This window comes from Lepus europaeus, chromosome 12 (genome assembly GCF_033115175.1).
Source record: "Lepus europaeus isolate LE1 chromosome 12, mLepTim1.pri, whole genome shotgun sequence".
Lineage (NCBI taxonomy): Eukaryota > Metazoa > Chordata > Mammalia > Lagomorpha > Leporidae > Lepus > Lepus europaeus.
The window spans coordinates 34756572-34895903 of NC_084838.1; the positions used below are offsets into that span (position 1 = coordinate 34756572).

At 45.8% G+C, this 139332-nt stretch overlaps 1 protein-coding gene and 1 pseudogene across 2 annotated transcripts; one reads left to right on the plus strand and one right to left on the minus strand.

Annotated features, from left to right (window-relative positions):
• Positions 1-37329: 37329 nt before the first annotated feature.
• On the minus strand, positions 37330-114626 carry TGFBR1 (transforming growth factor beta receptor 1). 2 transcript variants are annotated; one of them, XM_062207889.1, is made up of 9 exons: positions 114516-114626; positions 81477-81722; positions 77677-77919; positions 70169-70399; positions 62406-62573; positions 49142-49298; positions 45602-45726; positions 44494-44624; positions 37330-41679 (listed from the first exon to the last, which is right to left on the minus strand). In XM_062207889.1, exons 1-9 carry the CDS (start codon positions 114601-114603, stop codon positions 41554-41556), a joined length of 1515 nt encoding a protein of 504 aa, XP_062063873.1. In that variant the 5' UTR covers positions 114604-114626; the 3' UTR covers positions 37330-41553. The 2 variants fall into 2 exon arrangements, with proteins under 2 accessions (XP_062063873.1, XP_062063874.1); XM_062207890.1 differs by having other exon boundaries at positions 77677-77907; positions 114516-114625.
• Positions 98739-99281, plus strand: LOC133771222 (large ribosomal subunit protein uL22-like; annotated as a pseudogene).
• Positions 114627-139332: the final 24706 nt, after the last annotated feature.

Consider the following 139332-nt stretch of genomic DNA (forward strand, 5'->3'; position numbering starts at 1 on the left):
ATGGCTCCTAAGGCCTGGATCCAGATCCTCATCCCACTAATCTGCCATTGGGAGGGAGGGGGGGACCTATTCTCATTCTGTGTCCTGCGGGGTCACAGGAAAGAGGAGCGAGCACAGGGATTACTAGAAAGTCAGAGGAGGGAGAAGCGGCCTCTTCCCAGGGTCTCTGAGATGGCTTCGGAGAGGAGATGGTTCTCGGGCAGCTTTAGGACAGCAGTGAGTACCAACCGGCTCAACAAGGAAGGGCATCCTGGGCAGAAGCTGCCAGCTCTGTGCAGGGCCCAGAAGCAAGAGAGCACGCAGGGGTCCCAGCGGCTGTGGGGTGTGGAATGAACCAGGGGACCGCAGCATTGAGGCACGGAGCACTGTCTCAGCTGTTTGTAGTTTATTTATTTATTTATTTGAAAGAGATACAGAGAAAGGGGAAAGAAGAGAAAGATCCACCCGCTGGTTCATCATTCACTCCCCCAAACGGCCACAACAGCTGGGACTGGGCCAGGCCAAAGCCAGGAGCCTGGTGCTCCATACAGCTGGGACTCTAACTGGTGTGCTCGTGGGACGCCAGCATGGCGGGCAGTAGCTTAGCCTGCTGCACCACAACCCTAGCCACAGTCAGGGTCCTGCAGGTTGGGCTGTGTCCCGGAAGTGCTGGGTAGCCTGGTGGTGGGTTCTGGACCCAGGAAGAGACAAACAGGGGTCCTCTCACCCCCAAGTGGAGCTCTTTGCTGGAGGACCCAGCCAGGAGAGGCTTCGAATGCTGACACAGCGCCCCCTGCCCCCAGGGCCTCACCTCAAGGGCCAGGGAAGAAGGGTTGAGGGGGCCTTGTCCGGGATGCTAAAAATAGGAGCTGCACCCTTTCTCATGACCTACTTACAAGCCGTGGGCGGCCTCGGAGCTGCGCTGTGAGTTCCCAGCCCCTGGTTTGTTTATTTTAGCTGATGAGTGGGAATGCGTGAACAGCCTACCCACGGAGGGTCAGAAAATACCAGCCTCCAAACCTTGCCAACCTCCCCCGACCCCAGATCACGTCCAGAGTCCTCGTCATGGGCAGTTTGTCTACAGGTCAGCCCTAGACCTGGCATTTACCCGTGCTCACGGACAAAACCCTGATATTCATGGCGACTCGCTCTGATTCTTAGTTACGGTCCTTAACCATGCTGTGTCCCGGGGGCTCCTTGCCCTGTCATATGAAGATGATGTTTCAAGATTTATATGTCCCCCAAGAAGCAAGCAGATCATAAAAGCTAATGTAGTCCGTGGTCAGGAATGATAATTTCATGAAAGGTGAGGGGCTATCGCACGGCGGAGCCTCATGACGTTGGTGCAGGTTAATATCCTACTTCCCTTTGAATATTTGTCTGGTTCCTGTGCGTGGCTTGCTCTGTGTCCCCAGGAGGGGCTGTGGGAGGGTTCCGAGGACAAAGCTGTTGGCTGCTCTCCAAGTTAGGGGGAGAGGACTGTGGCTAGAGGCATAGGGCAAGAAGCTGTCAGAGGCAGGAAAAAAAAAAAATCATGGCTGCTGGCCCCGAGGGGATAGACTCCTGGAGACAACAGCAGAACCCAGGGCGGATGCTGGGGGCAGGGGGCGGGCAGTCCCAAGGGTGTCCATCCCCAGAGACCTGACCAAGATGAGGCAGAGGCACAAAGAGAGTCCAAGTACGAAGAAGTTGCAGAGGGGACTTGGAAGAAAGGCTTGCACTACAAGGAAGCTACCAGAATAGAGCAGAATTCAATTTAACCGATGTCCTCTGAGTATCTCCGCTTCAGTCCTGGGCTTGAACTGTGCCCACTCTGGGAGCACAGGTGGAGAGTCCTGCGGCAGGTGTCTTCCAGGGAACCTGGAACCTGGAAGCTCCAAGTTCTGTCCCATGGGAGTCAGAACATTTATCAATGTGATAAGGTGGCATTGTCCCCTGATTGGGGCAGCCTTTGAAAACAGGGCACAAATTCCTGCGCCTTCCCTTCCTAACTAGGTGGTCTTGGACCTGGGCCATTTCTCAGTGCTGCACTTCTGTCTCTGTAAAATGTGGGAAATAATAAGACACACTCTCTTCAGATGGTGATGGGGACGCAGCCGTAGAGAGTGGGCACAGCCCGCAGACAAGAGCCTGGCACAGTTGGAGCTCAACACACGTGGGTCTTGGTTGCTATTCTAAGTGGTAATCGCCCAAGGGCATCAATGGCCAAGCTTTCTCCAAAGGCAACAAGGAGCCACCAATAGCTATAAGCAACAGAGCAAGGGGCTCCATCCTCATCTTAGAAAAGAGCCTGCGTGGGCAGTGCTGTCGTCACAGCCAGGAACAGGGACGCCGGCCACAAGCAGAGGAAGCCTTGTTTGCAACCAGGGAGCGCTGGGCGCTTGAGAATCCGAGAGCAGGGAGGTGGTAGGGATGAAGACCCTAGAGGGCACAGGAGGGAAGTAGTTACAGCCCCAAGTACTGGAACAAGTAGGAGGGAGCAAGAACGAGCTGTAACGCACAGTCTCCCCCAGACGGGCTGCTCCTAGAACTCCACATGCCAGAGGGGAGAGGACAGAGAAGAATCACGGATGAACACTTACACGCGGCTGCATACATATGTACCTTTTTAAAGAAAGGGACTCTGGATCCCTGGTAGTGTCTTGAATTAACGTCATCCCTGGAGCTGTAGATCTGAAAGACGATTCTGTTTGTTCATCCACCCATCCAGTGATCTTAGCCACCCAGCCACCCAGCCACCCAGCCACCCATGCATCCATTCTCCCCACATCTGTCATGGCCGGACCATAGAGGGAACTCAGTAAACATTTGTGGAGCAAACAAAGGAATGAATGAGTGCCCAAAAAAGGAAAGATTTGAAGAACGTGAAATTTAGCTTAAAACTCTTAATGGTAATGCTGTATAACAAAACAGTTTTGATTTCATTTATCTCAATGAATAATTCAGAGGATATATAAAAATAAATCCTATATTTTTGATCCTGTTCAAATCACATCAATAAATCTTGCAGACAAGACACAGGCTCCAGGCATTTTCTTCGTTAGTGGCTGCAGTGTATATGGGTAGAACTTCTGTGGGCAATTTGAACAGGCCCCAATTTTGTACTCTCAGACTTCTGTAAAAATACTCCGTACTCAAGAAGCCAGTAGGTGGCTGCCTCTGAATTGGGGAGCGAAGTGGGAAATACGCTGGCTTTCTTGTACTCGATTTTGTATCCACATTGCCTATATATATATATATATATATATATTATTTTTTTTGGACAGGCAGGGTGGACAGTGAGAGAGAGAGAGAGAGAGAGGTCTTCCTTTTTCCGTTGGTTCACCTCTCAATGGCCGCTGTGGCCAGCGCGCCGCACTGATCCAAAGCCAGGAGCCAGGTGCTTCCTCCTGGTCTCCCATGGGGTGCAGGGCCCAAGGACTTGGGCCATCCTCCACTGCACTCCTGGGCCACAGCAGAGAGCTGGACTGGAAGAAGAGCGACTGGGACAGAATCTGGTGCCCAGACTGGGACTAGAACCCGGTGTGCCGGCGCCGCAGGAGGATTAGCCTATTGAGCCGCGGCGCCGGCCCACATTGCCTATATTTTTTAAGATTTTATTTATTATTTACTTGAGAGGTAGTTACAGAGAAAGGGAAAGACAGAGAGAATGGTCCCCAAATGGCCACAACACCCAGAGCTGGGCTGATCCAAAGCCAGGAGCTTTCTCTGGGTCTCCCACGTGGGCGCAGGGGCCCAAGCTCTTGCGCCATCTTCCACTGCTTTCCCAGGCCATAGGAGAGAGCTGGATCAGAAGTGGAGCAGCCAGGACTCGAACCGGCGCCCATATAGGATGCTGGTATTGCAGGCAGTGGCTTAGCTTACAACATCAGCCCCCACATTACCTATTTAAAAAAAAAAACCCGCAGAATTTAATTTCAAAAGTCAAACATAGAGAAGGATTTAGGATGACAAAACAAAGTTCCTTTGCTCATTCTACATCCGGGTCCCACTCCCCAGTAGTGACCACTTGTAGTGATTTTGCTTTTTGTTCTCTGGTTGTTCTTTCAAATAATACTTAGCTAGTTCTTGGACCAACAGTTTTCTGTAGTACTTACTGATTTTCTGTTCTAACAGTTGAAGACTTAGCTCTTTCTCCTCTTTTTTTTTTTTTTTAAATTAGAGAGAGGGAAAGGGAGAGAGAGAGAGAGAGAGAGACTCGAGCATGGGCATCCATCTGCTGGTTCACTCCTCAGATGCCCACAATGGCTGGGGGCAAACGCAGGGTGAAGCTGGGAGCCAAGCCAGGAACTCCATCCTGGTCTCCCACGGGTGGCAGGGATCAAGGACCCATCACTGCCGCCTCCCAGGGTCTGCCTGGGCAAGAAGCTGGAGTCAGGAGCCGGCGCCAGGCAGGGAGGGCAGGGGGCACAGGTAGTCCAGGCTGGGACTCAGGATTCCTAACCTCCAGGCTAGACGCCACCAGCCCCGCCCCTTTAACGCGAGCCAGGATACCGCAGCGATGCACCGCCCCGGACTCAGTGGCTCCTCCCAGGAAGGGCTGCTCTCTCATTCTACTGCAGGTCCAGGGCAGGCAGGCAGAGGCAGCCTGCACACGCTGTGATGGCTCAGACCAAGGCTCGCGGGACGGCCGGCACCGCACCCAGAGGGCAGAGAGACCATGCTGGCCCCGAAACGGTTGCACCGAGGGTGCGCCCCACCACCCTAGCTCCCAGTGCAGGGACCAGAACCGATCCGGGCCCCTGTGGCCACCGAGGGGTCAGGAAGCGTCCAGGACGGAGGAGGAGGAGGCGCAATCACCCATGAGCACCCATGACTGCACAGCTGCCTGGGCACCGGACTTGGAATCCTTAAACTCGGACTTGCTGCTGGCTCAGGTGCGGGCCCTGTGTGCGGGCTCTGCACTCTGTCGGAGGGGACTGCTGCGGACGTCCCTCTCAGTTGTCCTCCGGCCCTGCCTCCTGACGCCCACGTGGCGTGACCCCCGCAGCGCCGGGCTGCGAGGGGGCGCCTGTCTCCCTGCATCCCTGCTGGCCAGCGCCGCCATGGGTCTGCCGTGGGCTCCGCCTGCACTCCCAAAGCTTCAGTGTGCTGTGTCCTTGCACTGAGTTAATTAACGGAGGTGTGGGGAGGTGGAACGGGAGGACATGGGTGGCACGAAGGATCGCTGTCCCCGGGGCCAACGCGGAGCCGGCACAGCCTCAGCCTCCCCAGCCCATACGAGGGGTGGAGATCACAGGACGGAGGGCCGGGCTTCAGAGACGGGCCCGGGGGCCAGCGCCAGGAGGGCAGCCAGATGCCTGGCCCTGGTGCCAGCCGGCGTTAGCCCATCGCCTAACTGGATTAACTGTTCTGTTATTTTCCCTTGGGGACACAGTGGGGGCAGGGCCTTGAGTGCATGCATGGCAATGGTCCCCAACCCTGCTCAGCTAGGACGCTATCAAATTCAGAAGCAGCCGAAGAGCCGCACGGTTTGTTTTTCTTAAGTGGAATCGGAACCAGAAATGTCAGCAGCAGGGTGGGCTGTGTGTGTGTTGATCGGGGCGGCATTCAAGGGACACCATGAGCAGAGGTCACCCGGTCCAACCCGCCCATCGCACAGATGAGAACGACAAGGCCTCAAGAATGGAGAGAATGTCCCCACCATCTCCCTCCCTGCCACTGCCTCCCAGATCCAACCAGCTCAGAGAACTGGAAGGCCGAGAGCCCCCCGGGGAGGCAGAGCTGGGAGGGCACAGACTGCTCCTTGCATTTGCCCATCACACAGAGACAGTGAGATGCAATGTGGACCTCACAATGAGCTGGTGAGCCGGGGCTGGAGCCAGGGCCAAGCCGTCACCTTGTGAGCCACGAGCAACCCTCTCCCAGCGGCTCTGCCTCACTCAGGGATGGGGACGCTGCTGTGTGCCACCGAATGGCCACCTTCCACGACAGGGGCCGGCCCCACCCCTCTGCCCACAACAGGCAGGATACCAGCAACACCTGGAGACGAAGAGTCAGGACCAGAATCCTCATGGCAATTCAGGAGCTCATTTACTTCCTCTGTGGCATTTAAACCTCACGGCCACCTGTGGTGCACTAAGCAACACTCCACAGTATCCCATTTTACGGCCAGAGCGGGGGTCTGAACCCAGGTCTCTGTCCCAGAGCCACTGTCCTTGCACTTGCACGCGACTGCTGCCTGGGATGGGAACATGCCACTCGCAAGACGTGGAGAAGCTCTGGCCAGGAGCTGCTTCCTGGGGCCCGTGGGGAACTCCTCTCACTCCTTCCCTGGCCGCCCAGCCGCTCCACGGAGCGGTTGCCCTGGCGACATCCCATGTGTGGACGACCACTGCCCTCTTGTGGCCACTGGACAGAGTGCTCTGTGGGCCGGCAGAACAAAGGCTGCCGGCCTCCCTCCTGCCTGGCTGGCATAGCAAGGGGTGGTCGTGGGGGTTTTCACTCTGGGGTCCCTGGCCTTGGTTAACGAGATGCACACCAGCCCCGGGGACAGCTGTTGAGTGCCTGACGGAGGGGCTGAGTCCAAAGGAATGGGGTGAACGAGTGAGTGCAGTTGCCCAGGCAGGAGTTCTCTGAGAAGTCACCGGACACCAGCGCTGCTCCTGCACACGGGCCCAGCCCGGCGGGGGTGGGTGGTGGGCGTGTGCACCTTTGGATAAGAGGGGGCGTCCCTCGCCCAAGACCCATGCTCCTCTGGGGCAGGGGACTCTGCGGGCGCCATGCCCACAGGATGGGGCTGCAGAGAGCTCTGGGTGCCGTGGAGGGAACTGAGCACTGATGTCCCCCACCCTGGTTTCCTCCCTCACTTTCCCAGCCTGCACTTCTCCACGGGTGCTCAGCAGGTCTCCCGCAGGGCAAGAAGGGGTAGGAAAGACTCAGCAAACAAACCAACAACCACCCTCGTGGGAGACCTGGAAAAAGCTCCTGGCTCCTGGCTTCCTCCTGGCCCAACACTAGCCATCGCGGCCATTGGGGAGTGAACCAGTGGATGGAAGACCCCTCTCTCTGTCTCGCCCTCTCTAACTTTGCATTTCAAACAAATAAATAAATAAATATTTAAAGAAAGGGTAAAAAAAAAAAAAAAGCCAACAGCAGGACCTGTAGTTGACTCTAGGGAGTGGTCTTGGCGCCTCTGCTTTCTCATCCACCCAGTGGGAGCAAAGAATGGCTGGAGTTAGCAAAGACTGAAGGAGATGGAAGCCAGCTAGCACCCCGGGCTGGCTCCTCTTCACCCCTGGGTTCTTGGCACTGAATGCTCTCTGGGGCCCAAGCCCGGCACACAGGCGCAAGGACTGGGTGTGGCATCTCGTTCTGACCCTCCAGCTCCGGCTGTTTGTACACTTTACATGCTTTTCTGGGTTTCAGGCAGCTCCCCTAGACCAGGGAGAGGCCCACAGGGCTCCTTGCAGGGGACTGTGATGGGGAAGTGAGTGAACACACATCAGGAGGTGACATGGGGACCTGGCACTCACACCCCCGTGCTCTCCCTGGAAGCCACTTGTCCCAGGCTGACTCAGACTGGAAGGTGCACTTGTTAGTGCACACTTTTGATACCAGCTTGCATTGTGTCTTTTTGTTTAAGATTTATTTACTTATTTGAAAGGCAGAGTTACAGAGAGGGACAGACAGAGAAGGAGAGAGAACACGAGAAAGATCTTCCATTTGCTGATTCTCTCCCCAAATGCCCACAATGGCTCTGGGGTAGGGGTGGGGCTGATCAGAAGCCAGGAACCTTGAACTCCATCTGGGTCTTATACAAGGGGGCAGAGCCCCAAGCCCTTGGGCCATCCTCTGCTGCTTTCCCAGGTGCATTAGCAGGGAGCTGGATTGGAAGTGGAGCAGCTGGGACTTGGAACCAGTGCTCATGTGGGATCCCAGCACTGTCATCGCAGGCAGGGGTTTAACTCTTTATGGCACAATGCCAGCCCCATGTAGTATCTTTTTTTGTGTGTTTAAAGATATATATTTATTTATTTAAAAGTCAGAGTTACACAGAGAAGGAGAGGCAGAGAGAGAGAGAGAGAGAGAGAGAGAGGTCTTCCATTTGCTGGTTCACTCCCCAGATGGCCACAATGGCCAGAGCTGTGCTGATCCGAAGCCAGGAGCCAGGAGCTTCTTCCAGGTCTCCCATGCGGGTGCAGGGACCCAAGGACTTGGGCCATCTTCTACTGCTTTCCCAGGCCATAGCAGAGAGCTGGATCAGAAGTGGTGCAGCTGGGACTCGAACTGGCACCCACATGGGATGCCGGCCCTGCAGGTGGCGGTTTTAACCACTACGCCACAGCACCAGCCCCTGTAGTATCTTAAAGACATTTGTAGTTGTAGTGTTTCTAAAATGATCTAATTAATTGATAGTTTTTTTTTTTCTATGTAGATTTGCTCTGTCCCTAGGAAGGCGGTACCCGGTACTGGGCACGTTGGGCAGATCTCCCACAGAGCAGAGGCTGGTGGCAGTCAGGGGGCTGCACACGTACCGAGACCCTGAAGGCCTTCGTGCCCAACCAGGGCCATTTAATATTCTCATTAATGCTTGAAGGATGGAGCGGAGGCTCAGCTAATGAGATTTCTGGAGGAGACGAAGCTGGAAGGGCTCTCGGCCACTTTGGAGGACAGGATTAAAATGCAATCCAAGCTTGACAAATTGCGGGTATGGACCTAAATCAATAAAGGGAGCAGCAATAAAGATGAATGCCAGCTGCTCTGTCCAGAGCTGAGAGAATCACCCAGGTACCAAACGGCGGTGCGAAGAAGGAGTGTGGGGCAGGCCGGGAGGAGGGAGCTGGATGGACACGGGACATGTGGCAGTATCGGAAGGTGGAGGCGCCGTTCTGTCACCTCATGGTTCTCGCGCTTCAGTGAGTACAAGGACAGTACAGAGAGCTTAGAGAAAACGAAGATCCCCAGGCCATGGTGGTTCTGGAATGGGGCTAAAGGAGCCAGTGCAGGCGGTCTGTGGGCAGGACTCTAGAAAGTAGAGTGAGGAAGGGGCCTCTGACCAGAGCATCTTCCCAAATGCTGACCTGGATCCCCGCTTATCCCATGGCATTCTCTGTACAACGGGAGTCCCAGGAGCTGGGATCGTGCAGCACCTGCCTCTTGTGACATCAGCAGCCCATATCAGAGCACAGGTTCAAGTCCCGGCTGCTCCGCTTCTGATCCAGCTCCCTGCTAATGCGCCTAGGAAGGTAGTGGAAGGCGGCCCATGTGTTTGGGCCCCTGCCAGCCACATGGACACCCAGATACGGTTCTGGGCTCCTGGCTTTGTCCTGGACCAGCCCTGGTTTCTGCTGCTGTTTAGGGAGTGAACCAGTGGATGAAAGATCCCTGTTTGTCTCTCCCTCCCTCTCTGTAACTCTGCCTGTTAAAGAAACATGCTTCAGAAAGTGCTGCTCCTGCTCAGACCATTCCCTGTCAGAAGCACCAGGGTTTCTTGGTCTTGTTCCGGCACTTTCCTGCCCTAAAACCTACGGGGACTGGAACTGGAGCCCACAGCAGGTGTGGCTCCACCTCCTCAGCACTGCCAAGAGGGCCCTGACCATGGCTTTGAGCCTTGGACATTTATTGCCCATCCACAGTGCCCCACGTGCCCGACTGGGGCGCCTTTTCCTTTGTCCACCGTCTTCCTGAGCTGTGCACAGAGCCACTGCTTCCCCGGCCCCACGGTCTCCCCTCCCTTGGTGACAGAACCTCTGCACTGTGGGAGGCGGCCGTGGGCTCCACTATCAAAGATCATTTCCCAGCCTCCTCTGCAGGCAGGGGTGGTTATTCAGGTGTCTACACAAGACACTGGGGACTTCCGGGGAATTCCTTCCGGGGGCTGTTACATTGGGAAGACATGCTTTTTGGCCCTTCCCCAATTCCTTCTTCTCTTTCCTACCTGGGACACAGATACGTAGGGCAACAGCATTGGCAGCCATCTTGGGCCAGGAGGTGAACTTACAGATGGAAGCCACTCACGAAGAATGGCAGAGCCGACAGTGTCGTGAAGCCACGGAGCGCTCCTGCACTGCCCGGGAGAGAGAAACAAAGACCTCTTGTCTGTTCCAGCCACTGTGTGTCAGGTCTTGGTTGCCCCCACATGGACACAGTTTCATCACATAGAATAGAGCAGCCAGCAAGCCTTGTTGTCTTTTCCCACAAACCTCAGACCCTGGGCTCCCATCCAGAGCCTGTCCCTAAGAGCTTTGGGGCCAGGTTGTGCATGTACATGTGTGCATGTATGTGTGTGGGTGAGTGTGTGCACATTTGAATATGTGTGTGCATGTTTGTGTGTGAGCATTTGCCCTTTGCTCTCTGGGGCCCGGCAGCCGTGCCTGTGTCTCTGGCTTCCCCTCCCTTTTCTCCTTCACTGGAATTAACTACACAGTGGAGTGAATTTTCAAGAGGCTGACATCCTTCATGAACGGCCCTTTTCTGGAACCTTCTGTCCTCCATTGTCGTGTGCTGTGTCACCGCCTTTTGTCCCAGGAGCCCTGAGTGTCATCGCGGGGCAGCTCCCAACAAGAGGGCAGTGACACTGTCCTGGGACTTCCTGTGCTGTCCCTCAGGTGACTTTATGAGAAGGAAACAAAAATCACGCAGTTGCAAAGAAAACTCAAAGATGCGCAGCCTCGAGGGTGGGGATACACAGGGCTGCCCTCCTCTGGTGGGGCAGAGGGCAGGGGGTCCTGCTGCAGCCGCCTGCCACCCCCGGCCGCTGGTCCAGCACACCCCACCCCAGCATGTGTCTGGACCAAGCAGGTCCGCATTGGTCATTCAGGTGCCCACCAGGGAGGCGCACGGGAGTTCCCTTCCGCTCCTCCTGACCTGACATCCAAGGCAGAGCAAGGCCTCGGCACTCCGCCGATCCTCTTCGCCTGGGAAGTCCGTTTGCAAGGGGCTTTCTCCAAGTTCAGACTGTTGCATTTTCCAAGAAATCTCCATGGGCACTCTCCTGTGAGTGACTTTTCTGCATAGAGTGGTTGCCCTTATCCATGGCCTCACTTTCCGTGGCTTTAGTTACTCAAAGTAAGCCATAACTCTAAAAAAAATTTTCAATAGAAAGTTCCAGAAATAAACAGCCCATAAGCTTCCAGTGGCATGCCATCCTGCCTAGTGTCCTGCCCCGACCATGATCCGCTCCCAGCGCATCCACGCTGTATACCTTACCCTCCCACGCATAGCTGTCTGTCTGGGTTGTCAGGTCAGTCCTCACGATTTGACTGTGCTCGTGTACAAATAGCATTCACTTGCTTCGCTAATTGTCTCGAGCCGCAGGAGTGGCTATGCTGGCTGCTGGCTGCTGGCTGCTGGCCGCCGGCAACGCAGATGTGCCAAAGAGCAGTGCTGCCTTTTGGGGACAAGTGGACAGGCCACAATGTAATAAGAACAAAAGCTCGCTAAGATCTTAGCATAGCAAGGTCTCCTGTGACAGCGAGAGATCCAGCCTATCCACATACCCTTTACTGCAGTACCATCCTTATCATTGTTTTGCTTCATGCCTAGGGTCGTTGTGAATCCCGTGCTGTGCCTAACCCTTACCCCAGGAATGCATGTGTCATACACGCTGGCTGGGGCGCCGCTGGGGGCCGCAGATACCCTCTGGGGGGTCTGTAATGTGTCCGCTGGAGATAGGAGGGATCCGCCACACCCACCAACTCTCCCTCTTGGGCTCAGAAAGCAGACCGCGGCCAGGTCAGAGCGAACTAAGAGGGAATGACCGGGAATCCCGTCTTCTCCCAGTCAGCGCTGGTCTAGACAGAGCTCCTTACTGAAAGATATGCTGACACAGAACAAAACAAAGCCTCGCCACGGGCCCTGTACAAACCCTGTAACACACGCAGGAGGAATCAGGAGGTTTCCAATGAGAGCCTGCCCTTAAAATGCAATCACTTCGGGAATTAAAAGAAAATGTGGAAACAGAGGGGGGGCATGTCCTTAAGTGGCTATCACAACGGGTGCGTTCTGTTAAATAAGGGTGACAAGAGTAAGAAACTAAAAGGAAAATGACTTCAAGATAAAATGCCTGGGAAGCAGTACGCACAAAAAGTCACTGCAGAAAATCAATTCATTGAGGAAGATAATAAACGGACAAAACGTTTCCAGAAAGAAGATCAAGGAGTAAAAACGATGGGAGCCATGACAGAGATCCTTGAACTATGAGTAAAAGCTGCTCCCCAGGGAAAAGCAGACTAGGTTTGCAGGAGGACCAAAAGTATCATGGGAGAAAAATTCCCGGATCTGAAACGTACCTCGGATTCTGACTTGGCCACCACTGTATGCGTCTGAAAGGGAGAAGGAATATAAAGAGAGCTCAGGAAGGCGGGAAAGCACCACGGGCCTGACCCTGCCGCTCCCAGCTCAGGGCCTCCTCTGCCTTGCACTGTCTGGGCAGTGTGCACAAGTCCCCTTTTCCAGGTCTCAGTTTTCCCTCTGTGAAATGGGAGACCATCTGTGTCTTAGTCTAGATTTCCTGACGTGCAGGCCCTGAGGCAAGGCCCAGCACAGGGAGTTTATCTGGAAGGTGATTTCAGGCAGCAAAGCCAGGAAGCGAGGAAGGCAAGAAAAGAATGTGCCCTCCAAGGGGCGGGGCTATCCCGTATGGGTGCCAGTTCAAGTTCCAGCTGCTCTACTTCCCATCCAGCGCCCTGTTGATGCACCTGGGAAAGCAGCCCTCTGAGAAACTGAAACCCCCCTGGGCCCTCCCACGGGGACGCCGGGCAGCTGTGACATTTCTCCACGGACTCCTGTCCCTGTCTCCCCACCACTCCCACTTCCCACTTCCAGTGCCAGAAAAACAGCTCTGGGCACAGAAGCCAGCGATGCAGGCCCTGGGAGCCCGAAGCAGCCAGCAGGCAGGGACTGCCCTCCAGGAGGCGCTCCAAGCCTCCGCGTCACACACACACACACACACACACACACCCGCTGGCCGGCCACACGGCCCTGTGCCGTGCCTGAAAGCTGGGAGGCGCTGTGTGCCCCTCTCCGTGCAAAGGGAGGACCATGTCTGAACCTGATGCTGCACTGGCACAGTCACTGTCGCCTCCAGCTGTCCCAGGAGCAGAGCTCAGAGCCACGACGCAGAGTTCAGCTCAGGCCAGGCAGCCGGAGCCTCGCTGCCCCTTCCCCAAGCCACGTGAATAATGAGCACCCGTCCCCTTTGCTCTGACCCCCACCACTAGACCCCCTGTTGCATGGACGATGTGTGTTCTTCCCGGCACTGGCGCTCTCCACCTCACCAAGCAGCTCTCCCCCCTCACACTTAGGACTGGATCCACGTCCCAGCCCCGCCCCATTGTAACACCCTGCACGTGAACACATGGGGACGCTCCTACCCTGGGTAGGGGTCTAGCATAGTACTCACCATCTATCAGGAAAAACGACATCTTTTAATCAGATGATACACATTAGTCCTACCCCACGTATTTCCCTGGTTGCCTTGGCTTCCAGGGAGCTTAACAACTCATTTTATGCTTAAGGTTCCAGTAGCTGTCTTACCCCAGGCTTCTGATCTAAGTATGTTTCCTCTCTGCCAGCTTCACTCCCTTCTTCTATTTTGGTCCCAATTTCTGTGCTTTCTTTCTTATCTTCCTTACACGTGTGTTTGTTACACAGAAGAGCCACGGGGAGGAGCCACCTGTTGTGCCTGCTATATCCGCCAGTGAATGAATGGAACCAATGAATGAATACGCAACAAATTAAATACTTAGGAGCACGTGCAAACTGCATGGCTTCCATAGGAAAGATGTCCAAGTTCAAGGTGAACGCTTCAAGAATAAACAAGACTCTTACTCCTTGATCCTCAACGTAAGACCCCTCCCTCCCGTGGCTCCCAGACAGTACCTCACCCCCTGAAGGTTCAGCTGCTCCCTCGGAGAGCAGAGGCCAGAGTTTCCACAATGTCCCTGCGTTCTGTCAATCAACTCACTGGGCTGCTCATCGGGCGCCTGATGCATCTTCTGCTTCCTGTGGCCAAATAAACCAGCCGGGGCTCGATTCGCCAACCGACTGCATGGCTCAGGGAACAAGCCCTCAAATCTGATTACAGGAAAATCCATTACTTGAAGTCCTCCCGCAGGGCTCAGAGCTCATGAAAGCACCCTCCGGAGGCCGGCTTAGGGGAGCTGAGGCCGGTGGAGCTGCAGATGCACAGCTGGGCAATAATTAACCTGAACTAATTAGGGTGGGCCCTGGTCCGTCTTTCAAAGCAAGGCTCCCTCCTGACCACTGGTTCTCAGAGCCAGAACTTTTCGCTCAGACACAAAAGGAACCTTCTGCAGATTTCCACTTAACAGAGCAGGACAACCCCGAGGCTCCAGGGCTGGGAGCCTGCCTGCCCTGGGGGCACATTTGAGGTCCCCATAGGGCTGCTGGGCAAGAGCCTGCTCACAGAAGCTCAGGATTTTAAAACAAAGGGCCGCAAATGTCAACACAGAGAGACAGCATTAAAAGGGTTTTGTATATTTCATCACATACATTCCCATAAACTTTCTGAAGAACCCTCAGATGCACGGATTTGAAATGTTTCTGCACCAAAATCAGTATTTATAAATAAATAATATTCAATTATTTCAAATAAATAAATAAATCAGATTTATTTATTTATTTATTTGAAAGGCAGTGTTGTAGAGAGGAAGAGAGAGAGAGAGACATTTCATCCATTGGTTCACTCCCCAGATGGCTGCAACAGCTAGATCTGGGCCGATCCGAAGCCAGGAGCCAGGAGCTTCTTCCAGATCTCCCACATGGGTGCAGGGGCCCAAAGCCTTCAGTCATCTTCCACTGCTTTCCCAGGCCATAGCAGAGAGCTGGATGGGAAGTGGAGCAGCCAGGACTCGAACTGGAGCCCATATGGGATGCCGGCACTGCAGGCGGCGGCTTTTACTACGTCACAACTGCCCATCGGCATAACTTTTCATTCCACTGTTTATGGAGTTTGTGAAGTTTCCTGGCGCATCTGCCGGCTGTATTCTTTTGGGTTGGATGTGTTCGTTTGTTGTTAAGAGAGTCATGTTGCCCTGCGTTTGCACAGAGAGACAGATTATTCTGGTAATGGGGTTAGTACATCAGTGGCTCCAGGGACCTAAGTGGGCACCCTCAAGTATACATTTTAATTAATATTTTAAAAGCTATCACTAAGAAAAAAGAAGACAAACGAATATGCTAAAAGAAAAAAAAGTAAGTTATAAGGAGAGAGCATTTCTTACAGAAACAATAGCCAATAAATATGATCGACATGTTTTTCTAATCTTCAACTTCACTTGGATAGTTTTCCAAAAAAAATCAGAGAAAGAACTTTTCATTTTGTGAAACTGACAAAATATTTTGTGGTTGGTTGTTTTTGTTCCAGTTCTTGTATTGTTGTTGTTCGGGTTTTTATTTGTGGCAAAGCTTATGCTCCTAAGGATGGTGAAATCCAGTGCTCCTATACGCTGTTGTTCGGAATATAAAGTGATAAATCACTTAACTTTCGGAAGGTAATTTGGTAATATGTGATAAAAATCGTTAAATATGCATATCCTTTAAACTGTTATGTTACGAACTTTATCCCTAGTGCAGTGGTTTTCAAGTGGGGCCATTCCGCCAGCCAGGGGACATTTGGCAATGCAGACACAGTGTCCCGGTGTCACTGTGTTAGGGGGAGGGGGCCGGTGGGCAGAGGCCAGGGTTGCTACCACACATCGCCCAAGGCCCAGGAGAGCCCCTTAGAACCAGAACCAGGAGTGCACAGACGGTGTCAGTGCTGAGAAACGCTGCCTTTGGGGGCTCCCGTGGGCACGCAAGGATGCATGGTCCAAGGAGTCAAGCTTTTAAAATCTAGAAAGAGTGCGTATCTGTAGGGGACTGGCTAATACATCGCAGGTCCTGCATACGCCAGAGCAGCCTGGAGTCATGAGCCTCGAGCCGGCCTGTGGTAGTCGGCAGGGGCCACACCCACCCTTTAGTACCAACTGAAACCGCGGGGTGCTTAGAACCATATATTTTGGAGGGGGGATCACCTTTCCTGTGCGCGAATGCAGTATCTGAGGGGACTTCCCGAGGGTCAGAGAAGGGCTGCTGTCATGGTGCAGGGACTTAAGCACCAGTCTGTGTCCTGGCTGCTCCACTTCCGATCCAGCTCTCTGCTGTGGCCTGGGAAAGCAGTAGAAGATGGCCAAGTCCTTGGGCCCCTGCACCTGCGAGGGAGACCCAGAAGACGCTCCTGGCTTCGGATTGGCACAACTCTGGCCTTTGCAGCCATCTGGGGAGTAAACCAGCGGATGGAAGACCTCTCTCTCTCTCTCTCTCTCTCTCTCTCTGTGTCTCTCTGTCTCTCTCAATCTGCCTCTGCCTCTGTAACTCTGCTTTCCAAATAAATAAACAAAATCTTAAAAAAAGTTCATGGACGAATGTATTATGAAAAATATGGATGATTTCAAATTTTTTACATGAAGATAAATTTCTATTTTAACTGTATTTTCCATGGAACTCTTGAGACATCCTCATGAGTATAGAAAAAAATCCAAAGCTTTTTTTTAAAAAAAAAAAAAAAGATTTATTTATTTATTTGAGAGGAAGAGTTACAGAGAGAGAGAGAGAGAAAGAGATATCTTCCATCCTTTGTTCCACTCCCTAAATGGCCATAGTGGCTGGAGCTGTGCCAATCCGAAGCTAGGAGCTTGGAGCTTCATCCAGGTCTCCCTTGTGCGTGAAGGGGCCCTAAGACTTGGGCCATCTTCCACTGCTTTCTCAGGCCATAGCAGAGAGCTGGAGCAGCCAGGACTGGAACCGGTGCCCATATAAGATGCTGGCACTGCAGGCAGAGGCTTAACCTACTACTCCACAGCGCCAGGCCCAAAATTCAAGCTTTAAACCATCGAATCACATATTTAACAGTGGTTGTCTCTCGGTGGAAGCACTATGGGTAATTTTAATTGTTTAAAATTATTTAAATAAAATTATTAAATAAAACTATTTCATCACCAGTGCTTTCTAACGGAGACCTTTGAAGGCAGCGTACAGGACCAAGGACGCTGGAATCAGACCCTGACCGTCCTGGCTGGGGCCTTCACAGCCACTTGAACAACTGAAGACCTGGCAACTGGGCACATGGAGACAACCAAACTCCAGAACCCAAAGTATTTGGAGGGGTGGCCGACACAGTGGAAACCCAGCCGGAGCCTGAAGAAGGGAGAGGTCGTGGGGCACCCGTGAGCGTGATGCTGGGAGAGGAGTGGCAGCCTTGCGGGACAAAACTGGAAGCCCCTGTTCACAGCAGCGCCCCTGATGGGGGCCGTGGGCTAGCCCGAGGAAGTCCTCTGCCCTCATTTGGTTCTGAGAAGCAGAGGGGGTGCAGGAAGCGAGGCTCACCCACACTCGCCGTGTTCGCAGGATGCAGAGGAGAAGCGAGAATTTGCGTGGCAAAAACACGCACCAGTCCCTGCAGAAAACAATAAACACCGGGTTCTCATCTCCATTGGCATGGGGGCCAGCAAGGCTAAGAGAACTGCACGCTACCTTGCTTCGCTTTTGAAACCCCTTGTGCTGGGGACAGGGTGGGGAAACAGCTGATCAGCCTCCTAGCTTTGCAGGAGCCAGGCGTTATCGCACAAACCACGAAGGTGACGTTGACGTAGGCCTGCGACCCCCCTTCCCCGTCCAGGCTCGTGCCCCTCTTCTCAGCGGAGGCATACGAAGGTGCACAGGTGAGAACAGGATTTACTTAAAAAGTGAGAGAGTGAACACACATCCACGCCTGAGTGTGGGCTGCCCCACATGGGGAATACCTGTCCTGAGAGGGTCAGAGGGCTGGAGAGAGAGAGAGAGAGAGAGGAGAGAGAGAGAGAGAGAGAGAGAGAGAGAGAGAGAGAGAGAGAGAGAGAAGCCTGAGTGGCACCCCCATCTAGGGTCGGGGCAAAAAGAGGGCTCCTCGGTTCTCAGCCTCTTTCAGGAGGTAGGGGCGGTCCTTAGCATACGTCCTGCTCTCTGGGATTTCATGGCACCTCCCCATGGAGTTTATTTGTTGCTTTAAAGATTCATTTATTTGTTTGAAAGGCAGTTACAGAGAGGCAGAGGCAGAGAGAGGTCTTCTATCCTCTGGTTCACTCTCCAGATGGCCGCAATGGCCGGAACTGCGCCGATTCGAAGCCAGGAGCCAGGAGCTTCTTCCAAGTCTCCCATGAGGGTGCAGAGGCCCAAGGACTTGGGCCATCCTCCACTGCTTTCCCAGGCCATAGCAGGGAGCTGGATCGGAAGTGGAGCAGCTGGGACTGGAACCAGCGTCCATATGGGATGCTGGCACTGCAGGTGGCGGCTTTACCCACTGTGCCACAGCGCCAGCCCCTGCCCGTGGAGTTTAATACTTGTATAGTCATTGGTCTCCTCCTTCCTGATCCCAGATGAGACATAGAGGAATGCTGGGAAGCTGGGCATTTTAGGCTGACAGGGCTGCAAGGATTCCAGCTCACCTAGGCCTAACTAGCTGCCCGCCTATTCACATCATATCAAGGTGGTGAATAAGAGGTGGGGTTTTGGAGTGAGGTAAACCAGGCTGTTACTCTACTCCTCCAGTTCATCCCTCAGAAACTCTGCTCATGGGCACAGAGGGGGAATACAGGGGTCTTCAAGTTCATGGAGAATGTACATTATAAAAAAAAGATACACAAATATCAACTTTTTGACACCAAAATGAAACTTACCTTTTAAGTCCATTTTCCCATGACTCTTTTGAAGCACTAGCATATAATAGCAGAGTTGGTCGGGGGCTGACAAAAGATCACACGTATCAGACACTTAGCGCAGACACAGCTGATGTTTCCTAGATGTTTGCAACGTTATTATCAATGCCACTGACATTATTGAGAGCAGCAGCACGGTAATAGCAGCGGTAACTATGGTAGTGTTAGTACAGCGAAGGAGAAGTAGAAGCTAAGAACCTACAGGGGGGGACAGGGTGGAGAGAGGCCCTGTTTAGATGGAGAAATGATGGATTTTCCAGAACCGGCAGAAATCTCGGGATGACCCAGATTCCTCCAGGGCGTGGCAAGGATGCTCCAGCCCAAGCCAGCTGGTTCTTGACGGGCCAGGGGGCCAGGAGACTCCTGCAGACCTCTGAACTCTACTGTGAAGCAGAGCACCCCTCCCCCGCCCGCCATCAGCAGGTGCAGCCGCCTGGCGGGCAGGAGCTAATGAAATGTTTGCTGGGGAGATTAGCTTGTCAGTGCAGCCGGGATAGATGGCTATTGATCCTCAGCACATCTGTCTTCCCTGTCCCCTCCAAGGCGAGCCATGAGAACAAGGCTTTCTGACCCAGAACTCAGCAGGGGGCTCACACATCTACACAGGAAAAGATCTTTCAGATGTAAGAAAGTTCTGGAGCTCGTGGCCTGGTCACCGTGGTCTCTGAGTAGCAGGAAGCCACCTGTGCTGCCTTGAATCTTTCAGCTGTGGGATCATGGGAAGATCATGGGAAATGTCAGACATGAGTTCAGACCCTGTCTTCGTTGTTTAATGAGCTTGGACTCAGTGAGACTCAATTTTTCTCATATGTAAGATGGCCCCCATAATGCATAGCTCATGGAAGTGTTTCAAGACTTAAATTAGGAAATGGATAGCAAAGATTTAAGAACCACTAATGTTGAGGGGAGTGTCTTGTTTTTAAACATGAGGAAATGGGGCCCTGTGTTTGACACAGCAGGTTAAGCTGCCGGTCGTGGCTTCGGCATCCCTTACTGGGACACCAGTCCCTGCTCCGGCAGCTTCACTTCCAATCCAGCTTCCGAAAAGGCACCTGAGAAGGAGCAGATGATGGCTCAGGTACCTGGGCCCCTGCCCCCTCTGTGGGAGACTGGATGGAGTTCCTGCTTCCTGGCTGCAGCCTGGCCAAGCTCTGGCTGTTGAGGCCATGTACTGGGGAGTGAACCAGTGGATGGAGGATCTCTCTTTCTCTGTCTCTCCCTCTATCTCAGTCGATCTGTGTTTCAAATGAATAAATCTTTTTTAAAAAAATGAGAAAATTGGAGGCGGTGTTTGGTGCAGTGGTTAAGTCACCCCCAATATCAGGGTGCCTGAGTTCAAGTCCTCGCTCCGCTTCCAGCCCAGCTTCCCGCTAAGGCACATCCTGCGAGGTGGCAGGTGACGGCTCAGGGACTTGGGTCTCTGTCACACATGGAGGAGACTCAGATGGAATTCCAGGCTCCTGACTTTGGCCTGGCCCAGCCCCAGCTATTGCTGGTATTTGGGGAGGGAACCTGAGGATGGGAGATCTTCCCCCACCCCACCCCCATTTGCCTGTGTCATTCTGCCTTTTAAATACAGAAAAAGTAAACATAGAAAAATGCAAAGAGGCGAGAGAGAGAGAGAGAACCAAGGCAGAGACCAGAGCCCCTGTACTAGTGCAAGTGCTTTCCCACTGCTCACTGTTGGTGATCCATGGGAGGGCGGCGAGCACCCTGTTCTAAAGACCTTGGCCTTTGCTCTAAGGGCACTGCTCTGTCACTAATTTAATACAAAGATATTTCCAGAAGCTTACAGGAGAATGGAATTAAAAGCTAAGTTTATTTGGGTGCAAAATATTTTGAAACTTTTTTCACAACATGAATTTTTCTGTGAACTTTTGGAAAATCCCTCTTAAGAGTTTAGCAAGGGGTGGGGTGCTGTGGTGCAGTGGGTTAAAGCCCTGGTCTGCAATGTTGGCATCCAATATGGATGCTGGTTCAAGTCCAGGCTGCTCCACCTCCAAGCCAGCTCCCTGCTGATGCACCTGTAGAAGCATGGCCCAGTATGGCAGTGGAAGATAGCCCAAGTGCTTGGGCCCTGGCACCCACATGGGAGATCCGGAAGAAGCTCCTGGCTCCTGGCTTCAGATCAGCTCTGACCATTGCAGCCATTTGGGGAGTAAACTGGAGGATGAAAGATCTCTCTCTCTCTCTCTCTCCCTCTCTCTCTCTCTCTGACTCTTTCAAATAAATAAAATAAATCTTTTTTAAAAAAGGGTTTAGCAGGATCACTCTGCCCAGAAGGTAAGACCAGGCTGTGTCCCAGCTAAGGTGACATCTGTGGGAACAGTCTCATTGTGGGTGGAAGTATGAAGGAACTTCAAAACGTTTGTAGCAAATGGAGTCAAAAGAAATTTTTAGTGCAAAAATTTGGAAATCTATGCAAACAAGGGGTCTTCAGGAAGTTTGTGGAAAATGCATACTGTGGGGCAAAAAAACCTACATATACATTTCCATTCCTTTCTGCACCCAAGTGAGCTTACCTTTGAATTCCATTTCCCACAAACCTTTCCCCGCATATAGGACTTGTAGCCCATTGACTGACTGGCCATGGGAGGTGGGTGGGGATGACTCCCGCGGCCACTGCCGTGGGAAGCCCTGGTGTGGCGGCAGCCCCAGGGGAGGAGAATGCGCTCGCTGTGGACATGATGGTGTGGGATGCTTGGAGATGAGCCGTCTGGCATGTGGGTGGGCCTGAGTCCAGTGTTCAGGGGTCAGATCTGGGCCTCCTAGAGAGATCCAGGCGTCCCTGCGGTCATGGTCGTCACCGCCGAAGTCGCAGAGTGGAAGAGGCTGCCCGCGGAGGAGGAATGCCGCTGAGAAAAGAGGGGCCTGGCACAGAAAGTCTCCGGGATGAGACGGAAAGCGAAGCTTCTGAAACCAAGCGTGGCGCCAGGAAATCCGAGACAGGAGCTCCCGACTGCGGGAGTGCGTGAGCCATCCACAGGACATTCTACAGAAAGGAAGGTGCTAAAAAAAAGAGAGAGACAGACAGATTTGCTAACAAGCAGGTGATTTTTGAACTCTTGGGGCAGCTGAGTAGCTACTGTGATTGGGAGTGGGTGGGAGATGAGACCGCAAAGCCAGTAACGTCCATGTGCGGAATCGCACGCTGACGTGGAGGGGGTGGGGGAGAGGAAAGTGGGGCTGTTTTAGGCTGGGAGTCCCTGGCGAGGGTTTCAGTGCTGTGCAGAGGACCTGGGACAGAGAGCAGAGAGAAAAGGGGCGAGGACCCCAAAAGGGCCTGAGTGTCAGAGCCAGATCGGGACTCAGGCCACCTCTTTACACGTTATGGGGTGCAGACAGGGCAGGCTGGGCACCAGAGGGAGCAGGAGCTGAACAGCCCCACCCCCCACCCCCCACCACCCCCCCCCCCCCCGCGCGCATCTTGATTTTGGCAGGGAGGGGTTGAAGTGGTCCGATGAGACCTTCGGGCAAGGCTTGACACAGTTCCTGCTCCGGGGCACACAGGAGCTCCCGAGCAGTTGGCGGGAGGCCCAGCTGTGCACAGGAAATGAGGAGCTGGATTCAAGTGATGCCAAGGTTTACCGGGGCAGGACTTGGGGCCGATGGCAGCTAGGGGTGATGACTGGCCTGAGGGATGCGGGTGCCACTGAACCCAGCTGCACACACAGGAGGTGGACGGGAGCCTGCCCGGAAGTCTACTGGAGGCCACCTGCTATTGCCTGGCCCTGGGACCCTGCCTTTTTCCCAGCCTCAGTTTCCCCATCGAGACCATGAGAAGGGTGTCTCCAGGAGTCCCTAAGGCCTCATGGGCAGACATTCCCTAATGTGTGTTCTTCACAACCAAGTGCCACTTGTGAGTGTGTTTGTACTGTTGGAGCTGCTGGCAGGAGTGCAGGAGTGTGTGTGTGTGTATGTGTGTATGTATGTGTGTGTGTATGTGTATGTGTGTGTGTGTGTGCAAAAGTGAGCTTGGAAACTGCACATTTGGCTGAACAGGCTGTGAAGGGAAACGGGAAACTGGCTCCCTGTTCATTAATGGCTGCTTTTGAGGTTATTAAGTTAGGCTGGGGAGGTGTGTGGCCTTTCTTTCTACTGCCCTTCCAATTAACAGGCACTTTGCTTGGTAAATGTTAATTTAGAGTAATTGGGCGTGCAAGGGAGGGGAGTGGGGGGGAGGACAATGCTCTTGCCACCGTAGGTTAATTGCTGGTAAGTGTTGTTCCTGCAGCCCTGGTCCCCATGATTAATGGCCTTGGAGTACTGGCTGAAACCCCAGAGGTCAGCAGGGGCTGCGCAGGTTTAACCCCTCAGTGACCAGGACCAGGAGAGGAAAATCCCCGTGGCTCCTTATTGGCTTCATGAGCAAGAGCCGCTGGGATGTGTTATTCACCTGTGATTCAGGCTAACGGAACCATCTCCCACCGGGATGTTAGGGAAGTGACATCCAGAATAGCGACTGGCTCCAGCACAGTGGCGGAGCAGGGAAAGCCACCGCCTGCAGTGCCAGCATCCCATATGGGTGCCGGTTCGAGTCCTGGCTGCTCTACTTCCCATCCAGCTCCCTGCTAATGTGCTTAGGAAAGCAGCAGAAGATGGCCCTTTCCTGGGCCTGGACCCAGGCCCTTGCACCCTTGTGAGAGACCTGGATGAATCTCCTGACTCCTGGCTTTGGATCAGCCCAGCTCTGGCCGTTGCAGCCATTTGGGGAGTGAACCAGGAGATGGAAGATCTCTTTTCTCTGTCTCTGCTCTCTCTCTCTCTAACTCTGCCTTTCAAATTAACTAATTTAAAAAAAGAATGATTGAAACTATGACTACCCTGTGTATCAGTGCTCTGTTACTATTGCTAAGCACCCAAGAGGAGCCACCCAGGAAGGCAGAAGTGTCTTGAGCTCATGGTTTTGAAGGCTCACAGTCCAAGCCTGGGCAGCCCCCCTGGGTTAGGTGTCTGCTGAGGCTGGTAGATGGCGAGCCAGGAAGCACACCCTCTCACAAGACCCGCCTTCTGAGGGCACGCCTCCACTGACACAAAGACCTCCCACTGGGCCCGCCTCCCAGATACCCCATCCAATCTCCACCCACATTAACACTGATCCGTTAACAAGTAACATGAGACTTTGGGGTTTAAAGGTCTGCATGAGCAGGGGCAGCCAAATTCTGTTCAATCCGTAACACTCTGAGATTATCGTCTGGGAAATAAAAACAATTTACCAGAACCTTCCAACACCCCCACTAAGCCTCCGCTCTCAGCCCCTTAAAGCACAGTCAACAGGTGAGGGTCACTTTGACGGGTCAGCTCGGCTGGGCCACACACCCCAGGTATTCAGATGCTAGGAAGGGATTTTGAGGATGGCGTTGAATTCCTTGTGAGTAAGGGAGATTGTCCTAGGTAAACTGGGTGCACCTGCTCCAACCATTGGAAAGGCCCTGCGAGCTGAGGCCGCCCAGACAAAGAAGAAATTCTGCCTGTGGACTGTGGCTCCCGGCCCGTCCTGGAGGCACAACCTGACTTTTCTGAGGAACAGCCCCACGGCTTCCGGGATTCCGATGCACCTGATCGGCCTCCATGATCGCTGAACTCAGTCCCTGGGATGCGGGCCCCACAGGCAGAGGCTTAGCCTATGATGCCACAGCGCTGGCCCCAATACATTTATCTCTCAGAAAACATTCACTTTCATTTTATTTGAAAGGGAGAGAGACAGAGACAGACATCCACTGATTCACTCCCTAAATGCCTACAATAGCTGGGGCTGGGCCCAGGCCACGTCAGAAGTCCAGGATCCAATCCAAGTCTCCCACATGAGTAGCTGGGACCCAACTACTCGAGCCACCACTGCAGCCTCCCAGGGTGTCGGCAGGAAGGTAAACTTGGAAGTGGAGCACAGACTCACATCCAGGCCCTCGGATATGACATGGGAGCATCCTGAGTGGTGTCAACTGCCGCACCAAATGCCTGCTTTTGAACTGGACAAGACGCAGACAAAGGAAAGGAGTTAGGAAGACTGGGGAGAGGCGCATTTGCCAGCGCTGTGATGGCCAGGGCTGCCCAGCTAGCAGCCTTCAACCGACTTACCCTGCAGCCCTGACACTGGTCCCCCTTCACCCAGCACACTCTTTTCCCTTTCCCCACCAACTCATGTGCACCCCAGGACTCTCTCTCTTTTGTAAAAGGGTTGTTCAGGGAAGATCCTGTCCGATCTTTCTCTCGCAAGAGCAGTTCAGGTCCTGGGTCCAGTGTGGCCTTGCCTCCAAACAGTAGCTCTTTGGGGGCCGGTGCTGTGGCTTACTAGGCTAAGCCTCTGCCTGTGGACCTGGCATTCCATATGGGCACAAGTTCTAGTCCCAGCTGCTCCACTCCCTATCCAGCCCTTTGCTTATGGTCTGGGAAAGCAGTGGAAGATGATCCAAGTGCTTGGGCCCCTGCACCTGTGTGGGAAACCCAAAAGAAACTCCTGGCTCCTGGCTTTAGATCGGGCCAGCTCTTGCCATTGTGGCCATTTGGGGAGTGAACCTGTGGAAGGAAGACCGCTCTCTCTGTTCCTCCCTCTCTTTGTCTGTAACTCTGCCTCTCAAATAAAAATAAATGAAATCTTTTTTTAAAAATTTTATTTATTTATTTGACAGGTAGAGTTATAGACAGTGAGAGAGAGAGAGACAGAGAGAAAGGTCTTCCCTCCGTTGATTCACCCCTCAAATGGCTGCTACAGCCAGCGTGCTGCACCAATCCGAAGCCAGGAGCCAGGTTCTTCTTCTGGGTCTCCCGTGCGGGTACAGGGGCCCAAGCACTTGGGCCATCCTCCGCTGCCTTCCTGGGCCACAGCAGAGAGCTGGACTGGAAGAGGAGCAGCTGGGACAAGAACCCAGCGCCCATATGGGATGCCAGTGCCGCAGGTGGAGGATTAGCCTAGTGAGCCACGGCGCCAGCATAAATGAAATCTTAAAAAAAAAAAAAAAAAGCTTTTTGGGGCCGGCATTGTGGCTGTAGCAGGTTAAGCTGCTACTTGCAATACCTGTATCAGAGCCTCTGTCTCTACCTCTCTCCTCTCTGTAACTCTTTCAAATAAATAAAATGAATCTTTTAAAAAAAAGTGAGACCCCAAAATACAAGGTTTAAACAAGACAGAACTTCATTTCTGTGTCACACATTTGGGCAAGAATAATGTTGCTCTGCCATCTACCCCTGCTGCCCTCCTCTGCCCGAGTGAGGCCGGCTCCCTGTCCATCTGCAATCCAGCCAGCAGCAAAGGGGGAGTGGAAGACGGGAGGTGCGGCCTCGCCCTGTGGGGGTCCCAAGCGGTGTTTTACCCACCACCCACCGCGCCAAACACGCACCCTGAGGTTTCATTTCTAAAGGAAGAATAGGTTTAAAAGGACAACTCTAAGTCTACCTGGGGTGGGACGAAGAGACATTTTCACTTCATATATCCTTTTTGTATCCTTCGAGCCACGTGAATTGAGAAAACATTCAAGTGTGGAAATAAATTAGGTTGGAAGTTACAGACTGAGCACACGCCTCCAGCCTCCTCCATCCCGTGGACCCACTAGCAGTTGAAAAATAATTTAATTATACCAGTGTCAGAAAACAGGACACGGCACCAACACATCAGAAAGTCCGAGAAAACCCTGGAAGCAAGAACGTAGTTGGGATCAAATGGGCTGAGAAAGATCCTGGAGAACCAGGACCTGGGGAGCCCCCAGGGAGCTCCAAACTCAGAGCCGGGGACCAGAAAGCACAGACGGGCCACAGGGCACCGTCAGGAAAAGTGAGCAGAGGCCAGCACCCAGAGTGGCTGGACAGCTGGGGCGCCAGCTGTGCTCCCTCCCCACGCTCAACCCCTGAGGAGCACATCGCGGTAGACATGTTGTCCGCTGGCTTCCCAGGACCCAAGAATTATTCTCCTGAAAGATGCGGGTGGTCTGTGCAGGAAGGGTACTCACACTTACCAGTTGGAACTCAAGAGAGAAGCGGCACAGGGTTTAGTCTACGCAGATGTCCACAGCAGACCTCCACGGTGGCGAGGTGCAAATTCCTCTGCCCGAGCAGAGGCACGGGTAGGACTCCAGCCAATCACTGAAGCCTTTCCCTACACTGGAAGCGCGGCCACCCCAGGCTGCTGCTTCAACCCGGAGAGAAGCCTGCTGACCACATGGCCCTTCCAGGATGCTGGGGCCAGCCCCACCCTCCGTGGGAGGAGCCCCTTGGAAACAGGCCATCCCCAGCATCCATAGTCATCTCCTGCAGTATAGTCTAAGTATACATGATGAAGGCGGTGAACAGCCAGGAGTCACCATAGCTTTGAGGAAAACCAATGCCATGAAAGATGAATAAACAAAATGAGTCAAAACAAACCATTCTGGGAACAAAAAACAAGATGCGATAGAGAATGCTAAAGGAGAAAACTCATTAGTATCTTGGGAGAGATTTGAGAGAATGTGAAACATCTGAAGTGAGACAGCTGCCATGAACAGGGAGTCATTGGAGAAGACGTAGTTTCTAGAATGTTTCAATGATGGTCAAAATTTGAAATACCCAGCAAACAGAAGGAATAATGCAACGGCGAAGACTAATACATCACCAGTTATCTCAGTCAATGAAATCTCCTGGAATATAGACAAAAGCAGCCAAAAATGAAAGAAAAAAAAAAAGGCTAGGGACAAAAGAAAGATCTGGGAGATCAACAACCATTGACTCAGTTGGAGTTTCAGAAGTTGAGAAAGAAGGGGGAAAACAGAGTCAAGTAGAACACTTTCCTAGGCTGGGGAGAACATCAGTCTTCAGGCTGACAGCCAATGAGGAGCAAGCAGGAGGGAGGGAAGCGAGATCCACCCTGTGGCAGAAAGGGCAGGCCTCCAGGGACAATGAGAAAAGCATTACAGCTTCCAGAGAAAACCAAAACAGGTCATCTACAAAGGAATGAGAATCTCACACACCAGACTTCCCGACAGAAATGCTTTAACATGCCTTTAACACTCCAGTAGCGGAAGTGGGTATTTAGCTTAAGGGTTAGGACCCCTGCATCCCTTATCTGAGTACCTGTGTTCAATTCCTGGCTCCAGCTTCCTGCCTGTGCTGACCCTGGGAGGCAACAGGTGATGGTTCAAGTCATTGGGTTTCTGCCACCCACATGGAAGACCTGGGTTGTGGTCCAGGCAATGCTTTGGTAGTCGGCATTTGGAGAATGAACCAGTGGATGGGAACTCTCCCTCTTTCCCCCTCTCTCTGTCTCTCTGAGACTTTGTCATTGCTCTCAAATATATAAAATGTTTAAATGTATTTCAAAAATAAAATAAAATAAAATTCCACTGAAATTTTGAGCCTAAATTAAACTCCTGGTCAAATCAGCAATCAGCAGTGGAGAATTAGCATATTATTAGCCATGCAAAGAAGTTTATCCTATGTGCACTCAAATTTTAAAATTGCTCAGGGAAGAACTTGAGCAAAACAAAAGGAATATAAGAATGAGAGCTTTAAAAATGAGACTGAAGACCGGCGCCGTGGCTCACTAGGCTAATCCTCCGCCTTGTGGTGCCAGCAACCCGGGTTCTAGTCCTGGTCGGGGTGCCGGATTCTGTCCCGGTTGCCCCCCTTCCAGGCCAGCTCTCTGCTGTGACCCGGGAGTGCAGTGGAGGATGGCCCAAGTGCTTGGGCCCTGCACCCCATGGGAGACCAGGAGAAGCACCTGGCTCCTGCCTTCGGATCAGCGCGGTGCGCCGGCCGCAGCGTGCCTGCCACGGCAGCCATTGGAGGGTGAACCAATGGCAAAGGAAGACCTTTCTCTCTGTCTCTCTCTCTCATTGTCCAATCTGCCTGTCAAAAAAAAAGAGAGACTGAAATAAACAAATAAAAAACAATTATGGTTGAGTGAAAGTAAAACAAGAATGAAATTAAAAGACAAAACTTTGAATCTTGATAACTGTGTGGCTGGGGTTAAATATGTGGCATGTTCTTTCCCTATAGATCTGATCACACTTTGTCCCACAGCAATCGCTATTTACATAACTACAATATGGTGAATGGTATTTTTATTGGGTTTGAAATTATGCAGAAGTTCAAGCCTGGAGGACTTGACTATAGTTCCAGAACAGGAGGTGAATGTTGTAAACCGCGTGTGTGGGAAGAATGAAGACTGCGTGGACGACGTGGGAAACACACTACGTAACGTTACAAGCTAATGTGGTGGCACACGTGGGTTTCAAAAGCGCATGGGAAATGGGATTTTCCATTCATATATACATTGCTGTGTATCTGGGGAGTGAACCAGTGATGGAAGATTCTCTGTCTCTCCTTCTCTCTGGAATTCTGCTTTTCAAATAAATAAATCTTTATATGCTCTATATTTATATGCATTTATATGCATAGCTGAACACTTAGGAAAGTCTCATTCACTTTTTACTTTCTACACTTGTGTAGCTGCCAAAGATTCACAAGCGTGTAAAACTCACCTCATTAAAGTTTTAAATGATAGAATATTAGTTTGGGGGCCGGCACCGCGGCTCACTAGGCTAATCCTCTGCCTGTGGCGCCGGCACACCGGGTTCTAGTCCAAATTCTGTCCCGGTTGCCCCTCTTCCAGGCCAGCTCTCTGTTGTGGCCCAGGAGTGCAGTGGAGGATGGCCCAAGTGCTTGGGCCCTGCACCCCATGGGAGACCAGGAGAGGCACCTGGCTCTTGCGTAGCTCTGGCCGTGGTGGCCATTTAGGGGGTGAACCAATGGAAAAAGGAAGACTTTCTCTCTGTCTCTCTCTCTCTCTCACTGTCTAACTCTGCCTGTCCAAAAAAAAAAAGAATATTAGTTTGAAAATGGACGTAATTTTTAGCTTGCCTAGGGGACTCACTGCTTTTCATAAGACTTGCAGCAAAACAGTTCAACCGAGTAAAAAGAGCTACGTTGTGTGGTATCCTCAATCTCCAGCTAGACAGATTGCTCAGTATTCCAAATAACACGCCCATAGACCAAAACCCAACGAAAGATCCACACTGCCACCTACTGGCGATTTGCAGAAGGCCAGGTCGAGCCGAGAGGCTCCTTGGTTTTTTAAACACTACCTATTGAGACATGAAGATTCCAAATCTGAGTTAGCTTCCCCAGGAGCTAGCAGACCGCTAGGGAAAAAAAAAAAAAAAGAAATCCGGGCCCCACCGCAGAAGCTTGGGAAAACACAGGCAACAGTTTAAGAAACAGCTTGTTCATCCTACTCCAGAGTCCAGCCGAGGGGACGTGGGTTCTAAATTTCTGACACAGCGGTGCTAGGGCGAAGGCGTGGTGTGTGGGATCCTAGCAGGCAAACAGGAAGGAGTAACAGTGCGATACATTTTGCTCTGCTAGAAAGACTTTTTAGATAAGTCTTTCCTTCCAAACTATCACGACATTCTGTACAAAGAGAATGCACCCCGGTCACTGGACATGCTTAAGCAGACACGGGTGACCCTCTACCCTCGACATAACAGAAAGGGTGTCGGCATTTCTGAAGGAAGTTAGACCACAGGGCCCTGCGCACGTGCTGGACAAATACCTGCTGTGCCTACTACGTCAGGCACTGGACCACACCCCTTGTGCCCTGAGCCACAGATTCCATCACACTGGCTTTTGGAATGGCTCAAACATAGCCAAGGCAGCTAAAAGTCCAAGAGGGATCCGGTGGCTCCTGTGTCTGTGAGCCACCCTGCCAAACCCAGGTGCAGCTGGCACGCACTGAATTTCCCTTTCACATCACTTCCTGTTTAGGACACATACCTTAAAAACTCAGGCCCAGCAACCTCATGAACCAATTTTTTGCTCTTTTTTTTCTTTTTAAATTATTTATTTATTTGAAAGGCAAAATTATAGAAGGGTAGAGGCAAGGGTGGGGTGTCTTCCATCTGCTGGTTCACTCCCCACATGGCTGAAATGCTGGAGCTGGGCCAGTCTGAAGCCAGGAGCCAGGAGCTTCTTCCAGGTCTCCCATGTGGGTGCAGGGGCTCAAAGACTTGGGCCATCTTCTACTGCTTTCCCAGGCCACAGCAGAGAGCTGGATTGGAAGTATAGCAGCCGGGACTCGAACTGGAGCCCATAAGGGATGCCGGTACTGCAGGCAATGGCTTCACCTGCTACACCACAGCGCCGGGCCCTAGAATCACAAAATATTAGAGCTGCAAAGGCTTCCGGAATGGTCTGGTTCACTAAGCTCAAGAGCTCGGCTGAGGTCTAGAATGCTATAAAGAAGAATTCTGGTTGTTTAATTTAGGAGGATAATACAAGAAAAGAAATATAAAGAGGCGAGTAATAGGTAGAAGATTTGTGATACAGGCAATGCTTGATAAATTTTTACTGAGAATATAAAAATATAACTTCAAATTGCTTAAACCAAAATGTCCCAAGCTTCAGTCTTACTCCAAGGTGCTGGGTGAGCCCAGTGATGGAGAGCCCATTTTCAAAAATACCATCATGTATGAAAAACAACACACACTAATACTGATGGAAGTAGCTGATGGGATATATAAGCAGGATAGCCATCAGGAGGCCAGAGATTGGAGCGGCAGCAAGGACGGACGGAAACACCCACGACGGGGTCCCTCTACGGTCACCAAAAGCAGTGGCGGGAGACAGGGCAGCCGGGGTCAGGATCGCCTTTATAAGAAGCTCGCAGGCTCTGCGTTCAGGAAGCCTCAACGTGAAGGGCTCTGCTTCCATGCAGTGAACCTTTGGGCAGATCAGCTCGTAGTCAGTTAGGAAACCTTCATTCAACAAGCTCCACCTGGGGCACCCTGTAAGCCAAGGCCCGGACGAGGCAAGAGGGTCACAAAACATGAAGCAGACATGACGCCTGTTCTTTGGGTGGGCAGATCGAGTTGCAAGAGCAGACCTTCAAACTATGCAAGGACACGACATTGACACAAGGTCTTGGAGGGAAGCATGCATGCGATATGATGTGACATCAGCAGTGGAGTGCGATGGGGGAGTCTTTCGGAGAAGCCCCACTGAGATATGTCATCCACAGAGCACCCAGAACATGCCAGACTCCCTGCACCCAAGGGTGCAGCAGAGTTAGCATCCAGGTAATCACAGGACCCATGTCACTGATTCTTAGGTGCTTGGAAAGGGAAAGGTGTGTGTGTGTGTGCACTAACAGTTCCTATGGGATATAAAATTGGAATGCAATGCGGTAAGATGTTGCACAATGCTATTGGGAAATAACCCAGAGGATGAATGATCTGCCAAGAGGCAGGATGAAGAACAATGGTGGAAGAAATCCTTAGAGCCGATTCTTGGGGCTGACTGAAGCTCACAGAGCATGCGAGAGGGGAACGTTTGGCTGCCGTGGAGTGTGGAAGCTGAGGGCCTGCACGGAGCAGCCGAGCAGGGTGCCTGGGGAACAGGAAGAGACTGAAGTGTATCAGTACACCCAGACTTTTGTCACACCCCATTGTCCTCTGCTTTGCTCCCATTTGAAACCCCCAAAGAAAATCCTTTACCATCCATTGTCTGGTCTGCTGACCCAACAGACGTTGTCCCAAGCCTTTGTATGTTTCTCCAAAACCGTTAAATTTTCTCTCTCAAAATCATTTACTGAGGGCAGGAGGGGAGAGAGGGTGTTGAGGCGCAGCGGGTTAAGCCACCTCTGGGGATGCCTGCATCCCATACAGGAGTGCTGGTTCTTGTCGCAGCTTTTGGCTTCCAATCCAGGTCCTGTAAATATGCACCACGGGTTCAGTTCTGGGCTTCTGACTTTGTCCTGGCCCAGCTCTGGCTGGCCTGGACATTGTGGGAGTGAACCACTGCACAGAAAATTGATTCTCGGCTGGCGCCGCGGCTCACTAGGCTGATCCTCCGCCTGCGGCACCGGCACCCTCGGTTCTAGTCCCGCTTGCCCCTCTTCCAGGCCAGCTCTCTGCTGTGGCCCGGGAGTGCAGTGCAGGATGGCCCAAGTGCTTGGGCCCTGCACCCGCATGGGAGACCAGGAGGAAGCACCTGGCTCCTGGCTTCGGATCAGTGCAGCGCACTGGCCGTAGAGGCCATTTTGGGGAGTGAACCAACGGAAGGAAGACCTTTTTCTCTCTCTCTCTAACTCTGCCTGTCAAAAAGAAAAAGAAAAAAAAAGAAAAGAAAATCAATTCTCTTTCAAATAAATACACAGAGAATTCTTTAAATAACTTACTATTCCCCTCCTCACCACTAGAAAGGAGGCATCTAAGTAAGCTTCTGATCACGGGAGGCCACTGAGTCACCCCACTGTCATTGCTTCTGTATGTGCATCACATTTGTCTTTTTTCTCCATTCAATCTCTTTGTTGTATTATTCCAGCAGACCTCCCATTGCCCCTACAATGGTTTTGAGGTTCAGCCATGTTGCAACATGGTCCAGTAGTCTGTAAACCATGGTATAAGTGCACCACTCTAAAAACAATCAATTCAACAATCGATGCACAGATTGCTTTAATTTTTGGCTATCAGAAATAATGGTGTTATGAAAATTCATATCCAAATCTTTGTATGAAAGTATATTTTTATTTTTCTTAGATTAGGGTTGCCAAATTTAGCAAATCAAATACCGGATACTCAAATTTAATTAACAGATAATAATTTTTTTAGTATAAATATGTTGGGATATGTTGGGACATACTTGCACTAAAAAGTTATTTGTTATCTGACATTCAAATTTAGCCAGGCAATCCAGTAACTATTGTTTGCCTAGAAATGGAGTTGCTGGATCATAAAATGGGCTTATATTTAATTTTTTAAAGATTTATTTTTTTGAAAGTCAGAGAGAGAGAAAGGGCAATCACTCCCTCACAGCCACAACAGCCGGGGCTGGGCCAGGCCGAAGGCAGGAGCCAGAAGCTTGAGCTGGCTTTCTCACATGGGTGCAGGGACCCAAATACTTGGGCCATCTTCCAGTGCTTTCCCAGGCACAGCAGTGGGAGCTAGATCAGAAGTAGAGCAGCCAAGACTTGAACAAGTGCCCATATGGGATTCTGGCATCACAGGTAGTGGCTCTACCCACCACGCCACAACGCTGACCCCTCTATTTAACTTTTTAAGAAAGGGCCAATTTGTTTTCCAAAGGAATTATACTATTTAGTATTCCAGCAATGCGTGAGGATGCATTTTTTGTTTACCCTCATGAACATTTATTTTATTTGCTTGAAAGGCAGAAAGAAGAGAGAGTGAGAGAGAGAGGGAGAGAGAGATCTGATCTGCTGGTTCACTCCACCAAATGTCCATGACAGCCAAGATTGGGCCAGGCTGGGCCAGGAGCCAGGAACTCCATCCGGGTCTCCCACAGGGTGGCAGAGGCCCACGTGCTTGAGCCAACACCTGCTGCCTCCCAGGATGCACGTTAGCAAGCAGCTGGATCAAAGCACAAGTGGGTGGGACTCGATCCTAAGTACTCTAGTATGGGACATGGACATCTGAAGTGGTGGCTTAACTCTACTGTACCACAATGTCCACCCTAGTCTGGGTTTGAGTACAGTTAATTCTAGTGGATGTGGTTTCCCATCACAGTTTTAACTTCAATAGTCTTAAGGCATTATTTTCACTAGGCATTCACGTATCTTCTTGGGGAAATGTCTATCAAATTTTTTAACCATTTTTTAACTATTGGATTGTCTTCCCATCTCTTTCCCCATCAAATTAATTCATTTGGTCATATATGTAAAGATTTCTGGACTCTGGTTCCACTGCTCTGTGTGCCCATCCTTATGCCAATAACAGGGCTGATTACTATGACTTCACAGAAATTTTAAAACTGGGTAGGGTAATTTCTCCCAATTTTGTTCTTTTTCAAAACTATTTTGACTATTTTAGATACTTTGAATTTCCATATAATTTTTAGGTTCAGTTTGCCAATACAGTAATGTTCTGCTGGAATACTAATGGAGACTGAGCTGGATCTTTGGGGAGAACTGCCATCATAGCAGTGTTGAATCCCCCAATCCACGGACATGGAAGGTGTCTGCATTCATTTAGATCCTCTTTCACGTCAATGATAATTTTTAGTTTTTCAGGGAAAATATATTCTTGTATTATCTTTGATGTCATTCTGAGTGGAGTTTTTAGTTTTTAAGATTTTGTTCACTGAACCAGTATCACTTCATTTTTTCTTTTCAGTATTAATATTGTATCTTCCAACCTTGCTTAATTTATATTCTTTTTTTAAAGGACTTCTTAGAATCTTACAGGGTCACACTATTTGTGAGACAGTCTTACTTTTTTCCAATTGAAATGGGTGGGAGAGGGCTAGAAAGAATCTCTCCCATGTTACAAAGAAATGGTGAGCGTGGACATCCCTGATTTGCCCTGGATTTAAGAGAAAGAGATTCTTCCAGCAGCACGTCATCTGGGGGCCTTCCTCCCTTCTTCCCTCCCTCCCTTCCTTTCTTCTCTTCTATTTAGATGTTTTTATTTACTTCAAAGTTACAGAGAGAGAGTCTCCATCTGCTTTTCACTCCCTAGATGGCCACAACAGCCAGGGCTGGGCCAGGCAGAAGCCAGGAGCCAGGAGCTTCATCCAGGTTTCCCATGTGGGTGCAGGAGCCCAAGTACTGGGCCATCTGCTGCTGCTTTCTCAGGAGCGTTAGTAGGGAGCTCAACTGGAAGTGGAGCAACTGGGACTTGGGTGGGTGCCCACGTGGGATGGTGCCACAGCACTGCAGGTTTTTCAGATGCCCTTCATTAGGTTGAGAAATTGATTTCTATCCCCAGTTTGATTCCATCATGAATGAGCACTGAATTGTCCAGTGCTTCTATTTAGTTGATCATATGGGTCTCACTGTTCCTTCTGTTAATATGTATGATGTATTACCTGAATTTTGGATGTTAACAGGACTTGTAACCCCAGGGCACACTGCATTTGGTCCCAGTGTATAAATCTTGGCCTTTGTTGCTGCATTCCATTTGCTAAGAGTCTGTTTTAAGGATTTTTGCATCTACAAAGGGTCTTCAAAGGAGTCCATAGAAAATGCATATTATGAAGAATCTATGTATAAAGATTTTGAAAATATCTTACACCAAAATAATTTTTAATTCCATTTTCACACATCCTGCTTTTGTAGCATCATGTACTTTAAATAGCTTCCTATACTTATCTAAAACTATAAATTTCCCTCTCAGCACTGCTTTAACTGCACGTTGTAATTTGTCAACGCTGTGCCTTCACTTGCATGTAGTTTTCTAATTTCCCTGTGATATCTGTAATACATAGGTTATTTCCAAATATTTGGGGATTTGCAAAATTTCTCTGTTGACTTCTATTTGATTTCAACATGATTGGAGAACATACTTTGATTTCAATCTTTTTAAATTCATAGAGATTTGTTTTACGGCATAGCAGATGGTCTTCCTTGGAGAACGTTCCATGTGCTCTTGAAAAGAATGTGTGTACGGCTGCTGGTGCTCTATAAATGTCAGGACAAGTTGGCTGATAGCATTAGGTCTTTTCTATGCTTGGTGATTCCTGTCAAGTTGTTCTATCGGTGATTCAGAATGGGCTATCAAACTCTCCAAATATTATTTGTCAATTTCTGTTTTTACTCGTATTTTCGTCATGTATTTTAGAGCTGTTAAGTGCGTACACTTCCAGTTGCTACAGCCCCCAGATACACAGGCCCTTTTATCATGTGCAATGTCCTTCTCAATTCCTGGTAGTAGTTCTTGTCTCAAAGCCCACTTTTATATTAACATAACCACTCCAGCTGTCTTATGGCTACTGTTTGCCTGGTATACACTCTGCCATACTCTCACACTATTTGTGTCTTTGAATCTGAAGCGTGCCTCTGCCAAAACCAGAGTTGATTCTTGCTTTTTCATTCATCCTAACAAGTTCTATCTTTTGATTCAAGCGTTTAGTCCATTGAGATTTAATGAAATCGGTATGGTGTACTTGTGACTGCCATTTTGCTATTTGGTCTCCAAGTATCTCATATTTTTTTCCTTTTCTGTCCCTCTCCTCCTCCCATTTAAGTGTACCAATATAATTTCTGTTATTTTTGCGTGGTGGTTTATCAGTTTCAGTAAGAGCTACAACATGCATCCCCATCTATCACAAGAAGAAAAATGTGATTCCTGTTGCTGCAATATAGTTCCATTTCCTACCTCTCCTTTGTGATAGGATATACACTGTATCTATGTTATCAACCCAACAACAGGGTGTTACAATGATTGCTTTATACAACCCATGCCACTTTAAAAAACAGAAACCATACAATTATTACTATCATGGTAGGAAAGTGTAACTCCTCATCCTCTGGCCATTTCAATGAACATTTATCTTAGTACTGCAGTGACAGAACTTAGCAAAATCGAGGTTTCAAAATAGGGAGATTGTCCTAGATCATCCAGAAGGGCCCAGGGTAATCACATGAGCCCTAAAGACAGAATGATCAGAGATGTGGGAGAAGAACACAGGAGAGCAGAGGTGAGGCAGAAGTGGAGATCAGAGATGAAATGTGAGACGCACGCAACCTGTTGTCGCTGGCTTTCATCATGGAGGAGCCAAAGAATGTGAACGGTTTTTAGACACAGGGAATGAGCCCGTATCGACCATCAACAAGGAAACAGAGACCTCAGTCCTACAACCACAGGGAACTGAGTTCTCACAGCTGGAAATGAGCTTGGAAGCCGGTTTTTCCATAGCTTCCAGAGAAGAACACAGCCACTAGCAATCGGGGAAAAAAGTAATTTATTTGCATTGCTTGCATTTTTCTACTGTAGTGTTAGGACTCAACATACGCATCACTCTTCTATTTCCTATTTACAGTTCGTTTGGAAATTTGCTACAAATACAATATACAATTTTTAAAAACTTATGGGGAAATGTAGTTTATGTTTTCTCTCCTCTTTACAGCTTCTCAAAATCATTCAATTAAGTGAAAACTTATATGGACATTTTCTGTACATATCTGAAAGGGTAGAGATTACACTGATACAGCCAAAAAGAATTTTGCACAAATACAATAAAATACAGAAAACAAAGAACAGATTATGTCATTTGGGGGTACAATTATAAACTATACAGTACCATTTGAGTAATTTAACAACATAATACCCATAACTTTATAGAAATAAAACTGCAAACCTGGAGAATGCTCTGACAAATATTAAACATTATATACACAATGAGGTAAATGTACCTTGGTCTCTTAAGAGGTAATTTAAGTTTAAAGCAATTGACATTTTGAAGCATCTCCTTGACGTATAAAGAAATATCAAATACCCCATTCCATTGGCACAATGTGAACAAGGGATATCAAAACATGGTTCATGATATTCAATTCACAAATATTGTCTAAAAATAAAAACAAACTCACTGAAGTTCTTTTGAAGTTTTAAGAAACAGGCTGAATGTTATTAGCCATATTTTAAAAAGTTTGCATTTGCAAGTAAGATTGCATAACGGGGTTGAGAAGTTTCCTGTATTGACAATCCTCATGATGGCCTAGACGTCCAGCATTCCTAGAGAGGGCCCGTGGGACTCCCGCATTCCAAAGCAGACACAAGGAGATGCAGGACACATCCAGAGCTATTCTTCAGGATCTCAAGATACGCAAATTGGCATTTTCTGCTGAGCTGTAACAAACACATTATCTGGAATCTCCACCTCTCGGAGCTAGAACATTGACATGATCAAGAAACGAAAAAAGTGGACTTACAGTCATCCCTTCAGTGCAAGGACAAACATAAGCCTTCGACAGGACATGTCTGGTGGGATGCTGGTTCTGCTGTTATTTTTTAAGTAGCACTTTAGTGTCTTGTTTTACAAAACTGTCTACGTCTGACAGTTGGCAGACAGAGGGGAAAAAAAGAATTTGTGCATGGACTTCAATAAGAACTGAACTCAAGTTCTTGATGGCCATGGCACTGCACTCTGACTCAAGGCACTTCTTGAGCACTGTCGTTACAGCAGAATCCAGGCCTTCACCTTGTCCTACAAGGAACACAAAGGGCCAGCGCTTTTGGCACAACTCCCACTGCCACAGCCACCACCATATACCATGCCACTCCTCGTCCATGGCTAAAGTCAAAGCCGAACAACAGCAGGAGCACCCCAACCCTCATCTACTCAATCTCAAAACTTGGAGGCCCTTCCCTTGCCACATCCAGCAGCTCAGGAACACTGAAGTACGTCTGACAATTTCAATCAACCATTGTAATCCAGGTCTCTGAAGCAGCGAGCTCTCCAGTCAAAAGGCAGGGGAGGGTGGCACTGGCCTCTGACAGAGACCAGCAGGAAGGCAAGCAGACTGGGAGAAACAGAGCTCACGCTTTGAAGGAAGAACTCGAGAAGCCAATGCCCCACTGACCTGATCGTTCTGGGACACCGACAGAGTCAATGTGGACAGGTTATTTGTGAAGCTGGATCTTAGAAGGAGAGCATCTTAGGATAGGCAATGAAAACAAAGATTTGTGTTTCTACATGACAAAACCATTATTCTAGTCAAATGTAGCTACAGCTACGGCCACAGCAATCATCCATCTCATCTTTTCATTTTCCGTGTTAGCCAAATGGGGTTTATCCAACCATCCCAGCCAAAAAAAAAAAAAAAAAAAAGAATTAGCTGCAATAATCTGTAAACTCATTTTAGAACTAAATTCCAACTTAAAAAAAATTCCCTGATTCATCAAAAGTACATTTTATCCACTTAAGCAAAAATAGTATCCTGTAACTCAATCTTTGATTTAATAAAGAATACCTTCAGCAAAAGCTGATTACTGTCTATGAAAGTAAGAAATCACGCAATAAACTTTAATCAGATAACTTTTGGTATGTTCTTAAAATGATATATAAAAATAGTTTTACTGATAAAATGCATTGGTCCCCTGGATTTCATAAAGCAGATCTGGCAGGCTTAGAAATGGCCAAAGAAAAAAAAGTACCTGATTACAAAACTAGAGATTATTAAACAAGTAATAGAACATAATTAGAAAAACAAATCTCCCAAACTTACTCATTTGTCTCAACAAAATGGTAGCTGCAGGAAAAAAACCTCAAATTTGTAGTCGAAATATTAACCTCTAAGCACATTTTTCCCATGTTTTTAAACACATTAAATTGACACTAAATTCCTATGTGATATGTCACTCATTCTAAAATTACTTTGGCTTTAAGATCCAATAGTCTTTTAAATTCATTGTAAGAGATAAGACATTATTGGAACACAACTTATTCAGCACAAATGGCCACCCTCTCTTCAGACCAAACCTGTCGGGTTATTCTGCCCCTTCCGTGGGGACTGACAGCACTAGAGAGTCAGTCTGGCCTCACAGCTGTCATAGCTTCTCTCTCCTTCAGAATAAGATCACAGTGATAAAAAGGACTAGGAAAACTGTAAAAGCCCTGCAAAAACTTCACAGCACTGGGAGTAAAATCCAGTTATTAGAAACTAGTTTCAACTTGACGTGAGAAGACCATGACAAGTCTGCTTTAACCATATAATCTGACCAAAACTAGTTGTAAATGGAGACTCTAAATTCAGAATGTTCTTTAGCTAACACCTCTCCCCAGTCTCAGGGTGCACTGAATTCATGACATAACCATGTGAGTTACAAAGCTGCAGAATCTACACACAGAAGGAAAGACCGAATGAAAGCTGCCTTCCTCGAAGTTTACTGAGACCTCAGAACTACACTACCTTGAACCTCAGTCACAGAGAAACCCCCCAAACATTACTCCTACAAAACAAGCGTGACTCTCACGCACCCTGCTGCCTAGTCACATTAACTACCTTTGCCTTCCTAATAAAAGGCCTATTATTTAGCATTGACCATACCCTAATTTTAAATGTAATCCATTTCTTAAAAAAATAACACTGTCTTTGATCAGATAAAGAAAAATGGCTTACAGAATACCACACAACTTTTCACAAGCAGCTAGACAAACTTTCCCTTTTAGAAAAATTAGTCTGTACGCTACACACTTTAAGTTATTAAAGTACTATATGCATCTAGAGTGCCACTTGAATTTCTTAAAGTATATTTAGACAACACACTTAAAATGCAAATGCACAATATGAGAATATTCAACCACAACCATGATAGCAATTTGCTAATTTACTGCCACTTCATTCCTTTAGTGGTTTAAGCACATTTTTGTAGGAGAAAGGCATTTCCAAAATGAATACCAAATGACTTACCACAAAAATAATTTCAGAAACAAACAGAAAAGGTTTGGGTCACCTAGATAAGTAAACTTTTTGAATCTGAATACTCCAGGTTCCAACACATGTAAGGAGTTCTACTCATTTCCATTAGAAAGACACAGAAGTGGCACTTACTGGTATAGTACAATCCCAGTGTGAAGGCATGTAATGTTCTGAAAGTGTGAAAGAACAATAATAGTATACAAAATACAGTTGCATAAATTATGTTCCTCACTACTCTATGAGGTCATTTTTAGACTCAAGATAAGAGTTGTAAAGTATTAGCTTTAAGATCCTGAAAAAGTACAGAGCAGTACATTCAGAGTCTGAATAAAGGAAACTCTTTAGTGGTTCAGAATCCGCTGAGAATGTACTAACCAGGAGTAAATCGGGTTCTTTAGTAAGAAATGTCTTCCGGAACTCGGGAATCCAGCTCCTTTACCCTTAAAGATGATCTTCAGCGCAGCAGAGTTACCTAAATTTAAGACCAGCAATCATCTTTTAAAAAACCAGTTTTGTTAATAAAAAATAAAGGTAGACTACACGACATTTTGTAACGGTCCTGGCAAAGAAGCGCTCAGAGTGCACAGAAAGGACCCCCGTGGCTGTTTCCTGGGTCCAGAGAAATCCTGGGACACTTTTCATGGACCTCATTGTCCTTCTGTTCCCTCTCAGTGAGGTAGAACAAATGATCTCCCCAACTGAAACCCAGGAGCAGAGCCGGAGAAGAAGCAGAGTTCAGGCAAAGCTGTAGAATTACATTTTGATGCCTTCCTGCTGACTGAGCTGTGACAATGTTTTCTTAATCCGCAAAGCTGTGAGCCGAGCTGCTCCATTGGCATACCAACATTCTCTCATAATTTTAGCCATTACTCGCAAGGCCTACAAGAAAATACAGAAAAAAAAAAAAAAAAAGTTGATGCATGCCCCACTTTCCATTGATTTGGGTAAGAATCTTCTCCTGTAAATTTTCACTTAAAATGACATATATACAGGTTTTTCTTTAATGTCAGTGTTATTTGTAATTGCCAATCACTAGAATGACTTAAATTTTGGTTGATGGCATACTGTTGTCAGCCACTGTTGTCAGAAGCAGATGGACAGGTGTGATGTACCTAGCAGACCTGAAAAAGCTGAATCCTTAACCAGAGCTGGGCAAGGCCATGCAGGAGCTTAACTCACATTGATCCTAGCCCCAAAGCGAGACAGTAACTGCACAGACCAACCCTAGGGTGAAAACAGGAGGACAAACTCAAAGAGCGGAGTGGAGCCCCAGATACCTTCCTCCACCAACTTTACCAGGCAGGGTGACTGCCCAGCTCCACCCCGCAGGAAACCGGGGCTGTTATGTTTTGTTTTTAATCTGAGAGGGTCACAAGACATATGGCTTGAGGAACACGAGGGTAGAAGTTTCATACTGAAAGCATACTGAGTGCTAAGATGGTGAGCTTTCTGCCCAAAACACAGGCAGCAGCTGCAGGCTTCTCCAGGTAGGAGACCAGAGAGTCTTCTCTGGAAATCAGAGCAGCCCAAGAGCAAGACTCCAGTGATTTCCCAAGACGGCGACCCGGGAGACTGCCCTGAGTTCCCCAGTCCACACTGCTGCTGCACCTGCACCAGTTTCCCAGCACTTCCTGAGTCACATTTTCACCTGGGGACAGAATAAGTTTGTCACACATGTGAGGACAACCATGTGAAATGCAGAAGCTGAAAGAGAACAGAGCAAACTGGAGAACACAGAAGCTATATACAGAGCAGAACGTATCAAAAGCCTATCAGTAAGATCCTCAAAGAAATAAAATACTAGTGTATTTATTGTTGATGGGTCTTGCTAAGCCACATAATAAATAAATTATTGTAAAATACATGAACTAGGAGATAGTGGTGAATATTAAAGGGAAAATAATTTAGGGAAGGAGATCAAATATGCTAGGGAAAGAGACGGCATCTCAAACAGGTACACAGGCAATGTCTCATTGACAGAGTAACATCTGAGCAGAGACACAAAAGAGGGAACAACTGAATAAATCGAGAAACAGAAAGAGCTGAGATCCAGGAAGGAGCACAGAGAGGCAAAGAGAATTCGAGTGTGAAGCTGCAGAGCTGGTCAAGAGCAGTCAGTTCAGACTGGAAGTGGTGGGAAGACCTGGAGGAGCCGTCTTTAGGAGCTGTTTCACATGCACATTCTTGATATGTTTCAGTTACCAAAAGGAGATTTATAAAACCCTAGGAAAGTCAAACATTGAATTGGTGATGAATACATACAAAACTAACCAAATTGAGAAAAAATTAAAATGACAGTGATGGCATTAATTCAGCATGTGATAGTAATTGCAAATGTGTTCTTAATGTTAACTGCTAACTTTTCTTCATGCTTAGAAGCCTTAAAAGCCATCTGTTTAATAGCAATCTGCTCCAAATATTAAATGAGTATATGAATGAAGTTTCTACTCTGAAGTATCCAGATCAAATCTGTTAAGCTATGTTGCACGTGGATTCTTTGAGCATGCTGTTCTGTGCTCCCTGGGGCCTGGATACTTGATTTTGTTGGAAGCAGCACACGCTCTCCATATCCGAGATCTGCAGTGTTTCACCTTATTTTAAGATGGAAAATCGGTTACTGAAGTGACCAGCTTTCCACTCTGCAAAACATCACATGTAGAAGGACAGGCCCTGCCTCAACCAATATTACAATAGTGACAGCTAGCAATTAAAGATAGGTTGTGTACAGTTTGAATTACAAATTCTTTACATTTACAACTAAGAACGTACCTCAAAAACATTTTTTAAGACCTGGATTGAGAAGCTCACACTACTAAATAGAAAGCACTTTCTCAAAATTCCTGGTTTAATGGTTATCCAGGCAATCAGGTGAACACAAAACAAACTCATTGGAAATACCTTTGGATCATTTTATCCAAGTTCCAGCAAAGTGACTTGTCCAAAGTCAGCCTCGGGGCTGGCACTGTGGTATAGTGGGTAAAGCCGCTGCCTGCATCCCATATGGGTGCCGGTGCAAGTCCTGGCTGCTCCATTTCTAATCCAGCTCTCTGCTATGGCCTGAGAAAGCTCTACAAGATGGCCTAAGTCCTTGGGCCCCTGCACCCACATGGGAGACCCAGATAAAGCTCCTGGCTTCAGCCTGGCTCAATCCTAGCCACTGTGGTTATCTGGAGAGTGAACCAGTAGATAACAGCCAGTTGGGCAGTGAACCAGCAGATGGAAGACCTCTCTCTCTGTCTCTTTCTCTCTCTGCCTCTCCTTCTCTCTCTGTATTAACTCTTTCAAATAAATAAATAAATCTTTAAAAAACAAACAAAACAAAACAAAAATAAAGCCTGTGCATGGCAGCCGGGTGCTCAGGTTGCAAACGTCCTACTCCCTGTGCAGCACTTACCCATCACTCTGGGCTTGTCTGGCTGAAGGGAAACAGTGACCGACAAGCCAATGCCTAAGCGCACTGGGTGGACCTAAACAACCTTGGACTCACTGACGGCCACTGCAAGTGCTCCAGGGCCCTTTCAGTGTGTGGTGGAAAGCAAATTGCTTCATTTTTATCTACTGCATAAAGTGCTATGAAAAGGAAAGAAAAGAGAATTCTTGTCCATTTTCCTTCAGAAAAAGTAGCTAATTTTCACTTTGCAACTAAGCAAATGCAGTTCAGAAATTTGCCTAGTATCAAAAAGAAATACTCACTTCGCAGCTCTGCCATCTGTTTGGAATATTTGGCCTTAACTTCTGTTCACAAACAACTTTTCTCATTTCTTCAACTGATGGATCAGAAGGTACAAGATCATAATAAGGCAGCTGGTAATCCTCATGAATTCCTACATTGGTTGAAAAAAAAATACAAACTATTTTGAAGAATTTATTCAGCTAATGCCAAACCATTAACAGGATCACCCGACGGACCTATTACAGTGCCTAGGACTCACAGTTTTCTCTGCTCCACATGTGCATCAACAAGCCCCGCCCCCACCCCAGTCTGCTCTGGGCTCACATCATGAAACTCCACACTGCCATGAGATCAGCACAGGTTTTTTTCAATGATGGTTAACTATGAGCTGTGATAACCAGATTGGCATTTTCGCATAGAATGCTACTGTGCAGCAAATGAGATTTTCTATTCTAGCCTCACTCAGTACACACATGTGCTTAGCTGAGGATGTGAATCCTACAGAGTGCCAGTCCCTTTGTCTGCATGCAACTGTCAACCACAAGTCCTGTTTGCCACAACACAGAGCCTCTGTCCCTTGCTGCCTCAAAAACCTGAGTCTATAGCTCTCGATCAATCCTGGGCTCCCAAGTCTAACAGACTGCTTCTCGGGTAAATACTACAAAGTGCTCAATCTGAAACGAAACTTAAAAGTCAGAACAAATGTACTGTAAAGTCACGGAATGGAATGATGATGTCACTGTTTTCTGTAAATGTAGTCTACAGCTATCAAGTTGGAGAAAATAACCACAATCTCAAGGAAAAGAAATGTATCATCTGGGTACATGTTAAAATAACTTCCTAGGCAGCCTCTCAACCAGCGGTCTGTGACACATAAGTCTATCCCAATGTAACAAGGAATCGGCTTCTGATGCTTGCCAAGATTCAAATGGAAACAGGAAAAGAATTCACTAAAATAAAGCTGTACAATCTGTATGTCATGTCATTTCCCCTTTGTTTTCTCTGGCACTCTCAGTGATCACCTGTTTCAGACTGTAGACATATTATATATAATTCAATAGGAAAGAAAGTAATTCTTCAACAAGTTCTGCTCATGACAAACTGCTGGGAAAGAGGAGAGAAATTTACCACCAATGGAACATCGTCGAGCAATTTCCCAAAATACTAAGCCCATTGCATAGATGTCAGCACGTTTGAAGGATTCAAAATGCTTCATATTTATGGAATCATCTAGAACTTCAGGAGCCATGTACCTAAAAAAGAAGCCAATGTTTTATTTTACTGGATGGTGGCCACATAATTTTTCACTGTTCCATAAACTGTATTTCACTACAGAGAACATACATTGGCATATACAGAGTATTACATAATTGAGATCACATCAGATTAAAAAATTCAATATACAAACTGATGTGTAAATTGATGATGCCAATTAAATCCCATGAAATGCTGGAACAGCAGTTTCACACTGTCTGCCCATGTAACAACTATAGAGCAGGTTTACAGCACAGTAGGTAAGCTGCCACTTGGATACCTGTATCCCACATCAGAGTGCCTGGGACTGAATCCCCACCTGTTTCCAATCCATCCGGTTTCCTGCTAATGTATCTGGGAGGCAGATGATAATATAAGTACTTGGGGGGGGGGGGGGAGCAAAGCTGTGGCTCAGTGGCTAAAGCCACCGCCTGCAGTGCCGGCATCCCATATGGGCGCCGGTTTGAGTCCTGGCTGCTCCACTGCTGATCTAACTCTCTGCTATGGCCTGGGAAAGCAGTGGAAGATGGCCCAAGTCCTTATGTCTCTGCACCTGCATGAGAGACCCGGAAGAAGTGCCTGGCTTCTAAATGGCCCAGCTCCGGCCACTGTGGTCATATGGGGAGTAAACCAGCGGATGGAAGACCTCTCTGTCTCTGCCTCTGGCTCTCTGTGACTCTGACTTTCAAATAAATAAATAAATCTTTTTTTAAAAAATACAAGTATTTGGGCTTCTGCCACTGAAATGGAGACTCAGAGAAATTTCCTGGCTCTTGGCTTCTGCCTAGCTCAGCCCTGGCTGCTGCAGCCATTTGAGGAAGGAACCAGTGGATGAAAAATCTTTCTCTTTCAGTCACTCTTTTTTTGTTTTTCCCTCAAAGACTTTATTTATTTATTTGAGAGGTAGAGCTACAGACAGTGAGAGAACGAGACAGAGAGAAAGGTCTTCCTTCCGTTGGTTCTCTCCCCAAATGGCCACAACGGCCAGAGCTGCGCCAATCTGGAGCCAGGAGCCAGGAGCTTCTTCCTGGCCTCCCACATGGGTGCAGGGGCCCAAGGACTTGGGCCATCTTCTACTGCTTTCCCAGGCCATAGCAGAGAGCTGGATGGGAAGAGGAGCAGCTGGGACTAGAACCAGTGCCCATATGGAAGTTGGTGCCACAGGTAGAGGCATCAACTGCACCACAGTGCCAGCCCCAGTCACTCTTCTAAATAACAATCTTTTTTTAAGAATTATTTATTTGAAAATTAGAGTTACAGAGAGTGAGAGGGAGAGACAGAGAGAAAGGTCTTCCCTCCGTTGGTTCACTCCTCAAAAGGCCGCAACAGCTGGAGCTACTACGCCAATCTGAAGCTAGGAGCTTCTTCCCAGTCTCCCATGTGGGTACAGGGGCCCAAGGACTTGGGCCATCTTCCACTGCTTTCCCAGGCCATAGCAGAGAGCTGGATCAGAAATGGAGCAGCTGGGACTTGAACCGGCACCCATATAGGATGCCAGCACTGCAGGGACCAGCTTTATCCACTACACCACAGCGTTGGCCTTGGGATAATCTATCTTTTTTTTTTTTTTTTTAAAGATGTATTTATTTATTGGAAAGGCAGAATTACAGAGAAGCAAGGAGGGGGGGTGTCTTCCATCTGCTGGTTTACTCCCTAAATGGCCTCAACAGCCAGAGCTGGCCCAACCCAAAGCCAAGATCCAGGGGTTTCCTCTGGATCCCCAACGTTACGTGCAGGGTTCCAAGCACTTGGGCCATCTTCTGCTGCTTTCTCAGGCCATAGCAGAGAGCTACACTGGAAGTGGAGCAGCTGGGATTCGAACCAGTGCCCATATGGGATGCTGGCACTGCAGGCGGTGGCTTTACCCACCTCACCGCAGTGCCAGCCCTAGGACTATGTATCTTAGTCTAAAAGTCTTCTCACTAAAACAAGATGGAAGGAAGGGCAAGGATATACTACAGGAAACCAAATACCAAATACAAATGAATGCCACTTCTCCTATTGATACATTACAGGGTTCTGAAGCATTAAACACCCTACTAAGGTTATAGGTCAGGACCCACAGAGCCCTGCAGCAACCACTATGGAGGACTCCCGAGCCAGCTGAAGGTCCCGAGAGTCCCCGCTGAATCCAGAGATCATAAATACAGACTATGGCTGCTGGCCCTCTCCAAGGCCAACACAGTGGCTCTGAAGAAGTGTTTGGGTAACAAGATGTGATAAACACAGGAAGAGTTCTTAAGTCAGAAATTTCAGCTCTTCAACCTACCATCCATGTGACTTAACCTGCATGAGATGGTTTCCTCAACTGTGAATTAAGGGTAATAATAATGATCTAAGTAGGAGAACTCACAGATTCAACAAACACATACACAGACACATATTATATATGTAAATATATATTAAATTTATTTGATATATATTATATATAAATATATATATTAAATTTATTTGAAAGGTAGAGTTAAACAGAGAGAGAGGCAGAGACAGAGTCAGAGATCTTCCATCCGCTAGTTCGCTCCCCAAGTGGCCGCAACTACTGCGATTAGGCCAGGCTGAAGCCAGGAGCTTCCTCCAGGTACCCTACATGGGTTCAGGACCACAACTTGGTCCATCCTCTGCTGCCTTTCCAGGCACGTTAACAGGGAGCTAGATCAGAAGCAGAGCAGCTGGGACTCAAAATGGTGCCCATCTTGGACTCCAGTGCTGCAGTGCCTCTAACCTGCTGCCCCACGCCTAACAAATATTTGAGTATCTGCCATGTATTAGGCACTTTGATGGATGCTGGAAATACAAGGCCGCTAACAAGTAACCTGCAATCCAGTGGAATAGACAGCTACAACATAATGCCCTAAGTGCCTCAACAGTCCTTGTTCAGGATGCTATGAGAGCCCTTGGCAGGGACACCAGAGTCCTGAGCACCAGAAAAGGCTTCCAGTGAGGAAGGAAGGGTGAAGAATGAGTTGGGCAAACAGTAGGGAAAAGTATGGCCTACAATGCTCTGCAAAAGTAAAAGAGAAAAGCCCATTTTCAGGAATCGAAAATATGAAAATAGCTGGTCTAGCTACAGTATAACATTTGAGAAGGGCATTAAATTTTATTAATTTAAATTAAATTTAGAGAATACATTAAAAAGATGAAGAAGACTATTTCATAGGTTGCTTATAAATGTTAGACACTATTGTTAGGATAATTAACATAATTCATGATGGTATCTTCCAGAAAGCCCACCTTTCATCAGCAGGCATTTTTTTAAGTCAAGTCACCTTGCTGCTTTGGCACACGCAAGACCATGAGATGTCTACCTGAAGGCAATCTAATAAAGTGTGAGTTTCAGAAAAGATATCTATATGCAAATGAGAAGGAAACAGAAAAGAAACTGAGTGCAGAAGATACTATTTATTACAAGTATACCTTTTTGTTCCCACTCTGTGGTTTGGAGCAATATCAATTGTATCTGTGGCTGAATCATGTCTTACTGCCAGTCCCAAGTCTGCAATACAGCAAGTTCCATTCTTCTTTACCAAGATGTTCTTTGATTTCAAATCTCTATGAGCAATGGCTGGTTTTCCTAAAGAACAAAAAATTGAACATGATTGCTTAAAGGTAGTATCAATCAACTCTCACCTTTAGGATCAAAAGTCTCTCTTATCATCTCAGTATTAAAGAATTTCAGCCCATCTCACTTACAAAACCTTGGTCATTACTAAAGAACTGCAAGGAAAGCACTATCCCAGAAGTTGCTGAAATTACATTTCTTTCCAGAAATGAGGACTATAAGATGCTCCAAAAAAGGATGTTCAACCTAAGTCTAAACACTCAGATTGAGGATCAAACAAGTTACCAGTTTGCTTGTTGGCTGTTAATGAATTTGTTTAAAAAGAACCAGTCACAGAATGACCTAGGTCCATAAGCACTCGGTGTTCAATGTATTACCTTTAATACTAACTACTAGAAAAAAAGTGCTATTAGAAATAATAATTACAATGTGGAAAACCTGGGACCCCCCTACACTTCTGGTAGGAATCTAAAATGGTTCAGGCATTTTGGAAAGGTAGTCTGGAAGTCCCTCAAACATTAAATATAGCTACTATATGATCTAGAAATTCAATTCCCAGGCATACGCTCAAGATCACTGAAAACATCCACATAGAAACTTGAACACAAATGCTCACTGCAGCAATATGTATGATAGCCCAAACTGGAAAAGATCTAAATGTCCATCAACAGATGAACAAATACACAGAATATGGTATATCCATACCGTGGAATATTGCTGTTATAAAAAGGAATGAAATAATGATGCATACTACAACATGGATGAAATCTGGAAACAAGCTAAGTCAAAGAAAACAGGCACAAAAGGCCACTTATTGTATGATTGTATTTATATGAAATGTCCAGAATAAACAAAACTATAGAGACAGAATTAGTGGCTGCCTAGGGCTAAGGAGTCTGGGGCCCGGGGAATGAGGATGACTGCTAGTAGCTACAGGGTTTCCTGAGTGATGAAAATGTCCTAAGGGGCTGGCATCGTGGCATAAAGCTGCCACCTGTGATGCTGGCATCCCATATGGACACCAGCTCAAGTCCCAGATGCTCCATTTCTGATCCTGCTCCCTGCTAATGGCCTGGGAAAAGCAGCTGCTTGGAACCCTGCCATCCACGTGGGAGACCTGGATGAACCTCTTGGCTCTGGCTTGGCCCAGACCCAGGTGTTGCAGTCATCTGGGGAGTGAACCAGTGGATGGAAGATCTCTCTCTCTCTCTCTCTGTAACTGACTTTCAAATAAATAAGTAAATCTTAAAAAGAGACTTCCAGATTGCAGAATAGGGAGGGAGCTTACTGCTCTGGTCTAGGGGAGGATAGTTTAAAAAAGTGGAGAGAGAGCAATCTCAGGGAAGAGTTAGGGAGAAAACTCCACACAAACTAGAGGGACACTGTGGACCCACGTGGAGGGTGTGGACACACACAACTCAGGACCCCAGCAGCAGAGAGCCTCGGCATCAGCTCTGGAGTGACATGAGACCAGAATGCAGCGGCCAAGCTATTGGCAATTAAGCTACAGAAAGAGCCTGGCATGAGTCTGGCTTGGAGCACTGTGAGAAGACAGTATACCTGGCAACACAGAGGGAAAAGGGGGAGGGCATGTTACTCTCTCCCAGATCACCCAGTACCAGTGTTCAGTAACTAGCTGAGAGAGGGTGGGAGCATTTTAGACATACATAACAGCTGTGCCAGCTCTTGTCTGCACACCCAGCAACCAGCTGAGAGGAGACGCCTGAGTGTGTCTGGAAGAATTGACAGGGGGCTGGGGGCTCGTGACTATGGGAGCCTTGAGTGTGGGGACTGTGGCAACACTGGCTGTGTGAGAGGGTGCAGGGTGTGGCTGGATATTTGGGTAGTCACTGTGGGCAGCTCCACATGCCCAGGGACACCTGATTCCCTGGTGAGGGTCATTGCTGCATAACCCATGCTCACAATGAGGACTGCACAGATCCTTTGCATGGTTCTTCTGGTAGCGCAGATGAAAACTATACCCACTGGTGCCCAGGCACTGGTCTCCTTTAAGGAGAGGAGGTAAGCATGAGAATATGCCAACAAAGCTGAACAAACCTATCCTCTGATTTAAAAAAAAAGACTCACCACACCCAACTTGGGTGTTACCTTGGACACTGCCCTCACCCTTCAGCACTGAACAGAGCTCCCTGACCACACCCAGCGCACGCCTCTGGGTATATCCTGAAAGAGTGGACACTCCACTAAGCAGCAGATCCTAACTTCAAAGATAAAAGCTATCACAGGGGGGACAAAAAAAAACAAGAAGCATCATCACTAATGCCCAATAATATACATATGCAGGAATTCAAGAAACAAGAATAAGGAAGACAACATGACACCCCCAAAAGAACACTTCAATACTAGAATGTGAAGATGAACAGACTGACAAAATGCCAGAAATGGAATTTAAAAAAAAAACGGATCATAGGATTACTTAGATGTAATCAGAAGTAAATTCATGAACTAAAGAAATCCATATGACATGAATGAAAATTTTCCCACAAAATTGAGCAAAATCCAAACGAATATTGGAAATGAAGAATTTAATAGAACAAATAAAAAATACGGTAGAAAGCCTTAAGAACAGACTCGGGGTCCAGTGCTGTGGCACAATAAGTTAATCCTCTGCCTGCAGTGCCAGCATCCCATATGGGTGCTGGTTCTACTTCCAGCCACTCCTCTTCCAATCCAGCTCTCTGCTATGGCCTAGGAATGCAGAAGATGGCCTAAGTGCTTGGGCCCCTGCACCCACATGGGAGTCCTGGAAGAAGCTCCTGGCTCCTGACTGAGAATCAGTGCAGCTCTGGCCTTTGCAGTCATTTGAGGAGTGAAGCAGCTGATGGAAGATCTTTCTCCCTGTCTCTCCCTCTTTCTGTCTGTAATTCTACCTCTCAAATACATAAAATCTTTAAAAAAAAAAAAAAAGACTCAATGAGGAAGAAAGAATAACTAAGTTGGAAGACAAATCTCTCGAAATTTTACAGTCAGACCAAAAAAAAAAAAAGAAAAGAAAGGAAGGAAGAAGAAGAAGAAATTAGAAAACAAAAAAGTATTGGAGATTTATGGGACACTATCAAACAACCAAATATATGGGTTTTAGGAGTTCTTGAAGGTGTGGAAAGACAGAATGGATTAGAAGGCTAAAATTTTTAGTGAAATGATTACAGAAAACTTCCCTAATTTGAAGAAAGGGATGTCCAAGTACAGGAAACATACAGAACTCTTCTAACAGACATGACCAGAAAAGATCTCCACAACACATTGTAGTCAAAAGCTCCATGGTAAAACATAAAGAAAAGACTAAAATGTGCATGAGAGAAATGCCAGATTACTTTCAGAGGATCTCCAATGAGACTCACAGATGACTTCTCATCAGAAACTGTACAGGTTAGGAAAGAATGGTAAGATACAATCCAAGTCTTAAGAGAAAAATACTGTGAACCAAGACTACTATACCCTGCACAGCTCTCATTTATGAATGGAGGTAAAATAAAGACCTTTCATATAAGCAGAAAACAAAAGAATTTGTAACTACTCATCCAGTCTTACAAAAGATGCTTAAGAATGTGCTACACACAAAAACATGATCATCCCTATGAAAGAAGGTGAAGGCAGAAAATCTGCCAGTAAAGTATAAAGGAAATCCAAAGTAAACAATTGGAATATTTATGGAAAAATGGCAGGGCCAAGTTGTTATTTATCAATAATCACCTTGAATGTAAATGGTCTGAACTCTTCAGATAGAAGATATAGATTGGGGCCAGCTATGTGACTCAGTAGGTTAATCCTCTGCCTACAGTGCTAGTACCCCATGTGGGCACTGGTTCGAGTCCCAGCTGCTCCACTTCCAATCCAGCTCTCTGCTATGGCCTGGGAAAGCAGTAGAAGATAGCCCAAGTGCATGGGCCCCTGTACCCAAGTGGGAGACCTGGAAGAAGCTCCTGGCTCCTAGCTACAGATCTACCCAGCTCTGGTCATTGTGGCCATTTGGAGAGTGAACCAAAATATGGAAGACCTTTCTCTCCATCTCTTCCTCTCACTGTCTGTAATTTTACCTCTCAAATCAATAAAATCTTAAAAAAAAAATACAGACTGGCTGAATGGATTAAAAAAAAAAATCTATTTGCTGCCTACAAGAAACACATCTCACCAACAAAGATGCACACAGACTGAAAGGATGGAAAAAGGTATTCCATGCCAACAGAAACCAAAAAAGAGTTGGTATAGCCATCCTAATATCAGACAAAACACAAAAACTGTTGAGAGACAAAGAAGGGCACTATGTAATGATTAAGGGATCAATTCAATAGGAAGATGTGACCATTGTAAATGTATTGCACCTAATTACAGGTCACCTGGCTATCTAGAAGAAATGTCAATGGATCTAAAGGGAGACACATGGCAGGCACCGTGGCTCACTTGGCTAATCCTCCACCTGTGGCGCCGGCACCCAGGGTTCTAGTCCTGGCTGGGGCACCGGGTACTACTCCCAGTTGCTCCTCTTCCAGTCCAGCTCTCTGCTGTAGCCCAGGAGGGCAGTGGAGGATGGCCCAAGACCTTGGGTCCCTGCACCCGATGGGAGACCAGGAGGAATCACCCAGCTACTGGCTTTGGATCAGCGCAGCGCTGGCTGTAGCGGCCATTAGGGGAGTGAACCTATGGAAGGAAGACCTTTTTCTCTCTGTCTATAATTCTGTCAAATAAAAAAAAAGGGGGGGGGGGACATAGACTCCAAAACAATAGTAATGCAGCACTTCAAAACCCCACTTTCAACAATGGACAGATCAACCAGACAGAACACCAGCAAGGAAACAACAGCGTTAATCGACACTATAGACCAAATGGAACTAACAGACATCTACATAACTTTTCATCCTGCGGTTACAGAATTCTTCTCACCAGTACATGGAACTTTCTCTAGGATAGACCATGTGCTAGGCTACTAAGCAAGCCTCAGCAAATTCAAAAAAAAACAAAATCTTACCATGCATTTTCTCAGACAACAATGGAAAGAATCTGGAAATCAACAACTCAAGAATCTCTAGAACATATGCAAGCATATGGAGCTGAATAACATGCTCCTAAATGAACAGTGGGTCACTGAAGAAATCAAAAGAGAAATCAAAAATTTCTGGGAACAAATGAAGATGACAATATAACATATAAAAACTTATGGGTTACAGCAAAAGTAGTGTTAAGAGGAAAGTTTATAACTCCACCATTTGGGGCAAGTCCGATTGAGCATGTCCCAAATTGTACATCTCCTCCCTCTCTTTTTCCCACTCTTATATTTAACAGGGATCACTTTTCAGTTAAAATTTAAACACCTAAGAATAACTGTGTATTAATTACAGAGTTCAACCACTAGTACTAGAACAACAACAACAACAACAAATACTAAAAAGGATAAAGTATTACATTGTACATCAACAGTCAGGACAAGAGCTGATCAGGTCATTGTTTCTTACAGTGTCCATTTCACTTCAACAGGTTTCCCCTTTGGTGCTCAGTTGTCACCGATCAGGGAAAACAAATGATATTTGTCTCGTTGGGACTGGCTTAATTCACTCAGCATGATTCCTCCATCTTGTTGCAAGTGACCAGGTTTCATTGTTCCTTACTGCTGTATAGTATTCTATGGAGTACATGTCCCATAATTTCTTTATCCAGTCTACTGTTGATGGGCATTTGGGTCGGTTCCAGGTCTTAGCTATTGTGAATTGAACTGCAATAAACATTAATGTGCAGATGGCTTTTTTATTTGCCAAATTAATTTCCTTTGGGTAAATTCCAAGGAGTGGGATGGCTGGGTTGTATGGTAGGGTTATATTCAGGTTTCTGAGGAATCTCCAGACTGACTTCCATAGTGGCTTAACCAGTTTGCATTCCCACCAACAGTGGATTGGTGTCCCTTTTTCCCCACATCCTCTCCAGCATCTATTGTTGGTAGATTTCTGAATGTGAACCATTCTCACCGGGGTGAGGTGAAACCTCATTGTGGTTTTGATTTGCATTTCTCTGATTGCTAGTGATCTTGAAAATTTTTTCATGTGTCTGTTGGCCATTTGGATTTCCTCTTTCGAAAAATGTCTTTTGAGGTCCTTGGCCCATCTCTTAAGTGGGTTGTTTGTTCTGTTGTTGTGGATTTTCTTGATTTCTTTGTAGATTCTGGTTATCAACCCTTTTATCTGTAGCATAGTTTGCAAATATTTTTTCCCATTCTGTCGGTTGCCTTTTCACTTTCCTGACTGTTTCTTTTGAAGTACAGAAACTTCTCAATTTGATGCAATCCCAAATGTTAATTTTGGTTTTGATTGCCTGTGCTTCTGGGGTCTTTTCCAAGAAGTCTTTGCCTGTACCTATATCTTGCAGGGTTTCTCCAATGCTCTCTAATAATTTGATGGTCCAATACAATCCCATCAAGGTAGCATGTACCAATGCCATCTCACTAGTCCAAGTGATCAATTTCAGTTCACAATTGATGACTCTGATAGGTCTAAGAGTCAAAGGGATCACACAAACAAGACTAGTGTCTGCTTATACTAACTGACAGAATCAAAAAGGGAGAGAAGGATCCAACATGGGAAGCGGGATACACAGCAGACTCATAGAATGGCAGATGTCCTAAACAACACTCTGGCCTCAGAATCAGCCCTTAAGGCATTTGGATCTGGCTGAAGAGCCCATGAGAGTATTGTAGGCATGGAAAGCCAAGACACCATTGAAAAGAAAAAAAAAGAAGACGACCTAAATGAAAGATCTCTGCGAGTGAGATCCCAGTGGAAAGAACGGGGCCATCAAAGATGGAGGTACCTTTCTCCAAAGGGAGGAGAGACTTCCACTTTGACTATGACCCTATCGGAATAAGATCAAAGTCAGCGAACTCTAAAGGCTTCCATAGCCTTGGCAACTCATGACTAGAGCCTAGGGAGATTACTGAAGCCATGAACAGGAGTGTCAAATTGTTAAGTCAGCAACAGGAGTCACTGTGTACTTACATCTCATGTGGGATCTGTCCTTAATGTGTTCTCTAATGTGAAGTGATGCTATAACTAGTACTGAAACAGTATTTTTACACTTTGTGTTTCTGTGTGGGTGCAAACTGATGAAATCTTTACTAATTATATACAGAATCGATCTTCTGTATATAAAGATAATTGGAAATGAAAAAAAAAACCTGGTGTTAAATTGGAAATGGCATAGAAAATTAATTAATTTTTAAAAAATATCATGTAGGATCTCTGTCTTTAATGTGCTGTTATTTAATGCTATAACTAGTACTCCAACAGTATTTTTTCACTTTTGTTGCTATGTGGGGGCAAACTGTTGAAATCTTTACTTAATATATACTTAACTGATCTTCTGTATATTAAGAGAATTGAAAATGAATCTTGATGTGAATGGAAGGGGAGAGGGAGCGGGAAAGGGGAGGGTTGCGGGTGGGAGGGAAGTTATGGGAGGGAGGAAGCCAAAAAAAAAAAAAAAGAGGAAAGTTTATAGCAACTGGTGCCTATATCAAGAAATTGGAAATGCACTAAATAAATGAGCTATTAATATATCTCAAGGACCTAGGAAAACAACAGGAAACCAAACCCAAAAAACAGGGGAAAAAAAAATTAAAATTACAGAAGAAATAAAACAAAATTGAAACAAGCAAAAAAAGATCAACAAAACAAAAAGATGGTTTTTTGAAGGAATAAACAAAATTGACATTGGCCACTGGCCCAACTAACCAAAAAATAAATAAATAGGGAGAAGACCCAAAATCAATAAAATTAGAGATGAAAGGCCGGCCCCGTTGCTTAACAGGCTTATCCTCCGCCTTGCAGCGCCAGCACACCGGGTTCTAGTCCCAGTTGGGGTGCAAGATTCTATCCCGGTTGCCCCTCTTCCAGGCCAGCTCTCTGCTATGGCCCGGGAAGGCAGTGGAGGATGGCCCAAGTCCTTGGGCCCTGCACCCGCATGGCAGACCAGGAGAAGCACCTGGCTCCTGGCTTCAGATCAGCAAGATGCGCCGGCTGCAGCGGCCATTGGAGGGTGAACCAACGGCAAAAAGGAAGACCTTTCTCTCTCTCTCTCTCTCACTATCCATTCTGCCTATCAAAAAAAAAAAAAAAAAAAAAGAGATGAAAAGGGAAATACAACAACAGACACCACAGAAATAAAAGAATCATCAGAAATTACTACAAAAAGATGTATGCCTAAAAAATCAGGAAACCTAGAAGAAATGGATAGATTCCTGGACACATACAACCTACCCAAATTGAACCATGAAGACTTAGAAAACCTAAAGAGATCAATAACCAAGACAGAAACTGAATCAGTAATAAAGACCCTCCCAGCAAAGAAAAGCCCAGGACCAAATGGTTTCACTGCTGAATTATACCAGACATTTGAAAAACTAACTCCAATTATTCTCAAGCTATTCAAAACAACTGAAAGGGAGAAAATTCCCCCAACCTAGTTCTATGAAGCCAGCACCACCTTAACTCCTAAACCTGAAAAAGATACAAAAGAGAAAGAGAACTACAGACCAATATCCCTGATGCATATAGATGCAAAAATCCTCAACAAAATACCAGCTGTTCAAGTACAACAACACATCAGAAAGATCATTCACCTGGTCCAAGTGGGATTTATCCCAGGCATGCAGGGATCGTTCAACATTTGCAAATCAAAGTGATACATCACATAAACAAATTGAAGAATAAAAACCATATGGTTATCTCAATAGATGCAGAGAAAACATTTGATAAAATACAAAATATGATTTTCATGATTAAAACCATAAGCAAATTGGATATACAAGGAATATTCCTCAACACAATCAAAGCAATTTATGACAAATCCATCCTATTCAATGGAGAAAAGTTGAAAGCATTCCCCTGAGAACCAGAACCAGACAAGTATGCCCACTCTCACTATTGCTACTCAATATAGTCCTGGAAGTTTTAGCTAGAGCCATTAGGCAAGAAAAAGAAATCAAAGGGATACAAATTGGGAAGGAGGAAGTCAAACTATCCCTATTTGCAGATGACATGATTCAATATATAGGGGACCCAAAATACTCCACTAAGAGACTACCAGAACTCATAGAAGAGTTTGATAAAGTGGCAGGCTATAAAATCAACACCAAAAAATCAACAGCCTTTATATATATATATAAGCAATGCCATGGCTGAGAAAGAACTCCTAAGATCAATCTCATTCACAATAGCTACAAAAAAAACCAAATACCTTGGAATAAATTTAACCAAAGATATCAAAGATCTCTACAATGAGAATTATAAAACATTAAAGAAAGAAATAGAAGACACAAAAAATTGGAAAAAACTTCCATGTTCATAGACTAGAAGAATCAATATCATCAAAATGTCTATACTACCAAAAGCAATTTACAGATTCGATGTGATTCCAAACAAAATACCAAGGACATTCTTCTCAGATATAGAAAAAAATGATGCTGAAATTCATATGGAAACACAAGAGACCTGAATAGCTAAAGCAATCTTACACAACAAAAACAAAGCCAGAGGCATCACAATATCAGATTTTAAGACATACTATAGGGAATTTATAATCAAAACAGCTTGGTACTGGTACAAAAACAAATGGATAGACCAATGGAACAGAATAGAAACACCAGAAATCAACCCATGCATCTACAACCAACTTATCTTTAACAAAGGAGCTAAAATCAATCCGTGGAGCAAGGACAGTCTCTTCAACAAATGGTTCTGGGAAAACTGGATCTCCACATGCCTAAGTGTAGATCCAGTGGAAACAAGACCCCTACCTTACACTTTACATAAAAATCCACTGAAAATAGATTAAAGATCTCTATCTATGACCCAATATCATCAAATTATTAGAGATCATTGGGGAAACTCTGAAAGACATTGGCATAGGCAAAGAGTCCTTGGAAAAGACCCCAGAGGCACAGGCAATTAAAGCCAAAATGGACATTTGGGACTACATCAAACTGAGAGGCTTCTGTACGGCAAAAGAAACACTCGGCAAAGTTAAGAGGCAACTGACAGAATAGGAGAAATTATTTGCAAACTATGCAACTGATAAAGGATTAATAACCAGAATATATGGGGTCAGCTTGTGGCACAGCAGGTTAACGCCCTGGTCTGAAGCACCAGCATACCATACGGGCACCATTCGAGACCCGGCTACTCCACTTCCAGTCCAGCTCTCTGCTATGGCCTGGGAAAGCAGTGGACGATTGCCCAAGTCCTTGGGCCCCTGCACCCAAGTGGAAGACCCAAAAGAAGCTCCTGCCTGCTGGCTTCAGACTGGCGCAGCTCCAGCCATTGCAGCCAACTGGTGAGTGACCATCAGATGGAAGACCTCTCTCTCTGCCTCTCCCCTCTCTGTGTAACTCTGACTTTCAAATAAATAAAAAAATCTTAAACAAACAAATAAATAACCAGAATATTTAAAGAGCTCAAAAAACTCAACAACAATAAAACAACCCAGTTAAGAAATGGGCAAAGGACTTAAACAGGCATTTTTCAAAAGAGGAAATTCAAATGGCCAACAGACACATGAATCAGGATCACTAGACGTCAGGGAAATGCAAATCAAAACCACAATGAGGTTTCACCTTACCCCATTAGAATGGCTTTCATACAGAAATCAATGAACAGCAAATGCTGTGGAGGATGTGGGGAAAAAGATACCCTAATCTATTGTTGGTGAGAATGTAAACTGGTTCGGCCACTGTGGAAGACAATATGCAGATTCCTCAGAAATCAGAATATAGACCTACCATATGACCCAGCCATCCCTCTCCTGGAGTTTACTCCCATGTTTATTGCAGCTCAATTCACAATAGCTAAGATATGGAATCAACCCAAATGCCAATCAACTGAAGACTGGATAAAGAAATTATGGGACTTGTACACCAGGGAATACTACACAACAGAAAAAAAAGAAATCCTGTCATTTGCAACAAAATGGATGAAACTGGAAAACATTATACTTAGTGAAATAAGCCAGTCCCAAAAGGATAAATATCACATGTTCTCCCTGATCTGTGATAACTAATATAGCACCTAAATAGTAATCTATAGAAGTGAAAATAATAACACTTCCAGATGCAATGGCTTTGAATAGCCCTTGTCTCAACTCTTGAGGTACAGTTTTTTTATATACAATTTTGTTAAACTCTTTACTCAGTATACAGTTAATTGTATGAGTATAAAGTTAACTGAAAATAGATCTTAATACAAAATAAGAATGGGAATAGGAAAGGGAGGAGGAAGAAGGGTGGGAGTGTGGGTGGGAAGGCGAGTATGCTGGGAAGAATCACTTTATTCCTAAAGTTGTGTTTATGAAATGCATGAAGTTTGTATTCCTTAAATAAGTTTTTTTTTTTTTTTTTTTGGACAGAGTTATACAGTGAGAGAGAGAGAGAAAGGTCTTCCTTTTCCGTTGGTTCACCCCCCAAATGGTTGCTATGCTGGTGTGCTGCGGCCGGCACGCTGTGCCGATCTGAAGCCAGGAGCCAGGTGCTTCCTCCTGGTCTCCCATGGGGTGCAGGGCCCAAGCACTTGGGCCATCCTCCACTGCCTTCCCAGGCCACAGCAGAGAGCTGGACAGGAAGAGGAGCAACCGGGACAGAACCCAGCACCCCAACCGGGACTAGAACCTGGGGTGCCGGAGCTGCAGGCAGAGGATTAGTCAAATGAGCCGTGGTGCCGGCCTAAATAAAAGCTTTCTGGAGGAAAAAAAAAGTATACTTCACATAAGATTTTAAATAAAACCGAATATTTTACTGGGGGCCGGCACCGTGGCTCACTTGGTTATTCCTCCACCTGCAGCACCAGCATCCCATATGGGCACCGGGTTCTAGTCCTGGTTGCTCTTCTTCCAGTCCAGCTCTCTGATATGGCCCGGGAAGGCAGTGGAGGATGGCCCAAGTGCTTGGGCCCTGCACCCGCATGGGAGACCAAGAGGAAGCACCTGGCTCCTGGCTTTGGATTGGCACAGCGCCGTCCGTAGTGGTCATTTGGGGAGTGAACCAACGGAAGGAAGACCTTTCTCTCTGTTTCTCTCTCTCACTGTCTATAACTCTACCTGTCAAATAAATTCACAAAAAAAAAAAAAAAAAAAAAAAAAACCCTGAATATTTTACTAAAAAAATAGTCCTAAAACTATGATGGTTGCACAACCTTGTGAATATTCGAAAAACCACCAAATTGTATACTTGAGTTAATTGTATATGTGAATTATTACTCAAAAAAGCTATTATAACCACAATAATCACAAAGATATAAAATAGAACACGTGCAGCAAGCTGAGCAGCGAGCCATCGGGCAGCTGATGAACAGTCAGCAGAGCAGAGAGGCATCCTGATATGTGACACAACACAAATACCACAGTATAAACATTTCACAACTACAACTTAGTATAAATCTACTTCATACAGTCACCTTATGTAAGAGTCAAACATGTGGCAGGTAAAGCTGCTGCCTGTGACACAGGCATCCCGTATGGATGCCGGTTTGAGCTATGGCTGCTCTGCTGCTGATGGCGCAAGTGTTCGGGCCCCTGCTACCAACGTAGGATACCGGGAAGAGACTCTTGGCTCCTGGCTTCAGCCTGGCCTAGCCCTGGCCATTGTGGCCATTAAGAAGTGAACCAACAGATAGTGGATTTCTCTCTCTCTCTCCCCACCTCCCACCCCCTCTGTAACTCTAACTTTCAAAGTAAATAAATAAATCTTTTTTTAAAAAAAGAGTCAAATATAATTAAACATTTATTTAACATTGTGTTTTTAAAAATCACATTTTGCATTATACCACACATAAACATACATCTCTTTGTCTCGGATTCTAAAACTAAGATCTTCAAAAAGCATAAAGCCAGACTAAATGCTATTTTTAAGAACTCACAATAATACCACAGTATTGACACACTGATTAGAAAAATCTCTAAACACATTTTGCAGGTTCCTAACTCTGAGGTTTTTGAACAGAAAGATACAATGTTCTCTCTTAAAAATTACACTTAAAACAACCGCAGCTGGGCTGACTTCTAAGTGCGAACAGATACTGGACCCATGAGAATTTAAAGCTTAAAAAATAAAACGGCCTGAAGAGTTACCTTGGGTACCAACAATCTCCATGTGAAGATGGGCAAGACCACTGGCTGTAGACAGAGCAAGTTTGATCATTCCCTCCACGGTCACTGTGTATCTGTTCAAGTAATCAAAAAGGGACCCATGCTCATGGTAATCTGACACCAACCAGAGCTGAGTCCATGTGCCATTATCTGCAAAGAAAACAACAATAATGCTTCAGACAGGCTGTAGAACATTTATGACTCATTTATTCAACTCAGGTTTTACTCTCAATCCTAATCCACACAGCTGCAAAAGGATGCCACCTTAAGTTTGTATGTATTTCCTTCACATTTCCTTATATATTCAGTTTGTCTTATGTTTAATTTTTAAAAGACACTTATTCATTTAATTTTATCTACTTGAAAGGCAGAGTAAGATCATCCATCTGCTGGTTCACTCCCCAAATGACTCCAACAATCTGTGTCAGACTGAAGCCAGGAGCCAGGAACTCCACCCAGGTTCCTCTCTGTGGGTTCCAGGGACCCAAGCACTTGAGCTATCATCCACTGCCTTCCAGAATGCAGCAGCAGGAAGTTGGATCAGAAGTAGAGGTGTCAGGACTTGAACTAGCACTCCAATATGGGAAGCAGGCACCACAGGCAGCTTAACCCACTGTACCATAATACCTACCCATTTTACCCATCTTTTACGTTCACAACTTTTTTTTTTTTTAATTTTTTTTTTTTATTTTTGACAGGCAGAGTTAGACAGTGAGAGAGAGAGATATATAGAGAAAGGTCTTCCTTCTGTTAGTTCACCCCCCAAATGGCTGCTACGGCCAGCGCACTGCGCTGATCTGAAGCCAGGAGCCAGGTGCTTCCTCCTGGTCTCTCCCATGTGGATGCAGGGCCCAAGCACTTGGGCCATCCTCCACTGCACTTCTGGGCCACAGCAGAGAGCTGGTCTGGAAGGGGAGCAACCGAGACAGAATCTGGCACCCCAACCAGGACTAGAACCCGGAGTACCAGCACCGCACGCAGAGGATTAGCCTAGTGAGCTATGGTGCCAGCCCCTTCACACCCTTTTAGCCTCAGAGTAAGCCCTCTACTCTCAAGATAAGGCAAATATAGATTTATAGTTCAAAGTTGAGGACTCTCTTATTTCACACAAATAGTAGCAGACTGGGACTCAGGTGCTCAGAAGAATGCCTGGGTCAGGACAGGTGTTCAGTGGTTATTTCTGGAAGGAAAGAAGGAAAAGTGGGTGTAACAGGGAGGGAAATGAGAATCACCTGGGGCCTAGTGTGAGCACAGTGGGAACAGAACAGTGTGGGACAAAACTAGAAGCAACTAGAAGCCAGCATCTGTGAGAAATGACAAGCTTTGGTGACAGACTGTGCACAGCTCACAAAGATGCCAGACAAGATGATTATGATCCCACGGCTCCTAACTTATAAAGATAAAACTAGTGGTACCTCTGACACATGGGGAAGCCGAGACTGGAACTGAAATGAAAGGAGGGAAAAAGCTGGGAAAAATGAGTTAAACCCAGTTTTACAAAAGGTGCTTTTCAACTTAGACAATTAGCAACATGGGTTCCACAAGTTCCTTTGTAAACTGACACATGAAATGTTCTTTCTCACAGGAATAATCAATAGCATGGATACTGGTTAAGCTCCTATGCCAGACTGATCCACAAAAGCCTATTCAACCTAAACTTCCAGAAAAGTGTGTGTGTTTAATTAAACTATGAAAAAAAGAAAGCACTGCTGCTTTGAGACAGCAATTCAGTATAAGATGTACATCTGCATCATGCTGAGTGAGCTGGATTCCAGCACCTGCTGTGACTGGCTAAGTGACCTCAGACAAGTTTCTGAACCAATGAACCTCTGTTCCTTCTTTTACACAAGCATATCTTACTTTGTAAAATCATTAAGATTTAAACAGAATACAGGGGGCTGGCACCGTGGCTCACTTGGTTAATCCTCCGCCTGCGGCGCCAGCATCCCATATGGTCGCCGGGTTCTAGTCCCGGTTGCTCCTCTTCCAGTCCAGCTCTCTGCTGTAGCCTGGGAGTGCAGTGGAGGATGGCCCAAGTGCTTGGGCCCTGCACCCCATGGGAGACCAGGAAGAAGCACCTGGTTCCTGGCTGTGGATCAGTGCAGCGCCAGCAGTAGCGGCCATTTGGGGAGTGAACCAATGGAAGGAAGACCTTTCTCTCTGTCTTCTCACTGTCTATAACTCTACCTGTCAAATAAAAAGAAAAATTTTAAAAAAGCAGTTAGTACAGAGCCTAGCACATGAGAACTTTAAAAATATGTTGCTTTCTTCCCTACTAGTTGTAAAACCAAAGAAAAAAACAAGACAACATAAAACTATTTCTTAAATTTCAAAGTTGTTAGTTGGAGAAAAGTTACTCTGCCTAGTTGAGATTAAGGAGGGAGATGGGAACTGTCTGTAAGGCTTGTGATACCAGTTATTAACTTGTTCTTTTTTTTTTTTTTTTTTTGACAGGCAGAGTTAGACAGTGAGAGAGAGACAGAGAGAGAGAAAGGTCTTCCTTTTTCCGTTGGTTCACCCTCCAATGGCCACTGCAGCCAGTGCGCTGCGCCGATCTGAAGCCAGGAGCCAGGTGCTTCTCCTGGTCTCCCATGGGGGTGCAGGGCCCAAGAACTTGGGCCATCCTCCACTTCCCTCCCAGGCCATAGCAGAGAGATGGACAGGAAGAGGAGCAACCAGGACAGAATCCAGCACCCCGACCGGGACTAGAACCTGGGGTGCCGGCGCCACAGGCGGAGGATTAGCCTAGTGAGCCGTGGTGCCGGCCTAACTTGTTCTTTATAACCTAGCTCTGTCCAAATTTATACCTCTTCTTTTCCTTGATATAAGTATGTCAATAGGTTATCTGAATGCCTATTAATCATGACTAAACTTTAAAAGGCTCACAAACACAAGAGATGAAAAGGAACACAGGCAGATGGAAAAAAGATTTTCTGAGGTGATAGATCAGAGAGGAAGAAGGAAGGTTATGAGGCCGTGTCTGAAATGGATTTAAGTAAACCAGGAAGATAAAGATAAATGAAAAGGTAACAGAGGTGGAAGACTGGGTTCCACACAAAGTCCATTAATCCCTGAAATTAGAAAGCAGGGGTACAGAAGAACCAATAGGGGCAGCTAGTTCCCACAGTGACCACCAGATGACAGCACCAGCTTGGCTGCTGCTTGAACAAATGGGAAAGGAACGTTCAGAGCACAGTAGCAGTGCGCTTCCAACTTGGAACGTGCTTAAAACAGGCTGTGGGCGCAGCGGGTTAACGCCCTGGCCAGAAGTGCTGACATCTCACATGGGCGCTGGTTCAAGTCCTGGCTGCTCCACTTCCGATCCAGCTCTCTGCTATGGCCTGGGAAAGCAGTAGGAGATGGCCCAAATGCTTGGGCCCCTGCACCCACGTGGGAGACCAGGAAGAAGTTCCTGGCTCCTGGCTTCAGACTGGTGCAGCTCCGGCCATTGCAGCCAACTGGGGAGTGAACCAGTGGATAGAAGACCTCTCTCTCTTTCTCTCTCTCTCTCTCTCTCTCTCTCTCTCTCTCTCTCTGCCTCTCCTCTCTCTGTGTAACTCTGACTTTCAAATAAATAAATAAATCTTTTTTAAAAAATACTTCCTTCTAAAAAAAAAAAAAAACAAAACAAAACAGGCTCTGGGTGAGATTTAAGCTTCAAGATGGAGACTTCAGAATCACCACCATGGTGGAGTTTGAAATCACAAATATGGGTAAGTTCTTTAAGGGAGCAATTATCTTTTTTACAGTTAGAATCTCATATGAAATAGCAGGGAGACTAAGAGTTTAAGAAAACCAGGTAACTATTAAGTAGTATGAATAAATAAAGCCTAAGGTCACAGAACACAAGAGAGGAAAGTTTTGTTAAAATTTGGGGGAAAGGTTACCTAGTGTCAAAGGAAAAGAAAATGAGAACCTAGGATTTGGTCAGACTAGAATTAGTGCTTTCAAGTGTATGTATTTGTCTTGTTTTTAAATTAAGTAACACTGGATTGCCAGTAGCCACTGATAACTGATGCCTACATACATCACTGCCCCATCACATTCAAACATTTTATGTCTCCTCATGTGATGCAATGACAAGCATACAACATACGTAGGGTGTATCTCGGAGAAAGCAATAACATTTACATCAGATTCAGCCTTTAAATCTAACTACTAGTTTTCAGAAACATATGGAGCAACAAGTTCAGAGACACTTCAGGAGCTCAAACAGCAGAATCTAGAATATGATAGGCCCTATACAAACAATATAGCTTCCTCAACGAACTGCAAGAAGAAAGTAAGTTGGGAGGGGAACCTAAAACTGTAAGGGATGTATGAAAAATATCAACCAAATGAAATATGTGGACTCCCTTGAATAAACAAAATTGTTTAAAAAGAAATGGGAGGGGCCAGAACTGTGGCGAAAGGGGTTAAGTCGTGGCTTGCAGCGCTGGCAAAGAAGTGGAAGATGGCCCAAGTCCCTGGGCTCCTGCACCACATGGGAAATCTGGAAGAAACTCATGGTTCCTAGCTTTGGCCAGGGGAGTGAATCAGAGGATAGAGGAACTCTCTGTTTCTCCTTTCTAACTCTGCTTTACAAATAAATAAATAAATCTTTAAAAAAAAAAAGGAAAGAAAAAAGAAATAGGAGACAACTGCATAAATTTGAACTTACAGAATAGTTGATAAAACTTAAAAAATTGACAATGGCAGTATAATTGTTTCATAGAAGATTCTTCATCATAAAGATTCAAAATTTGGACTGGTGCTGCAGTATAGTAACTTAAGCCTCTGCCTGTGGCACTGGCAGTAGCTGCTCCACTTATGATCCAGTTCTCTGCTAGTGGTCTGAGAAAGCAGTGGAAGATGGCCCAAGTCCATGGGCCCCTGCACCCACGTGGGAGACCCAGAAGAAGCTCCTGGCTTTGGATCAGCCCAGCTCCAACGTTGCAGCCACTTAGGGAGTGAATCAGCAGATGGACGACCTCTCTCTCCATCTCTCCCACTCTTTGTAACTCTGCTTCTCAAATAAATAAATGAATAAATCTTTTAAAAAATAAATATACAAAATCAAAATTCTTGGGGGTGAAAAGGTACGTTATCTGAGACTGGCTTCAAATAATTTGGCTGAGGCACAGTAGGTGATATCAGAGGTCAGCCACAATTGGCATGGACTGATAAACTGCTACAGCTGGACAATCAGGCCTCACTGCATTATTCCCTACTTTTCTATAAATTAGAAATTTGCTACAAATAAAAACTTAAAAAACAGGCAATATATATTTGTTGTACAAATTTGAAAATACAGAGAAGCAAAAAGAATATCATAAAAATCACCCATAATCATCAACTTAGATTGCATGCTGTTAATATTTTGAAGAAATAAATTTCGCTAAAGATAATGGAAGGGGAGAAAAGGGAAGAAAGAGGACTAAAGGTCTGGCCAATCTATAAAAAGATAATGACCACACTTTTTATTTTTAACGGGAAAGATAGAAAATCCATTTGATGCAGGGTGAGGATGGTGGGAGCTGAGTTGTGATCCAAGCCTCTGCCACAGCCTGCCAAATAGGACTTGTGGCCTTCATCCATAGGCTGGCCCAGCCCGGCTACTATGGGCATTTAGGGAGTCAACCAACAAATAGAAAGATCTCTCTCTTCACTTTGTCTCTCCCACTCTGAGTCACTCTGCCTTTCAAATAAATCAATCTTTAAAAAATAAAAATTAGGAATTGTGACACGGAGGTGCCAACTGAAGTCAAGAAAGTGGGTAGAACAAAGCCTGAGGCCACCATTCACTGTGGCTACCTGCAGATGTGGCTTACTTATTCGATGCTGTGCCCCAAGCAAGGACACGTCCACATGGTGATCCCCGGCACGGTGGTTTGGGAGAAACCACTTCCCTATGAGTTTACTTAAACTACTTAGCCTCTGGCAACTCAGAAGATAGAATACGCTGACAAGGTATTTTTTCTGTCTCCATCAATAAGGTCATCAGTGTATGCTGAAATGCACTACTCATCAGGAAGAGACTAAAAGGAAACAATTATCAGCTTCATCCTGCCTCAGAATTTTAGCAACCAAAGTTTTTACACATTTTTTTATACTATTACTGTATCCAATAACTGTCCAGAAACAAAATAATTAAACTACAGGGCTTTAAAAATACTTCATTTGGGGCTGGTGCTGTGGCGTAGCAGGTAAAGCCACTGCCTGCAGTGCCAGCATCCCATATGGGCACCAGTTGGAGTCCTGGTTGCTCCACTTCTGATCCAGCTCTCTGCTATGGCCTGGGAAAGCAGTGGAAGATGGCCCAAGTCCTTGGACCCCTGCACCCATGTGGGAGACCCAGAGGAAGCTCCTGGCTTCGGATCGGCGCAGCTCTGGCCGTTGCAGCCAATTGAGGAATGAACCAGCAGATGGAAGATTCTCTCTCTCTCTCTCTCTCTCTCTCTCTCTCTCTCTGCCTCTCCTTCTCTCTCTCTGTGTAGCTCTTTCAAATAAATAAATAGATCTTTTTTAAAAAAATAGTTCTTTTACCTCTATAAAGCAATTACGTATTTAGGAACATATCCCGAGTCAAGAAAATCTTTAAGAAGTTTCTGTTTCCAGGGCCTGTGCTGTGGCGAAGTGGGTTAAGGCCCCAACCTACAGCGCCAGCATCCCCTATGGGCACTGGTTCGAGTCAGCTGTTCCACTTCTGATCCAGCTCCGCACTAATGTACCTGGGAAAGCAGCAGAGGTTGGCCCAAGTCCTTGGGCCCTTGTACCCACGTGGGAGACCTGGAAGAAGCTCCTGGCTCCCTTGTGGCCATTTGGGGAGTGAACCAGCAGATAGAAGACCTTTCTCTCGCTCTGTTTCTACTTCTCCCTCTAACTCTTTTTTTTTTTTTTTTTCTGACAGGCAGAGTGGACAGCGAGAGAGAAGGACAGAGAGAAAGGTCTTCCTTTGCCGTTGGTTCACCCTCCAATGGCCGCCGCGCTGGGGCCGGCACACCGCACTGATCCGAAGGCAGGAGCCAGGTGCTTATCCTGGTCTCCCATGCGGGTGCAGGGCTCAAGCACTTGGGCCATCCTCCACCTCACTCCCTGGCCACAGCAGAGAGCTGGCCTTGAAAAGGGCCAACCAGGACAGAATCCGGCGCCCCGATCGGGACTAGAACCTGGTGTGCCAGCGTCACAAGGCGGAGGATTAGCCTATTGAGCCACGGCGCCAGCCTCTTTCAAATAAATAAAACAAATATTTTTTTTTTAAATTGCTGTTTTCAAGTTTGTTTGTTTTAGATTTATTTATTTGAAAGAAAGAGTTAGAGAGAGAGAGAGGTCTTCCATCCGCTGGTTCACTCCCCAGATGGCTGCAACAGCCAGAGCTGCGCTGATCCAAAGCCAGGAGCCAGGAGCTTCTTCTGGGTCTCCCACGTGGGTGCAGGGGCCCAAGGACTTGGGCCATCTTCTACTGCTTTCCCAGGCCACAGTAGAGAGCTGGATCGGAAGAGGAGCAGCAGGTCTCGAACCGGCACCCATATGGGATGCCGGCACTTCAGGCCAGGGCTTTAACCTACTGTGCCACAGCGCCAGCTCCATGTTTCCAAGTTTTTAATACAATTTAAACTTAATGTGTCCCAATGACTTAATGTATCCCATACATATGACAAACACCCATTTCTCATCAAATAACCATTCATTTAATTTATTATTTATTTTGTCCATAATAAAGCCTTGCGTAGACTTTGCTAGCAAAAGGAGCCAGTATTACCAACCTTTATTATCTGCTGCAATGAACCCCAGGATGTTCTCATGGCGTAACATTACGGTCTGGTAAATCTCTGCTTCCCGGAACCAGGAGCGCTCCTCCCTGGAGGAGAATATCTTCACAGCCACTTCCTCTCCCCGCCACTTCCCTCGCCAAACTTCTCCAAATCGACCTTTGCCAATGCTTTCTTGTAACACAATAGTTCTTGCAATTGTTCTCTGAACAAGCAATGGTAAACCTAAGGGCAAAAATAAACAGCGTTCAACATAAACCAGCCATGAAATTACGTTTCCTGCACCATGGTCGGCACTCCAAAGTGACCCAGACTGACACTGCTCCTCAAGCCCGATCTGTAAGGAGCTTACAGTCTCACTGGAGAGATACAGACTATGGCTGAAAAAGGTCATTTATGAGGAGAGAGGAAAATAAACACAATAAAAGAAACCAAAACTCCTGCCTAGAGAATCAAGACAGGCTTTGTAAAGTAAGCTGAATCTCAACTGTCTTTTCCAGAAGCAGCATGACCAAAGGGAAGAGGGAAGAAGGGTGCTTAGTTAGGAACACGCAAGCCAAGGCAGAAGAAAATGAATGCTACGAGTTTTGGGAAGCAGCTTGGATAATCAGAAAGGATGTATATGGCAAAGCAGTAGAAGAGAGCTGTCGCCACAAGATGAAGAGCACTGAATGCAAGATAACCCATGAGGCTGCGGGTAGAGGAAGAATTAAAAAATTTCTGGAAAAAAAAAACAAACAAACCATGAATGGGGGTGGGGTAATTTTTAAAATCTTAATTTAAGAAGATGAATCTGACAACGGTTTTACTTATAAGAAGACAAAAGGATGTGAACACAAGAAATGTAAGCAAATTCTGGCCTAACTTTTAATAAATCAGTAAAAATTATTACAAAACCTAGCAAGCAATTTACTTGCTAGGAATTGGCTATCTAGGTAATATTGGTATCTTGAAGAACTACACCAAGTAATGTAATATCTGTGTTTTTTCTCTAATTAAACTTCAGTTACGTGGGCTAAGGACCTAAACAGACATTTTTTCAAAAGAGGAAATCCAAACGGCCAACAGACACATGAAAAAATGTTCAGCATCACTAGCCATGAGGGAAATGCAAATCAAAACCACAGTGAGGTTTCACCTCACTCCGGTTAGAATGGCTTATGTACAGAAATCAACAAACAACAGATGCTGGTGAGGATGTGGGAGAAAAGGCACACTAATCGACTGTTGGTAGGAATGCAAACTGGTAAAGCCACTGTGGAAGACAGTTTGGAGATACCTCAGAAATCTGAATATAGCCCTGTCCCATGACCCAGCCAACCCACTCCTTGGAATTTACCCAAGGGAAATTAAATTGGCAAATAAAGGAGCTATATGCACCTCAATGCTTATTGCAGCTCAATTCACAATAGCTAAGACATGGAATCAACCCAAATACCCATCACAGAAGACTAGATAAAGAAATTATGGAATATGTACTCTATGTAATACTACACAGTGGTAAAAAAAAAAAAATGAAATCTGGTCATTTGTAACAAAATGGAGGAATCTGGAAAACATCATGCTGAGTGAAATAAGCCAGTCCCAAAGGGACAAATATCATATGTTCTCCCTGATCTGTGACAATAATTGAGTACCTAAAAGGAAACCTGTAAAAGTGAAACTGACACTATGAGAAGCAATGACTTGATCAGCCCTTGTCCTAATTGTCGAGGAAAAGCTTACTATTTTATTCTTTTTAGGATTTTATTTTTCTACTTAATAATATTGGTTGAACCCTTTACTTAACACAGAATTATTTCTAGGAGTTTAAATCCAAGTGAAAATTTATCCCTGTTAAAAATAAGAGTGGGGATAAGAGAGGGAGGAGATGTGCAGTTTGGCACACACTCCCTCAGACTTAACCCTAAGGGTAAAGCTAAAAGCTTGCCATGGGACTCCAAATCCCATTAAGTTGGCAGGTACCAATGCCATCTTACTAGTTAAAGTGATCAGTTTAAGTTCATAACTGATCATGAAGATAGGATTAAGTGTCAAAGGAATTACATATATAAGACCAGTGTCTGCTAGTAACAATAGAGAGAATTAAAAAAGAGAACTATCCAACATGGGAAGTGGGATACACAGCAGACTCATAGAATGACAAATGCTCTACACAGCACTCTGGCCTCAGAATCAGCCCTTAAAGTATTCGCATCTGGCTATAAAAGCCCATGAGAGTATTTCAGGCATGGAAAGCCAAGACACTGTGACAAAAAATGACCTACATGAAAGATCTCTGTGAGATGCTGGTGGAAATAAGGGTTCATCAAAGAAGGAGGTACCTTTTTCTGAAGGGAGGAAAGAACTTCCACTTTGATTATGGCCTTGACTAAATAATGTCAGAGTCTGTGGATTCAAGAGGCTTCCATAGCCTTGGCAGCTCATGACAAGAGCCTCGGGTGATTACTGATGTCATAAATAACAGTGTCAATTGTTAAATCAACAACAGGAGTCACTGTGCACTTGCTCCCCATGTAGGACCTCTGTCCTTAATGTGTTGTACTATGAGAATTAACAGTAAAACTAGTCTTCAAACAGTACTTTATACTTTGAGTGTCTGTGTGGGTGCAAACTGTTGAAATCTTTACTTAGTATACAGTTGATCTTCTGTATATAAAGATAATTAAAAATGAATCTTAATGAAGAATGGGATGAGAAAAGGAGTAGGAGATAGGATGGTTTATGGGTGGGAGAGTGGTATGGGGATAAGAACTGCTATAATCCTAAAGTTGTACCTTCTTCTTCTTTTTTTTTTTTTTTTTTTTTGACAGGCAGAGTGGATAATGAGAGAGAGACAGAGAGAAAGGTCTTCCTTTTTGCTGTTGGTTCACCCTCCAATGGCCACTGTGGCCGGCGCATCGCGCTGATCCGAAGCCAGAAGCCAGGTGCTTCTCCTGGTCTCCCATGAAGGTGCAGGGCCCAAGCACTTGGGCCATCCTCCACTGCCTTCCCGGGCCATAGCAGAGAGCTGGCCTGGAAGAGGGGCAACCGGGATAGAATCCAGCACCCCAACCGGGACTAGAACCTGGTGTGCCGGCGCCGCAAGGTGGAGGATTAGCCTGTTAAGCCATGGCGCCGGCCTAAAGTTGTACTTTCAAAATTTATATTTATTAAATAAAAGTTTTCTACAAAAGTAAATAAACAAATGCAAAAAAATTTGCATAAAAAACTTCTCTTACTCAGAAAATACATATTTTTAAAATATTGCCATAATACAAATATCCATGACATTTAAAAGACTCAATTTGGAACACTTAGCATCATATCCCCATTCACTAAGAAACTGTAAATTTAAATTATATTGACACTAACAAATAAAATACCAGTATACATCATGTTTGAAATTATATATGCAATCTATGTACATGATAATTTTTGTCATTTATAATCTATACTCAGATTTGCTTATTAGATCAAATTAACATATTGACAGTAAATGAAACTATCTATTCTTTTTGGTTCCCTGATGTGAAGTGCTTATAAAATGGTAAGTCTTTAAAGCAGTCAGAAGCTCTTCTCTTTTTTTCTTTAGGATTTTCAAATGAGTCTTTTCTTCCCTTGCTCTACTCTTTCTACCTCCCACAAAGTTGTTAGTCGTCTAATTATAAACAACTGTTTTTATGTTTATAAGGTGACTACTAAACACAGAACAGTAAGAAATCTGTATTTAAATCTAGGAGCTCTTTCACACTATGAATAATCAATTCCTAATAACTTTATGTCACTTTGCATAGATATTAATTTATTATATTTCCTTAAAGTCTTGTATAGGGTCACACTATGTACACAAAGTATACTAAAGAGTTCATTTCAAGAGACTAATGAGGAAGTTATAAAAGCAAATGATAAAGAAGAAAAAGCCATCACAGACACAGAGTCTAAAAATGCCTTACAGGTTTCAGACTCATGGTCAACAAAGGCTAACATGGGTGGGCACTGCTGCATTGTTGAGAGCCTGGAGGAGTCCCTGTTCCACTTCCCATTCAGCTTCCTGCTGATGTGTACCCTGGGAGGCAGCAAGTAATGGCTTAAGTCCTTGAGTCCCTTCTACCTATATGGAGTTCCTAGCTCCTGGCTTTGGCTTGGCCCAGTCCTGGCTGTTACACGAATCAGTGGATGAAGGACATCTCTGTCACTCTGCCTTTTAAAAATTAATTAATGCTAACAGGATAAGAGTTTTTGTATTTCCCTTCACTACTGGATTCTACATGCAGAATTAGAATTAAAAACTGAATCTAGGTTTCGTCATGCTATCTATAGTGGGTTACTATAACCCTCATGAATACATGGGCATTTTTAAACAGCAACAATTTTCTTTTAAGGACAAAAAAAAAATCTATATTCTCTTGCTTTACTGTTCTCTGCCTTCAAAAGTGCTTGAGAGGAAGCTTCAATAGCAAAACAGGGTCCCGGCTCCTTCACAGGCAGAGAACAATGGAAATAAGACCTGAACAAGATGCACATGTTCCAAGAGATCGTAAGTGTGCACTGGCATACTAACAGACTCACTGTTTCAAAACCTGACATACATGTACATGTACATGCTCACATACATCTTACAATCCAATCACAGCTGAACTGGGTTTCACATGCACAGCCTGTGACTCAAATTATTGAATAGGGATTGGGCTATCTTCAAGGCTGGAGCTGTTAGGACACAGCCCTTCATAGTCTTCCCTGCAGTTCTCATAGAGCCTTTGAGAGGCAGAGGGAGTACCTTCCTTCAGATATCACATGTTACTGTGAAATAAACATGCGATCCAAACCATGAAATGCTCAGGTTTAGGTTCTCCTCAATGAGTAAAAGAACTAAATATGGTATTATGAACAGATGTTTTACTTATTCATAAACTTTATAATAAAATAGAAGGGAAACAGCTAGCATTTTCTACTATCATTCAACAGAAGATAGCTTCTGCCTGGATAAGTTAAGAAAGAATTCTGTACACAGGGAAAGGAGATCTTAAACCAGGCTTTTATTACAATACAACAAACTGATAATTCATGTTGCATGTCCAAGTTTTCTTCCAAATATGCTTTTAATTAAAGAGTTAACAATTGACATCTAGACACAAATTTACCATTTACCAAGGATTCAGGCAAACATTTTCTCATTTGAATTTCATAACAATCCAATGAGTTGCACAGAATAGGGCTCATCACTTTCATTTTTCTTTTAAAAGATTTATTTATCTGAAAGGCAGAGTTACAGAGTGAAAGGGAGGATGGGAGGGAGGGGGAGAGAAGAAGAGAGGGAGGTATCTTCCATCTGCTGATTCGCTCCCAAATGGCTTCCAACAGCCAGGGTTGGGCCAGGAGCTTCATCCAGGTCTCTCTCCCACATGGGTGGCAGGGGCCCAAGCACTTGGGCCATCTGCTGCTGCTTACCCAGGTGCATGGGCAGAGAGTTGGATCAGAAGTGGAGCAAGCCAGGACTTAAACTGGTGCTCATATGGGACGCTCGTGTTGCAGGTGGTGGCTTAATCTGCCATGTCACTACACCAGCCCCCCATCACTTTCATTTTAAAGATGAAATAACTCAAGCATGAGACATCAGCTAATTGCCCAAAGCCACAGACCTAGCAAATGATACAGATAAGTTTTTGCAGGGTAAGGCATAAAAGCAGGAAGAGTTTTCAGACAACAGAGAGCTACAATTCTTGATAGATCTAGAAATATATGAAAAATGGAAAAGAAGTATTTCCATTCTGTATTTCATGTTTACACTTTACAAAGTAAACAAATACCTTATTCAGAAAACAAGCACCACCCACATAGCAATTCCTTTTCATTGTTTAGGTCCACTTGTTCCCTTTGAAGTATAACCCATACCACTGCACTGAGGGCTATGAGCTGCTTTGATTTCCCTGAGTGTAGGCAAGTATATCAAAGGGATTAATTCCAAATGATCTGTAGTCAATCTGCATTTCTAGGACTTTGGCTTTTGTTTATTATAGTTTTAGACCAGGATAACTTCTAGAAGGAGTGAAATTTTCTGTAGGAACCATCTGAATCAACTGAGACTCAATGGGGAAAGCCCAGAAACCACCTCTATCCACCACTCCTGCCCCAACTCTGTCACATCTTCAGTACTAAGGCTGCTCCATTTCAGCCTACTATCTGCCTCCCACAATCGCTTCAGAAGTCCCCATGGTTGACTTAAGAGACCTCAGCTCCAGTGCAAATCTATATGTTTCACGGTGACCACAGAAGGACTGACTCACAGAATATATAAGACTAGTCTACAGACTTCAGGTCATGGAATCAGTTTCCTCATACTGAATACAATGAACAGATATACATACTCAATGATGGGCATTTCAGACATTTCTCATTACATGAACTTTCTGTATCATTAGATGTGACTTTTTGCTTTGGAGCTATGACTTCCCAGTCATAACTTTGGCTTTAACGTTTCTTTAATATTCCCTGAAGTTTTCATCATTTATGTTTTTTAATCTTCACCTTATTCATGAATTTGGCCCTTAGATGAGTTGGACTTTTCAAAAGATACTACATTTCATTTAAAAGTCCTAACAAACCACTCTTAAGTACTATTATCAACAGTGTTTGCTTTTTATTTGTGACGAGGAAGCTGAAGCCAAAAGAGGGAATACGATTTAAGCAAAGACTCAGAACCAATTAGTGACAAAGCATGCACTGGAATCTAGATTCACAGCCAAGTATCAAATTCCAAAATTCTAAGGGATGCAATGTTCCTTTCTTAATATCCCTCTAAATCACATGCGATAAATAAATAAAAAAGGTAATTCCCTTTGGCTTAAAAACGAAGTACTGCTTTCTCAAAATCCATCTTAGCAAAGGGAACTATCTATCACTTATCTCATAAAAATCAACAAATAGAACTGAGAAAAGCAAACATCACAGGGGCTATGGATACACAAGGCTGTATTAAAGTGGTCAGACTTTTCTGAAGTGAGAAAATGACTAAGAATTAATTAGTTTAATGAAAAATCAGGCCTCAGCTAAAGATGGCAATTTTACAGTGTCAAAAAAGCAATAACCTCCCCAATTCCAAACACATTTCTTTCATGCTGGCTTTTAAATACACAAATAAAGCTGCTAAATAATCCTGGGTAGCTGCAGATCATTCAAACATCTACGAACTTCACCCTCTTCTATTGATGAGAATAACTGTCCTTATACTTTCTACCTCATTCAGTCATGAGGAACAAATGAAACTTCTTATATGAGAATGCTTTAAAATGTATTCAACTACGGAGCTGACTTACTGACTTATTTCCACGGAAATAATTTCCAAGTTCTCTATACTAACCCAGCCACAGCCAGATGCTGACCAAACCTAAAGATCTTCATCAGTTTCAAACCCAGAATAAGTTTTTAGGAAACAAAGCCATTGGCTTAGCCAACTAATAAAATCAGTATCATAGTTAATTCTTAAAAAACTTCGTAGGAAAAAGGAGAAACAATTACATTACCTGATCCCGAACCCGATGTTGTCATATCATAAATTAAATCTTTTAACGTGGTGCCCTCTGAAATGAAAGGGCGATCTAATGAAGGATCCTCCTCATTTGGCACCCGGTGGTGAATGACCGTGCGGTTATGGCAGATATAGACCATCAACATGAGTGAGATGCAGACGAAGCAGACTGGTCCAGCAATGACAGCTGCTAGTTCGACAGGACCAAGGCCAGGTGACTGCTTTACTGAAAAAGGGCCTCAAATGAAATAAACATAAACAACAACAAAAACACTGTAGGTGGCACCCACATTTTCCTAATCCTCCACATCTCCCACAGTTAGTCCCTGCCACCACTTAGTCACAGAGCAGCTCACAGGACTCAAATCCAGAACAAGAGGATCACTCAGTCCTCTTCCATTAGCCCTCCTCACCATCACCAGCTCAGTCAGCACCCTCATACTTTCTTGTATTCACAGCCATCATCTGAATCACAAGGCCACCTAGCTACCACCCACATCCTAGAACCTCTGCATTTTTCATTTCAGGACACAAATAAAGGAACTAAAATCAGGAACAATTCCCAAAATTGTCTTCTTAAAAGTAGTTTGTTTTTTTTAAAGTACTTTTAGCATGTCTTCTTATTGCATGGCTTATAGCAAGGTATATATATATTCTTCACTCAATATATATGTATGTATACACACACACACACATATACATACACACACACATACAAATAAGGAAAAAGTAAAAAAAAACTACAGCCTCACCACCCCAAACAACTCATATTTTAATATATATACTAGGAGACTTCAAAAGTTAGTGGAAAGACATAAGTAGAAGACATGTTTATTTTGTTGCGAAAAATTTTGAAGTCCATGCGTAGTTTTTCAAAACATGCATTTCTAGGGGCCAGCGCCGAGGCACACTAGGTTAATCCTCCGCCTACAGCGCTGGCATCCCATATGGGCACCAGGTTCTAGTCCCAGTTGCTCCTCTTCCAGTCCAGCTCTCTGCTGTGGCCCGGGAGTGCAGTAGAGGATGGCCCAAGTGCTTGGGCCCCTGCACCGGCGTGGGAGACCAGGAAGAGGCACCTGGCTCCTGGCTTTGGATCGGCCATTGCAGCCATTTGTGGGGTGAACCGTCGGATGTAAGACCTTACTCTCTGTCTCGCTCTCTCTGTCTGTAACTCTACCTGTCAGTCTCTACCAGCAGTCTGTCTGTAACTCTACCTGTCAAATAAATAAATAAAAAATCTTTAAAAAAATATCCATTTCTAATGACATTTTTAAGGATCCCCTTGTACCTCCAATTTTTTTCCAGGCAAAACATTATCTTTTTTTTAAACAGAGTTAGCATACTTTACAGTCTACTATAACCACCTAAACTTTTAATTCCAAATCATTTATTTTCCTATAATCTCTTAATAGCTAACATTTTGTATTGTTTCAGAAACCACATTAATTACAATTATCTTGACACTCATTTTGAGCCTTCACTACTCATCCATATTTTTTTCATATCATATTTCTCCCATTCCTTACATCTTCATTTGGACTGATTTCCTTTCATATAGAATCCTGTTTCTAGTAATTTCCTTGAGGAAGAGTATGTGAGTCTTTGTGTACTGAAAGAGTTATCTAAGGATAGCAGATGCCTTAGCATATAAAATCCCGGTTTACTTCAAGAATTTTGAGTGACAATACGTAATATTCTACTTCCCTTCTTTTAAGGCAGCAGAAAATCTGAACTTTTCTCCTTTTATAGGTAACTGGTGTTTACACATGCTGAATGCTTTAAAGATTTTTTTTTAAGCCTTGAAACTGACACTTTTTAAATTGTACATATATGTGAGTATATACATTTTTACTAATTTTACTTGCTCTCCTCTCTTCTGGCTGTTCTTAATGCCTTTTTCCTGGACTTTTAAAAATAAGCATATTGGGTAACCTAGATCTGTCCTCCACCTCTCTTAATTCGTTCACCAACTGTCTTTCTCTCTGAATTGTAACATAATTTCTCAAGCTTGACAATAAAATTACAGTAGCCAGTCCACTGTTAACTCTCAAGAATACATTTTTTAAAACATTCATCAACAGCTTTTCAGCTGAAAGTGATTTCTAACAACCGTGAAATGTTCTCCCTTCCCAGTGAAAGGCTGGAAACCGACCTTGGCCTGGGTGGAGGTTCCTCCCTGACAGGCAGCAAGTCTGTCCACAAGAGCTCATCTACCCTAACTTACCCAGTCCAGTCCACTTCTTTTGAACCACAGCTGCTTCTCATTTGTAATTTTTGCTGTTTGCCTATTCAGGAGCTGGAAATGAGTAGTTCTGTATATTTAGCAGTTGAAAGGAGGGGACTTCTTTACGTTTTATAAATCTCTACTCATATATTTCAAGCTCAAACAATAGCAATGGGGAATTGGGGAATTACCATTTCCTACTGCAGATGTCTACAGAAAAGTCACAAAGAAATTAGTCTGACAGGGCCTTCCCACGGGCAGCTTCACTATCCGGCTCACCCTAGGGAAAGGCTGCCTGCCTTCAGGGACAGAGAACAGGACTTTCCCTCTGATCCATAGCAGGGCTTCCAAACCTTATTAATTAGCATGAGGCCTGGCCCCCCTCTGAGAGGAAAGCCAGCACTGAAAGCGGGGCTTTCGGAAGGGAACTGAGAGTCTGCCTCTGTGGCTGACTCGGCCACTCCCCTTGGCTGGAGGTCCTGGTAGGATTTCGCAAGAGGCCCTTTCACTTCTTTCTTGTACAGTTTGTCAACTCTTACTGGTCTGGGGCTGTGTATTCTTGAAACTGCACAAGTTCCTCACAAGTGTTGGCGTTCTCCCATTAATTCTGTGGGCATTAATATAAGTTTCCCGCATGTTAAATTCCTTTTATTATTATGGTAAGATTTTGGAATTTGGGGATTTTGGAATTTGGGGAAACGGTAAAAGATTCAAAAATATGCTCAGACTTCCACTTTAAAATAAATCTAATACAGGGCCAGTAACAGGTTGTTGCTTTCACCACTAGCATCCCGTACCAGAACATGGTTCAAATCCCAACTGCTCCTCTGCCAGTCCAGCTCCCTGCTAATGGACTTGGGAAAGCAGTGGAAGATGGCCCAAGTAATTGGACCCCTGTACCCCATGGGAGACCTGAATGGAGTTCCAGGCTACTGGCTTTGTCTAGCCCAGCTCTAGCTATTGTGGCCATTTGGGGAGTGAACCAGCAGATGGAAGATCTCTTTCTCTGTTTCTCTGTTGCTCTACCTTTCAAATAAAAAAATAAAATGAATAATAAAATTATTCTAATCCAAGTGTATATGACAACTTGAAATTGCTGGCTCTGCCAAACCATTTAAAAATGTAAACTATGGGTGAAGGACCAAAAAGCTAGAAATCATGTATAATTAATTACAAAATGAAAACATCTGACTGATTACTAGTGCTGCTCTCAATCCCCATGCATTTAAAAGGTAGGAGACTTATCCAAGGAAGGAGAAATTCACTCAGAGAACAAAGTGGGAACACTCAGGACATTCCGCTGCTGACAGATTTGTCTGAATTTAACTTTTCAGAGGGTATCTTTTAGGCCTAACAGACCTCAGAGAAAGACTGCCCTGGAAACAGCATCTCTAACACACCCACCCAGGAGTCAGGGTCTCGGCTACTCTTGCAACTCTGTGACTATGGACAAGCTACTTCTTGCCTCTAAACTGACCAAGTCAGGCTAGGTGATTTCTACAGTCCCTTCACAGTCTGAGAACTTTTCTTGTAAATGTAGGGGGGAAAAAATCATATAAGTAACAACTTACCAGCAGTTGGGAGTTCGATTCTATTGCAATGGTCCTGATTGCAGCAGTATGTCGTAGTAACAGACCCAGTCTTTGAAGAGGGTGCACATACAAACGGCCTGTCTCGAGGAATTAGGTCAATTTCAGCTATACACATGCTATTGTGTATAACTTTGTCTGTGGTCTCCGTGACAGAGACAAAGCAGAGTCCATCTGTCACACATGTGAAATTGTCTTTTGTACAGAGGTGGCAGAAACACTGTAATGCTGGAAAAATAAAATGAGATTCAATTAGAAAAAAACCTCAAAGTTAACAGTCTGAAATTATTAATATTCACTTTATTAATACATTATTGATCATATTATTAAACAATATTTGCACTGTTCAAATAAAATCCATTGCTCTTAAAGTTCCAAATTTCACTGAGAATTTCACACCTTTAGAAGCCCAAGAGAATATAGTGAAATGTGGCCTCTCACTTTTTTCTGCTTCCAAATATTGAACAATTTTTGTTACATACAATTTCATTGAGCTAAGATAAGCCTTTGCCCTTTACTTGAAACAGCATGCAGTTAAATTCTTAATGGTTACACTTATTTTTATCAGTCCCAAACTATCCATTCACTTACTCCCCATTTGGGAGCAATGTGTGAAACAGAACTCTGATTCACTGTAGGTTAGAAATGCCATTTTGGTGAATTTGATAACAGAGTAATGGAAACAGATTTGTACTAAGCCAGACACTGTATTCCCCCTTGGTGCAAACCCTGAGAAAGACATATATCTTCCAGGTAGGATTATACACATAATAACACATACATGCTTCAACTACACAGACAGCCTAGCTACAAAAATGACTAGAGAAATACATCCACTTGCATGCACTGGATTTTTATTTATTTATTTATTTTTGACAGGCAGAGTCAACAGTGAGAGAGAGAGACAGAGAAAGGTCTTCCTTTTGCCGTTGGTTTACCCTCCAATGGCGGCCACGGCCGGCACACTGTACTGATCCGAAGCCAGGAACCAGGTGCTTCTCCTGGTCTCCCATGCGGGTGCAGGGCCCAAGCACTTGGGCCATCCTCCTCTGCACTCCTGGGCCATAGCAGAGAGCTGGCCTGGAAGGGGAGCAACCGGGACAGAATCCGGCGCCCTGACTGGGACTAGAACCCAGTGTGCCGGCGCCACAGGTGGAGGATTAGCCTATTGAGCCACGGCGCCGGCTCTGCATGCACTGGATTTTTAAAAAATTTTATTTAGGCCGGCGCCGTGGCTCAAACAGGCTAATCCTCCGCCTAGCGGCGCCGGCACACCGGGTTCTAGTCCCGGTTGAGGTGCCGGGTTCTATCCCGGTTGCCCCTCTTCCAGGCCAGCTCTCTGCTATGGCCCGGGAAGGCAGTGGAGGATGGCCCAAGTCCTTGGGCCCTGCACCCGCATGGGAGACCAGGAGAAGGACCTGGCTCCTGGCTTCGGATCAGCGAGATGCGCCGGCCGCAGCAGCCATTGGAGGGTGAACCAACGGCAAAAAGGAAGACCTTTCTCTCTGTCTCTCTCTCACTATCCTTATTTAAGTTATACAAGTTTCATCTATTTCATTTGTACAAATTTAGGAACACAGTAACACTGCCCTCCCCCCCACTCTCCCTCCTGCCCATGCTCCAACCCTTCTTCCTCCTCCCTCTCACATTCACACTCTTTAATTTTTACAAAGATCTATTTTCAGTTACTTAATGATCGTATAGTTAACCTTACACTAAGTAAAATAGTTCAACAAATAGTATGAAGAAGAAAAAAAAAAAAGCACTGTTCCTCAACAGAAGATACAAGGGCTATAAACAATCATTGTATCTCAAAATGTCCATTTCACTCCAATACATTACATTTTAGGTACTCTATTAGTTACCTCAGAACAGGGAAAACATGATATTTGTCTTTTTGGGACTGGCTTATTTCACTAAATATGATGGTTTCCAGTTTCATTCATATTGTTGCAAAAGACAAAATTTCTTTTTTTTTTTTTTTACAGCTAAGTAGTACTCCATAGTGTATATATACCATATACCATGATTTCTTTATCCAGTCATCAGTTGATGGACATCTGGGTTGATTCCATAACATAGCTATTTTGAGGTGTGCTGCAGTGAACATGGGGGTACAGAGAACTCTTTCAGATGCTGATTTCTTTAGGTCAGGGGAAATTCCCAGGAGTATATGGTAGGTCTATATTCAGATTTCTAAGGTATCTCCATACTGTCTTCCACAGTGGCTGTACCAGTTTACATTCCCACCAACAGTGGATCAGGGTAACTTTTTATCCTCACTAGCATTTGTCATTTGTTGATTTCTGTATGAGAGCCATTCTAACAGGGGTGAGTTGAAACCTCATTGCGGTTCTGATTTGTATTTCCTTGATGGCTAGTGATCCTGGGCATTTTTTCAAGTGTCTATTGGCCATCTGAATTTCCTCTCTTGAAAAATGCCTATTCAAGCCTTTTGCCCATTTCTTAATTAGATGGTTCATTTTGTTGCTGTTGATTTCCTTGAGCTCTTTACAGATTTTAGTTGTTAACCCTTTATCAGTTGTGTAGTTTGCAAATATTTTCTCATTTTCTCCCATTCTGTCAATTGCCTCTTCACTTTCCTGAGAGTGTTTTTTTTTCAGTGCAGAAGCTTCTTAGCTTGATGCAATCCCATCTGTCAATTTTGGCTTTGACTGCCTGTGCCTCTGGGGTCTTTTCCAAGAACTCTTTGCCTATGCCAATGTCTTTCAGAGTTTCTCCAATGATCTCTAATAATTTGATTATGTAAGGTCATAGATATAGGTCTTTAATCTATTTTGAGTGGATTTTTGTGTAAAATGTAAGGTAGGGGTCTTGTTTCCACTGGATCTCCACTTAGGCATGTGGAGATCCAGTTTCCCAAGCACCATTTGTTGAAGATAGTGCCCTTGCTCCAGGGATTGATTTTAGCTCCTTTGTCAAAGATAACTTGGTTGTAGATGCATGGATTGATTTTTGGAGTTTCTATTCTGTTCCATTGTTCTACAAATCTGTTTTTGTGCCAGTACTCGAATGTTTTAACTGCCCTGTACTATGTCTTGAAATCAGGTATTGTGATGCCTCCAGCTTTGTTTTTGTTGTATAAGATTGCTTTAGCTATTCAGGGTCTCTTGTGTTTCCATATGAATTTTAGCATCATTTTTTCTAGATCAGCAAAGAATGTCCTTGGTATTTTGATTGGGATCACATTGAATCTGTAAATTGAGTTTGGCAGTATGGACATTTTGATGATATTGATTCTTCCAATCCATGAACATGAAATATTTTTCCATTTTTAATGTCTTCTTCTATTTCGTTCTTTAGTGTTTTGTAATTCTCATCATAGAGATCTTTGACATCTTTGGTTAAATTTATTCCAAGGTATTTAATTCTATTTGGAGCTATTGTGAATGGGACTGAACTTAGAAGTTCTTTCTCAGCCATGGCATTGTCTGTGTATACAAAGGCTATTGATTTTTTGGTGATTTTATATCCTGCCACTTTATCAAATTCTTCTATGAATTCCGATAGTCTCTTAGTGGAGTCTTTTGGATCCCCTATATATAGACTCATGTCACCTGCAAATAGTGGTAGCTTGATTACCTTCTTTCCAATTTGTATCCCTTTGGTTTCTTTTTCTTGTCTAAAGGCTCTCTCTAAACCTTCCAGGACTATATTGAATAGCAGTCGTGAGAATGGGCATCCTTGTCTGGTTCTGGAGCTCAGGGAGGATGCCTCCAGCTTTTCCCCATTCAATAGGATGCTGGCCATGGGTCAGTCATAAATCACCTTGATTGTGTTGGGGAATGTTCCTCCTATTACCAATTTGCTTAGGGTTTTCATCATGAAAGGATATTATATTTTGTCAAATGTTTTCTCTGCATCTATTGAAATAACTATATGGTTTTTGTTACTCAGTTTGTTATGGTGATGTATCACATTTACTGATTTGTGAATGTTGAACCACCCCTGCATACCTGCGATAAATCCCATTTGGTCTGGGTGAATTTTGGTCTGATGTAATGTTGGACTTGACTAGCTAATAGAAATGAAGAGACTCCTAGACACATACAATCTACCAAAATTGAGTCATGAAGATAGAGAAAACCTAAACAGACCAATAACCAAGACAGAGACTGAATCAGTAATAAAGATCCCCCCAACAAAGAAAAGCCAAGGACCAGAGGGCTTCACTGCTGAATTCTACCAGACATTTAGAGAACTAACTCTAATTCTTCTCAACATATTCAAAATAATTGAAAGGGAAGGAATCCTTCAAAACTCCTTCTATGAAGCCTGAGTCACCTTAGTTCCTAAGCCAGAAAAACATACAACAGAGAAAGTGAACTACAGACCAATATCCCTGATGAACATAGGTGCAAAAATCCTCCAAAACAATGTACTGTGATCTTTATGACTCAACTCCAGGAATGACTTCTTTAGGGAAGTCTTCTTGTAATTATTGCTAACACTTTTCCACATACACACAGATACTCCCTCAACCACACTCCCTAAAGAGGCTAACTGCTCCCCAAAGCACATACTGCTTATCCCAATTGCTATTTTTGTTTCTCTTTCCCATATGAAACTATAAGCTCTCTGAGGCCAGGGACCTGATGTGTCATCTAGCACTATGGCTGATATGGTCAAAAAATACTTGTGTAAAGAATGATGGAATGGGTGCTTACATTTCACCATAAGCTCATGAGGCTGCAAAGCATAGACATAGTCTTAAGTGTAACTAAACTTTCCAATTATTCAAGGAGAAGAGTCCAGACGGAATGGCCATCTATGAGACTAAAGAGATCCAACATACCTAGAAAAGGAGTGGCTAGACAGACCTATAGAAAGCTAATACCCTGAATAATTTATGGTGATGTTTGGTGAGGATTATAGGTTTCCTGGGTATAACTTACTGTGGAGGGAGTCTGAATTAAGAATTTATGAACTGACTTTGGGGTAATGAATCCCTTAAAACTGCAGGTCAAATGGTGTTTGTATTTGCATCTTCAAGAAGAAAGTCTTTAGCTTTCAACTGAGTCCCCAAAGGGATCTGTGACTCGCGGAAGGTTAAAACCAGCACCGCAGGAGATTGTCATCGCTTTTTCCTCATGATCAGCCGTTGGACCCATGTTTTCTAAGCATTAGTTGCATCAGCTACTCTACCAAAAGCTTAGTATACAAACATTAATAACTCATGGTCACTGCCCTAGAGGAACTCCAAATACTAGTTGAGGGAGAGCAGCACAACACAATGTGGTGCTGTGTATAAAGAGAAAGCCAATACTTTCCCCAGTGTATGAGTTAAGGATTAAGTATTTGGTAGAACAAGACATTCACTTTTGGGTTCCAATTTAGCTCTCACATTACAAACTCTAAGACCACATGCTCCTCACCATACCATCCACCTATCATGGGTAAAGACCATTTAAACAAGCACTGTCACTAGGCTGTCACTGTCACTGCTGCTTCTTCAGCTACATGAAGATTTCCTTCAGGCCACAGGTCCTCCTGGCACACTACACTCACACAGGGAGCAAAGCTTTCATAGTCATTGTAACAGAAAAGAGTAAAAAATACAGAAAACTTGAACCACAACAGCATACAGAAATACAGGCATGCTACTGTTGGCATACTCAAAACCCAACAGTAACAGCCAATGCTATCTATGCACTTTCCTATGTGAAAGTTTTAAATGGGTCCTATCTTTGCAGCATAATTTGCAAAAGTTCAATAGCAATAAATGTGATCATTAAGTATACAATGACATTTTTCCATTTTTCTAGCAATAATTGATTTAGAAAACCATTTAATGAATCTCATACTGTTAATCTTATCTTCTAGTGAACAAAGCACCTGACATGTCATTAAAATTCGTATTTGAGGAATGCTTGTTGGCAGTGTTTTGCTTAGGTATGAGGCCTCATTATCCTGAACTTACCAACTAAACCTTGAAGACACATTAAATCCTACGCAACATTAGTAATGAAAATAGGAATTGGCGGCCGGCGCCGCAGCTCACTAGGCTAATCCTCCGCCTTGCGGCGCCGGCACCCTGGGTTCTAGTCCCGGTCAGGGCACCGATCCTGTCCCGGTTGCCCCTCTTCCAGGCCAGCTCTCTGCTGTGGCCAGGGAGTGCAGTGGAGGATGGCCCAAGTGCTTGGGCCCTGCACCCCATGGGAGACCAGGAGAAGCACCTGGCTCCTGCAATCGGATCAGCACGGTGCACGGCCACAGCGCGGCAACCGCGGCAGCCATTGGAGGGTGAACCAACGGCAAAAGGAAGACCTTTCTCTCTGTCTCTCTCTCACTGTCCACTCTGCCTGCCAAAAAAAAAAAAAAAAAAAAAACAAGAAAATAGGAATTGGCAATTTGCATTATCACTGAGTTAAAATACAGAAACAGATATAAAATGGAATCAGAAGACCTAAAGCTATTTTATCCTACTGCAAACCTAAACATCATCATACTGAATAACTATATTAACTGAAATGTTATTTTTTTGTAATTGTCCTTGTATTTAATTTGCAGTTTCATGTCTATACAGTTTAAGTAACATCATAAAAATATATTCTATAGTTCTTTCAAAGGAGCCTTTACATTACAACACATCTAAAAAAGTGAGTGCTAGGGGGCTTCTCTTAACTGCTGTTTCAATAAGACTCTTCAATAAGATCAGGTCACTAGACAAATATAAACATTATAGAACACAGAGTTTAACCAGGCAAGGAGTTATAAGAATTTTAAAATACTACTCTAAATCACAATCTTTTTTAAAAAAATTTATTTATTTATTTACTTGAAAGGTAGAGTTACAGCGAGGCAGAGGCAGAGAGAGAGAAACAGAGGTCTTCCATCTGCCGGTTTACTCCCCAAATGGCTGCAATGGCTGGAGCTGTGTGAATCCAAAGCCAGGAGCCAGGAGCCTCCTCCAGGTCTCCCAAATGGGTGCAAGGGCCCAAGGATTTGGGCCATCTTCCACTGCTTTCCTAGATGACAGCAGAGAGCTGGGTCAGAAGCAGAGCAGCGGGACTCGAACCAGCATCCACAAGGGATGCTGGCATGGCTTGGTGGCAGCCCTACTCACTAAGCCACAGCGCCAGCCCCTCTAAATCAGAAAAATTCCCATGAACACATGAGTTTTAATTCCCATGTTTCAGAAAATTCAAATATATTTTACTAACAGATCTGGCCCTTGATTACCCTTCCCTTTTATTAACTTGATTTTCCATTTTGTTTTAATTTTTTAAAATCCATACATAGGGGACACTGGCTATCTAGAACTGGTATAAACAGACATCTCCGTCCCACCACCCCGGAAGTCACACCCCACTCCCCACTCTTCAATACCAACCCATCAAATTGACTCTTCCATTTAATTCTGCAATTATTTACTGAGCATCTCTACGCAATGTGGACTATGGGGTGAAGGGATGAGTAAGAAAAGGTATGTGCACATAAGTAGTTCACTAGGGTGAAGGAGTAAAGCATTCAATAGGTAGTTAAAATCCAGAGTCCTGAGAATAGTCAACGTGCTTCAACTCCGCTGAAGCAGAAGAGGTATCAAGAAAAGCTTCAAAGGTCATTCAAGATAACACATGGGAGACATGTGCAACTGGGGAGTGAACCAGAAGATGGAAGATCTCTTTCTGCCTCTGCCTCTCCTTCTCTGTTATTCTTTCAAATAAATAAATAAATCTTTCTTTTTTTAAAAAAAGAGTAACTACTAAGATGCTAACCACAAGGGTTTTATTTCATCAGCAAAACGAACATAATACCTTTCTAAGGCATTCCCTCACCTCAGTGAGGTCGTTAAATAAAATATTACACATTAACACATGTTGAAACTAAGTTATTATACAAACATGGAGTTATCACATATGGTAAGTGGCACTGTTCCAAATTTTAACTCTTAGGCCACCAAAGAATATCTCTTCCCCTAAATTCCACTACAGAATCCTAGATTGGAAGAACCACATGAAACTTTGAAAACATCTGCATATAATTCAGTTCTGCCATTTCATTAATGAAAAAACAATTTGTAACAATATCTACCCAGGTTTCAGGTAGATATGAATTCCCACTATATTATCATCACAAACATGAACGAAACCTATGTGAATATTTTCTGTACTGGTATCCCCACGCTAAGTAAACACCCAACTTTTAAGATTCTCAGGGACCAGTCATACAGCTTCATGTTTAGACCCCTTGAGTTTGACTTTTTTGCTTGAAACTAAAGAACTGGACCAAAGTGCCATGGTTAATAACCTTTTATTACACTACCCAGTTCAGTTTTCCCCAATCTACCAGTAGGCATCACTTTCTTAATTTCAACATGCACGTATTCCCATACTTCAACAGGTTCTGAAATCTGGAGTACTTCACCACAAAGGTTAAAAGGAAACTCCAGTCTCTGGACAGAAGGGTAAGACATGCTGAGTAGTTACAACGCAAGCAGAGAACACTTGGCCATAAATAGAAGATAAAATTCATTTAGTCATCACTTTATTTGTACTGGTGTTCTCCTACAACTAACATTATTATTATCTATTTATTTTTGGACAGGCAGGGTTAGAGAGACAGAGAGAAAGGTCTTCCTTCCGTTGGTTCACCCCCAAAATGGCCGCTATGGCCCGCACACTGCGCTGATCCGAAGCCAGGAGCCAGGTGCTTCCTCCTGGTCTCCCATGCGGGTACAGGGCCCAAGCACTTGGGCCATCCTCCACTGCCTTCCCGGGCCACAGCAGAGAGCTGGACTGGAAGAGGAACAACCGGGACAGAATCCAGTAACCCAACCAGGACGAGAACCCGTGCTGTTCCGGCGCCACAGGCAGAGGATTAGCCTAGTGAGCCACGGCGCCGGCCCTCCTACAACTAACATTTAACTTGAATTAGATCCTTATTAAAATGTCTTCTGCCATTGTAGCGCAGCATGTTAAGCTGCCACCTGTGACACCAGCATTCTGGCTGATCCATTTCCTATCCAGCTCCTTACTAATGCTCCTAGCCAAGTAGCAGATGGCCCAAGGACTTGGTCCCCTGCCACCAATGAGGAAGACCTGGATGGAGTTCCTGGCTCCTGGCTTTGGCCTGGCTCAGCACCAGCTGTTGTGGCCATTGAGGAGTGAATCAGTTGATGGAAGATATTTCTTTCTCCCCATCCCACCCCACCCTCTGTAACTCTGCCTTTCAAATAAATAAATAAATCTTTTTAAACTCTGCACAAAGATTTCACTATGAATCAGCACTGGAAGGAAAAGTCACTGTGCTCACAGATAATTGTCAGTTCCTTGCTAGGAAATATAATTACCAGCAGCGAAATTTTCAAACACTGTAGGATAAATGAGACCTTTCAAAGTTTGTATATGGTGGAGCAACGTGAAAGAATGCCAGAAACCAAACACCTAGTATGTTAAAGAAAGTGACAATGAAGAAAAGGGCAGCAGGACCCTAGGAATGATTTTTACTGAATTATAGTTTCAAGATGATAAGCCCCAAATTGAGATCCTGGCTCTTGGTCCCAATGGTTGCCTCATTTCTATGTGTCTGGAGGTCATAATTACTTCTAACACCAGGGACTACCAAGGATTGACTCACAAACCCATACTCATATATCTGACTAGAGAAATGGAGAGGCAGACAGCCTGCATAAAGTATATGGAACTGGCATTTCTGTCACCCTTGTAGGAGAAATAAAAATGAACATCAAAAAGCTTGTCTGCCCAGGCCTAGAGTGACGGCATCCACACAACCTACCCCTCTGCTGATGTACACATTTCAATACTCTTTCCTCTTCTAACCTTTGTTATCTGCCTTCTCTTCCCATTACTGAGCTTCCCTCAGTCTAGAAGTCTATTGAAACATCTCTCTAAAATTCAGCTCTGACACCCTTCTGACCATATTCTTTCATGTTTTAGGACATGAGACACAGTGACACCCTTTTTTCCCAAGTTGACATGATTCTACACTTCCCTAACTTACTTCGCACTCAGCTCTTGCTACATCTCCAATCTACATCTCCAAAATTCCTGGCCTTCCACCAGTGCTCCAAACTCCCAACTGCCTAAAGAAAATACTGCAAAGCATACCTGTTAGGAAAAAGCCAAAATGTTCAAAGTCAAATAGAGCATCTGCCCTCTAACACTATCAAACTGGTACTGTGCTAGAAGGCCCCTGCAGGGCCCACTAGGCTTCTTCTCATAAAGATGGCTCAGCAGTTAAAAAAGAGGCAGATTTCTCTCATCACAGACTGAAATCCAATTTTTTCACCACTCTAACTTTGCTGGTCACCTTTGTTTCCCTTAAGGCACCCAGAGCAGCACAATTATCCTTCACAGTGAGAGGACCAGTGAATGGAAAAATGGAATTAAAAGGTAAGCATATTTAGGTGCAAAAGTATGCTGAAATCCAGGCACGGTTTTCTCATAACATACACTGTACATGAACTGTATTGCAAGCACGTACTAACAGGCAGGGAAAGCTACGATGCATGACGTCCTTTATTCAGTCCACTCAGCTACAGTCAAAAGCAGAAGATCATACCACAGACAGCAAAGGTAAAAGCAAAGCAACAAATGATAATAAACTCGGGAACTACTAACGTCAATCTCTACCATCCAACCTATTTATTCCTTTACTCCAGTTCAGAGTAATCTGCCTTCCGCCCTTTTCTCCACTGCCAATGCCAGATCCCCTCTCAAGGAGCTCCTACCTCTCTCCTCTACCTCTTCCATGTAGGTGGTAAAGCACAGCTATAGACTTTACTTCTTTGGTATACTGCTGATCTCTGCAGACAACGCTGACCTCTGACCACCTACTCCCTCCAGCTGACAGCCCACAGCACCCAGCGGTTCCCCATTCAATCCTCTGGCAGTACTGTCAAAAACGAGCTTGTCAAAATACTAAGGACCACACAGGAAAATGGGAAGTAAAATTTCTTGCAGTGTAGGTAATATTTCACTCCCAAATTCAGGACTTCAGAATAAAAACCTGATTTTTCCAGATAAATTCTACTTCTGCAACTTTTAAAAATCTTAGAAGCACCTTTTTAAATTTAACTCACATCTCATGTTAGAAGAATGGGAGCATTACTAAATTCCCAACCATTTGGTTTTTGCCACAAAGCCTTAATTTTCCAGTCTCCTAGGTTCCATGGAGTTACTTGACATGATGTTAACTTCTACCAGAGAAAATCACACTAAGAAAACCGATCATGGCAATATGGGATTTAACAGAGTAAAGTAATAAAGACTTCCATTTAGGCTCAAAATACATTAAATTATGAGTTGTGGCAAGGTGAGTTAAGCTGCTTCTTGGAAGGGCTATACCTTGGCTGTTGTACTTCTTTTTTAAAAAAAGATTTATTTATTTATTTGAAAGTCAGAGTTACATAGAGAAAGAGAAGCAGAGAGAGAGAGGTCTTCCATCTGCTGGTTCAGTCCCCAGTTGGCTGCAGAGGCTGGAGCTGTGCCGATCCAAAGGCAGGCCAGCTTCCTGATAATGCACCTGGAAGGCAGGCAGAATATGATGGTTCAAGTACTTGAGTCCCTGCCACCCACAAGGGGGTGAGATCCTGGCTCCAGGATTTGGCCTGGCTCAGCCCTGACTGTTTCAGGCATTTGGGGAGTGAACCAGCAGATGGAAGATCAATCAATTGATCTCTCTCTCTCTCCCTTTCAAATAAGCATATTTTAAATTTACAATAAATTAGGGGCTGGCGCTGTGGCACAGCAGGTTAAAGCCCTGGCCTGAAGCACTGGAATCCCATATGGGCACTGGTTCTAGTCCTGGCTGCTCTTCTTCCATTCCAGCTCTCTGCTATGGCCTGGGAAAGCAGCAGAAGATGGCCCAAGTCCTTGGGCCCCTACCCCCATGTGGAAGACCCAGAAGAAACTCCTGGCTCCTGGCTTCGGACCAGCGCAGCTGTGGCATTGCTGCCATCTGGGGAGTGAATCAGCAGATGGAAGACTTCTCTCTCTGTCTCTACCTCTCTCTGTAACTCTGTCTTTCAAATTGTAATCCATAAGCTGTACTTTGGAAATTTATATTCATTAAATAAAAGTTAAAAAAAAAACAATAAACTACAAACACAAGATAAAGATCTGCTTAGCAGATTTGGGAAATCTGTTTAACAACAGATTGTAAAAGACTAAGAGTACTTATTGTTACCTACTGACATTGCTGGAATAAACAGAGGGAGAATCAGGCTCCAAAATCTCACGCAAGTCCAATTAAGTAATCAGTGTCATCTAAATATAAATCTGCCCTGTAAATATGATCCGAGAATCAAAGAATTAAAGTTGGAACTAAAAGGTATCCTAGTTGTGGAGGCAAATCTCATTTTATAGACGGAACAACAGGGACCATGTATCTTACTACAGTACTAAATGAAATTGTGGTATCAGGATGGGACAAATTTTAATTTAAAAAATCAACAAATACAACTCATCCTACAATGGAACTGGCTGCCTCAAAAGGTCATGACTTCTCTGCCATTACAGGTATGTAAGTAGAAGCTTAATGACCAACACTCAGGAGTGAAGCAGGGACCTCCTGTACTAAATAAAATTTTAGTCTAAAATTATACAATCCCCACATTAGTAGGATTCTACTATTTCACAAGTTACACCCATGTTACCATTTTATGACTAATTCAGCTTGAGTTCACATCTCCAAGGTACAACAATTATGGCAGTGCACTTCATCTTGAAATCACTTACCCATTTCCCATTTGGTGCTTTCTGCTTCTCTATCCCCAGATCCTTCCTCAATTCCTAGCATATGGGATCCAGTACATCTTTCTTGAATAAACTTCCAAAGGACATTTCCTTAGCCTGTAAGTGTCGGGAACTCCAGAATCCTCAGTAGAATGACCAGTCAGGCAGATTTTCTCTTTTACCTTTTATTTTCTTCCTTTTTGAAGTCCTTTCCTTACCTCTCAGTACTCTTTTCAATAATACAAAAGTCCCACTCAGATAGCTCTCTCAGTCCACTGGTGTAATTAATGTATCCCATTGTCCAGAATAACCTCTCCCTCTACACAAAGGAGGGCAACGTCATTTCTAAAGTTATAATGAACATAGCCTCTGATCCAGAAAACACAGCCTACAGATGTACCTGGGTACCTCAAAACATTCATGAACAGTGGAATTAAAAGATAAGTTTATTTTGGTATAAAAAAAATTGAAATCTGTGCATAATTTTCATAATGTACACTTTCCAAGAGTTTTTTGAAGAACCTTCATATAGTAAGAATCTTTAAAAAAGTTTATGCTTTTTAATCCATTAATTAAGTCAACTTCTTAGAATTGAGTCTAAAGAAATAGGCGAGAGCAAAAATGTAAGTATTGAAGAACTATATAGAGACCAGCGCTGTGGCGCAGCGGGTTAATGCCCTGGCCTGAAGCGCTGGCATCCCATATGGGCGCAGGTCTGAGACCTGGCTGCTCCACTTCCAACTCAGCTCTCTGCTATGGCCTGGAAAAGCAGTAAAGATGGCCCAAGTCCTTGGGCCCCGTGTACCCAAGTGGGAGACCAGGAAGAAGCTCCTGGCTGCTGGCTTCGGATCAACCCAGCTCTGGCCATTGTGGCCAACTGGGGAGTGAACCAGTGGATGGAAGACCTCTCTCTCTCTCTCTCTCTCTACCTGCGCCTCTCCTCTCTCTGTGTAACTCTGACTCTCAAATAAGTAAATAAATCTTTAAAAAAAGAAAAACTATACAAATGTCAACACAATGACAATAAATTATGATATAATCATAAATGTAAGATTATATAGCCATTAAAACTAGCATTTTAGAAGACATTTAGAATTTAGAGTGACCAGCACTGTGGCATAGAGAGTAAAGCCACGGCCTACAGTGCCAGCATCCCATACGGGTGCTAGTTTGGGTGCCGGTTTGAGTCCCGGCTGCTCCATTTCTGACCCAGCTCTCTGCTATGGCCTGGGAAAGCAGTAGAAGATGACCCAGGTACTTGGGCCCCTGTACCCACATGGGAGACCCAGAGGAAGCTCCTGGCTCCTGGCTCCGGATCGGCCCAACTCTGGTCATTTGGGGAGTGAACCAGCAGATGGAAAACCCCCCTACCCCCACCCTCACACACCACCGTTGCCTCTGTAACCCTGCCTTTCAAATAAATAAATAAATCTTTAAAAAAAAAAAAAAACATTTAGAATACATTTCCCTAAACAAGGAAACGGTCACCCTACTAATACGGTCTAATGTAGAGCTGCATATAGTGTGATGACAATTAGTGGGCCTGTCACCTGAACTTGTTTCTGCTCCGCTTCAGTGAGCTGACGGGCACATTAATATAGAAAGCAGATGTGTGCACTCTCTCTCACCCCAGGCCCTGAACAGAAATGGAGAAATTCCTGTCATGGTGAGGACAAACGTAAAATTACTGACTTTCTTATTTTTTCCAATCTAAAAATGCTTTTATACAGCTTCTTATTAGACTTTACTTTGATGAGTGGGTACTGGTAGTCAAGTTCATGGAATTCAGAGTCAAAAGACTTAAGTTCAATCCTATCTGTCAGTTGCCGAGTAATCCTGAGGAAGTCAATTTATTTCAGTTCTAAATTTCCTCAACTTATAACAGTACTAATCACAGCACATAATAAATGCTCAGAACTTTAAGCACTCATTCAATGTGAATTTCTTTAGTGCTACATGTACCAGTCTCTGCTGGCAAGAGAACCAGACCTAACCTTCAGATAGCTGGAGAAGGCAACACTGACAGAGCAAAACGTAAACAGTGAGCACATAAAGTAGTTAACATTCATGGTAGCTCTCATTTCTCTTCCTCTACTCAGAGCCATCCAGAGTTTGTCAGCACTGGGACTGAACAGGGTTAGCCCAACAATTTACTGTGCTAGTGGAAGATGAATCTATAGGAAGTATATTTTCAGTTTCAACTCAAACTAATAGCTGGAACACAACCAGTATATACATTTATTTGTAATCTCTTTAATTAACAATATCATAATATATTAACTTTTATAACATGTCCATGCTTAAAGAGACTTGATAAATATCTGATGCTAGCTCTTTGCTTCACATATAAAGTAACAGAAATGTCCTAAGGGCTCCATCAACATAATCTACATTTCTTCTAAAATCAGAAAAAGAAAAAAAGGATTAAGTATCTACAATGCTCTCACTCTCAAGACAGGAAAGACCAGGGACTCAATCTTTTCCCTCTGGAAAGCAAGTGGTGACAGAGGACACTGTAGCTTGGTTGCAAGGATACAGAGGTGTGGTGATGAACCTTAAGTGAAAGTAGCCGCTCATCCTGAGCTGGGGGAAAGAGGTCTGAAATAGAACTCTGTTAACAGAAGGAAGTGGTAACCTCCCTCCAGTTGCCTCTGATATAGGAGAGTAACACCCAGACCATCAAACAGCAAAAGACCTACTGGGGCCACCGCTGGAGAAATGACCACACAGTGCCACGTGTAGTTAGGAATTGCAGAAGCAGAGAACAAGGCCTGAATACCTTTCTACAGGAAAGAACAGGGTATGTAACCTGCAGGAAGACGGATTGAGATTTCTTCCCTCAGCTTCACGACGTTCAGAACAAACATGCTGCTGATGAATGGAGATGCAAAGTGCAGAGAGAGCACAGAAAAAGGAGACCTCTCTCAAAGACAAGACCTGAACTACGACTTAAGGAAGATTAATGAAGAAAAGATAGTGTACTCAGATGCAGGAATATAAGAATTTGACCGTTTAGGTAATATAAACAAAAACAAAAATACTGCTAAAAATCAACTCCTATTCACAGTTTTTAAAAATCTTAGTAAATCACAGAATAAAATAAATTTGCAGAGTCCAGCGCTATGGGGTAGGAGGCTAAGCCTCCGCGTGTGGTGCTGGCATCCTATATGGGTGTCCTTGCTGCTGCTCTTCCAATCCAGCTCTGCTTATCGGGGAAAGCAGTGGAGGATGGCCCAAGTGCTTGGGCCCCTGCAACCTCATGGGAGACCCAGAAGAAGCTCCTGCCTCCTGGCTTCAGATCGGCTCAGCTCCAGCTGTTGCGGCCCTTAGGAGTGAACCAGCAGATGGAAGACTTTCTCTCTGTCTCTCCCTCTCTCTGTCTGTAACTCTACCTCTCAAATAAACAAATGAAACACTAATAAATAAATAAATAGGGACCTACTCTATCAGATGAAGGAAAGGCAGAAAGCAAGTGTTATACTTAATGACACATGAATGAATTTCCTCCTGAAATCACAAATAAGAAAAGGTTATCTATCATTGCTCTTCAACATTGTATTAGAGATCACAGGCTGTAATAAATCAGAAAAAGAAACAAGCAAAAACAAATAAAATAATAGATTAGAAAAAAATAGAACAGTCATTATTTGTAGATGATGTTAATTTATGTACATAGAAAATAAAAAAGTAACCTATAGATCAACTATCAAAATTAATTATTAAATTTAGCAAGGTCAGGGACAGCATTGTGGCATAGCAGATAAAGCTGCTGCCTACAGCGCCAGCATCCCATATGGGCGCTAGTTCAGGTCCCGGCTGCTCCACTTCCAATCCAGCTCTCTGCTGTGGCCTGGGAAGGCAGTAGAAGATGGCCCAAGTCCTTGGGCCCCTGCACCTGCATGGGAAACCTGGAAGAAGCTCCTGGCTCCTGGCTTTGGATAGGCTTAGCTCTGGCCGTTGCAGTCATCTGGAGAGCAAACCAGCAGATGAAGACCTCTCTGCCTCTGCCTCTCTGCAGCTCTGCCTTTCAAATAAATAAATAAACCTTTAAAAAAATTAGCAAGGTCACTGAATACAAAGTCACCACACAGATATGTGTGTGCTATGTACATGAGCAAACACATACCTCTCTTTTTAAAGCAGCAACAGAAACAAATTTTAAAAATGTCAAGAACTATGAATAAATCTAACAAAAGACATGTAAGATCTTGAGAGTGAAAGCTTCAAAACATTACTTATTTTAAAATATTTACTTATTTATTTGGAAGGCAGAGTTGGAGGGAGGGAGAGAGGGAGAGAGGAGACTTTCCATTTGCTGGTTCATTCTTCAAATGGTCACAACAGCCAGGGCAGGCCAGGAGCTAGAACTTCTATGTATGTGGAAGGTCAGAAACTCTATCCAAGTCTCCTCCCTCATGGTGGCAGTAACCCAAGACCTTGGGCCATCATCTGCTGCCCTGCCAGTCTTATTAGCAGAAGTGGAGCATGCACTCTTCCTGTATGCAGCCTTAGGTAATCTGCAAAAATGGTTTGCTACTCACTTGACCCAGAAAACCCCACAAAATTATGCAAATCAAGAAATTCAAATCTTTGTGTTCACTTTAAGAACGTCCAAGAAACCACCCGGGCCATCAAGGGTACACATTTCCGAAAAGTATACAAAAGATGTCACACTAAAGAAGCAACATGTGCCAATACATCAGTACAATGCTGGAGTTGGCAGGTGTGCCCAGGCCAACCAGTGGGGTGGACACAGGGTCGGTGGCCCAAGACTGCTGCGTTTCTATTGCACCTGCTTAAAAATGCAGACAGTAATGCTGAGCTGAAGGGTCTGGAGGTAGATTCTCTGGTCACTGAGCACATCCAGTTGCACAAAGCCCCCAGGATGCACCGCGATCCCTATAGATCCTACAGTAGCATTAACCCACACATGAGCTCCCCATGCCACCCTGAGATGATCCTCACTGAAAAGGAACAAACTGTTCCTAAACCAGAAGAGGAGGTGGCACAGAAGAAAAAGATATCACAGAAGAAACTAAAGAAGCAAAAACTTATGGCTTGGGAATAAATTATAAAATAAAATATATTAAAATATATATAAAATAAATTAAAAGAAAAAAAAGAGGGACCAGCACTGTGGTTTAGTGGGTAAGGCCGCCGCCTGCAGTGCCAGCATCCCATATGATCGCAGGTTTGAGTCCCGGCTGCTCCACTTCTGTTCCAGCTCTCTGCTATGGCCTGGGAAAGTAGTGGAAGATGGCCCAAGTCCCTGGGCCCCTGCACCTGAGTGGGAGAACCAGAAGAGGCTCCTGGCTCCAGATCGGCTCAGCTCTAGCTGTTGCAGCCATTTGGGGGAGTGAATCAACAGATGGAAGACCTCTCCCTCTCTCTGTCTCTGCCTCTCTGTAACTCTGCCTTTCAAATAAACAAATAAACCTTTAAAAAAAAAAAAAAAAAAAAGACAACAACGACGTAGAGCACACAGGACTTGAACTGGCACTCCAAAATGGAGTTGCAAGTGGCATTGCAAGTGGCAGTTTAAACAGCTACATCACGATGCTGACCCCCTATGGATGTATTAATTCAATCTAAGAACCCATTTTTTCAACAAGGATATTTACCCCTTCACATTTACTAAACTTTTATGGACATGTAAGTGCTAAGTAATTATCACTATTTTTTTTAGTATCAATTATATTAGTACAGGGGGCCGGCGCTGTGGCGCAGTGGGTTAACGCCCTGGCCTGAAGCACAGGCATCCCATATGGGTGCCGGTTTGAGTCCCGGCTGCTCTACTTCCTGTCCAGCTCTCTGCTATGGCCTGGGAAAGCAGTAAAGATGGCCCAAGTCCTTGGGCCCCTGCACCTATGTGGGAGACCCAGAAGAAGCTCCTGGCTTCGGATCGGCACAGCTCCGGCCGTTGCGGCCATCTGGGGAGTGAACCATCGGATGGAAGATATCTCTCTCTCTCTCTCTGCCTCTGCCTCTGCCTCTCCTCTCTCTGCAACTCTGACTTTCAAATAAATAAATAAATCTTTTAAAAATTATATATGTACAGAGTTTATGAAATCAATAGTTCTATAAGACTTACAAAGAGAAAAGACAGCAGCTCCCCAATAGTCAACCATTCCCATGTCCTACTCTGCAAACAAATTCTACTCTCAAATTTCTCTCTTGACATTTACTTTTATGTTACTCCTACACTTTTGCAGAAGAAAGAAAAAAATTAGTGAACCCAGCTAGCCAAAAGAGAGGTGCTATATACTATTAAAACGTCAGAGATGTGGTGAACCACACATGTAGTTACACAGGCTTCAGTTTTCTCACCCTCCCTCACCTGCAACGATCATCTCCCTCACTGAACAAATGCCAGGGCAGCAATACAATTCTGGCTGAAATCTCCCAGAAGATGATGACTGAATTAAACCAAGCATGGACAGAAAAGCCAGCCAAAACAGAGAGTTCTGTAATACTTACATTTTTATAATGTTCCTAATCGTGGGATCATGGACTCTCTTGGGGTGTGAGGATGCAATTATCTGGTCCTGATTGAACTGGAGGAAAATACTTGTCCTCTGAGACCACGCTGTGTACATGAAAATTGAAGTGCGGGATGTACTATAACCAAGCTAATAAGGCTTCCAGACCTCAAAAATCTACGAGTCCAGAAAGCTGGCATTGGGAATATGGGTTTTCAATTGCTGGCAGCATTGATGCTAGCATCTTGGTTACTGATGAAGGCCTCTAAGAGGGGGTTGATTGTTAAAAGACAAGGATCAGCCAATGTCACAGGCATTAGGGACTCACTATAATTTATTTCTCAGAATACTGATGATATACCATAGACTACCTTGCAGAATTATATCTACAGGCAACTTCAAAAAGTTATTGGAAACGTGTATGGATTTCAAAAAAATTTCTGCACCAAAATAAACTTATTTTTAAATTCTGTTTTCCATGAGCATTTGGAAGTCCCCTTATATATACATTATAATTAGTAGGTTCTCACTATGGCTTAGATTGGTTCATAGGTGAATATATACCTAATCAGTTCAATGAAATGGGTCCCCCTGGCCCAGGCACTCTAAGCTCAACAAGAGGGAGACACCCAGTTGCCTAGCACAGTGACCTCCTCAGCAGCATACCATCTGTTTGCAACACACAGCTAAAGATGAGCCTGTTAGACCTCACGGAACAGCCCCTAAGATTTCTGCCTGACGCCTAAAACCCTCTGAAACTCCTCCATCCTCTCCTTTCTCCCATCGTAAGGCAAGGACAAGCTGGATCTGGACAAAACTTAAATGACAGATGAGATCTAACTAGAATATTAATGTGGCCTCATTTTTTTTTTTTTTTTTAAGGATGGAGTGGAAGAAACAACCGTGATCACAGGGAGAGAGAGTATGTGAGAGAAAAAGATTTGAACATACACATTCATAAAGTAAGAGAACAAAAGTAAAATTCACCATGAAAGGGAGAAAGCAAAAATAATGTAAGGGGAAAAATAGAGCATTTGTTCAAAGAAAAGTGACTTACCGTGCTGCAGTGCATTCTCAGTACCAGGAACAATTTTACCATGTTTTGATGGGACTGGCAATTAGAAATTATCTTTTCTGACTGAGAAACAAGCAAACTCCAGCCTCTGGATTGTAATTTCTCTCCAAATGAAAAATGGGACAAAATAACTAAACTACTTCAAGTTGTTTATTTTGGTAAAATAATTATATATAATTATTGTTGAAGCAAATCTACAATATACCATCTTGATGTTTTCATTTAAATCTGCTGCACACTGAATAACAAAATTAAAATGTCAGTTTCTCAACTGAAGAAACTGCTCAAATCAACAGCCATGTGCTAAACAAAGAGACTCAATTAGAGCACATTATAGTTCTGGTTGGGAATGAATACATCAAGCAAAACAACAACAAAAACAAAAACCCTCATACAGATACCCTGTGTGTGCACGTGTACACAGACAAATTAAAAGCCACAATTTCTGCTTCTCTATCTTTACACTCTTCTTCAGGTTTACCTACATCCTCCGTGTTCAGTGCTCCCAAATATGTAAACTAGTCCCAGTTTCTAGCAGAAAAAAAACATTTGTTTTTGCTTCTTCTCATGAAGCTGTTTGTATCTCAATGCATATTTAGGGATCTTATATTGTCGAAATGTAACAGGATGCCTGCACAAGGTGTCCTAGAACTATAAATATACAATATTATGTAATCAGTGAGGTTCACACCTAGGATATCTAGATGCAATGGTTATCCTGAAGCAAGTGAGCAAAAATAAGGAGGTTCAGTCCTGCTGGGGAGAACAGGAAACACTGGAACAGACCTAAAGTAGCTCAGCAGTTGCACAGTAAGAACTGAAAAGAAAGCTCTGGAAGTCATGGAGAGTGATAAATCAAATTTCTCACTTTATTTTCCAATGGCCCTCAGATAGACTTCTACAACAGATTCTGTTCAAAAGCAAGGGAAAGCTTATTTTCCTTAATAAAACTAAAATATCCCTAACCAAAGAATGTTCCTTACACTAATATATGGAGGTATCTCTTACTTGAACATTGAAGTTACTCGGAGCAGGGCCACACCCTCTGGGTGAGTGTGGTCTCTCCTAAAGCCATCATTCCCAGCATCCATCCCCCAGAAATGAGGCAGCTCTTCAAAAGGAAATCTAAGCAAAGACATACTCTGGACCTTGCTATCTTGGCCTGTCTGAAGAAAGGTAAATGCCTTGCTTTGTTTACCTGTGGTGGCAGTACCCTGCTGCTGTCTGCCAAATGGACACAGGCCAAGAGATAAGGACATGAGAAAAATGTCTTTGTAAACCAGACTGAATAGTTTCATGTTGCTCTCTATTCATTATCCCCTAGCTTTCAGCAAAACTTGATTTAAATGCCCTAGCCTAGCCTCAGCTGTTCCACTGGCATTAGGGAAAGACGAGCGTGTCCATACTTGGACCAGAGCCTTAAAACGGAGAAAGATGGTAGCAGCAGTGCCTAAACTGAACCCTCAATACACATTAAAGAGGAAGGTTGAAAACAAGAATCCAGCAACAACACTGTACCTCTTAGAGACTGTCCTTGCACTCAATCTTAGTGTCCTAAAGAAAGTGGCAGCCTCCTCATGAATTGTGAATAACAGGCAATGAGACCCATGCAAACTATCAGGTCTCCTTACTTGCCCTCATGGCTAGAAAACTAGCAGGAGAGAGGGTAGGGTGGAAAGTATCACCCTAAACCTGTATATATCAAATACATGTTCCTAAACCTGTATATATCAAATACATGAAACTTGTATACCTTAAATGAAATTTTAAAAAATTTTAAAAAGAAAGAAAACTAAAAGTTTAGTACTAATCCCAAATGCTAGCACTTTCCTCAGCTGAACTTAGGGATAACTGGTTTTCTTACTTTCCCCTTTTGCTCATTGGTTCTCATCTCCTATGGCCATGATTTTCAGTCTTACTGATTTTGCTTTTATTTCAAGTTTCCTAAGTCCTTTTGTTTGGGAAAATGGTCAGATTACAAGACAATCAAAGAGTAAACCTTTCTCAAATGTAAGTTATAGTATAGTGCCCATCTTTTATTACTGTTACTACCGAGGCAGAGAACAGAAACAGAGACAGCACTCCCATCCACTGATTCTCTCTCCAAAAGCCTGCAGTGGACCAGGCCAAAGCCAGGAACTGGAAACAAAAATCCAGGTCTCCCACATGGGTGGTAAGAACCCAACTACTTGAGCCAGCACCAGCTGCCTCCTAAGGTCTGTACTACCAGGAAGCTGGAATCAGGTGTGGAGCCATGACTCAAACCCCAATACTCCAATATGGGATGTGGATATCCTAACCAAAGTCTCAACTGCTAAGCCAAACACTGCCCCAGTAGGTCTCACCCTGAAAGCAAGAATCCTAGGGAGACTAGCCTGTATGCTGGTTAAACACAGAAAGCAAGAAAGCTTAAACTACACCTAGAAGGAGAATAGAAACAGAGCTTAGAGATAATCAAGTCCAAACTCTTAGCTAATGCAAGAAATTCCTTCCACAGCTTCTCAGGTTACCTCGCCTCTGCCTGAATACTTCCAGTGACAGAGAACATACTACCTTTACAATGTTCCACCTTATGACAGCCATCCATGGAAAGTCCCTTCTTAGACTGAGCTGAAATCTGTTTCTCAGTAGACCAATGAAGTTTTTCATTACAAAGACATGTTATTTCCTCTTCCAAAAGACATTCTCTCATATACTTAAATACACAGTAATTCCCATTTATTGACTATCTGCTGGTGTCAGGCTATGTTCTAAGTACTTCAAAAACACTACTGTATGCCACCATCATGATGACTACAAGCCAGTTACATCCATCCACTGAGAAAAACAGTCTAAAAGTGGAATGCACCAATGTTTTGTTCATGGAGCAAACAGTAACATGAAAAGCACTTATCAAGAAAGCCACAGAGAACTGCCCGAGATAGTGATGGGGATATCTTTGAATCAGCAGCCAAGACTGAGGCCAGTGGTGTAAACCCAGGTCCCGCAACAGGAAACTTCCTGCCTTCTACCTCCGTAGGGAACCAAGAGATCAAAGAATACTGCAAAGACAGCACTACCGCCTGAAGGCTAACCTCAATATAACCAGAAGATCACAGACAATTCTGAGTATACATCTCTTTGGTGAAGGGAAAATACAAAGTATGGATTTGTAACACAGTAGGGAAGAATATGCCAGTGAACAGAGCAAGGCTCCAGATCCAACCCAGCACTTCGGGATCAGAATAAATACTCTGAGGATGGCTTTTTAGGCCAACGGAAGTCAAGAGAAAAAGAGAATGATGTAAAAGGGGAAAGCTGATAGTCATTTTATTTGTCTAAAGTTCCCTCCCAGAGCTGGTGCAGTGGCATAGTAGGTTAAGCCTCCACCTGTGGCACTGACATTCTTATATGGGTGCCAGTTTAAGCCCAACTGCTCCATTTCCAATCCAGCTCCCTGCGAATGGCCTGGGCAAAGCTGTGGAAGATGGCCCAAGTACTTGGGCCCCTGCACCCATGTGAGAAACCTGGAAGAAGCTCCTGGCTTCAGATTAGCCCAGCTCAGGTTGTTGCAGTCATTTGGGAAGTGAACCAGCGGATAGAAGATCTTTCTCTCTGTCTCTCCTTCCGTTATAACCCTGCCTCTCAAATAAATAAATAAATCTTAAAAAAAAAAAAAAAAAAGCGTCCTCTTCCATTTCCAACCAAGTTCCAGCCTTCTCATTTGTTTTTGTTGTAATTTTTATGTATTTATCTGAAAGAAAGGCAGAGAGAAAGAGACTGACTTTTCCATTTTCTGGTTCGTATCCCCAAAGACCTTAACAGCCAAGGCTGGCCAGGCTGAAACTGGGCACTCAGTCTGGGGCTATCACAAGAGTGGCAGGAACCCCAATTACCTGAGCCATCAACTGCTGCCTCTCAGGGTTCACATTAGATGGAGGCTGAAATCAGAAGAGGCGCTGGGAATTGAACCCAGACATTCTGTTGTGGGATGCAACACAACCAACTGCTGCACCAAGCCCTGGTCCTCAGGATCCAGCCTCTTCTCTTTACTGCCTATTCAACAATCCCCGTGGCTACCTTCACCTCAAACTCAACATGCTTGAACCAGAATTCACCTCCCCTTCTTCTCTCACCAAATTCCTTATTAATGAAAAGCATTACTCAGGTGTATAAATCTTGAGAGACATTCTTTTTTCCCTGGAGTAGTCTTAATTTTAAGATTTATATTATCTACTTGAAACGCAGAGTGAGGATGAAAGAAAGAAAAAAGGGAAGGGAAGGGAAGGGAAGGGAAGGGAAGGGAGGGGAGGGGAGGGGAGGGGAGGGGAGGGGAGGGAAAGAAAGGGAAGGGAAGGGAAAAGAACTTTTTTTTTTTTTTTTGACAGGCAGAGTGGACAGTGAGAGAGAGAGACAGAGAGAAAGGTCTTCCTTTTGCCGTTGGTTCACCCTCCAATGGCCACCGCGGCCGGTGCACTGCAGCCGGCGCACCACGCTGATCCGAAGGCAGGAGCCAGGTGCTTCTCCTGGTCTCCCATGCGGGTACAGGGCCCAAGCACTTGGGCCATCCTCCACTGCACTCCCGGGCCACAGCAGAGAGCTGGTCTGGAAGAGGGGCAACCGGGATAGAATCCGGCGCCCCGACCGGGACTAGAACCCAGTGTGCCGGCGCCGCAAGGCAGAGGATTAGCCAATTGAGCCACGGCGCCGGCCTAGAGAAGAACTTCTATCTGCTGGCTCACTCTCCAAATGCTCACAACAGCTATGTATGGGCCAAGCTGAAGCCTGAAGCCAGGAACTCCATCCAGTTCTCCCACATGGGTGGCAGGGGCCCAAGCACTCTCAGGTTACCTTCTGCTGCTTTCTCAGGCACATTAGCAGGGGGCTGGATTGGGAATGGAGCAGCCAGGACTTGAACAGGCGCTCATATGGGATGCCGGCACTGCAGGCAGCAGCTTCACCAGTTGTACCATAACACCAGCCTCCCTCTTAATTTCTGAACTCTTTTTTTTTAAAAGCTAAGATCTACTACCACTTAACAAATATTAACTGAGTACCTATTGTGCATCAGACATGTTCTGTATACTTGAGACACATGAGTGAACAAAAGACAGCCACTTCCATGAAGCTTACATTCTAGTTGGCAAGAAGAGACAATAAACATAGTAAATCAGTACTTACAGTAAGCAAATAAGCAAATACAGATGCAGAGACAAATACAGATACAGATGTTAGCAAAAAACAGATGCAGAAAGCAAGGATGGCAATTTTTTAAAAGGTAGTCAGGGTAAGCCTCACTCAGAAAAATTATATTTGAGCATAGATTTTTTAAATGTCACAAAGCTAACCTCCACTCCATTCCCAGTACCATTAAACCAATTCCAAATCTCCCTAGGTAGCCACCCTGCTCCATTTCCTCTATAGTACAATTAGACATTCTTTTTCCATGTTAAAAATGCCTGGATGATTTTCAAGGTTCATAATTCTCTGAACCTACCCTTTATTATGACATGAACTTCCACTCCTTCCTTTTTTTTTTTTTTTTTTTTAAGATTTATTTATTTGAAAGGCAGAGCTACACAGAGAGGGAGAGACAGAGAAGTCTTCCATCCACTGGTTCACTTCGCAAATGGCTGCCACAGAATGGGCTGGGCCAGTCCAAAGCCAGGAGCCAAGAACTCCATCTGGGTCTCCCATGTGGATGGCAGGGTTTCAAGTACTTGGCCATCTGCTACTACTTCCCCAGGCACATTAACAGGGAGCTGGAGCAGCGGAGACTCGAACTCATGCCCATATGGGACGCACACATTGCAGGCAGACGCCAGCATTGCAGGCGGCAGCTTAACCCACTGTACCACATGCTGGCCCCAACCCTTCCCTTGTAATTCTTCCATACCTAGCATGCCCCTTTTCCACACACACCAGCCTCCCCAGCCTGAGAGTGCTTCCCATCCTCCCCTCTTCCACTCTAAACCCTACCCATCCTAGGACACATAAAGATCAACTTCTAGCACCCCTGCAAAGCAGTCCCTGTGGTTGCTATTACTCAATCAGGAGTCACTGTATTTCTTCAGCATCGCATTTTTAAAAATCCAGTCTGCGTCTTACTTTTTCTTTACTTCCTAACACTTTGATCTCTACTAAATATTTCCCAAGACAGAATGAACTGTTTGTTTTACAAGCTAAAGCTCTTTGCCAACTTGAAAATACTTACTTTTATTAGCTTTAATAAAGTGCTGAAATCAAACAATTGAAAAAATGCATGGAGGAAGGATAAGCCAAAATGTTAATGATGGCTGGTGATAGCTTCTTTTCTCTAGTTCAAATTTTCACCTCTGTTCATGTATCCCTTTTAAAATACATGTGCTATGAAAACACGTAAGATCAATACAAATAGCAAATGATCAACAATCATTAGGCTTATCAGTGAGATTCAAATTACCTACAAATATTATATCAAAGAAAGACATAAGCATCTGTCTTAATAATCTGCAACTGCAAAGAAAAGAGCTAAACTGTAATCAAGACAAGTTGAAACAAATTCTCATTTAAAATAAAAAATCTTCCTGCTACAGTGCATTTACTGCATATGAAAACAGCATGATATACAGGAAAGAACACACACCCTGAGTGCTCAAATTTAATCTAAGCACTACCAACAACAAAAGCACGATCTCAGTTTACTGGTCTGTAAAATGGAGAGAAGCTCTTCTACTTAAAAACTCTGACTGTCAAAACTAGATCCCTGAGGCCAGCGTTGTAGTGCAGCAGGTAAATGGGCGCCGGTTTGCATTCTAGCTGCTCCACTTCCAATCCAGCTCCTTGACAGTAGCCTGGGAAAGCAGCAGAAGATGGTCCAAGTACTTGGATTACTTGGCTCCCTGCCACCCATATAAGAGACACAGATTAAGCTCTTGGCTCCTGGCTTTAGCCTGGCCCAGCACTGGGTGTTGCAGCCATCTGGGGAGTGAACGAACCAACGGATGGAGGATCTCTCTCCAGCTCTTTCCAAAATAAATAAATCTTAAAACAAAAACACAAGCACACAAAAACTAGATTCCCATCTGAGTAAAATCCTGTTAACTCAGCCTACCCAGACAGATGGAATTAATGGCAATGCACACCCATTTGAGTCTAAGCAGAACTGTTAATATACATCTACTTGGAGTAGTTTCTTTGTATAGATAATATAAATGTATTTGATTAAAGAACAAAAGACAAAATATTAACATCTGTGGATAATGTTTAAGAGTTGTGAGCATTTGGAGAGTGAACCAACAGATGGGAGATCTGTCCCTCTGTGACTCCATTTTTCAAATAAAGAAAGAAAAATTGAAGAGAGAGAGTTGAAAAGAATCCTGGATTAGAACCAATATCAACACCTAGAAGTCACACATTTGTTTTTAAAGATTAGAGGTCATTCTGTATTGCGTGTATTGCCTTCAAAGTGCCAAAAAAAGGGGGAAGCTTTATAAAAAGTCAGATCTGATTTATAAAGTTGGAGCCATAAAGCCAATTACTTACTCCACCAGTGTTCAATTCAAGACAACGAGGTCTAAGAGGAAAAACCTGCAAGTCAGTCAGTCAGAAGTTCCTAAGAAACCTACTAGTATTATTGGTGCTGAAAGCAAAAGCTGAAACTAGATCTAGTTCAGAGTAGCAGTCAAATTTAGCATTTATGACGACTACTTGGATTTGTGACTGAGAAAATTCAGTTGAAAAAAGCATTAAACATCATTCTAAGTTTTGGAGTTAGGTTGGGTCAAAAAAGATCATAAATTTCAGAAGTTTCCTCAAGCTAGTTATATGAGACAAAGCATAAAAAGTCCTGAGAAACAAGTGGCATGTGCCCTCAATTCCAGAAACAGGAAGCAAAGATGTGCCCCAATCACATGATCTCAAACCACAGTCCATCTGTTCAGAGAACGCTGGATTATGTAAGCCGTGGCCAAGAAAGAGCAGCAAAAGGCACACGGTTTGTGGGCGTTTGCAGGGAGCTCTGCGGTTTGAAGAGACATGTTCTCATATCAAAGGGGCCATCCACAGGACAACAGCGCTTTCAAAACATACCTCATTGCATAGGAACATCTCTGAACACAATACAGTGGTACTGCAAGAGTGGGTCTGAGGCGGGATAACTGTTTCCAACCAGGTCTATAACCTTTCCACAGAGGCTCCCCCAGAGGAATAAGATTTATCTTCTCTTGGATTGTTTTGATCATGCTTGCTTCCCCATTTAATCAAAAACAAAAAATAGTTCATCTAAAATTCTAAACTTCATCAAGGCCTTACACTCCAACTCAATTACAGCCTACTTACTGAAGACAATCTTCCAAACTACTATAAGCCTATTTGACTCAACCAGGACTCTACTTTTATCAGAAATTTAAAAAAAAAAAAAATTGATCTTTCCTTTTGATGACATTTAACTTACAATTATTTCCCATCCCTTCTACCTTCAGAACTTTTCCCCTACAAATTCCACAAAATTTAAGAGCGATTTCACTTAGGTAGTCACTCCATTAACCCTGTTTCTCTCCCCCCTTCCAAGTCCTTCCCATTTAAAGCACACATAAGGCACAAGACTAGGAATCAGAACATCCTTGTTCCTTTTCCTGTCCTTCCCTTTGAGACCCTGAGAAATTCACCTAATCTTAGCTGTGCTTTTCCACTTGTAAATTAAAATGACAACACACTCCAACTGTCACCATCAGAAGGCCTGGCCCTGGTGGGCATCTCATGTTATTCTTCCTCACTCATGGAAGAATAATTAAACTCCTCTAATCTAAGTGTGATGAGTAAGGAAACCATTTAAGAGAGTTTAAGTCTAAAGTATCCAGGCGCCGCGGCTCACTAGGCTAATCCTCTGCCTTACGGCGCCAGCACACCGGGTTCTAGTCCCGGTCGGGGCACCGGATTCTGTCCCGGTTGCCCCTCTTCCAGGCCAGCTCTCTGCTGTGGCCAGGGAGTGCAGTGGAGGATGGCCCAAGTGCTTGGGCCCTGCACCCCATGGGAGACCAGGAGAAGCACCTGGCTCCTACAATCAGATCAGCACGGTGCGCGGCCACAGCGCGGCAACCGCGGCAGCCATTGGAGGGTGAACCAATGGCAAAAGGAAAACCTTTCTCACTGTCCACTCTGCCTGTCAAAAAATATATATATATATATATATATATATATATAAAGTATCCAGGAAGTCTCTGCCAATCACTTCAAGGTAAGCTAATTGTTTCTCTCTTTGAATACTGATGTCTTTCTACAGAGGTGACATTAAAAATAATTAACAACTGGCACTCCAAGGGTACCAACCAATAAGTCTTTTGGAAATTTACCAGTATATAAGTAAGACATTTTTGCATTACTACATGACTATTCAAAGGTGAGCAGGAAGAATTGCTGGCCCATTCTTAAATTCCTTCAAAAAATGTCAAAACAGCATATGTGTGTACTCTGTTAATCATAATCAAAACACACATGGCTTAGTGGGACTTGCTGTCTGAATAGCTATCTTCGTATTACTAACAACACAAAACAGCAACCTCGATCTCAAATACAACTTTCTCACTTCATCTTCACATTCTCATGAATTAGACAAAGTAGGTATCACTCCTGTTTTCTGCATAACTTGTGGTGAAGTTGAGATTAAAAATCCAATCAGATAACCAACTGCGCTTCCTTTACCATAACTTACAACTTTTCCTGATTACACACAGGAGTCTAAGCTAATAATGCACAAGTGCACTTACACACAACAGAATAAAAGCTAATGGAATGTGTAGCCAAGTGGAACTCACTTAATCAACAAGTATTTGTGCAGAACAGAATATAAAACATAGCGCTAGGTGTTGAGATCATAAAAGAAGTAGAAAGCAGAAGCCCTGCCCTCGGGGTGCCTGTACTGTCCCTGAGCACTACACGTAAGTACAGTTAAGTAACAGTCCGAGACAGTGGAAACAGACAATACACACTGTAAGTGCTACACAGTCCAGGGACAGAGTTCAAGGAAAATTAAACTATTAAGTCAGGACCGGAAATTTGTGTCTCCACACCCGTCAAAAAGGGGCAAAATTAATTATGTATTGAAAAGGTTGAACCACCAGGAGTGTCAGTGGGAAAAAGGAAGTCGTGGGAACCGAAGGTCTGCAGTAGTGAGAAGTGGGTGGCTACTCAGAGATGGCCCAACTTAGAGGCCTGGAGCGTCGTTCTTAGTGCATACACATGGGGCTCCGGTAAGCCTTGGTGAAGCGGCAGAGGAAGACTGGTTGAGCAGCAGCTCACAGGGCAGCCTTGACAGAGGAACACTAGAGAGCAACCAGATTTGGGATCACCGGCAGGACCAGGCTGACGGCTATACACCAAGGAAGGAGGGGGTACTCAAGGCATCAACACAAAGAGCAGGACTGTTTGCAAAGAAAAAAAGTCATGAAATTGCAGAAAGGAAGCCAAACAGCATTCTCGCGTGGGGTATAATGCAGGCACGGTGGAACTACGCTGCACTAGGGACAAGGAATCAGCTCTAGAGAAATCCATGTTGGAGAGAGCAGAAGCTGGGCACAGAAATGCAAAACAGATCCCCAGACAATAAGGAAAAACCACCAGTCTTAAAAAGGGAAGCCACCAGGCCAGCTCTCTGCTGTGGCCCAGGAGTGCAGTGGAGGATGGCCCAAGTCCTTGGGCCCTGCACCCACATGGGAGACCAGGAGGAAGCACCTGGCTCCTGGCTTCAGATCAGCACGATGCGCCGGCCACAGCGTGCCGGCCGTGGCAGCCATTGGAGGGTGAACCAACAGCAAAAGGCAGACCTTTCCCTCCCTCTCTCTCTCTCTCTCTCTCTCTCTGTCCACTCTGCCTGTCAAAAAAAAAAAAAAAAAAAAAGGAAGCAAAAAAAAAAGAACCCTTGGGTTGCCTTGGAAAGCATGAAGGGATGGACGGAACCCGAACACACCTAAGCAGGGCACTGGGAAAGCGGGGTGGTCTGGGCTGTGAGTAACCAGCATCCAGGCCAGCTCTGTATTGTACGTGTGTCCACACAGACAGTCAACTCCAGGACACCACCCAGCAGCGTTCTGTCCCTCCAATTAAGTCGAGTATGTGCTACCGTAGGTGGAAAACAGTGACTGAACTATGTCACTCAAGTTAATAATGGTGTGGAAAGGCTGCCTGCTTGATGCAGAACTGTATCAGTGTATCCCACCTGTCCACAATTATCTTGCCTCCCTCCTTAGGCCGGTGTCAAAACCCTCTGTTTCCTCTAATACAGGCCCATGGGAAGGGACTCAGGAATGTGTCAGGATGTAGAAAGAAGTCCACCTAGCACTCAAATTGTGAGGCCAGCATCTTAAGGGATGAATACCAACTGCTTGTTAGATGATGGAAAAAGAAAAAATGGGCTATGCCAGATAGTTGCTGTATGGGTTTTGGAAACTGAGAGCGCTGACAGCAAATCCTAACCTCAGCACTTAGTAACTGGTCCTCACCTCTCTGCAGCTCAGCTTTCCCAACTACCAACGGGGCAAAGGCCAGCAGCCCTGAAGGGTTAGTTGTAGAGACTGGACAATACGCTTTGGTGTGCTTTTTGCATTTGCATCACAGTGGGCTCTTAACAGACAGTAGCTATTAGGATTAACGATAGTTGGGCACCCTCGGTCTTGAATTTGCTTTTGTTTAACACTTGTTCCATATCGCTGCATTTGCACCCAAGTTCTCTATTTAGCTTCTATATTTTAGTTCAGTCTCTAACAGAGTTAGGCACGCCACCCTTCGCCAGGGTAGGCACCCACCACCTACTCCAATCTGATTTAGTGACCAAGAAAGCTGGGCAGTCTCACTTGAAAAGCGGCTACACAGACGTCTGATTCAAGCTGCTAACTGCCACTCAAGAGAAGGAACATCAGGAGCGACGCTCCTTCAAAGAAATAAAAGCGTTTCCATTCAAACACTCCCAACCCCGCGGAGTGAGCAAACGTGCAAGTTTCTACTACGAAAACAATCCGTAGCCTTCTGGCGGCTGGACTCGCTTCAACACTCCCAGACGCACGGAGAGGGAAACAATCCGCGCATCTCGTGCCGCCGCCGCCTCCTCAACACAAAGCTTCGCAGCTCCCCTTTCCAAGCCACCCCGGCCCGAGAGGCAGCCGCTCCCCGCAGGTCGGCTCGGGGGCGCGGCCGGCGCCGAAGCCCGCGCAGCCCTGCCGACCCGGGGGTCTCCACCACGCGGCGGCCCCTCGCATCGCTCCAGCACGCCCTCGAGGCTCAGGGCTCACAGCCCGCCCGGGAAGCCTCCCCGGACCCCAACTCCGCCCCGGGACTCAGAAGAAGCCCCAGGCCCAGTCCCGCCTGGGGGCAGGGGTGCCTGGAACAAGGCCACGCAGTGACCTGGAGGACGCGCCGGGGCAGCCTGGCTCGGCCGGTCCGGTCCAGCCTCGCCCTCCGCCCCTCGCCCACTCACGCCCCAGAGGGCAGCCCCCGACCTCGGACGGCTCCGCCCGACGCCGCCTCTCCTCCGGGGGCCCTCGGACCCCGGGCGGCCTTGGGCTGTCGGCCACGTCCACGCGCGCTCGGACACACACCCCCGCCGCTCCCCGCCTCAGCCTCGCCTGGCGGCCACCAGCCCCCGAAAGCCCAGCCCGGGCCCCGGCGCCGCCACCTGCGCCCCCGGCCCCGCGCCATGTTTGAGAAAGAGCAGGAGCGAGCCAGAGGCCGGGCCCGGCCCGCGCGCCCCCGCGGCCGCCCGCCTGCCCGCCCGCCCGCCCGCCGCGCCGGGGCTCACCCGTGGCCCCCGGGAGCAGCGTCGCTGCCGCCGCCAACACGAAGAGGAGCAGCCGCCGGGGACGCGGAGCAGCGGCCGCCGCCTCCATAGTCCCGCTGCCGCCGCCTGTGGCCCGGCCCGGCCCGGCCGCCGCCTCGCCTCAGCAAGCCTCGCCTCGCCCCACCTCCCCCGCCGCCGCGGCGGCCTCGCTCCGGCCCTTTGTAACTGCTCCGGGGACGCGCGCCCATTGGCTGCCGGGCCCCCGCCGGCCCCGCCTCCCCGCCGGCTGCGAGCGGCCCAGCGGGGCCAGGCCGGGAGCCCCGCCTGCGGGCCCGCCAGGCGACCAATCCGGGGCAGCGGGCGCCGGCCTCCGGCCACGCCCCACACACTCCCCGGGGGCGGGGCCGCCAGACCCCTGCCCCAGCCGGAGCGAGCTCCGGGTTCCCGAGGCCGGGTGGGGGCTGGTTCTCCCGAGCCCCAGTGGGCGATGGGTGTGTCTGCTTCTGGCTAGCTTTCGGGAAAAGGCTGCGGCCGCCCGCCGCTCTTTTCTTCTGGCCTCCTCTTAAGACACCAAAGAGCTGGTCCTGACCCAGCCCCACCCTGGCCCCCCATCCACAGCCCTGCACCTGCAGTCGGTAACACCAGCCGCCCACATCCGCACTGTCGCCGAGCGCTTGCATCCACTTCAGCGTCCCCTTCCCAGATCCACGCCTCAAGTTTCAACATCACCGTTCTCAGTGCCCATCACATGCGACTCAGCCTGCTCTTGGCGTGCACCCCATACCTAGCCCCCTCCTCAAATTCCAGGCCCAGAAAGTTCTCAGATCTCAATCTTAGATCCCAGAGCCCGCATCCAGACACACACCTCAAACAGCCTCCCTCCAGATCACGCCCAGAACAGGGACCCAAGCCACTCTCCCACCCTCTTCTCGACTTCCTGATTCAGGTTGGAAAGGGAGAGCCTGCATCCCACCCTCCAAGGAAGGGAATCTCCGCTCTCAGCCCACCGCTCCTCCCGGGCGGAGGGGAGCAATCATCGTTACCTTGAGCTGTCTCATTCGCCTGTGTAATAATTCTGAAGTGTCACTGAAAACCCAAATAAACTCCACTACGTTTTCATTCTGAATTCCTAATTTACTGTGAGACGCTCCACCCACCTTCCCTCTGGGATGCCAAAACCAGCTCCAGATTTGTAATTCTTCCTGTCAGACTAGTGCCTTCTTCAGACACAAACACAGCCAAGGAGGCTGTGTTACGCAGCACGGAGAACGATTCTCCGAAGGACCTTTTAAGGAGAAAATGTGAATTTTCTGTGTGATTGGAACTTGGAATTAAATAAAGCTTGGTAATCAGAATCAGAACCAGCCGTCTAGCTGGGATTCGCAAATTCCTTGAGAGCTAGTAGGTGAGTAGGGAACCCGCCTGAGGAAGTTGGTGAGCTGTGAAGGGGAAGGGTGGGGACGTGGGAGCTGGGGTCTGAGACCCGCTGGGTTCCTCTCCCGGCAAGGACACTCTAACAAGTCGGTGAAGTCTGTTTGCTGGCTTGTGTTTGTCTATATTTGAAAGGCACAGAGACAGTGACACATACAGAGAGATCTCTCAAATGCTGGCTCAACAGCCGGGGTGGAGCCAGGCAGAAGCCAGGAGCCGGGAATTCAGTGCGAGTCTCCCATGTGGGTGGCGGGCACCCATGTACTTCCCATCGTCACCTGCTGCCTTGCAGGGCACACGTTAGCAGGGGGCTGGATAGGAAGCAGAGACTTGAACACAGGCATTCCCCCGTGGGATATAAGCGTCCCACGCATCAGCTCAACCACTGCACCTGCTGCACACACACACCCCCCCCCCGAAATGTTTAGCTTTCTGAGCTGCCCCCACAGACAGCCTGCTGTCTGGAACTCCAAGTCCACCAGCAGGATGCCATGTCTCCCAGAGGCCCAGCAGGTCCAGAGGGGCTGATGCCGGCAAGCTCCGGCCGCAACCTGCTCTCTGGGTTCCAGCTTCTTAATGGAGGCTTGCTGGACCTTGTGACACCTGAGGTCTCTAAGCTGCCTTGTTACTGCTCCATTCTCAGTGTCTTGCAAGGTTTTTCACTGAATGAGTGAATTATTCATCATTTTCTTTGGCCATTAGGTTTCTCATCTCTAAAACGTAAACAATGAAAGTACCCACCCCATTTATAAAAAGAGGGATTGGATCACATGTGTGGGACCCCTTAAATGATGTAATGTGCCTGGAATGCGGTAAATATTTAGCTAATGCCATTTCCTTTGCCCACCCCCCTCCAGCTCTGTAGAATCCTAATCAGCTCGATGTGCTATGCTCTTGTCTCACAGAGCCCAGGTTACTCAGCATCGCATTTTCCATGACACATTTTCCATGGACCTGAGAGTGTTCAGTAGGAAACTGAGGAACCGGAAGGAGAAACAGGCTATTTTTAAACTTGATCTTCCTGACATTGGGAGAAAATTCCCATGAGCCACAGATCCGTAATAAAGTACATTATTATAATAGAACAATAAATTATAAGCTGGCAGTCATGGTTCCCAGACTTCCACAGGTCTCCAGATTACCTGGAGAGATTTTAATCCCACAGGCTCCAGGGTCTCAGCCTAGAGAAGTCTGCCTTGGCTCCTTTGCAGGAGACCCAGGAATCTGCTCTTGCGATTCTGCTGGAGGCGGCTCCAGGCCCACTTAGGAAAATACTGGTGGACTTATAAAGCGGTAAATAAAAATGAAAGCCCTTGGCTTTGGGGGCCTGCAGACCCTGATAGGAATTCTGGCTCTCTCACTCCCTTCATGTGGGTCTATGAACACTGCTTGATCTCCCGGAGGTGTCGCATCCCCTGGTGTGAAGTGGAACAATGACAAGCGCTCACATCTGTTGTGAGGTCTAAATGAGGTATCGCACCTAAAGGGTTTGTCATAAATATTAGGTCCCGTCACAGTCTCTGCAGGCTCGCAAAAGGTTTGCAGGTGGTTTATTCCAAGATCTTAATTCAAAGGGGAAAATCTCAGGATGAGTGCCCCAGAAAATCAGCTGTAGAGCCAGGACTAGCCACTCACCCCAATGCCTGTCCTTTGCACAATGCTACCTCCCCTCTGAAAGGAAGGAAGGAGGGAGGGAGGGAGGGAGGGAGGGAGAATTATTTTGTTTGAAAGACAGAGTTAGAGAGAGGGATGTTACATATGCTGGTTCACTCCCCAGATGGCTGCAATGGCAGGGGGCTGGACCAGGCCAACCCAGGAGCCAGGAGCTCCATCCAAGTCTCCAGGGGCAGGAACTCCATCCCATTGAGCTATTTCCCACTGCTGTCCCGGGCATGTCAGCAGGGAGCTGGATTGGAAGTGGGGCTCCAGGATTCAAAGCGGTGCTCATATGGGATGCCGGCGTTGCAGGGGGCAGCTTAACCTTGGCAGTTTATGTTGTTGTGCCCCACAATTGTGTACCAGCCCCACAATGCTACCTCTTAGCCTTCATGCCAGTACCTCATTTGCTTTTCCTGTTGAATTATTCCCTTGAGAAAGATGTCCTCTCCAAAACAGGAAGCAGAGATTGCTAGTTGCCTAACGTCTCTCCATTTCTATCTTTGCTTTTTAACAGAATCCTGATTTCTTCTGGGAAAGTGGTTTGCCTAGCCCCACCCCCACCCCCACCCCCCCCAAAAAAAACACCTCAATTTCTGAGGCTCCTTGAACCCAGGTTTGACCATGTAACAGAGTCTGGCCAGTGAAATGTAAGCAAAAGTCTATTTCGCACAGAAGTTGGAGCTTGTGGAAAAGATATTGTTTCCTCATGAAAAATGAGACACATTCATCACATTTCCACTTTTTCTCTGTTTGGAGCCCAGCTGCAATGCCTGGAGGTGCAGCAGCCATCTTGTGAACAGAAGGATAACAGCTAGAACTAGAGAGAGTTGAAAGAAAAATGGAGAGAGACTAGGTCCTTGATAAATTCTTTGGCAACTACACCAGCTCCAAATTCTTTGAAATTATATGAGAACAACAAGCCACTTCTTTTTGTTATTTTGGTTTTTTTACTTGTTCATTTTAAAATATTTTATTTATTCATTTGAGAGGTAGAGTTATAGACAGTGAGAGGGAGAGACAGAAAGAAAGGTCTTCCATCTGCTGGTTCACTCTCCAAACAGCCACAACAACCAGAGCTAGGCCAATCTGAAGCCAGGATCCAGGAGCTTCTTCTGGGTCTCCCACGCAGGTGCAGGGGCCTAGGCACTTGGGCCATCTTCTACTGCTTTCCCAGGCCACAGCAGAGAGCTGGATCAGAAGAGGATCAGAACCGGTGCCCATATGGGATACCAGCAGTGCAGGCGGAGGTTTAACCTACGGCACCACAGCACCGGCCCCAAGCTGCTTCTTTTTGTGTTAACTTTAGAACCCTTCAATTCTAGCCATGCGCCCAACCTGTCTGTTGTCTGTCTTATTACTGTCTTCCTATCTCACCTTGAAGATAGTATTGGTTTTCACCTTGATTAGCTAAGGCTAACTCTTGGTGCTCCTGACTGAACAGCAAAACACCTCAAAACTTAGTGACTTGGAATAAGAACCATGTGTTACTTTCCAAGAGACAGTGGGTAGGCTGAGCTGTTGTCCTGGTCAAGAGCCGCTGAAGCTGCTCTCAGCGGAGCTCACATATGCACCTGCTGTCAGGTGCCAGGTCAGCTGGAGACCAGACAGATCTATCAGCGTCCAGATCAGCTCCGTCCTGGGCTTGTTAACCTGAGATCCAAGATAAACAGAGACGATATGCAGACCCACTGAGTTTACTTCTGCTACCCCCCAGATTTGGGCATTAATCAGGCCATGCCAAACTCAAAGGATGGATATATTATGGTGTAGATCTTTTGGTTTTTCATCAAGTGTTCCTGCCTCCTTTTTTCTCCCCAAGGCAAGCCATATTAACGAGGATGTCTCTTCCCCAAAGCTGATCATACAGACTAACCTTACCCCGCCTTCCTGTCTTAGGAAAGCCATCTTTCTCTGATAGTAGGTCACCACACCCCCATTTCAGAAGGGGTCTTGTCTCATAGCTGGGAGGAAGGAATGTCGCCCAGAGAGGTGAAGAAGAACCAAAACAGACAGGGCCTGCTGGGTGTCCCTACCCAGCCCATCAGCGTTAGATGGTACCCTTTCTGTCTAACCACATTTCTGCGTGGTTGTCCATGTTTCCATCACAACTCTGCGATAAGTCTCCATGAAAACCCAAAAGGACAGAGTGCAGAGGTCACATGGGGGCTCCCAGAGGGTGCTGCCCCCAGAGGGCACATGGAAGCTCCTTATCCCTTCACCCTTCACGCCCTTTGCATCCTTCTTCTGTGTCCTTTGCAATACCTTTCCAGAACGTGTCGCCTCGAGTTCTGTGAGCCACTGGAGCAAGTTAATTGAACCTGAGGAGAGGTTTTGATTTCTAGCTGACCCGTCCAAAGCACAGGAGAGACCACCTGGGCTTCAAACAGGCATCTAAAGTAGGGTGGTGGGGCAGGAAATCTCGGAGACGGAACCTTCAACCTGTGGGATCTGACGTTATCTCTGGGCCTGCGTTGACCTGGAGGACATCCACTGTGCCACCCATCTGGTGTCAGAAGCAACCTGTGTTATGAGAAGATAGTAGGACAAACGGAGTCGGAGTTGGCTTTTTTCTACTCAGTGGGAAAACAAAAAAGAGCTGCAGAGGCCAGCATGGTAGTCTACTGGTTACGCTGCCACCTGGGATGCCAGCATCCAATATCAGATCATCAGTTTGAGTCCTGGCTACCCACCTCCAATCCAGCTCCCCGCCAAGTGCCCAGGAAGTCAGCGGAGGTTGGCACAACTGCCTGGGCCCCTGCCACCCACATGGGAGACCAGGATGGAGTTCCTAGTTCCTGGACTTTGGCCCTGGCCATTGTAGGCATTTGGGGAGTGAATCAGCAGATTCAGATGGAAGATTCTCTCTCTCATTGCTCTCTGTCACTCCACCTTTCAAATAAATAAATATTAAAAAAAAAAAAACTCAAGTTGCACAAGGGATGGAGACAGGAGAGCATGTGTCTGTCTTACTACTTCTTGACACTTCGTTCTGATCTGCATTTCTTTCTGCCTCCCAGACTTCATCTCAATACTCTTTCATTCCACCTGAAGTATACCACAGCCTTTCTATCTCCATCCAGTGAGCCTCCTAATGGAAAGCAGTCTTGGTTATCAGTTTGACTGAAAATATGTTTATTTAGCCTTCATTTTTGAACAAGGTTCGCACTGTCCACAGGGTTCTAGACAGAATCATTTTTTCTGAACAACTGAAAATTTCATTTCACTTGTCTCTGCCTCCCTTCGTTGTTTGTGTGAAATCAAATAATAGCCGAATGGCTTCTTCTCTGTAGGTAATCTGCCTTTTCTCTTGGGCTGATTTTTTTTTTCAATAAACCACTTTTCAGAACAATTTTAGATTCAAAGCAAAATTGACTTGCAATTGCACCGAGTTCCCATATGTCTCCTGCCCTCACCCAGCCTACAGCGTTCCCCATTGTGGACATCCTGCCCCAGAGTGGCACATTTGTCACCTTCGATGAGCCTATGCTGACACACCATCATCACCTAAAGTCCATGGTTTATATTTGGGTTCACTCTCGGTGCTGTACCTTCTACGGGCTTTAACAAAGGTGCAGTGACATGTACCCAACATATAGCGTCATATAGGACAGTGTCACTGCCCTACCCTCTATCACAAAGATACCATTCTACGTGTTCTTCTAGCTGTTCCATAGTTTAACTTTTACATATAAGTCCTTAAGTTGTCTTGAATTAACTCTTAGGTAAGATGTGAAGTATGAATAGGGCTCAGTTTTTTTTTCATACTGACAGTCAGTCCAGCATGATTTGTTCAAAAAATTTCCCTGTCACCATTGGGCTACACTAATGTCTTTGTAAAAACAGTCTGTGCATGTGAGGTCTGTCTTGTGCTCTCTTAGTTTCCATTGGTCTATTTGTCGATCTTAAAGCCAGTGTCACTATCTTGCTTACTGTACTTTGTGGTAAGTCTTAAAACCAAGTAAATCCTCCAAGTTCGATCTTTTTAACATTTTAACATTTTTAACATTGTTTTTGCCTATGCAAAGATAATTACAGTTCCCAGGTAAATTAGGATTTTTATTGTAATTGCATTGAATCTATAAATCAATTTGAGGAGAATTAACATCTTTACAACTCTGAATCTTCTCATCCATGAGCATGGTATATTTCCCTATCTATTTGTTTTTCTCATTAATGTTTTGTAGTTTTTATTAGTAAGCATCTTTCATAATGTTCATTGTAAATGACTTAAAATTTTAAAAAGATTTATCTATGTATTTGAAAGGCAGAGTGACAGAGTAAAGAGTAAAAGATCTTTCATCTGCTGGCTCACTCTCAAATGGTCACAATGACCAAGGTTGGGCCAGGCCAAAGCCAGGAGCCTGGAGCTCCATCCAAGTCTTCCACATGGGTGGCAGAGGCCCAGACACTTGGACCATCATCTGCTGCTTTCCCAGACACTTTAGCAAGAAGTTAGGTGGGAGTGGAACAGCTGGAACTCAAATAGCACTCCAATATGGGATGCTATTATGACAAGCAGTGGCTAAGTATGCTGTTTCAGAATACCAGCCCCTAAATTTTCTTTTCTCTTTTTTTTTTTTTTGGAAGATTTATTTATTTAATTGAAAGGAAAAGCAACAGAGAATGAGAGGGAGAAGGAGAGGGATATATATATATGTATATATATATATATACATACATACATGAGAGGGAATCTTCCATCCACTGGTTCGCTACACAATTGGCTGGAACAGCTGGGCCTGGGCCAGGGTAAGGCAAGGAACCTGGAACTCCATCTGGGTGTCCCATGTGGGTGCAGGGGCCCAAGTACCTGGGCCTTCTTTTGCTGGTTTTCCAGGGACATTAGTAAGGACATGGATCAAAAGTGGAATAGCCAGGACTTGAACCAGTGCCTATATGGGATGCATCATGGGCAGCAGCTTAACCCACTGCACCACCACATCAGCCCCTAAATTTTATTTTCTAACTGTTCATGGTTTCCATAAGGTTTTAATTTAAATTATTTTATTTTTCATTTGTCAAAGTTCTTTTTGGATTTTTTCCCAAAATTGCTTGATACTCCTTTCAGTTCCTTGCTTTCAACATCTGTTTTTCAGTGTGCTCTTTAAAAAAAAAAAAGCAACCATAACTATTCACAATTGTGATTGTGTCTGCTTGTTCCAGTATTTGAATTCTTGTGGGTCTATTTCTTGTGTCTGTTGTTTCTCACTCACAGTGCCTCCGCCGAAGTACAATTACTTTTTTCTTTTTTTACTGGAAGCTGCTTATTTCCCTTAAGATGTTATTTGAGGAAATTCCTAGAAGTGTGAGATAAAAATAGGTTCTTATATAGAAAAGTTGTATTTATTTATGCCTCCCAGCTACTACCAGACTTTGGATACCCGAAATCACAGTATTGACTTGAGTTTTTGAATGTGTTTATTGTTTGGACCACACTGGTGATATGAATTTGGCCTTCAGACAGACAGCTGGCACTATTGCCTTGTTTTTGCTGAGCACCTGGGTTGTCTCAACCTCCTGGCAGTTGATGGGGTGAGTGGCCATTTCCAGCTCAGTGTTTTACTGTAGAAGTGGACCTCTGGGGCCTCAGTTTCATGTCCAGTGGCCTGGCCTGGCCCCTGATCTCTGTCTCCTCCCCCCCAGGCCCTGTGAGACCAGGCAATAGAAGCTGGAGTTCATCTGGTTCCAGGAATGCCCCCAGAGCAACAGCCAGTTTCTGTGTGCCAATTACCCTGGCCAGTTCCTTCATTCAGTTACTGTTTTGAGAATCTCTTTCTTTCTTGCCAGCTCATGAATGCATTTAGGAAGATACATTTCACCTGTGTGTTTAGGCAATCCCCAGGATCTCCTCCCTAACAGACAAACTTGAAAATCACCATCAAGTTCTCGATCAGAACAGAGCACAGCTGTAGCTGTTCCGGGCATGGGAGAGGATTGCAGCAAAGCTATTTTGCCAATACAGTGTGAGAGAAATTCAGCTTCTGGCATTGTTTCTGCTGCTTCTCCAGCATTAAAAACATGCTCACAAGCTGTCCATCCCACCCCCAGCTTTCAAGCTGGTTTCCCCAAATGCTTGGGTTACTTTAGGAAAATGTTTTGTTTTGTTTTGCGTTGTTTTGTTTCTACTTAGACTTTTGCTATGAGTATTGAATTTCAAACACACTAGGGATACAGAACTTGACCTGTGGCTAAGTGTGTGTTTAGCTTTGGAGAATTGCTTTCTTTCTTAATTCATGATTACTTTTCCAAACACTTCTTAAATATTGGAAAATCTGAATGGATTCTGTTTTTCATGTACAGATTTTTGTGTGTGTGTATGTGTGTGTATAATTGATTTGTATGTGAATGTGTGGATGTAAGCATATTTAGTTTGTGTGTGATAGTGTAAATGTGTGTATTTTGGTAGTTAATCCTGGCCTATTTTTAAAAATATTGATCTTTACTTATTTTCATTTAATTTGAAAGGCAGAGAGATGGAAAGAGATCATCCATCTTCTGGTTTACTCCCCAAATGCCCACAATAGCCAAAGTGAGGCCAGGTCAAAGCCAAGAGCTGGGATCTCAGTCAGGGTCTCCCATGTGGATGGTAGGAATCCAAGCTCCTGAGACATCACTGCTGCCTCCTGGGGTGCATAGTGGCCGGAAACTGGAATGCAGAGGGGAGCGGAGAACTGAACGTAGGCACTCTGACGTGGGACATGGGTATCCCAAGCAGCTCTTAACCACTGCAACAAACACCTCCCCCGTATGTGTTTTATATTTTAGAGACATGGAGAGAATATCAGAAACTGAAGTTCTCTTATGTTGTATTATCACATCAAAAAGTGTGGAAAATGGAATTCAACAGTCTACTGAGGTACAGAAAAAAATGTGACATATATGCATACTTTTTTCTTTTTTTTTAAAGATTTATTTATTTATTTGAAAAGCAGAGTTACAAAGACATGGGGGTGGTCTTCCATCCGCTAGTTCACTCCCCAAATGGCCACAACAGCCAGAGCCGGGCTGATTCAAAGCCAGGAACCTGGAGCTTCTTCTGAGTCTCCCACGTGGGTGCAGGAGCCCAAGGACTTGGGCCCATCTTCTACTGCTTTCCCAGGAAGTGGAGCAGCCGGGACTTGAACCGGCGCCCATATGGGATGCGGGCACTGGCCCCTGCATACTTTTCCCATAATATGCATTTTCCATGACCCTTCTGTTTGAATGCCTTCAATGCCTATGGCAGTGAAGACTATGTTCTGCTGCCACAAAACCTCACAGTGACTTTCAAGTTTGTATAGTGTGCGTGTGCGTGTGCGTGTGCATGTGCGTGTGTGTGTGTGTGTGTTCTGGGCAGGGTGGGAGAGCAGGGCAGGGCATTGCAGAGCACACAGGTGTGCCCAGCGGATCAGTATCAGGAGAGCACTTGAAAGTGAGCTGTTCCCTGCCTCCCCATGCCTTGCATGGATCCTTCCCACGGAATGCACGGAGGGCAAAGGGTCCCATCTGCACCTCACCGCACTGCCCTGGCCATGGGGCAAAATGCCCTGGAGCCCGGAGGGAGGCCAGCTGACTCCTGAGGTTCCGCAGAGGAATGTGAGAGCCCAGGGAGCGGTTACCTCCCTGGAGAAACTAGGAAGGAGGAAGAGGCGGCTGAGCTGGCCTGAAGCCTGGTGTGCGTGCCCTGTGTTCCCATTTTCCTCCGAACTTCCCAGTGCCTAAGCAGGAAGGGTTCCCGGTGGGCCTGAGCCTCCTGTTCTGTGCATCTCAGCACTCGCCCGAGTGCACGCGGTTGCACCACCACCCTAGTAACAGGAGCTCACATTTGATTCTAGTCTGCGAGAGCAGGTTGCTGGCATTGAGATCTAAGCAAGAGACCTGACCTCTGGTCTGGTCTGTGTGACCCTTCTCTGGGCCTGCTGCTCTGCTTGTGGAAAGCTTTGAGGGAGGCTTGGTAAGAAACTACAAAGAGAGCTAAAGCTGCGCGCTAAACCCGATTCCCCGGCTCAGTCACCAGGGAAGAAAAGCTTCGCTTCCCGAAGCCTTGGCCTGGGTGGGATTCTCTGGAAAGAACCTGACTCCAGAAGACTTAAGGGAGGAAAAAATTGGCTGTCCCCACTGAGGAGGACAAGGGCAGATGACGTCATCAGCTCCCTCACGCTCTCCCTCCATCTCGCCTCCCAGTCTTTGCTCTCTTTGGGCCTTGCTCTCTCCTTCAGACAACTTCCAGTGTGCATTATGGGAGGGGGTGGAGGGAGGAGAGTGGCTAAGAGTCAGGCTCACCCCAGCCAGAGAAGTCAGAGCAAGACACCTTCTCTTCCAGATTTTCTTAAACAAAACCCCAGGGACGGACACTACTTGGTCAGTTGAAAGTTGTCAATCCCAGGAGTCAGCAGTTCTCAGCAGAGATGCAAGTGGCCTTGTGAGCGGGACAGGGTACTGTTCTAGGCATGGCTGGTGTCTGGCAAGCCCTTCAAAGTCATTGTGACAACAACAACTAAACACAGCCAACCCCTGCCTCACGTGTCCAGTGCTGGGAGTGTGGGCTGTAGAACTGCCTCCCGTGGAGATACACTGCCTTGTGAACCATGGACCTGGGTCTTGGGGCATGGTGGCCAGCTGACTCCCTGTCATTTGCCCTTGCTTGCAGGGGAGGACAGTACAGATAGGACACTGTCTTTGGCAACCCCATGGGACCATAGGGCACGGTGGTTAAGGAGGAGTCATTTCCCAAAGGAGCTATCACCAGGTTCCTGCTATCGGATGGATGGTCTATAGACAAAGAGCAACACCTGCTGTTTCCCAACATCCCAGTAGGGATGTTGCTTCCCAAAGCAAGGAGTTCCACCCTGCTCCCCCCCACCCCTCCTCCCTGCCTGGGCCATCTGCAACCTAAATCCCAGGACTGCAACTCAAAACCAACTGTCCTTCCTGGGGCACTTGATGGCCCTCCTGGTCTCTTGTGTCGGACCCCTCCACATGATCCCTGACCACAATCTCCAAGAAGGTCAAGGCCACTCTGTCCCCACTGCTTGGCTTTGGGAGTCAGCTCAGAAACTTGCTGGACCAAGCAAGAGCCAAACGGAGGATCTGGGGATTCATCAGAACCAGGCCACGTGGTCTTTCTAGGAAAGAACCCAGAGTCCCAGAGCCCCAAGCTGTCTTTGGATTCTGAGAAAAAGGGAAGATACAGTTACTTCTCGAAGGGGCCCAGGGCCTTCAAATCACAGCAGCTGAGCTAAGCTGACACAGCACACAACTGCTGGGACCCAAACACTGGGGACCGTCTCAAAAGCAGAGGTCAGGACACATTTGTAGGATAAAAGTTCAGAGAGCATTGGATGAGCCCTACTGAAGGGTTTGGGGTATGCTGGCCATGCCCGCATCCCAGCTCTGCCGCTGGGGCATCACCATCATACCCAGCCCCCCAAAGTACAGTCTTGACTTTTCTCTGAGGCCCCAGAATGCAGCCCCAATGCCTTCCTTATTTCCACTAAGATAGTTGAGACAATTAGGTGCTTTCTGTAGGAATTTAACAGCTAAGCTGCGGGAAACGAAAAGAAGAAAATGCCAGCCCCCACTCTCCGCCCTCAACCTTACAGAATCTGTGTCCGGGTTCTGGAAGGTGAAAGTTCCACTTACAAAGCACTTTATATTTTTCCAAGGTTGGGTTCCTCCAAATTCCAACTCGTCCAGTTTGGGGTTGAGCAGGGTTGGGTGCAGGAGGGTGGGTGCCCCCAGAGGGACAGTGCAAAAGTCTGAGACCTTCCTACACATCCTTACATCTTTCCTCTCTCGAACATTGCTAGGCCACCTCTTCTCACCTGGTTATGTTGTGGTCCAGGAGCTCACAGTTTAGTGGAGGATGGTGGCCACATATGATGCATGACCTGTCCTAGTTATGGGGCTCCGAGGCTGACCACCTCCCAGCCTGCATGTCATGATGCTTTGTTAAGAGAAACAACAGCTTGGCTCCCCCACCCAAACCCCGAAATGGTAAGTTTGCATGAGAAGGAAAACTCTTAATGGTGCCAGAAGGGTTCACATTTACGTCTTCTCTCTACATATGATCTTTGCCACTCCCTCTTCTTTCCCAGATGCTGTCTTTGCCTCAGAGAGGCCCACCACCAGTTCTGAAACACTCACATACTCTATTAGCCTTTTCCCTCCACTTCTCCCAATCCCCCAGAGCTCTATCATGGAAGCCTTTGGGGTATAGAGCAGGCCTTGAGGAGCCACCCCTGAGGAGAGGAAGGAAAGATCGTTCCTGTTTGTGGCCGCCATGATGCCCCAGGTCAGGTCCAGCAGCATCCGGCTTCTTTCTCAACACCCTTTCCTCTGTCCATTCCCAGGCATGAATGCTCCCCTGGTCCGCCCCAGGTCTTTTTCTACCCTTTGGCCTGAACCTTTCCCAGGACAACCTCAAGTGCTCTGCTGGCGTGGATATGCTGTTGACTCCCCAAACTCTGCTCCCCTAGGAATTCAGCCTCCTAAGTACCCAAGCTTTTCCAATATGTAAACATGGGGAACCCAGAGTTTGAGAGGGACCTGTGGTCAGCTACCAAGCTCTCTTTAAGGGCAACAAAACCATGACTGTTATAAGTGGGTTATTGATGATGTCACTTAGAAATTAAACTGTGACTTATTTGTTTGTCTTTTGGTCTGGTTTTCTCCCTTTCCAGCAAGTTTGGTCTGGTAGGATAGACACTGAATAGGTTTTTTTGTTTCAGACAAGATTGAGCCTCTCCTAAGCATCCATTTGTAATATTTCCAGGTCCATCAAAGGATCTGGATGGATTCCCCAGAAGAGTGATCCTTGGATGACTGGATCACATGTTTCCCCTCCTCCCTGCCACCACACACACACACACACACACATAGTGGCTAGGGAGTGATATGTACTAATTGGTCTAGGTCTGGGATTACTGCCTATCTTTGAGCCAACCATGGTGGCAACCTAGCTGGGATTGTGGTTAATTGGTTTAGGCTATTCATAGCCACTCCTAGAGCCCATTCAAACTACAAGGCTCTCCTACTGCAAGGAAGAGAGGAAATAATAGATGAATAGGGGTGAGTAAGCAGCCAGTGTCCCTAGCAAGCTTCCTCTTGAGCAGTGGCTTGCAAATACATTTTGAATGTAATTCATTCTGAACACAGGAAGTAGTTTATATTATGACCTAGGACACACACACACAGAACCAAAACACAATTTTCACTAAATAGTATTTACCTTTGGCTGTCTTGCCACTGAGAACATGTTCTGACAGTTTGCAATCCTGACAAGATAATGCCCAATTCTGTTTAATTTTTTTTTTAATCCTGGTCTGAACTCACTGAATTGACTTCACAACTCACTAGTGGGTCATGACCCAGAGTTTGGAAAAAATGCGATTCTTCACGTTTGCATAAACTGCTGTCATTGTTGAAATGGTTGTGAAAACTAATCCTCCAGGAATTTGAGAGGAAAGTGTGAAAGGAAAAGGAAGTTAGGTGGACAGAGGGTCACCAAGGGTCTGGGGAGGGTGAAGCTTGTCACCGGAGACTCAGAAGGAAGGTGTTGAGGGAAAAGATTTTCAAGCTGCAGAATGGGACTTCTGCTTCAAGGAGCGGGGCAGTTCATCAGGACTTTCCCCTGGAATAGCTCAGATTCGTAGCAATAAAGGACTCCCGTGCGTGGCGCTGGACATGCAAACGCAGCTGGGTGCCCCAAGATGTTTTGCTCCCGTGATTTTTGTTAGCTGGAACCCAACTCGCTAGCCTATAAGCACACCTCTTCAACCCCCTAGAGACGAGGATGAGCAAGCAGAGTGTTTCTGGTCACGTGGGAGCCAGGCTAGCCCAACAACCTGCTGTGGGGGGGCTCCGTCCATGTAGGCCAAGGGGTGTGTGTGTGTGTGTGTGTGTGTGGTGGGAGGCAGAGGAGGATAAGCAAGCTAATTACATAAAGTTACATGACATCCACAAGGGAAGAGTTGACTTCTTAGGGCTGCATTCATATGAGAAAGACAACATTCAGGGTTGAGAGAAAGATAAGGGAAAGGGCAGAGAGGAGCCTTGCACAGCTGGGGTACTCCTGGGGTTCTTAATCTAAGCAGTGGGATACCCAGCTACTTGTTTTAGTATTGCAAATTTGAGATGAGTAGCTTGCGCACACACTTACCTACTGGCATGTACCACAAAAAGCAATAAGCCATGGACTCCATGCTTCATGAGCTCACAGGCTCGAGTGGAAGGCAACTATCACAGCTAATATATCACATGGTGAGATCATAAGAAATACAGAGGCAATTCATTCTGGCTAATAAAACGACCTTGGGTAAGTCATTTTATTTCTGGAGGCCTCATTCTTCAGATACATTAAACATTTAGAGAAATACAAAATGTACACATGGTGTATGTGTTTATTTTATGTATATAGTACACACGTATATGTACATAATAGGCTTAGCATGAGAACCGACTGATATAATGCATGAGAAAATGTCTGACAAACTGAACTACAGAACACGGGAGAGAGTGTTATCACTTTGCGTATCTTTGCAACTGCCGATTTCTGCTGTGAAGTTGCTATCCCACATGGATGGGTGCTCAAATGGCAGTCTGAAGCAAGCAGGTTGGCAGTGCTGCAAATTATTCTCAATCCAACAGATTCTGTGTCTAGCACAATAAGGGATAGAAATAAAGGTGGCACTGGCTATCGGTGAATAGCCTGTAATTGTCAGAACAGAGGCTTGGAGCTTGAGAGGCCCAGGGCTGGCAGAACAAGGGAGCTGAGGACTTTGGATCCATGGACCACTGTGGGTGGGGGGAGGTGGTGCTGCAAGCAGAGTACAGTGTTTCACTTTCCCTGATAGAGGCTTCTGTCTGATTGCCAGACCTGCACCACCACTCTTATCCTAGCTCCTGGCAGGTGCCATTCCTTGGGCCTGAGCATGGACACAAGTCCTTCCCCCGCTCCCTGTGAGCCGAGCGTAAGAAGCATAAAAAGACCCTGGCTGGTGAGGCCGCCTCAAGGGTCCCAGAACCTGTCCTTGCCCCTCTACTCCACAAGACACCCAATTCTAGCCCACGCAGCCGGCACAACTCTGCAACCTCCTTGCTTGAGGTCCTCATTTCCTGGTTGCGTGCCATCTCCTTGGGAGGGGTCCTACCTCAAGTTCTCAGAGGCTTGTTGTCAGGGATGAAGTGAGAATGCGGTATCAAGCCCACAGAGCCCAGGTTCAAGGATGCTGCAGGCACATAGACTCCTGAAAGCAGGCTCCAGGGATCCTCCCCCTTGGGGAAGAATCTGTCCCAGAGCCTGGGGGAAGCCGAGACCCAGGCTTGATCAGGTAGTTTATCAGTGAGCATTCCTGCTGAGCAGGTGGCACGTTCAACCGGGGTGTTTGAGGCAAGTTTAATGAAGGGGTTGTTTTCAAAAAGGATGGCAGTGTGTGGAGAAGCCACAGAGGGGATTTAGAACCCCGATGGGCTCATCAAAGCACTGTAACAGCAGGTACTGTCAGCAGCTCAGGCCTGAACAGGTGGAGGGGAGGAGAGCTGCTGGCACCTGGAGCAGGAGGCCTGGGAAGAGAAGAGCAGTGCTTGATAGGGTTTGCTGTTTTCTTTTTTTTTCTTTAAATATTTATTTATTTATTTGAAAGGCAGAGTTATAGAGAGGGATATGAGAGATGTAGTCCATCCTCCGGTTCACTCCCAAAATGACCACAATGGCCAGGACTGGGCCAGGCTGAAGCCAGGACCCAGGAACTCCATCTGAGTCTCCCACCTGGGTGCAGGGGTCCGTCTGCTGCTTTCCCAGGCACATTAGCAGGGAACCGGATCGGCAGTGGAGCAGTCGGGATTCAAACTAGTGCTCATATGGGATGCTGGACTAGCAGTAAGCTGCTACGTCACAATGCTGGCCCCTGAAGAAGTTGCTGTTTTCCATGGAGGGGTGGCTGCTGCAGCCCTTGGAGATCTCACAGAGAGGCAATGGGCAAACAGTACTCTGAGCTCACGCTCCTCCCTCCTGCCTCCATCCAGTTGGCTGACCCCAGCTGGAAACAGAAGGGAATGAGGACACTGTTAATATTCCAGAGAGACCAGGTTGCATGGCACAGAGCCAAGGGCATGGGGGGAGCTCCTCATGGCCTGACTGTGTGGAGGGGGCGACAGAAGCCAAACTTGGGTAGCACAGCCCAACAGTCAAGCTGGGGAGAGCCAGAGGCCACCAGAGATGACAAATACATGGCCAAACAGACTCCTGAGCAGAGCAACTTCAGACCACAGGAATTCAGAGACTGAAAAAGCCCCGGGCAGGTGAAGGCACGGTGTGCAAAGGCGTGACCTTGGTGGCTGTATTCAAGCACGCTGCGTGTGTACCAGGACGAAGTCACATCTTTGTAGAGCTATTTTTGGCATGCAAGGAGTGAATTCATTTAGCAATTTCACTTGCAGCACTAGGTTGAATTTTCCCATCAACTGCTTTCAAGGACATTTAGAAGCAAATTCATAGCAGACGCCCTATTATTTACTTTATTAAGCAAACCCGAGTGACTTAATGCGAAGATCCTCGTGCAGCGATTCAGAAGCCCTCAGCGCTTGGATTCACAATGCCTCTGGCTCACTGGATTTTAAAGTCCGTTCCCCCGTGCGGGCCTCAGTTGCGTTCTCGGAACTGTGAGAGGTTGGCTGTGTGGTTTGAGAACCCTCTGCTTCTGGCGTGCTAACATTCAGCACAAGTCATAGCACAGCATTTTAGCTAAGCCAGTTTGACAGTCACTATGGGATTGCATTTTGTAATCTGCAGTTTTGTTTCTTTGAAATACCTCTTTTAAATCGCTCCACTAGATGAGTGTTTGGCCCAGAGGTTAAACCTCTACTTGGATACCTGTGTCCCATCCCTGGGATCGACTTTTGGCTCTACTTCTGATTCCAGCTTCCTGCTAATGTGCAACCAGGGCGTCAACAGGCTCTAGTACTTATTCCTGCTGCCTGTGTGAGAGACCTACATTGAATCCCAGGCTCCTGGCTTCAGCCTGGCCCAGCCCTGGATGTTATGGACATTTGGGGAGTGAACCAGCAGGCAAAGGCTCTCTCTCTCCCTCACTCCTCTCTCTCTCTCTTTGTGTGTGTGTGTATCCGTCTATCTGTCTGTCTGTCTCTCTCTCTCTTTGTGTGTTGTATCTGTCTGTCTCTCTCGCTTTTCAAATAAAAAGTGAAAATAAATAAATAAAATTTCACTTAGCTCCATTTCTCTGACGCAGTAAGAGACAAGACAGAATCATTGCTCTCCAGTGGACTCACGCCCATGAAAACAAACCCAAGCGTACTGCTCCTAAAAAGGATCCGTCTGCCACACTTCCTATTTATTTGGCTTTGGAGGATTGGACAGAGCAGAGCTGGGGAAGGCGTGACACACCGCACTGAGTCACCCCTGGAGCGGCTGCTTCCCCGAGAACTCAGCTGGCAAGCACCGGGCGGCTCTCGCCGCTCCCCCTTCTCGCATTCCTCTACAAAGCGCAGCGCTCACACTCACTCCCTCATTGCGATTCCTGTCCACCAAGCTCGTTTCTTGTTTAAGACAGAAAAGAAAACAGAAACAGGCCTCTGAATGCTTACTCTTTCCTCGGGTCCTGGCAGGCAGCCTGACTCGCGGTCAGGGCTCTGCTCCGCTTGCCCGCCCGGCTTCTCACTCCTTTCTGAATGGGGACAACTGGCCTCACCTTCGGCTGCTGTTGGAGATCTCCTCCTTCTCTCTTCAGTCGTACTGTGGATTCTGGCGTGGCCTCCAGTAACAGATTCCAGATGCCAGGCCAAAGAGGATGACGTGACCCTGGCTGCACCACCCCCAAGACTGTAGGCAGAAGGGAAAACTCAGACACAGTTTCTCCTAGGAGATGCTCACAACGTCCTGTGACCCCAGGAGTTGCAACAAGCAAGTCATTCTGCAGCGGACAGCGGCTGGGTGTTCTTGAATGTAACTCAGCTCTGACACTGGCTTCTGGAGGTAGCATCAGGTGCCACGGGTTGAGGGCTCACACCCCATCACTGCCTCTAACCTTCCTTGCCAATCACAAGCCTACGTTGCTCTACCTGTGCTTCTAACCAACCTGCCACAAATTGGGCTTCGTGCAATTCTGTCCTCAGGTGTGATGACATTGAGTGGCTCCCAGGACCCAGGAAAACACTTGGCCTAAGTTTCCCAGTTTCTCATAAAGAAGATTACAAAGAGTACCAATGAAACGATGCAGGGGGCGAAATGTGGGCGAAATATAGACGAAGGGGAGTGGGCACCACCCTCCAGGAGCCTCCACATTGTCCACTGTCCAGCTCTCCAAAGCCTGTCCTTTCTGGGTTTTTATGGAGACTTCACTGCACTCGTGAGACTGCAGCCTGGACAACCATGCAGAAAAGGGATTGGATAAAAAGAGTGAGATCTGCGGCTAACAGTCTTAGCAGGTCACCGAGCAGGAGCAAGGCCCGTCTGTTCCCACTCTTCTTGGCCTCTGTGTAGTTAGTTCTTCCCCTTGGGTACCGCAGGACCCCTTCTGGAATGCAGCATGACAGTCTACTCTCAGACAACCTACCAGGGCAGAGAATTTCTTTATGGCCCGCTCCAAGACAAAAAGGTGGGATAAGCTGAGTTTCCATGACCAGCCTCGGGGAGGAGAAATTCTAGTTTCTATGGCCTGCCCTAGTGAGGGAGTTATGAGCCAGAAGCTGTGGATAAAACCAATGTGTAGATAATCTTCACCCAGCCACTAAGACTGAATGAGGAAACTGATCAAAGCTGGGCCAATCAACTGGGACTCTTCTGTCCAGTCAAGCGAGGGATGGAGAGAGCCAGCCCTCTCTTGATTTGGCAAGGCTGAGCTGAATACTATAAGCCAAGAGCTTCTGGTAGCCATGACTTCTATATCCTGCTCTTGCTAGGACAAAGCCATTGGTGGTTAGAGACTGTGAGACCCCAAGCACAGAGAAAAGCTAAGATAAGTGACAGAAGGGAAGAGATGGGGGAAGGGAAGGAAAGACTTGACAATGTGGTTTGTTTATCCTGCCGCCAGGTCCACCGTTTTATATGAGCTGCTCTCCTAAGTCCCCCAAGGGTGTAGGACGATTAGGAGGACAGAAAGAACCTATTGATGCTGCCAGGAAAGAGAATCTTTGCTGTTCTCTGTCCCAAGGGATGGGATACAGGTTCTTAGTTGATGACAAGTGGAATTGTTTCTTTCTTCCCGCTTCTGAATGGAAATGTTGCAAACATACATGGAGTAGTTCAATGTAGCATTTAGTCATAGCTGGCAGGAGCATGAGTGTGTCCGATAGGCTGCTCAGCTGTCATGTGAACAAACTATGGCTTTTTCATTTATTCAACACATAGTCATTGAGCACCTGCTAAGCGGCCAATAACTCTTCTGGGCCTGCAGATAGAATGATGAAGTAAACCACCAACCATACGTCTGTCTCGTCCTTACAGAGCCACTCCCACACCAGGAAGCAGCATCTCCATTGAGGCACCTGGCCAGGCCCAAATCCCAGAAATTGCAAGATTCCTCCTGCCAAATTCATGCCAAATCTTCCCACTTTTCTCCACCTCCAGCTCCTCAACCTTTGCCCAGGACATCATCTCAGCTAAGTCACCACAAGAGTTGATTAGCTGCTCTGTTCGCCTTTGGCATTGTCCTTGCAGTCACCAAGGTCTCTCTCAAGTACAGATCATTTAGATGCTACTAAACCTAGTAGACCTGGGGAAGCAAACATCTAGATAGCTGTGTCTGACCCAATAAGAAAATGAATGGCAGTCACAGGAGGTGAATGTGTGTGTGTGTGGGGTCTCTCTTTGTGTACCGAAAGAGTCAACCCTGGTTTTGTTTTTTGACAGTGGAAATGTCACCGCGTCACATCCAGTTATCTAATTTGCCACCTCAAAAAAGTAAAATCACTTTATTCAGTGGAACCATTAAGCCTTTGATTATAATGTAATGTTATCTCCAAAAAATTAGGTAAAATATTCAGCTGAAATACAAATTAAAATCAATTCAATCAGCTACTTCCAGCAGCTCCTTGGAGCAAGCAGACGTAAAATCAAAGCCCTCGCTTCGGCCTCCAGGGACTGAGGCGGTCCACGGCTGCCTGCCTGCCTTCATCTCACTCTGTCTTCCCTGCAGTCGTTCTTGCCCCAGCTCCTACCAGCTCCCTCTGCCCCATGCCACTTGCCAAGGGCTTTCCATGTGTTGTCCCTCCCTCTTGGGGCGCTCTGCCCCAGCTCTTTTCTATTGCTCACATCAACAGGATGCTCCATGACTGAGGGGCTGTACGGTGCTCTAAGAAACCCGGTCCCCCTCCAAGAGTTTACTAAAAGGCATCTCATCTGCCCCTACCAGCCTCTCCCCATCCGTCCTCCCCCTACCCCTCCTCCTCAAGCTCCATGAGAATGAGAGGACTGGGAAGGGAAGAAGGAGGGGAGCCAGGGTCAGAACCATCTGCCTTGAGGGGAGTTTAGTGTTTGTGAGGGGAAGCAACCTTCCCCTCAAGCCAAATATTGGGGAGACTCCAAAGAATCAGGCATAGAATAGAAGGAGGGTACCAGAAAGAAGGGGAAATTATGCTGTTCCCAAGTTGGATATCATTTTCTAATTTGTCCTTGCTCTTATCTGAGTAAGATAGGAGATAATGAGCTTTATTTCAAGATAGGATTGAGGGCAGAGGAGGAGCTACCACAACTCCTACAATTGCCCCGGCAAGCATGGGAGGATTTCCAGCTGGGCCTGGTAGATACTGCAGAGATGGTTGGGTTTGTGGTTACAGGTCCGCCAGGGGATCACCTGCATTTGTGCCTGTCACAGCGAGGGTCACAGTGGCCAGCATTACCCAGAGAAGCAGTAATGGACAGCCTAGGAAGGGCTGCAGCTGCAGCCAATGAGTAGAGACTCTAGTCCGGTTTCTTCTTCTTGCACCCAAGTTGACTATACTGCAAGAGCTGGGCCTTGAAGAAGAAAGAGGAGGGGATTTCTCAGCCGAGGACCACATTCCTTCATTCCTAGAAGCCAGGATCTGGGGCAGGGGAGAAGGAAGGAGACACATAAATAGAGTTTGAGATTAGAGTCTTGGAGGAGACTGCACTTTTCGTAGGACATTCTGGAATCTTCCTGTGTCTGCTTTGGGCATGCTTGCCCTCATCCTTCCCTAGCCCTGCTCTGTGTTGGAAGTGGGGACCTGACCCTGCAGTGTGAGCCCCAAGCTGCTGGGTCCACTGACCCTTGGCTGTGCGGTGAGAGGCAGGCAGAGTGGAGGGACTGGGAAAGAGGAGGGAGGTGTTCGCCTCTCCTCTCCGTCGCCAGTGGGATTTCTGCTGGGAGCTCTTCCTCCTCCTGACCCCAGGCCTAGCACAGTCTAGCTTTTGATATTTGATTCCAGCCTCTGAGATCTGGCAACACACTGCCTTCCGTAGGCAGACAGTCCTCTGTCCTCTGTTCCTTTCTTGGCTCTTCCATCACTCATCTCATTAATTGTCTGCATCAAGTTCTCTCTGCTTCAATTTTAAAAAAACGGTTTTTTTTTTTTTTTTTTTTTGGTCTTTTGGATAGGCCTTAGCTAATACTCTGCCCCACAGGTCTATTAAGGGTCTATGCTATAAGAGACTATGCTGTAGAGACAGCATGGTCAGGCATAGCAATTGCAAGAAACCAAATAGTTTTCCATTTATACCTCCACCAAGACATCCTCACACACAAATTACAAATGCGACAACTCAAATGTCATGTCCTTCGCCGGCGCCGCGGCTCACTAGGCTAATCCTCCACCTGAGGCGCCGGCACACCGGGTTCTAGTCCCGGTTGGGGCGCCAGATTCTGTCCCGGTTGCCCCTCTTCCAGGCCAGCTCTCTGCTGTGGCCCAGGAGTGCAGGAGGATGGCCCAAGTGCTTGGGCCCTGCACCCCACGGGAGACCAGGAGAAGCACCTGGCTCCTGGCTTCGGATCAGCATGGTGCGCCGGCCGTGGCGGCCATTGGAGGGTGAACTAATGGCAAAGGAAGACCTTTCTCTCTGTCTCTCTCACTATCCACTCTGCCTGTCAAAAAAAAAAAAAATTAAAATGTCATGTCTTCTGAAAGGGTCTCCATGCTAGCGAGGGCGGTGCCTCTGCTCCCCTCTCATTCAGCTCCATTACCTTTATCTTCTTGAAGCAGCTTTCAGTACCGGAATTCATCTTCTCTATTTATTTGTTTGTATGTTTATTATCTCCCGCCTCTGGGATGGAAGATCCTCAAAGGCCCACTCTGTCCTCCTCTGCACTCCTGGGTGTTCAATACATGATCAGTAATTGACCAGTCAGCTCCAGGACATGACTGAATGGGACATGTATCACCAGAGACCCCTGTCCCTTAGCTGGATGTGATAACTAGATGTCACTTGAGGGCATTTTTATTAAAATGAGTTAGAACACCAGCTGGGGTTTGGATATGTGTTGAGTGTGTCCCCAGGGTTCATGTGTGGGGAGATTGGTCCCTAGGATGCTGGAGCAGAGAGGTGAGGTGTGAAGTGGGAAGACCTTGGGTCACCAGGAGAGCTGCCCATGGAAGGGATTAAGGTGTCCTGAGTGAGTGCCTGAGTTCTTGTGAGAGGAGTTGTCATAACAGCGAGATCAACTCCTGAGTCATCTCTGGATGCGTATTTCCAGGTATTTCCTGTATCTTCATCCAACCCAAGCTCCTGTTGATGTAACTCCAACCTTCCATAGGTCCTAACCAGGCTGAACCAATAGGGCTGTTACTGGTGAATGGCAGGGTTCTTGTCTTCACACAAGAAAGAATTCAGGTGTGAGACAGAGAGTAGAGGAAAGTAAAATAGCAAGGTTTATTAGGATAGGGACATCTGTAAAAACGGATGGGCACCTCTCCAGACAGAACCTGAGAGAGAGCGCCCAGTTGCTCAGACTGGGGGAGAGCGAGGTTACATGGTTGAGTGGAGAATACACCTGGGCAGGCCAGGTGGGCGGCTCAGCAGAGAGGCAGAGGGCTGAGCGTGCAGTCTGGTTGAGGCTGAGGGTCTTGCCACCCCACCTCTGCTCCCCTTGGAACAAAGAACTTCTTGGATGTAAATAGAAAAACTCCTAAGTTTTCCCCCTGAAGTTATCAGACAGGAGGAAGCCTGGCTGGCGCTGCCCTGGTTAGAGGAAGGGTGAGCAAGACCCCCTGGAGGGTCAGGATCCAGGAGCAGGGTATTTGAAATGCAGATACTGGGCTGCACCTGAAGGATTATCAGGCAGAAGGGGCGGGGACCCACACCTGGCAGGTTACCGGGTAGAGGGGCAGGGCAGGATGCAAACACTGGGCTGCCCCAGTGACTTTGAGATGCATATGCTGGACCTAAATGTCTCCTTAGGCCTTTGTCACACACACATAAGCTCATATCTGACTTCCTACCTAATAGGGCCACCGACCTTGAGCTTTAGTCTTCCAAAACCAAGAGCTACGTAGTCGCCTTCCTGAGTAACCTGCCTCGGGTACTTCAGTAGAGTAATGCAAAACAGACTAATAGGGCATTTGTGCAATGGGAGGGGTGTGTGTGGGCGTGTCCATTCTACACCCAAGGAGTGCAGGTGCACTGGGGATCATTGCGTTTCACTTGCCCATTACTTCCCCCTTCTTCTATGACATCCCCCCCCCCCCCCCATCTTTGAGCTACTGCTCCTATCCCACCCATAACCTATCTAAGAATGCAAAATTTGGGGAGCTGAGATTTTTTTTCCTAAAGTTTATTTATTTGAAAGGCAGAGCAACAGCT

Excerpts from the sequence above, each read along its gene's own strand:
- TGFBR1 (XM_062207889.1), bottom strand. The coding sequence starts at position 114,603 with ATGGAGGCGGCGGCCGCTGCTCCGCGTCCCCGGCGGCTGCTCCTCTTC. Across the intron at positions 77,920-81,476 it reads AATCGAACTCCCAACTGCTG|GCCCTTTTTCAGTAAAGCAG; the intron begins GTAAGTTGTTAC and ends ATTTCATTTGAG. Across the intron at positions 62,574-70,168 it reads CATTGCAGCAGATAATAAAG|ATAATGGCACATGGACTCAG; the intron begins GTTGGTAATACT and ends TTTTCTTTGCAG.